The 122,380-nt window shown below is 32.8% G+C and overlaps 1 protein-coding gene across 1 annotated transcript; it reads right to left on the reverse strand.

Annotated features, from left to right (window-relative positions):
• Positions 1-21,836: 21,836 nt before the first annotated feature.
• LOC123669197 (T-box protein H15) lies at positions 21,837-102,380 on the reverse strand. Its single transcript, XM_045602821.1, has 6 exons — positions 102,266-102,380; positions 88,570-88,731; positions 85,168-85,333; positions 49,663-49,936; positions 29,364-29,599; positions 21,837-22,152 (listed from the first exon to the last, which is right to left on the reverse strand). Exons 1-6 carry the CDS (start codon positions 102,375-102,377, stop codon positions 21,837-21,839), a joined length of 1,266 nt encoding a protein of 421 aa, XP_045458777.1. The 5' UTR covers positions 102,378-102,380.
• Positions 102,381-122,380: the final 20,000 nt, after the last annotated feature.

Consider the following 122,380-nt stretch of genomic DNA (forward strand, 5'->3'; position numbering starts at 1 on the left):
GATGTCATTTCGACTCGTAAGTTTACGTAAAAGAAAATAATAATCACTTAACTTTTAACATTCGCAATTTTAGAGTCATGTATATTATGATGTATTATTATTATTGTGTTAGTCGTTTCAACTATTCTTCTGTTTTAAAGTTACTAGCAAACAGTAATAATTAGGTACATTCAAACTTCTTGTTAAGTATTGCTTAAATTATTTATTCATTAATATATTTAAGATATGATGCGTTTTTCGTTTAACTATGTAATGCTTACGAGTGTACGAACGAAGAAGTAGGAATTTTAATACACGCTAGTTTGCTTCGTTGTCGTTATAATTTTATGATTTCTAGTAAAATCTATCAGTAGATGATATCATTTGAAGGATAATAAATACAAAATTACATACAAAATTATAACAATAGTTTGTATAACAGACTGGGATGATCTTAATAACATGAAGTAGCAGTAGCTCATGATTTTGTGAATAAACATCCACTTTCCCCTTACTTTCTTAGCCTTAGAGCTTGTTTTTTTTTATGATTTCAATTTTGATATACGAACATTAACCACTTTTCAATTATATTATGTACATTTTCAAGGTATTATACATTTATTTTTTGAATAGTAATATGTCTACTACGGATGATTATTAGTTTACTCTTGTAGAACCTACACCGATGGTAGGTAAATAACTGTAATTTTTTTTAAGTGCAATAAAGAATATATATATAGGTATTTATCGTTTTACACAACATTGTTCCAAACGTTATCAACATCAAAACACATTAAAAACGAGACAAATCACTGTGACGAAACATGTAAAACGGATTCATAACTAAAGACACAAAGGGAAGAATGATAACAAGATAATGTATTTTCACTTAACATTTGCTTTTATTGCTGGCGCACAATCGCTGATTTATGTCAGAGACAAAGCGTGACAGATTGCGAAATTGTTACAAATTAGAGCGACACGACCCGCAATTATGCAAAGCGACTATAAAGTTATCTAGGAAAACAACGCCACCCCACGCCAACTATTCAATTAAAATGAAACAGTGGCGAGGCGACATTCGAGTCACATAGAGGAAGGGTCGTCTCCATCGAATTAGTTCGGCGCGTGGCCACATTACTAGGACAAATTTCATCTCCCGAGGGTCCCCGGACTAGAGGGATGCAACGCTAATCTAATCTGGATTGTAGCTAATAAATGTTGTACCCACCGACGTGGCTGCAGGAATTTATTGCTTGTAAAACTGTTTCCAATCGTAGAAATTGTTCGAATGACGCCGTACTTTCGACTTGGTCTGATTGAATTTGCCATCTCACTGACTTTCTCATTTCGTTGTCGTGTAATCTCTTCTATGATATATGACTTTTACGACGTAAACTTTAGAACTTTGCTTGTTAGTTACATTCAATTCTGCTGCTTATAGCGTATCTATTCGAACAAAGATCGGTAGCTTTACGGTAATCTAATAGAAAATAATAGTACCTCTATTTATTACGCAAAAACAGTTTCATGTTTACGTTAAGTAGAGTAACTAGAAGAGCCAGCTCATCGCGGTCCCAAACGAACCCTACGCGATGGATTATCGACAGGCTTCTTAGTCATAGGGCGTATCGCACGTAATGCCGTGTTATTGGCCACTCCGCTCATAATCCGCTTTTAACTGCGGCTCCGGTCCGGGCGAACGTGCCCTGAATTTGTATATCCTGGTTTTTCTCTTCGCATACATTCGCACTCCTTACCTATTGTTTTAAGGCGTCGACAATGGGCGTCTTGTGTTTACCAACACAAATGTATTCATCAAGTACTATGTACGGTTATATTATTTTGTATATTGAATTGGATCCACGTATTTACTGAAAAGAAAAAAAAAATGTTTTATATAATAATAAAAATTTATAATAAGAAACTAAGTATTTAATGTAGGTATTATTGGTTACATATTTCTAGAAGTTAAGATTCGGTGACTAGAGAGAAAAGACATAGAGATATTAAATATTTCTATTCAGCTGAATTCACGAGAAATAATATTTCAGAAAGTATTCTTTCTTATATATGTCATAAATGTGCCTTTACAGCTTTCTAAGTATTACTAAAAACCATAGATACAGAAACGCGTCGACATAAAACAGTTTAACGGCATAATAAGTCGCTGTCGGAGATGGTTTTTATATTTTGGTAGGTACTAAACGTGCAAATAAAGTTTTATTATGCTGTAGGTAGGTGTCTACGCCACGCACGGGCGGGGGTGGCGGCAAGCAGCCGGCGCTAATGTCGCCGCTCCACACACAGCCCCACATTTCAGGAAAACTGCAAACGTAACTGGGTAATAAATTCACGTTTATTACCGCAAATTTACCTATGTATATATACTTACCTCAGCAGTCCCTACCGGAACAAATTGACAGTCCAACGTATTCGCAAAGCGCGTATCGCTCGTGCAGAAAACAACGTTTACGTGCACCTAGCGGTGAAGTCCTCGATAAGTAACGCACGTTATCGAAGGGAAGATTAATTAATTAGTTTTATTTATCGTGTCTGTACATGCGTATCGTTTCGGATATGTTTCGTAAACGGTCTCGCGTATTTTTTTTTTATTTTTATATCTTATAACATAAAGTCATCTGTTACTATGGAAAGCAACTTAATGCTTGTGTTATAGATAACAACCGGCTGATATAGCTCAATACTTTTTTGAATAAATATACATAGAAATATTACATATATAATTATATAAATACGAATATTACACCCAGAATCAGGCTGTTAAATTTATGTCTATATTCTCACCCTCTGTCTCGTTCTAGTTTATCAATTATTGTATTACCGGTGTAGAGATATTTATCCTTTCGCTTCAGCCTGTAATAATATCCCACTACTGGGCATAGGCCTCTTTCACCATGCAGGAGAAGGATCAGAGCTTAATCCATCACGCTGCTGCAATGCGGGTTGGCGGATATATATTTATCCTATTGACGACTAATTTAGTTTGCAAAACGATTTTTAATATAATTATTATTACCAGAATACCAGAATATAATTAAGAACTCGTTAAGTATAAAGATATCTATCACGATCGTAAATTTCATTTATATCGGTCATTTATATAATTCTTCGTCATTTCGTATCACAGCGCTTATTGCAACTCGATAAAGTTATTTGTGTTCAATAAAGCGAATGATCTGACTTTTCCCATTTTTCCTCCACGAATAGCCTCATCCCTGTTCATCACGCCCCGTCCCCCCTCTATGGTGTAAAGTTGAGGGCATTAGCGTGTTATCAGCTTGAAGACGGCGCCCACCTGACTATCTACCACTAAACGCAAAATACGTTTGGAAACAACGTTCCTAATAGAAATACGTCACATCCATTGCGTTTTTGGTTGACTATAGTATGTGTTGCTTTTATACTAAATCAGTAATGTATAAAAAAATCGTTAGTTAAATTCCGTTTTCTTCCATTTAATAAGTGTAACATATAGTATCTATAAGCGTTGAGATGTGGGAATAGGTGGGAAGCGTGAACGTGTTTTGCAAACCAGCCAAAGAAATAAGGTGTCCCCAATTTCATTTTGCTTCACCGCTAAGAGTAACTAATGTTATGTTGGGTGCGAGCCCGTTTTGAGCGAAAATAGTTATGTTAAATTTAGCGTTCGTGTAAATTAAATTATTTGATGTAAACTGAAATTAAAAGATTTGTTCTAAGCACGAGGTCAACAAGTTTTGTCTTAAGATAATATTTAATAACGAGACAGTTTCTATTTCAAACGTAAAAAGATTATCTAGACGAAATATGGAGCTTGAACAAACTTACATTCAGATGATAAAATTGACAATAACACATTGGACCTATATTTGAAATGATGAACATAAACTTCAATCAACCCTTACGTATTCGACATCATTCCGAACAATGATTGCAATCATTGTGACATCTATATCACATAAAAGTTAACTTTCACACGGTGAGGCGATAGATTCGTAATCAAATCAGTGCGGTCACAGACGTAACCGAGGTGGCGGAGCTCGTCCCAGCGGAGCGGGAGCCCATTGACAGGTTATTGATACAAATAGCCCCACCCTCCCCTAGACACCCGCCTCGATAACACCAATAAAACCAGATTGATATTGTGTAAGTGCGCCCGGAAAATGTGGGAACTCGATTGATGTTACAGCCAAATTCGATTGGAGGAAAATTGAAAAGAATCACCCTTACAGGCGAATAACAACTTTAATACAATGCAGCAGAGATAATTGTTTAATCATTATTTTAATGTGTGTCGTTTCGTTTCTGGGCTCATTGTATTGATAGTAGCTGGAGGCGTGAATAATGTTGTCTAGTTCTAGAGTTACACGTGCCACTTTGAAAGCAAGGTTGAACATGTTGTACACTTACACAATTGGTTTACCGCATTTCTATCGTTTTTAAATTTTGTTATCATACTCTACCACTAATAGCATTTTTTTTAAAGTTAATGTGTAAAGTAGAAGAAATAATACTTTTTTTAATGAATATAATTTAAATCGCTTATTGTTAGACAAAATAGCTAATAGAAGTGATTAAAAGATTTTCTGTATCTTAAAATTTACTCTACCCTTACAAGACATTTGCAAATAATTGTAAGACCTTGATTGGGAACATTGAATTAATTGAAAACAGCCTTAACATTTTTTACACACATATTAACATATATATACAATAGTTTTAACTCAATAGTTCTAATTCAAATCAAGTCGGGCTAAACAACTAGTAGAAACAGAAAGGTAAACGTGGGCGTTTTTTGGTCAAACAAACTTAATGTAACCGGTAGCAATTCTTTCTGAAACTTGTCAATAATTTGACGGACAGCACTGACCCAGAATTTTATATAAGTACCGTGGGCGTCAATTAACAACTCATAGGCGGAACCGTGTAAAAATTGACATGACATTGAGGTTTATTTATTTATGAGACACGATCATACGTAATTATTACATGTAATAAATAATAATTTCGATTTTAAATTTGTTTCCAAATTTAATAATGTCAGTAGAATGATTATTTTTTTAGACCTTATCGGTTGAAAGGTCGGATGGTCAAAATACGTGAATTAGAAATTAAATTTGGTTTGATATTAGCCAAATTTCGGCTATGAGTACAAAAATACAAAAAAGATTGCACACAAAATTAGACACAAATAACATTAACTTGTAAAAAATTAAGTTTCGCTGTCTTCGTAATCATTTATCACACGAATAGTTAATTAAATATATAAAGAAAATATCAATCTTAAAAGTCCACGTGTACAAACATAACATTGTTCTAGTTTTTCATTACATGTATAGATAAGAATAATTTTTTATTTTTTAACCGGTTGCCAGTAACAAGTCAACTAGCCAGTGCTAAAAACACTTAATGTCTTAATCGACTGACGCAATAAAAATATATTTTCCGATCAAGTGATTGCATTATTCGTAATAGCAAAATTATTCCTAGCTGTATTAAGCACCGAATGTTAACAATGAATGAGAGCAAATATTTTTGCTTAGTAAGCTCGCGGGGGTTTTATTTTATTCCGATCGATCGTTTACTACGCTCTTGAGGGTTAACGGGTGTCAATGGCTACCCCATTGTGGGAAAATATCTATTAAATATTTATGATCCCTACAACTTGCGTCACGTTGACGCACAAAATTGTAACTACCTAATGTAAACTATGATGTTTATTTCGTATGTCGTGAGATACGATAAAAAAATGGGAATTTTAGACGATGTTTGATGTCTGTGAGGATGTTTCTTTTATATTTGTAATTATGAAGTAGCTTTACTATACAAGAAAAACACGACACGATATAAAAAATGTTTAAGTATAAATAATTATTAAACATTGTTATATACACTATTTGTCGCTAAATTCGCCATGATTGTCTTTTCACCTTTGGATGACATAAATATATATGAATTGTTTATATTTATATATATAAGTATATGTTTATATGTGTATATGTTTATATGTGTATATGTAAATATATGTAAGTGTGTATGCATATGTATAATTTTATATTCTATTGAAATGTATTCTAATTTATATAACAATTATTTATACACTTCCTAACCGCTTTTCTATGCGCTGTCCTATGCCCATAGGTTATCTGGAAAAATCGCTCTTTTAGCGATAAGACCGCCTTTATACATCTTTCTCTTTATCCTACTTTTGTTTGTATCTTTTAATGGTGTGCAATAAAGAATATTATTATTATTATACTAGAATTTTAATTATTATATGTAGGTATAACTTTTAAGCATATATATGTTGTAATTGTAATTAAAAATAACGTTCAAAAAAATATTTTGATTGTTATTGATTGTTAATTGACTTCGCCTTTCTTCAAACATCAAAAAAAATGTAAATAGTTATAAAATAAAGTTAAAAAAAAACGATCACATTTTACACCAAATTACACAATTCGAATAAAGTTCCTAAGTCAACATATTTGTCTCACATTTATTTCTATAATATAAACAAAATACTTGACTCATATAAAGTAAACAAATAACAAAGAGCCAATGATACATGCGGAGCTGCCGACCTTTCAAAGGGTTGATCGACGCGACGCTTCCCAGAACGTTTAATAAATAAACGCGAAGAAGAGCTTCGAGCCGCGCAGACACTTTGTTGCCGTCGCTCCTTGCCAGTAGGTACGTATCATTCTCTATAGCTATCATATTTCTTGGCTTGTATGACTTGTGGGGTAATAAGTAAAAAGGCGGTTTTGTGGTAAGATGATTGGCAAAACTAAACGTGTATTGATTTTTTAACAGTAAAAGTTGTTTGGATATTATGCTGTTAAAAATTTGTTATTGAAAAGAGCAAGTACCTAAATAAGTAAATTAAATTATATGATTACCTATTTTATTACATTATCTGCTATAGTTAATATACATGTAAGGTTTTAAATATTATTAATTAAATGAAGTATTCTTAAAAGTTATACCTAATAGTTACGAAACGAATACTATATTATGAGCCTAATTTACTCGAATATTTACAATTTATTGCGAACATTTTATTTAGAAACCTATCCATCGTTCACAAATAAAATATTGCAAATAAATACACAAATAAATTGAAATTAATTTTCACGGTTTTTACATGGTTCGATTTTTTTACCGTATAAATATAGTGGATTCACCTACTAGTAGGTACTCTTACAAAAGGTTGTCTTGTACATCCAGTTAAACGCAGCACGACCTTATTTATTCAACGTAGGTATTTCTTATTCATATTGTCTATGCAATTGCATTTGTATTATGAGTGTATGCAAACCATTTTTTTTTTAATTTATATACCAATAAAGAATGTTATAAATACTTTTTTTTTCAAATATTACATCACATGTCTCTTATGACACAGATTATATAAAAACAAGGTCATCAAATGCACAATCGTTTTAAAAATATTTGTGGGGATGCGTCACGAGCAACGATGGCGGCTGCTCTTGAGAGCTTAGCGCTTGATGGATGAGAGACCGACCCGTCTTATACAATACCCAGCTTTGCCCGATATGGGATCGATAGCTTTCGGCAAAGGTGCGAAGTCACCTTGCTGATAACATCGACGTTAAATCCTTCGCCGTTTTTAACCGTCTCCTGCATACATGGTAGTATTTTTGTTACGGAGAATCATCATTTTTTACACAAATCTGATTGATTTTGAAAATAAATTATCACTGTGATCAAATTGACAATCAAAGAAGTCGCATTTACTCCAGAGATAGCGGATTTCTTTTTGTAGTAATAGGTAGGTGTATTTTTTATCAATTTTGGTTTCTGTTCTGGTTGTATGTCCTTAATTGTGGGTTTCCTATCCATGATGAACCAATTGTACCGGCTTAAACGGGGTAGTAATATGCTTTCACTGAAAATTGGCTTAAAATATTCATTATAGCTGCGCTTCGTACGATGAGTAATAAATCCGTCCGGTCCAGCTTACTTTTATTTTCCTTTAGTGAACAAAACACGTTTATGACTATTAGATCATGACAGTCCCTTACATGCGGCTGTGATCACCTAACTTGTGATGAACCACCTGTATTATTTGATAGCTTCTTATGTAGGATCCAAAAAAGGCGGAGGTACTCAATTCAATTGTATTTTTATTTTAATGTATGTTACCTCAGAACTTTTGATTGGGTCGACCGATTTCGATGAATTATTTTTAAACGAAGGTAGCGCGTGTCACATAGCCCATTTAAATTTAATTGAGATCTGACAAGTATTTTAGAGCTATATGCAATACTTCGTATTTACTTGACTATTTTTCGTCGATCTACGTTATTAGACCATATAGCTTTTCATTAGGTGTACAAATTTTGATGATTCTTATTTTGTTCAAAAACTGATGCTTGACTTGAGGTCCCATTTAAACTTGATCGAGATCTTATGACTACTTCTTGAGTAATGTTTGATATCGCGTATTTACTTGAGTATTTTTTCGCCTACCTACGTTGTATGACTTATCGATGTAGTTGTAATCTTTTTTTTTTCATCTGAGAGCAAACACAATTATTTATAAATTGCGTAAAATTTTTCAGCACCATCAATATTATGAATAAACGTATGCAATGATAAAACGATTAAGCTTATCAAACGTCAATATTTATGATTATATTCTATTAAAAGGGATCATAGCTATCAAATATAGGTATTTAACAATAAGATAAAAAAAATAAACGACTTTAATAGAAGCGAGCCTAAATAAAACCGTTTTAAGCGGTCAACAATATAAAATATTATTATTTAGGGTCTACGTTCTCCGTTTTAGTAACCATACATTACTCTCAGGTAAATTAAAGACACATATTAAAACTTATATTTTGTATGTACCTAAAACAATTCGAAGTCGTGTTGCTCAGGCGTGCTGAGATCGCGCGATGCTAGCGGCCGGCAGGTGCGGATGATTTATATCTTATAAACGCTCACCAAATTACCATTTAGCATCATAAATACCTTATTATCATAGTCATATGACATATTAATGCATGGCAAACGTAAAGAAGCGGGCTACCCTGCCCGAGGAGACAGGGCGACTATCTCTGCAGCATCCGTAACGATTGCATTATCACCGGCCAACCATCTTTATGTATCGGCTGATCGAGCAGACCTCCGACTGACTTTCCTTCCTCCGACGTGAGATACTACATCCTGGCTTTCTAGCATGTAGTTCTTGGCTGTCTATTAAATAGATTAGTTTTTGCAATTGGCATTATGCAATTTAATGTATTATTAATTTCGCACTAAAAAATCTCCTTAGCTTTGCCGTCTTTATTCATGCCTCAATGATTGACAATTCATATCTAGTTAATTTCTACTTTAACATAATGAATTATAGAAAACTATACTTCAATAGCGTTTATTATTCATTTATACATACTTCAATAATAAAAATGTTAAAGTGACACGGTAATAACAGGAAAGCGCCATAACTTTGATCTAATGCTTATTAATGATGACATTCGCGTACGTTGACATTTCAACTCGTGAACCCATAATGCCATGTGTTGTCAAAGGCTTAATAAAAGGTGTCCTGTAATTAGCTGGTCGCGCCACTTCAAAAGGTGATACTAATGAAGGAGCTGTTATTGCCATATTCCGGAAGCGCCAATTAAAGTATCACATCATTCATTATTTTATTGCTGGACGAGCGGCTTTTTCGACCATATATTTTTATCGTTAGTTTCTTTAACGTATGTCTTTTTTGTATGTAGTTACTAAGCTTATATGGTTTAATATTCTATTTTGAATTTTTACTTAGGTACAATACAACGCTACCTATTATTGTCTAGGTACTAACTGTTAATATTATAATTCACTCTATTTTTAATTTACAAACTTTCACAGTAATACAAAATAAAAAAACATTTTATTACTAGACATTGTATAGTTACTGAGTTATAGTAGTTTTTTTATTAATTAATAAATAATAATTAATGTGACAACAAAAATATTGAGACACACAAATATGCTATAAGCTATATTTTATTGAAGTGTATTAAAATAATAAAAAATGTGTTGCAACAGCCAATACAGAAAAAAAAATTAATCGTAACACTCGTCATCTCATAAGTAAAATTAACCAATAAAAGTAATTATAATATTCTCCGGTTCAGCGAGCTTGGTTGGTGCATCAAAGGTAATAACGTAACAATGTTGATTCCCTATAACAGTCACGATAGGCATTAATTTTACGTTTTAGAATTTTAATATTTCATGCTTCGTAAATTTCGAATACAATTAGTTGTCTCAATAACAAGGTCTATTCGCAATATTTATAGTGTAACTAGCAGATACCCGCGACTTCGCTTGCGCAGGAAATTAGTAAGTACTTCGACTAGCTTATTATCTTATCAATATCTATTTTTATACCAAAAGTCATCAAAATTGGTTCGGTGACATAAAAATCAATTTGTTACTACCAAATGTGCATTAGAAATATATTATCAACTTTTATTGTATTTATAGTTCACTGTTTTTGCGATAATGGCTTACTCATAAAAGATAGATATATGCTGTCGCGAATTTTTTTGTAGGACTAATTAAGATAAATATTTATCTTGTATATTATATACATGTAAACTGTACAGTTTTTGCAGCGTATGCCAGAAAAGCTCGCAGATGGCAGATTTTTTTCCGACTTACTTGACAATTATCGCTATATTTTGGAAAATTCACACACTTAAAAATTATAGCCTATGTGTTATTCTAATGTATAAGCTATATTATTGTAAAATTTCATTAAAATCCATTCGGTAGTTTTTGCGTGAAAGAGCAACAAACATCTAAACATACCGTTTCGCGTTTATAATATTAGTAGGATTACTATCCTAAAGTACTAATAAAATAACAATATTAGTAGTAATCTATAACTTAGTGTCGAATACCAATCAATTACATTTACAATTATAATTACTGCAGGCGTACTGCGAAGATCAGGTTGGCTGAATATTGCAGAAGTTTTGATATAGGTACATAGATATACCAACACATTTGATGTACATACTCGTATATCCACTACTCTAACAACATTCTGTAATAAATGCACACTACATATTCCAAATTAAAATTTTCAAAATTACAAGTAAATTTACCTGCAAAATAAAACGTTCGTACGAAAAAAAATTGGTAGGTAATGAACTAATTTAGTTCGGTTTCAATATGATTGCTGCCATAAAATTTTCACAATCATAAAATTAATCTTTGGATTAAATATGTATATTGAAAAAAAAAACAAAAACTTTAGGCAAATTTAGAAAACAAAAAATTATTTTTGATTTTTATTTTAACTTTTGAAAACATATAATATGCAAAATATACTATGTAATATGCTATGTATTATTATAATATTCTATGTAAATGCTCTATTAAACTGTAAAAACCTACTGATTATAGTTCCTTGCTAATAATACCTACGTATAAAATTAGAATATTTTTAAAGATACAACTTTTAAAACCTAAAGAATATGATATAATAAAACGTGATGTGCATCAAACCGATGCGGTAACATGCTTTATCAATTATATTGTGTAGTATGTCTATCTGATACAATTATAGCTACATCCATATTTATATTATTATATAAATAATATAAAAAATATATAACTAAACTATGAAAAAACTAATAAATAATTACTATTTTGCCATTAAAATATTTCTACAATACGTTGCACTTGACTATTATTACTTAAATTTCAACGAGGGTGAAAAACTAATAACTTATATCAGATTCGAAAATTAATATAAGATATGTAACAAAACAGAATTACATGATTTATATTTTAAACGATTTCAAAAAGGAGGTTATGAATTCGACTGTCTTTTATGTCTGTTACCTCATAACTTCTGACTTCGACTTCGATGATTTATTTTTTAATCAAAAGGTAACGCTTGTCATGTTGTCCCATTTAAATTTAATCGAGACCTGAAAAGTACTTTTTGAATAATCTTTGATAATGCGTATTTACTTGACTATTTTTTCGTCTACCTACGTTGTATTACTGGTCCATATAATTGAAGTCAGTTTTTTCATTTGCAAGCAATCACAATATTTTTTTAAAGAAATGTAATAAAGTTCATAAAGTAGATGCGCATATGATTAAAATTTATTAAAAGGAATCCTATCGTGTTGAAATATAATATTTATTCGCTCAGATAACGTTTATAGCCTTTTTACATGTATGGTGTTCTTGTAAATTCATTTAATAAGCGTCGAACAGTCATTGCAACTGTAAAAACATTAATAATTAACTGTTAATGTTTCGTGTAATCACTCTGTGTCGTGTAGATCAGCGCGAGGTTTCCGCGCTTGTACACTTACCAACAAAATATACTCATTATATGTGATTATTTTAATTGCAACCTTAAAAGTATTCACGTCTGACCTCTTTTTAACGAGAAAATCGCTAGTAACAGGTATTCATTAACTTTACAACATTAGCAAGAGTGTACTTCGTTTAGTTATGAATATTTTAAAGTATATTGAAACCTATTATGTTCTATACTTATTATGAAATCGTGTCGAAATGTTTATTAAATGAAATGTTTGTTTGGTTCGATTAAAATCATTGTTGACATTATATGTTATTTCAATAAATATTTATAATAATACAAAGAATTATATTTTAATCAAGTATTTTCATAAATAATAAATAAATAAATATGATTGATGCTCGAATGATTTTACAAGAAGTGGCGCAACTCCTTCTGATTAAAAAACTCTGATAAAATTTAGTATGGTAAATGTGAACAATAACTCTTCAACAACCACTTTCCCGTGCGACTGTGTTCAACTCTCGTTTACTTTAACTTTTTCTTTGTTTGTCAAGTCATTTGTTTTTAAATCATGTTTACAAATCTGTAACCATTACTCGTTGTCAACAGCGTTAAGAATGCGACGCGGTCCAGGACCGCAAGCTGTTATCGGGCAGCCAAGTCGCGGCCGAGGCGTGGTCGAGCGATCTTATCACTCCCATTAGCGAACGCCGCGCCCAGCCACTATCTGCCGCATCACTTGCACTTGCACACCGTCGAATATCACAATACAAATAAAATATACACCAAAAAACAACCTAAATTTTATATACGTAGGCTTCGATTTCCCCCGATTATGGCGAAAACTTAAGAGTCGAAGATAACGAGGATGATGAGCTTAATCTTTCTCCTCTGACTTTTGAATCGGTAATATCGTTCGGTGCGTTTTTTCCGCATTAGTACGTTTTCGTGTGGGTCCTATCTTGATGTGTATCGCGGCAGTAATTTGCGTGATGCAGCCGTTTTCGACGATGATAGGCTCCATCGTATAGTAATAGCGTTTCGACGGCCTCCATCAAACGTTGTCATTCTCTTGTTAGAAAGTTATTCGGGGAATGTTTCGCCCACGCTCCGTTTCTCGCATGTGCCTAATGCATTTACTATTGAATTATGTCTGATATCGATCTTTTCTAAGAACATCGACAGTATTGATGCAGCTAGAAAACTCATAATAATATAACCGTGAGTAATATTATTTCAATAAGCACTCGTTATGCGTATCAAACCGGAGTATATTTTATAGTTTCAAGCAACTTCATCCAGGAAGTATAAGGTCTAATTTGCTGCCAAAGTGTTGACGCAATGTGCTATCGCAGATTTTATTATCACTACTGTAAGAAATATGACGTATAAAATATCTATTAAAATCTCATGAATATTTGTTGGAATATACACTAATATTGCAAATATTATTGCCCGTTATAATGAAAACAATGTTTATTTATTGTTATTTTTGAAGTTATGCCATTATTAGTTGGCTACTACGAGTACTGTAGCCATAGTGATAATTTTCAATTATTTGTCATTGAATGTGGAAGCTTTAAAATCCTTTAAAGAAATTATTATTTATAGTTAAGGTTTATAACATGAAACAGTGATTTATATAAGTGAAGTAATAACAATTACTAATTACGTTCACAATTAATAACGTTACCTACAATGCAATTTTAAAATGAACGCATCTTGATTGTTTAGAGATAGTTCTGTAAATATATGTAAGTTCTAATATATCAAATTCGATAAACCTATCATAGAATAATCGAACGCATGTAATATAATATGAATATTATCATAATTTACGATGGCATTGCACTTCCTTCCTTCGATATCATTGTGGCTACGTCGATATCATCTTTAGGTGCGAGCTAACGTCAAATATCTGGAATTTATGAGTCGCGGCGCTTGCGCAGGCGTCGTGACCGGCTTGGCGGAGGAGGAAGAAGGGGGGAGGTAGTGTTTGTCGGTGAGAACAAAGAGCGGTTCAAACATACCGCCATGTTCCCACTAATAAGCAATAAACAAGGGGGAGGAGTTTTGGCGCACCTGAGGGATCATATCGCAATATGACTCCACAATAGTTCAGCTAGCCAGTACTAGAATGTTATTGTACTTTAGATATAATTTTAGGTACTGGATTTAGTAAATTACAAATTATTCATAAATAGATATTTTTTTTTGAAAACTCCTATTATTTATTGAATTAAAACGTATTACAAAGCATTTTATATTCACGTCACTTTTAACATACATGACTATCTTTCAAGTATTGAACCGACCTATAGAGTTATTCCGAAACTGCATTTATTAAAACCTTAATATTGTAATGATACATTAAGTAAACATGGTATGTTTAATTGAGGAAGGGTACAGCAGAACATATCCTGCTCAAAATCTGGAGCATGCTGTATAGTTGTACGACTACCTTGTACCTTGATCTTACTTAAGATCACAGCTAAATAATACTGTTTCAAGCAATGTTGTGTTCCTGTTGTGAGTAATGTAACCAGAGCTCCTGCGGGGATTGGGGGTAGGGTCTACAGCGCGCTTGTGATGCTTTTGATGTTACAAGCGTCTATAAGCTACGGTAATCGCCACAGAGTACTATGTGAGCCGTACGCTTGTTTGCCGTTTTAGTTGTATAGTAAAGAACATGTTTTTTACTAGATGCAGATACAGAAACAACATGCTGCGTTTATTTATGGAGCTCAGTCTCACGCAGTCACAGTCGAGCGGCGGACTCAGTCGACCGCGTTATACGGTTTTCATTGCAATTAAAAACCTATAAATGTTGAAAGAAACTCTTCCCATTTAACCCAATAAAAAATGATTGTATTGATAATTTTTTCATTTTAAATTTATTCAATACATTGTTGTCGTTTTATTCGCAAGAAAATAGAACGCATATTATACACAGAATGTACATGTATATTGGTTGTTGTTTTTATCGACAAAGCTCTATAGTATTGGTAATCGAAATGAGAATAAAACATGTAAACAAATCTAGGTTCGTATTCAAGGATAGGTCTACAAGTCTAGAGTCTATAATTGCCTGTGGTTAACGCTGATTGACAGAGTAGTTGGTGTGAAGTAGCGCGAAACGGCGCGATTATTTGCGTTCGTCGTGACTAGCGGTGCAGATAGGTGCCGTCGTTAAGTTCTGATCGCTTCTAGACAGCCTAACCGCTACGAATGTCTAGCCGATACGTTAGATAACTTTAATGTTATCCTGAGAATATGGCTTAATGAATGTAATGCACGGCACTTGACGCTTAGCCACTTGTATGTGTCATCGTCTCTGCGTTCGATCTGGTCGTTTTGTTAGGATGGATAGCGGATGAATAATTACTCGTTATTGACGTTAAAGTTTTTTAAAATGTTTTTAATTTATCAACCTAGTCACGTGTGGTAAATTACTAACAATTAATAAAAGATAAATGGTGACTAGACATGCACGTGATTGTTTACAATTATGGTATTCGTATCAAAAACACTTTGAACCCAATTATCTACAATGACAGAATTATTACAGTAATAAGTTTATACCTCTATGAATTATATAATAGGTCTCATAAACTCAGCCTATTATCGAAGTGATTCATATGTGAATCGTGATAAAAAGACGCAAATGATTCTGCACAAAGTTCACACAGGTGTAAGTACGTCGCAACAGTCGTCTGAGCGTCTATCGCCGTACAAAGCAATTGTTAGGCGCTCAGTGACGTAGTAATTCGTCGTTTCCCTTCGACGCGACGATTAACCTCCTCTATTTACTTGTCTATCGCGCTAGAGCTGGCAGCTGACGCCGGACGTGCCCGACAGACGGACACCGTTACAATTGCAACATTGGCTTAGAAAAACGTTTGCCACGGACAACCGGCTTGTCCGTATCGACGCGACACAGACATCTAGACTGTTCCGTTGTACGGTACCGAATGGAAATCGGTGCTTAACGGGAATCGTATCACCTTTATGTCGATCCTAGTACAATTTCCATCACTCTCAGTGATTGAACCTTACGAAATTGGTCACGATTACGTTCTCATTGAAAAGAAACCCTTTTAAAGTGGGATATTTGAATTCAATTACACCATTTCTTTATTTATGTCTGGTTTGTATATAAAAATATATTTAATCTTAAAATAAAAACGAAGACATAAATTTTGTATTCTAATAATTAAAGACAACAAAGGTACATTTGACAAGAAAATAAATAAAACAAGGACAACATTTCTACACCCTAACTGAGACACTTATGTTTAAAATAAAATAAAATAATTTTTAATTTTCTTCGATCATTTACGCTTTTATTCACTTGCTTAGATAGTTCTCATGAGATAATAAACTTTGATCGAAGTTCTGTAAAGGGCATCACTGGACAAAAATTACACATAGAACCGAGGCTTCTATCGCCCTTAATCACTGATTATCTGATGGCTAAAGTAATACACGGCGCCAGGAACAATACAGCCATAAGATCTCTACAAATGACTGCAATTAATGCCAAGAAATAGTTATGTTTTCGTGTACAAGCAAGTCTCAAATGGAACAAAGGCTGTGCGCTAAACAGCCGCTAAACTAAAGCTATACATTATCAGTAATGAGATCTTATCCCTTAGCTCGTACAGTCTTATGTAATAAAAATATTATATTACGAATAGAAGCGAAAAACTTTCTAACTAAAAATATAATTACTTACGAGTACTTTACAAAGAGAACCTTAAATTCCCAAGACCTTTCCTCGAACAATTGTTTCTCTTGAAAACTAATCAGCGCCGACCATTATGGAGAGTACTCTTCGTCCTTACTTACACTGAGATATTTTGAAAGTCCGACGTACGAGGAGAGCTCTCGTCCACGAGAAATTAACTCCAACACCGCCACAATAGTCCATAATTATGATATGTGTTGTGATTCTAAAAGGGTATGTAATTTTTCTCTCGAACCGAACAATACAGAGCGGTAATGAAAGGAGTCAATCAGTCGGTGTCTGCAAAATACGCTCTTGCTAATTTATGCGCCGCTTGGCGCTCGCACACGCATTCATTCCTTCATTTAATGTTCTATTTGGTCGGACAAAGGGTTGTGAAACTATATTATCTGCAGGTATTATTCATGTGTTAAATTTTTGCATACGACAGAATCATATTGTCCTGCGTCGTTATGCTCTCCTCAAGCAAGTTCTCCAGGACGGAACACACGTGGTGTGCAGGCGTGAAGGCAACACTCGTGCACTTAAATCCTAGCCCCATACGAATTTATAGCAGATGATATATTATTTACTAGCATTATACGCACAATTTGCGAAGCTGTCGCAAGGGCTGGCTATAATTTCTCGATGGCAGGAGATCCATCAATACGCGCCTCGGGCCGCGGCCGCTTTCAATTTGTAGGCCGCTACATCGCCAGCAATTACCGTATGGACGGAAGGCCGATCATCATCGATATGTACGCTTAATAATGCCTAATGACACTTAATAAAGACAGAAAATAAAAGTGATGTGGTAATTATTTGTAGTCCGTGTCATTACAAAATACAGTAAGTACCTGTCCCATTAAAATCATAAATATTTTTGTACTATTTAGAAATAAACTACCTACCTACTAACTTTAAAGGTAAAAATATTTCATGATTTTAAAACGTATTATAAAAAGATTTATATTGCATTTTAAAACACCTATCGACTCAGCTGTTTAATATATTTATGTCCTAATTTTTAGGACTCTGTTATAAAAATACTGGCGCCCACAAAATCAATCAACAATAAAAAAAAATTCAATTCATCACAATTGATACACAGATGAGCAAGACAGATAACACAAAGAACATTGAAGCGCGTTATGATCGTAATATATTATGAGGAGAGCACATAAATAAAATCTGTTCGTATTTGCATAAAGAATTGCTACTTTGAAGCCAAGTGAATCGTATCTAAATGTGTAACTAGCGGAAATGTACCTTACTTATTTATTGAAAAAAAAAAAAAATCAATTATAAATGAATAAACAGAAATCATTTATACACTTCTAGTTGTTTTTTTATTAGTGATTGAAAAAAACGACATAGTTCATTTGTGCGTGTTATCATTACATTGTTATTATTATTAGACTTTTTTTAGTTTCGGTTAGTAACGTTAGTTCACGTACGAGTAAAGTATGCTGTGTGGTTACGGCAGTAAAGAATATAGCCACCCCCTTTCTTCCCGTGGGTGTCGTAAGAGGCGACTAAGGGATAACACTGTTCCACTACCACCTTGGAACTTTGAAGCCGACTGATGGTGGAATAACCATTCAACTGCTGGCTTTGAAATACACAGGCTGAAAACGGGCTGCAGCGGTCTTCGGTGCGACAAAGTCAGCCCTGCGATCACCCACCCGTCTACCCAACGTGGTGACTATGGGCAAAACACATGAGTTCGTGCCATTTTTAATGCAAAATTGGGAGGCCTATGTCCAGCAGTTTACTGCGATAGGCTGATAGATGTGTGTGTGTGTGTGTATGTGTGTGTGTGTGTGTGTGTGTGTGTTTGTGTATACTCATGCGTGTGTAGTAATATTCATTAAACTTTTTGTGCCTTTAAGAACATCACAATCATGACTTTAACGTTATTTTTAGTTGGCGTTTTTAAAATTTTATGATGGCATTTTTGAATAAATATTCCTAAATACAGATCGTCACGTGATCGAATCCACTTTAAGCTTCGACTATTGATTTTTTTACATAATGTTTGCCTTGTTTCGTCCTTTGAGTCTTAGATAGATTAGATAGAGTTCTATGATTATCCAAAAATTTTCTCTTTCCTTTGATAGATACAGCGACATATAAACGGTTAACTGGCTTCCCTACCTTCATTCTTTCTAAACTAAGCGTTGATGTGCTAAAGTAGATATTTTTCTTGTATTGGCCATATATTAAAATTAAAATACAAATTTGAATGTGCTTTAGAGAGTTTGTTTGTGTTCATTAAAATTTGTTTTGAGATTTTTTTTAATACTACAATACATTTAATATACAAATTATTATAAAGATATATCTCAGACAATACATAAATGTTTAAGGCGAACGCAACTATAATTGACCCTTCAATTTATTACTTAGGAGGTACTCACTACTTGCGTGAGAAGCAACCCCCGCGGAATAAAAAATAAATAAATTTCTTAATAATAAATCACGGTACTATTAAAATAAATACACTTGTTTATAGTATAAGTGCTTGGTATAGGTAGCCTTACATTTTACACGAATGTCTAATCTGTGGAAAGTAATTTAATCTTGATTAATTGATAACATCTATAAAAGATTTCTTTTAGAGAGTACCGACGAGTAAATTCTTTTCCAGGTGTTAGTCTACGTGTAATTACCTCAAAACACATATACACTCGTGGATATTATGTTATGTGTTACTCATGTGTCAAACTACGAAGATGTGCTAAAAAAATCTTTTATTTCTTTTGCTACTTGATATAAGCTATCGTTAGAATTTAATTTGTATTCCTTCTGGATAAACATTTAAAATTGTCTTAATAAGGAACAACTGTAGGTATATTTTTTAAACTAATAAGAAGGTTGAAATAAAACAATAATATCATTTGTTTAGTTTATTAACACTTAGGGCAGAACCCTGATATGTGTCACTACGTTGGCGAACTGCTCACATCACAAAAATAATAATAAACTCATAATATGATCTATTTTTGTAAACGGTAATACACGATACATATGTTTGGAAAATGTTTTAAAAGTAAATTAAACCAAAAAAAATATTTAATAAGAAAATAACAAAATAAATATTTAATATTATTAATGTTTTTTTATTTAGTTATGATGGAATAAAATTGAGATAGAGACAATGGAGAGATGATATAGCTATTAGTTAATCTGTTATGAAATAAATGGATGGATAGTAAATTGATAATTTTTAGCCATCATACTACATCACTGATGACAGCAATGTCTTTAAAAAACTTTCGAAATAAACAGGTTAATTCACAAGACGACACGTGATGAAACTTAAATAACATTTTAGCACTTGAAATCTCAACAATGCTGTCTTGTGTTTGAACCATCGACCATCTGGTATCGAGTCATACGTTATTTCCGCCGCGTCATCATATCTATATACATACACAAAGTCTATAAAACAAACACAAATCTCTTACTATCTATTTCAAGTAAAACATAAAGAAAAGAATATATTATTTAAAAAAATATTTTGGTACGTAACTTTATTATGTCTATTTTTTTTTAAGCTTCTAATTTACTTTCGGGTTACTTTCGAGTATATTGTTAGTGTAGTGTAATGTACATTATATTTCAATTAAAATACATATATCCAAGTATATTTCAGAGTTACAAAAGTCTATAAGAAAATTTAAAGGTTGTGAGCAGTGAGCGCGTTCATTTTTCTCTACAAATTACTTTTACCAAATTTTGTTATCCGTTACAACTATGTGACCCCGTATATACAGTGCTTAAACTACAAAAATAATTTAATCAACCACTATACAGTACATACAATTTTTATTTAAATATTTTAAAGTGTAGCGATTTACAATTACACTAAATATTTCATAAGTAATGTGAATTTTACTTTGTTACCTAAATGTATGCAAATTTGCAATGCTAATTTGTAATGCTATTTTTTTCTGTATGACGTATGTTTTTTACATCGTATGAGTTTTATAATTATAATGTAACAGAACTATATAAATAAATATATATTTCCTATTAAAAATATTTTAAAGACTTGTAATATCTGAATTCACATAACTTATGAAATGTTTTAAATATAATATTTATCCTTCTCATATTATACAATACAATACACAATACAGCACAAATAAATAACCTAAAATTTACACACATCTAATTTATTTTATATCACTGTATTCCCAAAATAATAAAATGAAGCCAAATATAATCATTGACTTAGTTATTTTTAACCGAGTATTAGATATAATGTACATATGTCATATTTTTAGTTAATTAGTGCACAGATTTTAAACAAAAACATTAAATGGAATGTCTAAGCTTTATCTTATTGTTATGTAAAAGATACTATTTTACCTAGAATAGATTAATCTTAGTTATTTTTTACCGAACTTATATAAATATTAATCATTTGTTGTTACAATTCAATGACGAATTCTTTGGTTACTATTTTTACAACGAGTAATATTTTTAATACGTTACATATCTGTACAATTTTTAAATAAAAATTTCAATAAAAATCTAAAGACCGACACAGAAATGTTTGAAAACGAAACCACCAGGTAACTGTTTCCTAAATTGTTCTATCTATACAGTTAAAATTATTATTATTCGGGTAGGAACCTTCAAATTACTAATGTAAATCTACAGATAATATCCAATTACACAATGACTCTATATTAAGTAGGAGGTACGTTTTAGACTTATTCTAACTTTCACAAGTCTATAAACGGTTTCCGAACATTTTCACAGCACTTTGGATCGAGTTTTTGTCACAATTTTATCCTACATATGGTGCCTCGGCGACGGAGAGTGTTCTGGTCGCGAAGGAGGCGCTGAGGGATGCGCGGGGGGCGGGTAGGGACAGTAACGTAGGGGCGTAGGAGGTTTCTGCAGCCAAAGGTCCGGAGGTAGAGCTAGAGGTTGAGGCCAAGCGGAGGGCCATGCGCGTCCTCCAAGTGCAAGCAACTGCAGTGCAGGTGGGGTCCTCGCCCAAGCCGCTCGCTTCTCTGCCTCCTCGCTGACGTCAGTCGCTCCGGAATAAAGCCGCAAAGGAGACCGTAGTAACTGTTGCTCCATAAGCATTAGCTCCATCGGATCTCTGAAGATTAAAGAAAAAAATAATGTCAATTATTTTAAATAATACAGTACAACATCAATAAAACTATTAAAGAGTTAATGTCCGGAGTTAACATATTCAACCTTTTTTTATTATTTAAATTTATAGACGTCAGTCAGGTATAGTCTATAATTTATTTTGCCACAACAGAGAGAAAGAAAAATGAACGGATCGGGAAGACACTATACTGAAATACTTAAACCTAGTATCATTAAGTATCATAATATGTTTCTAAATTTCCCTAAAGTGCTGCAAATTCTACGAAAATTGCATTTAGCGCATTCGTCTGTTCGTTAGCTTTCAGCGGGCCGTGGTCTATAAAACTGAGTTCGCAGAATACAGCGGCCACCGACGGGCCACGTGTTTTCGAATCTCATAAAATGTTATTATACTCGCGAACTTAACGTATAAATATAACACAGAAGTTCACAAGAGCGTCGCAACGACACATTCTTTCGTAAGTTCCATTTCGCTTCATTGTAATAAACCGGTTTTGTCTTCAACGCTAACGTAGGAAACGCTTATCTAACATATCGATAATGAGTGAATTTATGGGTGCGTTATGCAATCGTGAGAAAACTCATTCAACTTTTAGTCGACCGTTATTAGTTCGTTGAAATATATTTCCGAATGCTGAGTTAACGAGGCGAGCACGTCCCGAGCCTTTACGGCGGAGCAATGCGTGATGGTCTTTATCGATTCCGAGAGGCTGTCGCCACCACCGCATTTCCCGCTAGCACGCTATTTTTGCACAGCGAACTATTTTAACAAGCGGTCGTTACAGATCACTTACGCCCGGTCAGTAAGAATGGAACAGGTTATTCCATGCAAACGCGCCTCGGACACTATCTCCGACGGTATTATTAACGGCCTCTGCGTTTGAGATATGGACTGAGCGGTAAATGAGCGTGACGATGTACCTGACTCGAGATGGGGTTCAAAATTGGCATGACATCACGAGATGCCGTGTCGAATTTAATCTATCACCAGCGAGCCCGCAGGCGCCGGCTTCGCTGCTCTAAAACAGGTAGTGCCCACATATGCTAACCGAAATATTCATTTTTTTTTATTAGAAACCTTAATTCCTACAGAAAGGATAATAGCGGGTGTTAATGTTATAGCTGCCTCGTATCATCTCACGCATCTTCTCACACATTAGAGTAATATGCCCTAATAGACCTTGATATTAAGCGTTATTATAGAGTGTTAATCTTCTGTTATTCCATTATGATTTTTTTTGTTTCTCATCAATCAAATTGCTTTTTAGCACCAATGTTAATAGATTTTATTATTACAAATCTTAAAGGTTATATTGACAATAGCAACACTTGATACATCTATACAAATAAATGAAATTGGAGTGTCTGTTTGTAATATTAAATTCTATGTAAACACGGGACGTATATCAAAATGATTTTTTTTACAATTTTTGTCTGTCTGTCCGTCTATTTGTTCCGACTAATCCCTAAAACGGCTGGACCGATTTTGACAGGACTTTCACTGGTAGACAGCTGATGTAGTAAGGAGTAACTTCGGCTACTTTTATTTTGGATATTTGTTTATTTTATAACTCTGCGAACTGAACAATATTAACTTTTTGTTAAATTCCACGCGGATGAATTTGTTATTGTAATGTAATTTTGTAATGATATGCACATATTACACGACTACACTATTATAATAATGTATCTTTATATGATTAATCGTCACATTTATAATTAACATATAATAAACAATACCCATAGAAATAGATTTTATCCTTTATTATCCTTTACACCTATAGATATTGTCAATTTATAATTTAGTTATTAATGTAAGGGCAACACTATCCTTATTATAATTCTAAGCTGAGTGTGTGGATATTATATAGTGTCGTTTCGGGTGCTATGGGGGCGTTAATGGGGTATTTATTATGATCTCGGTATCAGCGGTAATGGCCAACTCTCGCCGGCAAATTATAGGGCGGCACTCTAAGAGGCTTCGTAGGTATGGCGAATGCTGGTATCGATAGCAAGTCGGATTTCACGATAACACATCACATCTTATAATATAAATTATACGTCTTCTATAAATCATATTTTTACTTATTTTTTGGGTTTATTTTTTTTTAAATCGTAAGTCACAAAATATTTTCATCAATGTATTAATCCATGAAATAGAAAATGAAGAATATTTGTTAATATTAACAGAATAAATAACTCAACTTCCTTTCCAATGAGTTTCATTTTAATTCCGTACTTCAAAATTATTTAAGTAAGTAAGTAATACATATTTATGTATTTAATTTCCTTTTGTCACAATATCAAACATCTAGGCTAATGTGTAAACGTTTAGATAACATAATATATCTTGCAAATACATAACCTCCCATCTTTTATTTACGTTAAAAATAATTAAAGAGTACAAAGAAAGACTAATTAATTTAACTAAGTAATCGTAGCTTAGAAATCTTGTTACACAATGAAATGAGGCCTATATTCCTAAAGACTATCACTGATTACGTGGGCGTTAATAATTAATAACTAAAAACAATGCCTCATTCCCACACTATGCCAATTCATCACATTCATTCTCCGCTCAATTTTGGACGTCAGCGAAGGAAGTCATTAAGGCTCTGTTCGCTTAGCCTTAAATGACGTAATTTTTCTTGGTGTTATATTATTTAATGGTTGATAATTTCGAGTTAAATTGATTTTGAACTGATATTTTAAGGTACTGTGTTTTTATGTTAAATATTGATTGCTTGATGGGTCTACTAAATACTTCAAAATTTTTATTTCAAAATGTGTATATTTTTGTTCAATTCTTAATTGATATCATAAATTTAACACAAAGTATTTCACAATTAAAATAAAATATAAATAACTTTGATTTTTTGAAGATATTAATCGTAAACTTTTTACAAGCGAAACGAGCGTACATTCGTATTAAATCGGCAAGTTAAATTAATTTATGGAATGACAGATCTGCGAGAGGGCATTCACTAGGAGATGCGACCGAGTATTACTGACGAAGTGACAATGAGTTACGAGGCTATACTCGCTCTCGGCCCTACAGAAGCCGACTGACTGCTAGTTATACCTGCTTACATCTAGCATAAAGGGATATAAATATTTTTAAATCGTACATCCTTAGACTATTTATAGATATAACTAAATCTGTTTTTATATGTTTAATGTTATTATAGATATTTTCGTTACGTCACTTGATACATTAATAAATTTATGCATTATCATATTCATAAGAAATAATAATTAGTAATTATATTCCTTTCAATTAACTCCACTTGGATGTTAAAACGGTAGCGAGAGAAGTCCGGTAATGCATAGATAACATCTCGAATTAACCGTCAATCACGGAGCAACTATCAACGCGCTGTATCAATTAATACGAATCAGTAGCACACAGTGACGCGCCCGAGATTACATTATTAATAGGTTCAATAAACTGCTCCTCGTTTCGACTTCGCTTCAAACTCAACTGACAAACTGTTAAAAAATTCTTCTGACATTTCAATTTGTTGAGGACAATTATTTTTAATCGTATTTTTAATCGTATACTTAGTATTAGAAATGGTTTAGAAATGGTTAAAAGTATACAGGTAGTACCTACTTCTACTTATTTTGAAATGACACATACGTTTAGAAACGTAGTTATAAAATTGACAAAACGTTTTTGCACATTTCACGACGCGACGGTCGAACACGAATCGTTTTGAGCACGTTATATCACGGAACCGGTTCGGGCATCACACCGACGATGGGCAGATAATAGAAATGCGCTTTAATTTGTCGTTTAGGGCATAATGAGGAACGAGCCCTGTGATTACGCACGCCGCCGCCGCCGGCTCGCGCGCTGTTGACGTGCGCTGTTTCCACACGCCGCACCCGCCCACATCTCGCAACCACATATCCTCGATCGCCCAAACTCGAAATTCATCTGCATTCGTTTATACATTGTTACGAAATCGATGCGAGTCGAGAGCGAAACGAGAAACAAAGGTAGTGTCCCTCATGGGAACGCCTGCGATTACGGCCTCCGGCAAATTCTCGCCTTGCACCGGACGGCTCAACTTAAAAGTAATAAGTAGAAATCAGAATTATACGGAGCGTTTTAAAAATGCATTCATAACCCGTATTAATGGGTGTAAATATTGTCGCCATCAGTTAATGACCGTCTGTAGAGCCTTAATTAGGAAAATTCTTTTACACATTTAATACGAAACTACATGTAGAAAAAGTGTACGCTTAGTGAAAAATTTTCAATATTGTCTTCATTTGTATTAAATATATTATTATGATATACCTACCTACTAATTATTACACAATTAATATCACATTTTACTTATACGACTAGCTGTGGACCACGATTTCGTCCGCGTGGAATAGTGACGTTGGACAGCATTTTTGGATATATCTTTTGGTTATTTTTTGATTGTAAACACCGTCGTCTGGGTACCTTTTTTATTACTGGCATAACTTTTTATTTATGAACCGATTGATATGAAGCAAACACTAAATGTTAAGTGAAGCTTACCACAATATATTAGTGAAAACCACATCTAAATTCGATAAGCCATTTCTAAGATTAGCGTGCACAAACGCATAGACAAAAATTCTAACAATAATTGTTTTGAATACTATTTGCGTTGATAAAGGTCCCAATAATTTTTTTTTTCTTATATATCTTCCATGTACAGACAACGATCCGTTACATTTTTATTCTATGTATTGATATTAAAAACATGTCAGAAAAAAAAAAACGAACAGTTAAAATAAAAAGTAATAAGATTGCTTACCTCTAACATCTTACTACTAAATTACGTTAAAGTTATTTAGCCTCAAATTGGCCTGTCCCGTTCTAGGTACCACCGTATCAGCTATGTTCAAAGTTCAAACGTAGGTAGAGGTAATTTGGAGAAAATATATAAAAAATTTAAGAAAATTAATAAATTTGATTTAAATATAAGTATATATATTACAAAAATACGTAGATCAAAATACTCAAAACCTAATAATAAAGAGCGTATAAGATCACGTCTATAATTAATTTTTAACAACACTAACAAAAAAAAAAAAATTAACACTACCTACTTAAAAATTTAATACAGGAATATTTTACAAAACATCATTAATCGTAATAAATTTATAATTAATATGAATCTAAGGAATATCATAATATATGTGTCCCTGTGTCGATAATGGTAAGATTAAATATTACACAATATACATATACTGTAACAAGTTGCTAAAGTCAGACTGTCCTAAACAAAACACGAATATTATACAACCTTTAGCAACTTAAACCTTCGTTATAGTGGTATGAATTTAATTAAAATCCCCATCTTACGGATTTTTTAAGATATTCTCTCTGTGAGGTCATCACGTCTTAGAAAATCATAACTAACGTAAATACAAAACCCGTGTCGTAAATTATTTACATAACCTTATCGATAACTTGTCGTAGAATTAAATAAACTTCTATCGATGTATTCGTCGAAAATAATTCTTGTCGCGAGATAAATGATCTAGCGACACGTAAATAGTGAATAATCAGTCATATTGGTCCTTGGTAAAGATCGTTCATAATGCTATTTATCAAAATATGCTGTGTCGAAAGTGGTCGCTAGTCGTGTCTTAGGTATCACATTAATCTTACATTGCATGTTAAACATTTATATAAACTAGTGGTCGCCCAGGGGTCGAAATTCGACCATTTTAATATTCCATTTAAATTAAAGTAAACCTAAAAATTATGAAAATAAAGAACCTTTTTAAAAAAAATTCAATTTAACTACAAACTTTGATGATCAACAAAAGAGTATAATAATATGCGAGTGTGTCAAATACATGGTAGTGTGTGTAATATTTTTTTTTTACTGATTTAATACATTTTTATGCATAATTTTATAAAAATATTAGCATTCTTTACTCCTTCTCTATATAAACTATAAGTGAGCGGAATTTCATACTCCTCCGTCCGCGCGATTTTCGTAAAAAGGGGTACAAAGTTTTTGCTTCGCGTAATCATATATAGAAGATGGATAATTCTAATGCAATGCAAATTAGGTATAGCGCGGTTCCTATACATTGAACTGTTTCGATATTAATCGGTTTGAAAACAACTTTTTTTGGGATATATATTTCATTTCATTTATAACATTTTTAATGTACCAATAGGTGTTGCGACGGGACTTTAAACTAATTCCATGTCAAGAGTGACTTCGGAGTTTGGATTTTTATAAGATAACTAGCTGTGCCTGCGACTTAGCCCGCGTTGAATTTAACAAAATAATTATTATGCAGCTCGCAGTTATGAAAAAAAAAAACTAAAACAAAAGTAGCCTCTAAAAAAAAGCCTCCTTATTACATCTACTATCTGCCAGTGAAAGTCCCGTCAAAATCGGTCCCGCCGTTTCAGAGATTATCCGAAAAAAACAGACAGATAGACAGACAGACAAAAATAATAAAAATGTTATTTTGATATATGTACCATGCATACATACATATGAATCTAGTAAAAAGCGGTTATTTTAATATTACAAACAGACACTCCAATTTTATTTATTTGTATAGATACAAACTCAGCCACAAAAGTTATATAAATCAAAACAAAATCTGATTCGCCATAAATTCCAAAATATTTTACAGCCATAATCTTATTTCTCGAGTCAATTATGCTGATAGGGGATAACAACGGGCATCCCTAAATCTGCGCACCGATCGCCATTGAACATAGTATCAGCTGCAATCAGATGAGGCGAGTTTTTAATCTTTTATTCATAAAAGCCGCCGCTCAAATTGCAGGGCGGTCGACCTAATGCCTTTCAACTGTTGCTAATAACCTGCCAATTTATCAAACTTGCCTGCAGCGCCGCAATCTGCTAACAGTCGGCTATACGCTAACACTTGACCACGTCCGTCATTCTTGCTTTGCCTGAGTAATAGGTGCTAATTTTTGCAAAAAATCACAGTGCAGTTACACTAATAACATATTGGAGACAGGCTAAAATAAGTTGCAATCGAAAATCCACTGACACCTTTTTTATTTATCCAAAATATGATTTATTTCACTATTTACCGATACGCCTTCTTAAAATTAATTCGCCATGGGAATTGATATATAACATAAATATGGTAGGTATAACTCCTTTAAGTGTCTATTAGTACAGAAAAAAACAATTGAAACATTACCTGTCAAAGTCAGTGAGCCTAGACGAATCACGGAAGCCTTTAGCGAAGGGATTAGAATCTATTTTCAATTTGGTGATCAGCTGGTTCTGGTAGGCCGTGACTGCGGTGAACACCGTCTCCGGGAAGATGAAGGTTCTGTGCTGTTCCCGCGACAAATCCGTGATAGGGCCACCTCCTTCCCGCACCTTCACGAGGTGTATCCTTGGTTGATACCGGTGCATGGAGTTTAGAACTATCTGTAAAAGAAAAGAATAAGAAATGAGCAAAATAGAAATATTTTTACTGAAATTGGTACAACATAATATAACTTTAAAAGTAATCGTATTTATAATACGATATAGTTTATTGAAATAAAATAAATTAACAGTGTTTTTAAAGTATCCCGTAGAATAAAGAGGCAATTAAAATTTATTTCATTTGTAGAAAAATAGAAGATAAATAAAAATATTTTTTATTCTTACACACAGGTATAAAACTTTTAATCCTTATTCAAAATGTTAAAGAGTCTTTACACATAAAAAGTCTTGCAACTAAACTATAAGTTATAACAATTTATCGAGATAAGTAAGTAAGCTACGGTTAGTTGTTTTTATAAATTAAAATTATTAATAATGCATCATTAATAACAACGACATCCGGAACCCTAATACTAAACAAAACAAACGGTACCAAAACAGTGATGAAGATGCAATTTTCTTGTTAAATTAATTAATTTTATCTATGTAATGATAGTGTCGGTGATTTCTCATCGCTACATTGTAATTAATGGTCCGATGTGACGCGCGATAGCCGACACTCGCCGCTGATGGTATAATTAACATTCGTTAATTAATTTGGGTGCCTACTTACTTTTATTACATAATTGAGTTTTTCAAGAGAGCCGATTCATTGTGGTTTCAGCGGTGTTATTATGTTATATCTGTTATAAAGATGTGGGGAATTTTCTAATAGTTTCTTACATCCTACTTTCCGTACGTACGTAAGGTACCTGAATGTTATAATGGGTGTAAGTCAATAGTTACTTAAAGTATTATTATATTAATATGTTTATTACAGAATAAATGTTAATGATGTTTCTTTAGGTGCATAAGTTACAAATTTATCTTATTTTGCTTCATTTATTTTTATAGCTATATTTCGCTAATATATATTTCATATGTTTTGCAATATTAAATCAATGCAGTAAAAAATACTGTAGTCGAACAATGTATCAGATACCTACATAGGTAAAAACGAAACTGATAAAACTAATTTATACGCGCCGACATCAAAGCGGAACGGGCGTGGCTTATGTCATTAAAGAACCTCTAATTTCCACACCTGCGTCTAAATGAATAATTGCCGAATACTATCTTTCAAAATATATAATGTAATATTTGTATTTATATATTTATATATGTATTATTTCTATGTATATTTATAAAAAAAATAGTTATAACATTCGGCTGTTACCTGTAACACAAACATTAAGTTGTTTACCATAGGAACAGACGACCGTATGTTATAAGATATATATATATAATTAAAATATTAACCTGGAAGTAGATAGTCGAATTTAACATTGTTAGTCGTGCGGTTTATAGGAGATACTAGATGTACCCTGCGCGCATTGCTACGCTTTTTATTTACTTACTATTTTTTGGCGTACTATCTCAGAAACCTTTGTGGGCTCATGCACAACACTTTGATAAAGATCATGACATAATAAAACGCATAGTTTACGATTCTATAAAGGACATACAGAAAACATTCATTTTTATTTACCTATATAGATAAAGTTAAACTTATGTAAGTAACTAGTAGGTACCGACGTTCCCAATAGATATTATCCAAAAGATTAATATGTCATTAAAGTCGATTCGCAAAGTTTGACTATGATTATGATTGACGAGTGATCTGTAACAAACTGTAAAGCGTATCTATCGATGCCAGATAATACCCGTTTGCTTTATTTAAAATACGATTCATTTTCTCACAAAATGTAAAATTAAAACATACCTACTTAATAATTCTTAAACAAAACGAACCATTTTCTGAATATAGTAACAGGACTAATAATACCTACTTCTCTTTTTACTGAGAAATATTGAAGCTTAAGTCCACCACATTGCAGATCGATGGATGTATCTAGTGTCGAAATAGCACGAAAATCGAAACTAGCACCTTTTCTCGTGATATTTTACTTCGCTATATAGATAAAAGACAAATGAAGTACTAAAAATAATTTATTATTCATTTTAGGGGCTACTGAAAAAATCAGTCAGATTTTTTTTGCCATTTTTTATTGTAAATTACAATAAAAAAGGTAATTCGGCATAAAGGTATATATAGATAGGTACCTACAAACAAGACAAGCAAGTAACTTTATAATTAGGAATATAGTTAGTTCACTATTGTTTTTGATGAACAAACTCTAATGTAACTTCAAACATCTATCATTACTTTTTAACTACGTAATTGTACAAGCAATCAGTTGTATACGTACCAAATAAGGTCACACGTACCATTTTTTTGTTAGTGGTAATAAATACCAAAGTTTTTCTATCGAACTATTTATATTATTTCACCTTTTAAAGTTATCGTGAAATATATAAAAAAGTCGTTTACTACTTACTTAAAAACAAAATTTTTAGATCCCCATATTAGATGTTTATCTTTGCTAGTCGAAAGCTATAAATAACAGAATATGTAAAGATAAAATAATTATGTTGGAATATGATGGATTTTTTTAATGTAACCAAAACACGATAAAATGATTTATTATACAATCATTAATTTATGGATAGTATCAAGGATTCAAAACTTTAATTCAATATTTCTTTATACTGTTTAGACAACTGATGAATTAATTATTAAAATTTATAATAGTAGGTATTATTTAATAAAATCGACTTAAAAGTCGAGCGAACTCCTACTATATGAAGGACATAAGCTTAGATAGAGTACTTACTATAAAAGTATTACCTACACAGGCGACGACACCGGAGGGATGTACAGACGCCCTTTATTATTATACGTATACATCAAGGAATATTAATCTTTAATGCTTTAAGAATAAAGTAATATACAGCATGGCGGCGACCGCAGAATAATTGCGGTGGGGGGCGTTGGGAGGGCCGTGGGGAGGAGCGGAGTGGCTTAAAGAGGGGGAGGGGGGCATATCGCTCCAGACCGTTGATCAGGCAACACGTCTTAATGTTAACGATTTACTTCAATTCAAGAAGCGGTTTTGATAATTTTATTTTATAAAAGAAATATCATGTGTTTTTATTGTGAAAAGGTGAGACTGTATTTTGTTATTAAGTTTTAAGTATGTATTAAATATATTACGTTAGTATGTTTAGGAACTATTTGAAAGATGTGTGTAATTCAGTCTTCAGGAGTTTTTGTTTTTTTTTTTTTTAATTTACAAATAATTCAAAAGTTTTATTTAGCTTATTAATAAAACCAATGTTAATTAAGAATAATAAATTTCTTCATAAAAACTATCATTTGTTTTAAAAAAATTCTAAGAGTTTAGATATTATAGGTTTATTTATTATATGTATATTTTAATGAGTAAAATATTTCTGGTTAATTTGTTGTGGATAAAATAAACTACTGGATCGATTTTAAAAATTCTTTCAGCAGAAGATTGCTACGTTATCACTGAGTGACATTGGATATATTTTACCTATAAAAAACGAAACAGCCTAAATCGTACAGTACATAGGCATAGGCGAAGCCGCGAGCGAAAAGCTAATTAATATATGCTTAGTTATTTGACAGCTATTGCCGTTCGTTAGACACCTAATTAGCTACTTCAAAAGCGTACCTATTGTGTAAGTTCGACAAACAATAGAAATATTATTTTTCACACTTTGAAATTTATACGCAACACTATTGACACATTTTACGAGCACGCATATAGGGCTAGTAGGCTTGTATAATTTTTTTTAAAATACTTATGACCGTAGCTACAAATACAGTTATAACCTGCTGTACCTACGTTGCTGCTGTAGATACTTTGCTAGAAAAATGTGTTACGTTCTCCTATGCAAAAATAATAAAACTTAGAACTGCTTTATTGGAAGTGAGTAGGCAATAAAAGTTTTTTTTTCTATATATATATATATATATATATATAATTAGGTGTATAAACAATTGCAATTTTTTATTTACGGTATGTTTTATTGTCCCATTTTTAATATTGCTCTTGAACGGTTCACATTTTTTTTGCGTAAATTGACAAACGCTTAAAGCAATTTCTTTCATTCATTCACTAATTTAAATTAACTAGTGGTCGCCCAGTGGTCGAAATTCAGCCATAATTAATTTAAATTACCTATAAGTAGGTACTTCTATAATAATAAACAAATATATATAGGTATGCGTGTGTGTGTCAAATGCAAGATAGTGTGTGTAATGCTTTTTTATTGCTTTAATGTATTTTTATGTACAATTAAAAAATATATTTGCATTCCGCACTCCTTCTCTATATAAACTATAATTGTGTAAAATTTCATACTCCCCATCAGCGCACTTTCGTAAAAAGGGGTACAAAGTTTTTGCTTCACGTATTAAAATAAGTATAAATGGTTTTCAGTAGTGCCAACATGCAGACTCATTTCTCTAATTTCACGTAAAAAACTACTTCTAAAAAACATATTTATTGACCTTACAAAATAACGCTAAAATTTTCACGCGACATATTTCTTGTTACCGTGCTTAGATGGGTGGAATTAATTATTTTTAACGATTTATAAAAAAAGAAACTAAAAAATGTAGGTAACAAGCCAAACACAGTATTAAAAATTAATAAAATAGTAAATCTGTATCATTTTGAAAATGGAAAGCACAAACGATCTGACCGGGCACGGCCAGGCCGAGCCGTCAATAAGCCGCGCGTCGATATTTCGATTAGCGTGCGAGGCCACGGATTACGGCGGATTTTCGCCTCCGCGCCACCACGACGACAAATTACCCCATTTGTACCTACCTACCGCGCACCGGTGATGCCAGATGTTGTTATTAAATCTGATAATCAATTGTCTAAACAAAAACTATTTTATAATAAACTATTTTTATCAATATAATGTTATTATTTACAAATATACAAGTAATGAAGAAAAACTATATTTAGGGATATAAACAACTCACATACATGATGACTACTACATCCAGATAGTTCATAAAAGTATCAAAAACATTTGGTCACCTTGTAGATATGTCTTTGATAAAACAAATATTCAATGACAAATTACAATTATTAACCCAATGACAACGCGGCTACCTTACGACCTTAGTACTTTCAATTATAACTACAGAAATTAATCATAAACAACAAGGTCGAACGTTACTAAATCTTAATTATAATTTATAAATAATGATTTAGTAGACACAAGAACAAATATTGATATTAAATGATTAAAATATTAATAAGCATGGAGTTACATGAATAAAAAAGTAATGTTATTCAAGCTGTCATTTACGCACTAAAAATAATGGATATATTTATGCAAACATGGTGTGTCCATTCAATACAAGATGTCAACAGATTCGACGGAGTGGTGCGTAGGCGAGCACACTCGCGCTCTAAAATACCTTTACGATATTTTATTTAACAGCTTTGTATATTACTTCGTTATTTATTATCTTTATATCATCAACATCCGTGTTATGCTGGAAATACAAAAACGAAACAAAAAGTAGTGAGTGCAAAATTCGTGATTCAGTACAGTGTTACGAGTTCAAATCCGGACGAAAACTTACTTTTCTAGAGTTATTTTCTCAAAGTGTAGTTCTTGATCACGACCATTGGAACGCGACTGAAATATCAAAATAGTGTCCCAGTTGGGTTTACTTACAGCATAAAACGCACAAGCACTATTACATATCCGATGAAGTGATTAAAAATAATAGTAAAACAAAAATAATGAAAATAAAATTTTAATGTCAATTTGCAAAATGAAATTTTTCTTTCTATAGGATTGGTGAAACGTTAAAAAAAGTCAAGCTCCTAATTATTTTTTTTACAAACGTATATTTACAACAAATATTTTTAAAGAAATTACGCACTTTTACTTTCTATAGTGTGGGCGGTACGTGTCGCAGTGTGTATAAAGTTTTTATTGGCATCAATTTATTACTTAATATTGTGCGCAATTGTCCGATAACATCATTCGAGGTTAAGTCAACATCAGCGGTAAGCGATGAAAAATGACGCTTTAAAGTAGCGGATTTCTCGGGCTTTTTATTAGTCTCGAAACGGCTTGTCTACATAAAAAAATAACTATGTTACATTTTTTGAAATATTTCCCATGAAACACGTGACTTCACAATTGTAAATAAATAAAAATCAGAATTACGATTAGATTTGTAAATTATTTAATCTTACAACTTACCAGTCTAGTCCTTGTCATATTTCAATCTTTTATCGAATTATCTACTTCTTATTTTATCAGCTACTATTAAAAATATTGTTACAAAGCACTACATCTGTTTTAATATAAAATAAAGGTACTGTTATTAAAAACTCATCCGGTTTATAAAAATAGATCTTGTCTAATATTAAAATTATGACCATATTTCATTACATCATAATTAAGTCGTAACCAGATTCCGACGTGTTTTATAGTTCAATACTAATGTTACATCTTAATAGGCTAATGTCAAGGTAGTCGTTGCTTTAAAAAAATTATAAAAACGTAACTCTTTTTTAAGCAGATAATACATTGACCGTGAACGGCAAGTCGCATATATACTCGTGGTTGTGAAGGAAACAAGTATAAGAATTTTTAAATATGTCTAAAAACGTTCTCAACGTGTTTAGTAAAGTTTCTTATTTCTTATATGAAAATCAATGACTGTATAAAATTTAGCTTACATTGGTACCCCACTTAGTTAAAGTTGTGTCAAATAGGATTATATGCGTAGACAGAACATATCTACGTGTACGTGTATTAAAGTATATATAATTATCAAATTTTTACTGATTGTAGAGTTTCTTTTGTTTTTTTCTTACATGTTGTAGCACAAAAAGTTCAAAGAGAAAATGTTATTTATAGTATATATGAGTCGTTACGATAGGACACTATTTTCATATTATTAAAATCAGTTCAAATTAAAAGCACATGAAAGTATATCTTCATGTAAGTAATATTTGACTAAGAGCAAATTTGATTTCGCTTTAAAAATTGGTCACCGAAGTTTCGAAAGTTACACAGAAGCGAGAGCTACGACTATACCTACAAATATAAGGCTTCTTCTCACCGCAGAATTGACCGAAAATATATTAGTAGTGTTTCTTCTCAGTATTGTGTAACAGTTTATAAATATTTGACGACCAACTTTTATTTTAGTTTTGTTTGTTTTATTTTATATATTTTATAACTATTATACACATAGGTACTAATTTTTTATCTTCTCTAACGAGTTTAATGTAATTCAAAATGACACTTAAAAACACATAACAATTTAAGTAATATAAAAATAAGAAATAAATCAGTTTAAATAGTATTTGTCATACAGACGTTTGCCGTGGTCTGGGTGTTTGTGCAGTCCTTTTGGGTCTGCCCAATGTGTCGTCGTTAAGCCGTCAGTCTCGGTTGTTATCATGTACACCTGATATCGATCGTTACTCATAGTAGGGAATATATCCGCCAATCCGCATTGGAGCAGCGTGGTGAATTAGGCTCTGATCCTTCTCATAAAAGGGGAAAGAGGTATATTCCCAGCAATGGAATATTACAGGCTGAAGCGCGTAGTAAAGACATAATATTAATCAAATAAAAATATGTAAAAATGAGTAAAATAAAGCTAATCCCATTATAGGAAATTGAATCTGACTTATAAATATCATAAATAAACAGTGCTTCTCAACGATTTTGTCGTATTAAATCGTTTTAAATTATGTATAACCAATATCATCGAAGTCCATTCATAATGTTATTATGAAATCCCGTTCACCTCTCTCATACATATTCATGAATATTATGACACATTATGATAAATATGACTGCTTAATAAACGTAACCTATTAACTTTAAGTAAACAATCTTTTTGGTAGTAATAATCTTCCAGATATATGAATATCGATTACTAGCAGTTTCCCGCAACTTCACTCGCGTAGAAATTGAAAATATTTACATACAGAGACTAAAGTAGTGTATAATCATTATCTTACAACAACTCATGACCTCTTTGTCCACATTTAAGGTTCACCTTTTTTACCTCAATCACGCTTCGTGGAAAAGCCGTGCGGAAAGCAGTCTTCTCACAGATTTCGCAAGCTATTTTACCATACAGGATTTCCGTAAACACTGGGATACTAATTATGTTATCTATACATAAGTACAAATAAATAAAATTAGAGGGTCTGTTTGTAATATTAAAATAACCTCTTTTTACTAAATTCATACTGTGTATACAGTACATATATCAATATAACATTTTATAGAATTTTTGTCTGTCTGAAACGGCTGTACCGATTTTGACGGGACGGGATTTGAGCTGATGTAATAATGGGGTAACTTAGGCTACTTTTGTTTTAGAAATTTATTTATTTTATAATTTTGTGAACTGAATAATATTTTTTTTTCTTAAATTCCACGCGGACGAAGTCGCACAGCTAGTATACAATAAATATCCTAAATATAAAATTTCAAGCTTCTAAAATTTTTACTGCCGATATGAGAGAAAAACGCTTAAGATATATTTCAGCGTAGAAATTACACCAAGACTAAAAAATTACATCTGACTATTTATTTATTTTTATCGAATACCTAACCGGGTCTAAAAATAAAGGGTAAAAAAATATTTATGCAAAAATAAGACGAACTTTTATACGAAACGTCATGATTTTGATGTGAATGATTTTCTCTCAATTTCAAAAATGCCGATGAAATGACAAAATGATATGGACAAAGCCTAAAGCCTTAGAACTCCAGAAATTACGGATTTCCATACAAGTTTCATCCTCTATTACATTTATTTAAGGTTAGATTTTACACGAAAACCGAAACACATGATCACTCATATTTTTCATTAGTAGTCAAGAACTAAAATTCGATTTGATGATGATGATGATTAGTGCTCTATTTTCTTTTCTTATATGTATGTACCTACTTACTACTTAATCTTTTTATTTAGTTCAAATCAGTTAAAAAACAAAGGAAGCCCTTAAGTTTACAAGCTGGTTTAAATAAATACCAATTACGTATTGTTGTAATACCCGTCCACCTGAAAGAAACAAAAAGCCTACTTTGTAAATATGAGATTACCAGTGATTAGTCTTTTAAATCTCTAGTCTTTTTGACTAGCCCGTTGGTGCAGTTTGTAGTGACCCTGCTTTCTGCTCCGGGGGTTGTGGGTTCGATTCCCACTCTGAGTCTGGGTGTAATATATATATTTATTTATATATGTATTATTTATATGTATGCTAATCGAAAAAAAATGTAGCTACACCAGTCGGTTGTTTCCTATAACACAAGCATTAAGTTGCTTACTTTAGGAACAAACGACGTGTGTGTATTGTGTAGTTAAAAAAAAATAAAAAAAATTTAGAAATTCAAAATCAGTTTGCAACTACGAGTAAGGCAGGTCGACAATCAACAGATATATAAAAATACGATTATACAGTGAATTTCTTTTTGATTCAAAGCTTCTTTTATTTTATGAGTAAAATATTACTCTTTATACTGTTATAGAAGTAGTTAAAGAACACATTTCTATCACACACTCACTCACTTCAGCCTATCGCAGTCCATTGCTGGACATAGGCCTCCACAAATTCGCGCCAAAAATGGCGTGAGCTCATTTTTTTTTTAAGTTCCGAAGTGGTAGTGGAACTGTGTTATCTCTTAGTCGTCTCTTACGACATCCACGAGAAGAGAGGGGGTGGCTATATTCTTTACTGCCGTAACCACACAGCAGAGAACACATGTCTATACGTATACGTCGATACAACATCTATGTATAAATTAATGACGAAAAAGATAAGTTTTTTTTTTCTAAATATAGAAAGATAAAGATACATACATGACACGCTTTCAAATTTATGTATTCTTTTAACTTTAACGACTCAAACGTAAAAGTTCGTGTTTATGAATATTTAATTAGATTCCGACAGACATTGTTTAAATTTTTAAAACTCCTTAATTTTTAAGGTTTAACGTTATTTATTATCTTTTTTTTTAACTTAGTTTTACAACTAGTGCATTGTGACAATAAACGAAATATCTGTATTTAAATTAAGACTATATAAATTATAAGTTGAGTCATTTATCAATCGCGACGACAACATATTTTAAAATTATTTCGCATTAGCCGTAATTACTAAATTATTTCCGAATGACAAGCTACGATCAAATCCGGTAGCTTTTGTTATTAAATTGATAAAACTTAACGAGGGTTAATTTTATGTGACATTATCTTAAGTCTTTCTAAAGATAACTGAGTAGCGGGACGTGCACATTTTACCGAATTACACAACGAACAAAAAATAGAAGGTACATCGAAACGGCTCTTTAGCGTTTTATCCGTCACTAAAATCAATTTACAAACGCACTGAGCGTGTGTAATCGACGCTACTTAATTAAACTTTAAACGTTGAAATATGTTTAAGGGCTGATGAAAAAAAAAATTAAAAAAAAATCGTTGATCATAAAACATAAGTAGCAATAAAATATATTCAAATAAAATGTTTGGTAGTAAAGTGAGTGGCACGAGCAGAGGAGTGAGAAAGCGGTAAATCGCCATACGCATACTAGAGAAGCTCGGCGTCCGCAGTCACCCGGGGAGCTACGATAAACGTCACCTCGGAATGAAAAAGGAGCAGTGTATTAAATAATAATCGGTGACTAGCACGCTTGGACGCCAACCGGCGCTGGGTTCCGTGTATTATTTCATAGAAAGGTTCTACTGTAAAAATAAACGTAATCCTATGTTTTCAGATGTTTTAAATGGCAAGGCTACTTAAGACATTTTAATATTCAGCAATTCTTTTGTCTGGACCGGCAACCTACGTAAGATCGCCGATGGTTGCTGGACTGCTGATAACCAAAAAGTTTGGTATGAACTTGCGGAAACCAACATATTTATGCCCAACAGTGGACTGCGATTGGCTGAAGCGTACGCTTAATAAACGTAATTCTTTTTTTTTAATACGAGGCACAAACTCTTCTCACATAACCCTGAAACATCGTTTGACATAAAATAGTACGAGGGAAAAAACAAATATAGCTAAAATTAAAATGAGAAATGCGTTGTCGCTGCGGACACCCCCCGCGAGGCCGGTCCGCTCGCGTTATGACCAGCATCTCAAAGGGTATCATTACACGGTTTGATTAATACGCGAGTTGCTATCATTGGCATCGCGTCATAACGACAGTCAAGGCTCATAACTCTGTTAAATGAGCTCACTTCTCCACGGTCAGAACGAACGTGTATTTGCATACAATACATTGAAATTCAAGTTCCTCACTTATACTATTAGACCGCATTCCATTTAGTAGCATCGACATCTAATACTAGCTAGTTAGATAATTAATGTTAATATATTTTTTATGTTATTCACAGTAATCATTTGTTTATTTAAGTCACATAGATCTCGTTTAATTTTACATTGGTGACGTTTAGGTAATAATTTTAACGAAATCAAATTTATATACCTACCGTATTTTGTAATGTTGAAAGATTTATTAAATTAAGATCATTACGAATAAAAGATGACATAATTATAGATTATAAGCTGATCCCGCAAACGTTGTTTTATATGCTATTAACCTCATATATGTTATTAACCCCCTAACCCCCCGCCATAACATAGGGGTATGAAATTAGATGTTGGCCGTTTCTCAGACCTACCGATATGCACACAAAATTTCATGAAAATCTGTGTAGCTGTATCGGAAGAGTATGTTATCTAACATTGTGACACGAGAATTTTATATATAAGATTTAACTATTTAACTGTCGTTTGTATTTTCAAAATTTCATAATAATAATAATAAGATACATATAAACGCTTAAATACGGAAATATTAAAATTAAACATGAACATAATACTTTACGACGAACAACAAAATTTGTAATACTATAGCTATCGATAACACTTAGAAATTCTTATGAAGACGGTTTTCACTTGTCGTAATCAACAATTACGATATAATCCGCAACAAAGTTACTTTGAGCGGAATTGTAAAATCTTTACAGCCACTTGTCTAGTTGAAACCAATTCGTTTTGATGGTTAGCCATAATATAAATGAACGCTAGATGTAAACTAACCACATTTAGTATTGACATAAAAAGAATGATTGCAAATTGGCATGTTTACTCGGATATGAACCCCGTCCCTGTTATTACACGCCATCTGGTTCTTGCAACGGTTTTCTTGCTCTACACGCTAATGATAAAGCAGCAAAATGGTTAAGCAGCCTTTGAAATTTTATGCGCTTATTAATACATTGTAATATCCACTGTATTTTATAATACTTGAAATTGCGTAACTCTGTACGTCTATTAAATTTATACGTACCTAAAAGCAAACGTAATAAGATTTTTAATAAGAATTAAACCGAAATTAATCGGTCTTTTAAAACGGCCTTAAAATTTGGTTCTTACAATATAGAAGGTACACATAAATTTTCATCTTTGTCTAGCCGTATATCATATAGGCGAAACGACAATAACCAGTTTTATGTAATTCAAAGCATTGAATACGTGACTTGTGTTTTTAGTACCTTTTGAAATTAAAATTCTATATAGATCGCGCAAAATAGTAGTTACAATAGAAATATTATCGCTATAAAGTACTACTGGGAATTTACATAAAAAATAGAGTATTTCTTTCCATTACTCAACGTTATCTAAAACATTTTGTCCGGTAATGGTTTTTAATCTAATCTCAGATAATTTTACTTAAAACTTAATTCCGAATACATTACGATAAGATTAATATAATTTAAACTTGGTCATAAAGGCACATAAATTAACGAATAAAATCGCGAATGCTCATTCTCATAACAAAATAACTTAATAAGTTAAGCATTAAAGAGTTAGTCCTAAATGTTCGAAAGTTATTGATAGGTACTATCGAAGACGCACCGGTCGCTTCCGCCGGCTACCCTTCGATCTTATACGATTGCCCTTATTATGTTTGTGGCTCCTCTTACCACAAAGTTACCGCCTTTAATCATATTTGAATTACTTAATACGTACCGCTTTTATATCACTTACTTGAATTTTTATGGCGATTTAGTATACTTCGAAGTATAATCGATTCATCGTTTTTATAGAATTTAAATACCGTAAAAGACTTTTAAAGAGTTCATTATTACCTACAAACGTTTACCTTAATTTCAAAGATAGTTTCTATATTTTATTTTGTCATATGTGTATATGTGTTATATTTTATTCTGTGTGTGTTTATGTGGTCTGGGTTTTGTGCAGTCCTTGCGGGTCTCCCCACCGTGCCTCGGAGAGCACGTTAAGCCGTCGGTCCCGGTTATAATCATGTACACCTGATAGCGATCTTTACTCATAGTAGGGAATATATCCGCCAACCCGCATTGAAGCAGCGTGGTGGATTAAGCTCTGATCCTTTTCCTACATGGGGAAAGAGGCCTATGCCCAGTAGTGGGATATTACAGGCTGAAGCGTATATTTTATTCTCGTGTAAGAATAGCAAAGAAAAAAAAAGATAAATATAAAAGTTGAATTTTATAGAATAAAAACTATTAAAATTGGTGCAGAAAATTGTAAACAAAAATATTCCCATGTAACTGTACTAAACTAATCGAAAAACTAACACAAAATTATTATGATATAGCTTTTAAAACTCAAGGTTAAGAGACCGAGCTAAATCACTTTCTTCGGTGTAAAGCGACGAGTTATGTCTTCAAACTTATGCTAATGAATATGAATACACGGTATTGATTTATTTAATTATAGCGGGTTCGAACGGAATTATGATTCGAATATTCTTGCACCTGTATCTGTAATTATTATGATTTATTACAATTAACATAAACTTTCAAATCGCTTATGTTCGATTATTTTTTATTCCGTTTTTATTTTCTTGAGAATAAACGATTTGCATATTCTCGAAACGTTCATTAAATGTTATCAGTCAGTTTAAAATAACATTTTGTATAAATAAAATAATAATTAAAAATAAACAAAAAACCCGCCTGCGTGAAGAATAACTGATAGAAAATTAACTGAAAAAGCTGGAACAAGATAAAAATTCAATATGCACACAAATTCAGCGAAATAAATAGAAACAGTATCAAACATTTTGTGCTGTACATTTAAAATATATTAATACGGTAGTCCTTCGAAACTTTATGCAACGTCGTACATAACATGCAGTCGGAGACATGCACAAAGAGAGAATGATTTGACTTATCCTTCAATTTCATGCCTCCGACTGCATATTATCTATGACGTTGCATAAAGTTTCGAAGGACTACCTTATTAATATATTTTAAATGTACAGCAAAAAATGTTTGATACTGTTTCTATTTATTTCGCTGAATTTGTGTGCATATTGAATTTTTATCTTGTTCCAGCTTTTTCAGTTAATTTTCTATCAGTTATTCTTCACGCAGGCGGGTTTTTTGTTTATTTTTAATTATTATTTTATTTATGTCTTTTTAGTCAGACAAATTACGTTATCGGTTCAATTCATTAAAACAGTTTACATCATGTGGTTGATTAAGTAATTTTTTAGGGTCAAGAGAACTGATAGCAAGCCCGGAGAAAGATCTCACTCTGCTCAAAGCAACGTAAGCCTGACCTTTAGCAAATAGGTGACTGCTTAAATCAACAACTATTAGTTTTTATATAATGAAATTATTATTAAAATTATTTGTTTGTATTTGGTATTATGTATTTGTTATTAATTTTATTAATGTAATTGTAAATTGGTGTGACATTTATTAATTTTTATTTGTAATTTTAATTGTATGTTTTTTTTTTAACCATTGTATTTTATTTGAAAGGCTACACCCCGAAGTTGATCGTCGCCTAGGAGGCGAGTTTGACATGGCATAGGCGTGCGAAAGAGCAAAGTCCACATTTTTTAAACTTTAATATTGTATTTCTGTATTAGTATTACGGTAATAATAATCATGATATACCTTTTTAAAATTCTTGTATTGTGCCCTTCAATTTGATACCCATATTGTAGTATTCGAGAAAAAAAAATTTTTTTTCATTAAATACAATGGCTTCGCACAGCCGCCATGTTTGATTTTTTTTAATGTCACCTATCTAAGAACACTTGGGCAGCTAAGACGAACCTAACGATACCTCAATTATGTAAATCCGTTTAGTGGTTCTGGAAATATGAGGTAGTAAAGAATATTACATACATACATACATACAAGATACGCGCGAAAAACATAACCCTTCCTTGGCAGTCGGGTAAAAATACAATTACATAAATGTAAAACTAACGTGTTGAGCTTGACGTGTTATGGAACTGCCGTGAACGCTAGTCACCACATTATGTATGTATTTAGTTAGAACAGCCTTTCTACTTACTAAAAATCTATTGTTAAATTGTAGACTTTGAAGTCTTTAACAAATTTTATTAATATTTTTGAAAATTGAAATCCAACCTCTTTAACAAAATCCACATTGCCTCGTTGAACACATCTACTTATCATTAATTACGATAGCCATCGCGGTGTCGTTGTTGATAATTACTTAGATGACGTAGCCTATAGCTGCCGTTCTCTAATGAGTACGAAGTACGGGAAACAGCTCAGCGGGACGTCTCCCAACAGAAATAAATTACAATTTATTAATTCAAATAACACTTTATAGAATATTCAAATTGACTGTTTGTTTTATCCTTGCGTTAACGACGTGAAAATATCAGGTGTAATTAAAAATGTGAAGAGTCGAGAGAATTGATGTTAGTCGTCGTTCATTAAACGAGCGGGCGCTGAGTGTTTTATTGATTTCCAATGGACCAGTTGTGATACAGGCAAAGATTTAGTAGTGAGTTAATTATAAATACTGTTATACATGTTGTATTATTTATTCGTCTCGTTTTTTAAATTATTAAATTGCTTACCTTGTGTTTTTAGATTATTGAAATCGTTAGAATCTTACAAATTACGAAATAGGTTATTTATTAAAAACTACGAAACTATAGTATAAACTATAGGTTATTAACACTAAGTACATAAAAAATACTAAGTATAATGATAAAAATATAGTTTTCTACATCTATACATTTTGTCACAGTAAATGGCTTTCTATACAAACAATACGTTTTATATAAAACAAATAAGGACACATGTCCATATCCTCAGTCCATTAGTCAAGTCCTGCCATTAGCATTTTCCGCAGGCTCGCTAACGACAGGCGGTTGGCTAATCGCCAGCATCAGACCATCACCGTCCGAACACAAAATATTTAATCAAACGCGTAATTGGTGTACTTTAAGAAAGACAAACAACATTAATATTATATAAGTGCATTATAATTGCCTCCTTCCTTAGAAACTTCGAATAAAATAAACAATATAAAAAGAAAGTGAAATTTTATACTTTAGACTGCACTTATACTTAAATATAATAAATAGATATTATGTTAAAATATCAAGGGATTTGTTATACTTTATACATTTTTATCTTCCTACGTAATAAAATAAATAAATAAAAATAAATATACCTATTAGTTTTACCTATAGTAGCTTTATTCAATTGGATCTTAACGATTTCGTCACGAAGTCTTATAGCTAATTTTAAAATTGATATTACTTTCAAATGAGTTATATTTAAATGACACTTTTAGTGCAAGACTAAACTAAAATCAATTTAACTTGAATGTCACGTAGATAATAATTGCGAAAGTCATTAAATTCGTAAGTACATCGTTTAACAAATCCCTTGACATTTTATCATAATATTTATGTTAGCTATTATCTTTTTAATACTAACCTTTCAAATTCAAGATTTGTTAGTAACGCTACAAATCTTTATTCAATACTTTTGATATGACACGAGATTTTTACATTCTAGATTTTTGAACCTTTCAAAGCGACTGATTTTATTTTAAAACCTATTGTTTTGTTGTGTTATAAAATATACAAGTCAAACCCCGCGGGTGGTCTAGTATTACGATAACCGAAGCTACGAAATATTAAATTAATATTCATATGCTTAACGGTGTTAATATTACAGCAAATAAAAACCATTAATAAAAAATGTATGATCATTAATATGGTCAAATAATATAAAACGCCTTTTATTACAATATCGGCCTCAAATTCTGTTATTTGGTTTTAACAATTCTCATTATTTTAATAAACGGTTAAAAAGCTACTCATAAATCATTACGAACGCTCGTCATTAGTATCGGCCGTGTACCGAACCAGCAATTTCCATATTTTCATTAATTAAACGCGCAATGCGATGAACCTAAAATGACCGCGTTATGAATAACTTTTTTATCAAAGTTATATACATTAAAATTAATAATCTTTCTACGCGGGTCTCTGCTGCCAATCTAGGCATAGCAGCGATTGAAACCAATAATCGCGAGCCGTCATCGCCACTTTCCGTGCGACCCATTCTCATGAATCGTAACACTGACCCCAATTCCGCAGCACGAAATAGGCTTTTAGGTAAGTAACTCTTTAAACGCATATGACCGTTTATTTACCGCACTATATTTATAGTAGGTTTAATTAAACACAACGCAACCGCAAAAACTGAATTGATGTTACACAAAAGTTATTCAATAATTTCTTATTACTTTTATAGTATCTTAATATAAACACAAGTATTAAAGTACAAATTAAAATGACTACAATTCCGTTCTAAAGACAATTAAATTTACCGACAAAAACATTGATTACATTATTGAGATTTACTTTGTAAAGTTAAGTTTTACGACTCGTTGGTCACTTTTAATAAGTTTGAAATTTTAAAACAAATATTTATCACGGCGTTTATATAACATGTTCGTGGAATTCAGTAGCAATTTTCATATTATACCAAAGCAAGTAATAAAATCGCGGTTCGGTGATTAATTCGTCGGTTTCATGGAGTTTTTGTTCCACCATTAGGCGCTATCCGACACGCATGCCAGTATTGCGTGGCCAATACGTTATTATTGCGTATTAACGATTTACCCACGCCACTTCCGGGTTAAAAATGAATTGCTGAAATGATTTCTCGATATCTTCAACTGTTTACGTATATATGTATATATAAATGAGATAAAACACTATGAACAAATAAGAAAATACAATTCTATTATTTGTTGATTTACGTTAAATGATTTATATGAGGTGATTTAAAAAATATTTTTGAAGTTACGAGTATACCTACTTCTCTTGCGCGTTAGGAAAAAATGATAAGAATAAATTTTTACGATGGACACCGTCACAAGAAACCAACACCTTGAAGTTATCTAGTCAACGAAAAAGAAGTTAGCAACATGAAGTTAGCTAGCCAATGAAGTATAACTTCTTACATGCGCACATCAAGGTTACTCAATTCGACCGTATTGACTTCAAAATTATAAAATATTTATTTAATCATTTTTGATTAACTAAATCAAAATATGAATTACTTTGTACTAAGTAAATTTATTTTTCACTTTTTAGTTTCCTTTTTGAAGTCGGTTTTTTTTTTGTTAAAAATTATTTTATTAAGGTAGTTTTTAACATAGCTAAACTTTGACTTAAACGGAGTGTGCGTTACTGTTCCGCATATACATACATATAGGTACGTTGGAGTTACGGTGACGCTAAACGGTTACAGTAAGTTGTAATACGGCTCGAAAAATTTATCACAAAATGTAAAGAAATTAAAACACTATTCAAGTATAAACTGTTGCGTTAACACAAAAAACAAACAAACAAACCAGATCCTCAGTAATCTATACCAACGTATAAATAAAATTGAACTGTCTGTCTGTGCTATCAAAATAACTGTGTTTTTTCAAGTGCATATAGTTGTTTACACGACACTAAAACACAATAAACGATATTAAAATGTTTGGGTGTCTGTTTGTCTCTGTTTATTTGGGCTTATCTTCGGAACGGCTGAACTGATTTTAATGGAACCACAAAAACAATTAAAATCCCAAAATAATATTAAAGTAGGTCACGTGGTAAAATATAATTTTCATCCCATAATTCGCAAGCATTCGAGTTTCCAGATACAATCTCGGGTACAGCTAGTTTGATATAAATTGCTTTTAACGAGTTTTGGTGAAGAGTTTCATGTGCACGTTGTGTAAAGAAATCACGGTAATGATACAGATAATTTCGCTTTATGGGAAAGCCAATTAAAGCTAGACGCGTTTTTCGCTGGAGTCGATCCATCCATCATACAGCCACGCCCAGACTGTTCCATTCCGTTGCTCCCGCGTCCCTCATTCTATTTCTCTAGCCAAGATGATTTATATAATTAAATTACAGATATACAAATAGTCGCTTCATATCTTTTTAATTTTATAGAATAAATTCAAAGATACAATTTAAGCAAAAAAAATATACGATAATTGGCATTTTAGTTTGTGATCTCTGATAATGATCGTCTACAGTAAACGTAAAAATGATAAATATTTGACATATAACGAAACCGACAGCTAAGATATTGAAAACGTTTTGACATTCTTGTGATGAGATCGTTTAAAAAACCGTTCTGCGATAGAATCAATATTCATGTCAATTCGGAAGTAAATAACACCCAGAAAAGGAGAAGAACGAATGTTACTCTTTAGAACGGTAGCGAGAGAGTCCACATTAGACTGGTGGAGGATGACATTTTGCATCGGCACCTGCGACGCGAGGCAAGGAGCCGTGAGCCGGCTGTCGGCTGGCGACATGTGCGACTAATTTGTTCCCAACAACGCACTCATTACACTGTCCCCGACGCCCGAGGTGTCGCCGAGACCGGCAATTTCGCTCGTAATTCTATAAAATTGCCACACGCATAAGGAAGTCGTACGCGAGACATCTCGGGAAACGTGTCACCGTTTATAATAGAATAATCTCGTGCAGTGTTATTATTTATGCATGTTATTATTTTTTACCGTATTAAAAAATATTACAAATGTGGCAACCAAGCTTAAGGTCCGCCTGATGGTAAGCGGATACTATATGTATCTTATGTACGCCAGCAAAATCAGAAACCATTTAGATTAGCAGCGCGTTGCCGACCCTATCCCCCCAACCCTCCCCAGGACCTCTTGCGACTCCTGATATTAAATGCATCATCGATTTATAAAATTCTATTTCAAGATAAAAGATACACATTCTCCCAAAGAACTTTATCTTCCAAAACTAACCTGTCCATTTTTATCCATCTCGTTGTTGGTGAGTTTGACCTTCTCAAAGGAGACGACTTGCTTGCGTAGCTGGTCGCCGGAGAAGGGCGAGTCGGGGTGCGGGTAGAGGCGCGCGGGCGCGGGCGGGTCCGCTTTGCCGGCCACCAGCCACGAGGAGCGGTGGTAGGCGTAACGGTAACGCTTGCCGTCCACGGGGACCACGTCCAGCAGCACGGCGTAGCGCGCCTCGGCGCGGCAGCCCGCGAACGACACCCGAACCGTCGGGAACATACGTCTAAATAAAAAATTCTTAAGGTTAATTCAAGTTATAAATATAACCTTTTAAAAGTTTAACTGGGAATTCTAATGTATTCTAAACTGTAAGCGTTTATTTATAGCCATATATATACATAATTAATAGCAGTAGCGCGTAATTTATTTGTAGAATTATTTTTGTGCCCTTAAAAATTATTGTTTAAAATCACCGTCTTTTAAAAATATATTAATGAAATCAATGTTTTTACCTGTTTTATAAATTACATTTTGGTACGTCTGACATATTTTATAACACCTTATTTTATTTCCATGATAAAACTAAAAGTAACATGTAATCAGATATTTTAATATTTGATTTCTTACAGGAATATAAAACACACAACCTCCAAACATTATTTTATTTCGTTTTTGACCCTCCTGCACTAATGACCTCGCGAAGAACAGAAATCTAAATTAGACATTAAGAACCAAAAAACCTCATCCCCGAAAGTGTTTTACGAGACTGAAACACATGCTCGCAATAAAAAAAGATGATTAATGTGCATTAACAAAAAACTGCCAGAGATCCGGCATGGACGGTGACTTGTATAATTACAGGGTGAAACGCGAACTAGGAAATCAAACAAATATGATGTATTCGATTTTAATGTACCCCTAAATGGACCGAAGCGCTTCCTGCCAGCCGAAGGCGATAACATCTCGCCGCTACTTATTTATAACGTAACCTTTCTTAATACATTTTTTTTTTACTAAGTTAAACGGCACTTTTATAAATTTGAAGGTTAAACAAGCAGTCATAGATAAGATAACATCCGACAATTAGTTCGTCGTCCCTAACACGATCGGACGTTCGCCTCGCCGGAATCGTTTCTATTAAATTTTCGAACAACAAACGATCGATTCGACGATAATATCGTCCGAGGTTTACGACGACATTCCTAGTGCGTAATATAAAATGCAGGAGTGAAAGAAAGAATTATTAGCGCTCATAAAACACGGGTACGGTGTCAACCTTCCAATAAGTGTAATAATAAATGCGAGAAACCTATAAAATTCCCGGAGTCAGAACCCTAGCGCGACGATAAAGCGCCGTGCATTGAAGATCTCGGTCGCGGTAAGCGCTGGTCATAAATAAATCGTATTAAGGTGTGTTTTGAACGGTTACTCGGTATCGGTCGTGCGGGATCTCTCATCGCATCGGACAATGAGTCGCTGTCAGGCGCGTTTATGAGAGTGTCGTTAGGGCGATGTCGCGATGTCTCGATCGAGGGCGCGTCACTGCTTGCCACCCAGCGCTACCGCTTAATGACATGTATACATCACGGGTTACGGCCAATCACGTAGTGTGAGTGCATTTAAAACTTTAAATTTTGACATATGTATTCCCTAACCAGATCTTAAGTTTTGTTGACTTTTGATAAAAGCGCTAGTAGAAATACATTTAAAGAAATGCACCCAGACTACTGCCTACCTACAATTGTCCAAATGCTCCTATATTCAATTAAATATGGTAACATTAACGCATTTAAATATCTTCCGACGTTAGAAAAAGCAATCAGTTTTGATTTTTTAAATCATTTAACCTAATTAAACTTAATCTATTTAAATAAAATTTATTAACTTACTTAACATAAGTAGGTACTTAATCAATATAATATTAAAGGACAATGTAATTTCATTTCATTTTTAAAAGCTAATTTTATTTTAGATTTGTCGTCCGTGAAATTTTTTATTCATTTTCAAACTTTTGTGCTACCGATTGAACAACAAAATTTTAAACAACTTTATTTTATTACTTAAATACAATTATAGTTTTTTTTTTTTCTTTTTACTCATTATTCACAATAACTGTCAACAGATTAATTTATTTGAATATTTTAATCTTTTATTACGTATATGCAAAATGAATTAATTTTATGTTGAAATAAGCTAATAAAAACAGCAAGATCAAAAGTACGAAAATGTAATTAGATTTTATTGAGCTCCATATAAGAGGAAATAAGACTCCCATATATTTATTTTAGTAAAAAGCGACCAATATTTTGAAAATGGATTGGGAGCCAGAAGTTTCAAGATATTTATATAGCAGTTCTGTAAATACACAAAAATTAATAAGGTACGACTTATAAAGAACAATTTGCGGCGAGCGACCGCAATTTTGTGACAAGGTGTACATAAAGATTACTGTTTCCACTACAAATTACCCTAGCCACTTCCGGACAAAGGTGCGAAATTTTCAATAATTTATATTATAATACTATCTGTTCCCGCGACTTCCTCGCGTAAATTTAACAAAACAGTTATTTTTCAGTTCGCAGTTATAAAATAAAATAAAAAACTAAAATAAAAGTAGCCTAAGTTACTCCTTATTACATCAGCTATCTGCCAGTGAAAGACCCGTCAAAATCGGTCCAGCCGTTGCAGTGATTAGCAGGAACAAACAGGCAGACAGCTAGATAGACAAAAATTATAAAAAATGTTATTTTGGTATATGGACCGTGTATACACACATATGAATTTAGTAAAAAGCGGTTATTTTAATATTGCAAACAGACACTCCAATTTTATTTATTTGTATAGATATAAAAGGCAAAAATATATTAATAACTACTACAAATATTATATGTATCTAATCTATATAACCAAAATATAAAAGTTCTTACAACTAGTTGAAACGTATAAACATATCGGTCTTGTATGTTTTTCATTGCAATGTTAACTTCGTTCCTAAGACAACAAAAAGTTATTATTCCGTACTTAACAAAACCATATTAAGATGCTAAACAATTACGTATATTTTCCGCTACTTGCAGTCGTAACAAGATTAATGCGCATCGTATGTGAGTTCTCGACCTTTAGCACAGACATGCATTAAATAAATATAAAATGCATTGACTCTATCAACTCGAGTTGTAATATTTGCTTTTGTAATTGTTAATATTCTTTTTTAAATGGTACTTTGTTAGTACATTCGTACTCGTAAGTACGTACCTATTTATAGTCATGATGACTTGCTGCTCCACTTTATTAAACACGAGAATATTAAGATTTTATTTTAATGTCTATGATCAAACCAAAAACTGAAGTTTTTTTTCCTTAAATAACTTTATTATTTCTAATTAGATTTTATATCGTAGACAATTTAAACTAAAAAGATAAATATTTAGAAAATTGAGTATTTTAGAAAATAACAAATACCGTAAAATAAAATAAATCAAACAAAATTATAATAATAATAATAATAATTCAAACTATTAAGTGAAATAAAGAAACATATGTCTTTATTTATTTTTGTCGACAGTATAAAATTAACCTAAATAATTTAAAAAAAAGTTTACTAGTAATATTTTAGTTTTACAAACGTCATATTATATAGGTAGTCGTGTGACTGATATTACGTCACTTCCGTTATATATTTTTCTTACGGTTTTAGTATCACATTTTTTTCAGTTCGGTCGCCTAGCCAAATGTCAAGCCTGCCGTAAGGAACTTCGTTCCAATAAATATTTTTATAGAGTATTATCCAAATTATAGATATTGAAAATAAAAAATAAATGTGCTCTATGAAATTATTTTAATTCAATTAAAATATTGCGACATTAACATTTAACGAGCAGTTTCATCTTCGTCGCGTTAAAATACTATGAAGTACAAATATTATACTACTAAAAAGTTTTTTCGTAGTGGTTGTATTTAAATAATTTACATAGTAACACGCTTTCAAGGTTCGGGTTAACATGTCTCCATCCTTCGTTTCTACGTATTTACAAGACAGTTATTCAAATACCTCTAATACAACGTAGTTGTTGAGTCAACTTTACGAGCCAAACTATTAATTTTAAGTATCGAAGTGTGATTAAATATTGCATAAGTATATTATAACCATTAATTTTAATAGACTACGCGGTAACAATGTACGAACGTCGCTTACGATATTAAAGGCTTGACTGGTTTCCATGAAATGTCATCCAGTGGACAACTCGCACGCAACTCGATCCCGCGCCAACTTTACGAGTTCTCGGTTTACATCTAATAATTATATGATAACACACGATTTTTTAGATAATCACATTAATTATTTCACAACGATGTTTATAAAAAATAAATTTATTGGTAGTAATGAGATTTTAACAGCTAATCGGAAATGTTTTATTGTAATGGATATCGGGGAGTTAAGAGTGAGATGACGCGTGGCTGTCGGCTGAGTGTCGCTCACGCGTCTCGTTACGTCGCCTGCTCGCCACGCGACTGAGCGGCTAATCTCACATAGCGTCCTTAACGAATGCACCGTTTGCTATTCAACTCTGTAAGGTATACTGGGTACGGTTGTGACAATGTTCATTTGACGGCCAAAAAATTGTGTGTCAGCTCCGATGCACGGCTGGAGTTTACTCCTTCAAATCGACTGTCTAAGTAGGCACAAAAAAGCCTTACTAGTCTAACAAAATGATTAATACCATATGGAACCCAATAGGGTTAACAAAAAGGTAACGAGGTCATTCGTTCAGTAGATTTCACCCCTTTTTTTATTTCATACCGGGGGCTTTATATGAAAACCGGTTCTTAAGGAGTAAACTCCAATTATTTAGCTCCAATTATTTGTTACTTTACAGCAATACGAGATTATTTTTTTTTTTGCGAAGCATACATTTGGCTAAATATAAATACTTATATTTTATTTCTATATAGGCACATCATTAGTTGAGTTAAATTGTGTTTTTACTAGGAAATTTTTGGGGTAGTTCTGATTTATTTCATTCTACATGTATTTTGCGATGCTGAATTCGAATCTGAGATTTGCGGACAAAATTTCGTAACGCAATATTAAAAAAATCGCACACAAGCAAAAAAAAACTGTTTTTGTTTTTTTTTTCAATTTTTTGCCTAAAACTCGAAAAATATTAAATTTTAGTAAATCCTTTATTGACAAAAATGAAAGTACTTAAAAAATTTTACAAACATCATTATGTGGTTTTTTTTTCAGACCAACTGTTCGGTCTCAAATGCGAGTTGAAAATTGGCAATTTTCTGCGGTCTCAGTAAAACCCACTTTTTACATTCCAAAACTTTATTTTTATTAGAATGCTGGTATTTGATAAATTACTCTTAGTTTATTGCACAAGTAATTAAAAAGAAAAAAGAAAGGATTGAAATTATTAAAATTCAGTTACAAAAAAAGATAGGAAACTAACAAAGTAAAACTTAAAATATCGTTATACCATTTTTCTTACAAAAATCCAAAGTATAATATTTGGTATGTGACGAGTGAATATCTTAAATTATTAACACTCTTTGCGGAAAAAAGCATTTGAAATTTTCTTAAAACACTAGGAACGAAGCGACTTGAAGGATTTGCAGTTCCAACCGATCCAGCAGGCCCGTCTCTAACAAAATGATTATGATATCGAACCCAAGGAAATACAAAGAAAGGTGGAATAGTATTTCCTAAGGCATTTACTGTTGAATGTAAAATAAAATGTTACCAGTGACCAATGCCCCTCGTTCGGTGAAGTACGAGCTTCCACTTTCCTTATTCCACGTCTTGCTACAACTTTATCAGGCTTTTGAACGATAGTAACGCCTGTTTCGTCCAGTTAATACATATCTAGTGACTGTCCCAAACAGTTTGCAAATTGTCATAGAAAGCTTCCACATTTGTGCCTGCTGCCTCCGCTGCCATGAGCATCACACGCAGACGAAACACTTCCAAACACTAAAGGCGTTCGATTTTCTCCTCACGCACCCATTATTAATAAATTCACTAAAATTACGACATTGCATACATAATCGCATTTCTAACACATTCATTAACTACTATTACTTCAAAGTTGTTCACTTTTACTACTTACATGGACCTCTATGTCAAAGCGAATAAGTTGATATTTGAAACGTCATAAAACAAATAGAACAGAACAAAACAATCATATCAACAAATTAAAAGACCTAATTAATACAAAATTCAAATACACCCTACACACTGTAAAAAAAAATGTAAATTTAAAGGAGTTATTTCAAGAAGAGAATTTTAAAACGGTTTAAATTGACAGCTGATGAACTTGGCTCGAAGCCGTCCCGACAGTGTTACTTCGAACGCAGGAGCATCACGCGAACTGTCATCTGTCAGACCTTAATATTAATTTCCGTGTAAAATTATACAAATTGACACTTGACATGTTGTCGTCTCCGGGGTAATCGAGCAAAATGGACCTCTCGTTTTATTACTTTTGTGAAAAGGGTCGTTACTCGTTATCTTTTTCTAAACGTTTATGATAATTATTTTGAATTTTCATTTGTTCTTAATCATGTTACGTTTTACAGCTTTTAAATGAGGTTGAAAATCGCTACTAGCTGCTTCAGTGGCAGGACATGTTTTTAATGTAGAAATTGATCATATTACCTATGTAATTGTGTGTATTACCTACGTAAATATTACATTATAAACTATTTTCTTATTTATATTTATTTTAAGAGAGCATAACACCGACGCTCCGATATTTCTTTCCGCGTCGCTAAATGACAGTTATCATTTTTCTATATCTCGTTGCACGCTAATTATGTCATAGTTACTGTGGTAGGTTTACCACACTATATAATTGTCATTGTACCTTTACTACGTTATATAATTGTCTTATAGTTTTTATATGTATATAAGGATATGTTCACATTGCAATCGCAAATATTGGCATTAATTTTCGTTAAGTTAATAAGACTTTAATTGAATGACTATTAACAGAAAAGTCTAAATACAAGATTAAACTACTTTTTTAAATATTTAATTAAATAATTTTCGTATCGCAACATGTATAAAAAGGGAAAATGTAAATCTTCTCTTTTTATAATCTTTAATAATTGCGTTTGCAGGCAAACGAAAAAAAACTGACATTAATTACATCGACAAGTAATACAACGTAGGTAGGCGAAAAATTATTCAAGTAAATACGCATTATCAAGGATTACCCAAAAATTTGTAATCAGATCTCGACGAAATTTAAATTTAACCACATGGTAAACATCTGCTTTCGATTAAATTAAAAATCATCAAAATCGGTACACCCAGTAAAAAGCTATGCGGATTTTCGAGGGTTGCCCTTCATTTCTCTGGGATTCCATCATCAAATCCTGCTTTCCTTATCATGGTACCACATTTAGGATATGTCCTTTCCAACAAGAAAAGAATGATCAAAATCGGTTCATAAACGACAAAGTTATCCCCGAACATAGGTACATATATTAGTATATATATATATATACGGTTGAATTGAGTAACCTCCTCCTTTTTGAAATCGGTTAAAAATATTTATTAATTTAATTTCAATCTTGAGACTAAATTGTTGGAGGTCAACCATCGTTTTTTATGTATGACTGACGCATCTTGCACATTTTCGTGTTAATAATGCTACTGACATTGTTAAACTTTAATATTACAAAAATCTGATAATTTAATAATTTAGCTTGCACTGCTAATGATGATGTAATAATTCTTACCTTCAAATAATAAAAGTGGAACATAATAGCAAATGAATTACTTGAAAACGACACGAGTTGAATGTGTTAAACAATAGTTAGTGACGAAACAGTCGAAAACATGTTCTCGTTACAAGTTTTTTCTTATGAGCAAAATTAAAAATTTACGATGTCGTAGTACATGAAAAATAATGGAGACATAAATATTGTGAAAATTGACGTTTAGTTAATGACCTCAACATCAACACAACGTGTGTGAAGTAGCGACGCCGCGGGGCGCCGCGCCGGGGCCAGGCGCTTGCCTAATTAAAAATTCCTCTTTGTATTTCTTTTTATTTTGTAGTTATGCGAGAAATGTTTGATTATTTAATACTGTTGAGTAAAGTCCGTAATTGTAAATTAAGCCTTTACCGGATGCCTTCAACACGTTATTTATGAAACAGCTGTTAGCTTCTTATACACTACTAACCCAGAAATATGAAATAATAAAATTAATCCGTAATAAAGTAGCGTCTAATGGGCTTAATAATTAACCACAAGGTATAGTTAAACATAAATAATATTTTTAAGAATTATGATCGTGAAAGTAGATTACAGGAAGTATAAAATAAACTTTCCCATTTCAACAGTATTAGTTTAAATCGTTACGAAGTGTAAATTTTTATCGTTGCTAATAAGTTATATTTTAATATACCTAATATTTTACTTCTATTAAATTATTTAAAATATATAAATCTGTCTAAGTATTTTATACCTCTAGTGACATATTTACGTATCAATATTTTAGCGTGCGTTAATGGTAAATGGTATCATTTATTAAAGTTGACGAACAAATAATACAGTAGCTATACACATATATCTATAATACATTTATTAAAATGGTAGGAAAGTCAAAACTGTACATTGAATTATTTTTTTAAAAGAATACTTCGGGTGTGATCTACAATCGATACCAAAGCCAAAAATAGAGTTTTTAGAATTTTTGTCTGTTTGTCTGTATGTATGTCCGAGATAAACTCAAAAAGTACCGCATGGATTTACTTCAAATTTGGCACGAATATTATTAAGAAGTCGGGTCAACATATAGGCTACATATTATCATGCTATCACCTACCGGGAACGAGCAGTGAACCTTTATTTTCTCAACGCATTCTGTAACAATGTGTAATCTAACGACGCATATTTGAATGTTGTTGTTATTATGTATTAACATAATAACAACAACATTCAAATATGCGTCGTGCTAGCTTATATAGCATGGTTATTAAACCATGCTATATAAGCTAGCTTCACACTATAAAAATCACACAATATAAGTAACTAAGCCGATAAACATAATTAAATGAATTTAAGTAGACAAGACAATTTTAAAGCAGCGCCATCTATGAGATTTTTCTGTAGATATGAAATGTAAAGAAGAAACGGGTAAATGAATGTTATTTTAAAAGGTATAATCGTAGGTATTTTTGGTGCTGTATAGCGTTCACGCAGACGACGTCGCGGGCAGCAGCTAGTATATAATAAATGCCTTTTGCAGTTTAACTGCGTTAATATTTAAGGCTTCTATTACGCCACTATAAGTCGAAGCACGATCTTTTTGACCTGTGTTTGTCGAATAATGCAACTTTATAAAAGAATCAAGTAACAGACAAATTATTATTTCTCAATATGTGAAAGTAAGGGTCGTATGAATAACATACACTATTTCGTTGAATATAGATATAAAGTACCTAGACGTAATAGAGCCATCACAGAGAATTATAGCAAAGATTTAGTTTGAAAATTCGGCCAATATCAAATAATAATTTGCGCACTCAGCGAATTATATCCAAACTTCTTATGGAATGAATATAAATATATATAAAGGCTCTTTTTCAAATTCACTTCGACAATTTTTAGATTATACCTAAGTCAATTTTAATTTGTGAATTTTTTAATTGTCATTAATTGATTATGGAAATAAAGCTAAAAATAGTAAATGATTTAGAATAAATCGTTAAGCATTTCAGCATTCTTGAAAAACTTATACGTACTTAGGGGATAGAGATTGTAAGAAAATATACAAATGAGTAATTCTTAACACATAAAAAACAGCGAATATGGAAAGTAAAAAAAGAAAACGTATTGTTGTACCTTGGTAAATGATTATTTAATCACTTTCTTATTGCGCAATCAAGATGAGCGATAACAAGTATAATTAAGTAAGTACCGACACAACTAAGAACGAGTGTTCATAGTTTACGAAACTTTACCCATGCACAGTATACAAGCATTTATAAGTTAATTGCCGCGTCAATTAATCTCTTAATTATTCATCATGAAACGATGATTCTAATAAGAATATTTTGGATTAATGTAAAATATTAAAGAGCCATAATAAAACAGTTAAAATTAACAAGGTGCCGTTTTTATCGGCGGAATCTGGCTCAGTTTATGAGGTTTCCGGCCCCGCTCGACGCCCGCTCCTCATAAACCCCGGCGCGCAGCTATTGTTAATATGCAACATTCGACGTAAAATATAGCGGTTACGTCAAATTTTGACGGCTGGCCTTTAAACAAAACCGTCGTTAGATATGAATCGAAATTAGTAAAGCGTCCAATTACGAACATTAAATTTGTCAGATTGAGGCAATTAAAATATTTTAAACGTTTTATTTTTATAATTTATCTCATTTAATGAACGCAGTCTGTCGTTTGAAATATAAATTATGGTATTGTAATTGTGATAATCAAGCAATTATAACAGAAACGACACGTTTAAAATAATAATATAACAATAAAATCCAGTCACATAATCAAACATTCATTAGCCGAGAGTTCATATTTAGAAATGAATAAACAATAAAAAGCATAATAAATAAGATCTCAGCACTTAATACCAAGAGAAAAAACTACAAGATTGCAATCAACTTTACCCTACATGCGCACCCAACGAGCGAGTAAAACGGTTTCACTGCAGTAAGAAATTTCAACACGCAAGATAAACAATCAACGTGAAGAAAAAGACAATTAACTATAAAACTTCTCGTGCTCACGATCGATTCGCATACGCAATTACACTGCTTAAGCTTAGAGCATACGCTTAGCAAATTGACTTCCACGTAATGAGGAAATATTGAAGAAAATTCGCGTTTCTGCTTGTTTTTAATGTACGTCTGTCGTAGGCTCATATATCTTGTAACTAACCTTAAAGTATTTAGTTACGATAACCTCTCTAAGCTTTAGTGTATAAATTATAGAATTGTTTCTTTTTTTTTTTTGAATTTACGAAGCGAAGTCATTCTAATATAGATATATATTAGAATGACTTCGCTTGACCATAGAAAAACCAGTGCACCTCATTCCAATGCGACATAAGTGTAATAAACCCCGGAAGAGCATATGATATGATGATATCATATAATATAGGTATATAAATTTTGTGCAGATAATTATTATTGTTTTAAAAAATTTATGTATTCTTTAATTGAAATAGTATTAAAATATTTTCAAAAAACCTAAAATGTACACATCCCTTAAAGCTTAAGATAAGTTACGATGTTTTTTTTACTGTGAATGATTTTTGGTAAATTCTCTGAACTTGTAAATGTATCACGATTAATGTAGATAAAAAAAAAATAATGTTTCCTCGCACAACGTTAATTCGTTCAAAATTAAATTCATGTCCGCTGATTTCTCCTCTAATTACAAAGTAATTACCAAGAATTAGACGATGTAGGCCTAACGTGTTAATTATCACAACACAGTGAGAGCAAAGGGTTCCGCGCTCGTATATCTTATTGTTCTCATTACAAATAATATTAAGTGAATGTTTATTCTATAACAAACTACAATCACTAGTAGCAGCTTCTGATTTTCCTCACAGGTTAATTAATATTATACTTTGGGGGTTTACTTCATTTCAAATAAAGTTTTTACTGAGCTGGGCCGGACTAACCTAGTAGTAGTATATTTAGTTACATTGCAAAGAAAGAAATAAAAGTAATTAAACATTTTTTTTCATCTTTGATCACTAACAGTTACTCAAATTTACTCAAAAGAACTTTTTTTTCTATTTTGGATTTACATCGAAAATTAAATCTTGATAAATTTATATTGTATTTATTAAAATAAAATATTCACAGCTTCACACAACTTAAAATAACACGTTGATTGTTAAGATTTGCGATAACTGAGTACGAGGTAAGCGGGGAAGTTAATTATGATAAGTAAGATATTAAAAGCGCGGAGAGATTTGGAGCAGTCGATGATTTAATTACTCGCGTCGAATGCACAACTGCCGGAAGCGATTCGACATAACCAAATGTTTAATCGTTAATACAAACACTTGTTTCGTTTACTAAGTCGATCGAATATGATTCATATCTTCCTTTTGTTTTAGCGATAGTCTTTTATTTTTTATAGTTATAACGAGTATATTTATTGCTTTTTTAGATATATTATATATAAATAAGACTAAATCGTTAAATGAATGTGAAATTAAATGCAAAATTCGACAGTTGGACCAATACGGTTCAATTTTTTTTGTTTTGAAGTTTTCTGATACTCCGTAGAATTTTACTGGGATAATTCAGAATACCTACGATTATTTAAACTTCATTCGCAAAGTTCGCAAGAAAGTCAACAATGTCTGTCGCGTCAGCAGTCGTTAATATAGAAAGTTGCCAGATACAGAGTCGATCGAATATGATTTATGTTTTCCTTTTGTCTTAGCGATTGCAAAATCTTTTTAATAGTAATAAATAAAAGGAGAAATATTAGTTTAGTTTTATATTTCAACGCCTCGTCGCCTCCGTCGTTTACCGTCATAACATTTGACACACGAATAATAAAAAACTAAGGCTAACGAAGGTCGAATATGAATTTATGTAATGTTAAATAATATATTCTAAAAAGTTTAAGTGCTACACTAAAATAATATAGATAATAGTTTCAATATTAAATAGCATTACAAAATTTATATTAAATTCGCAAATTCCACAACATGCTTTGGACTTAAACATAAAATTGTCTTTAATCTATAGATCATCTCCGTTCATTATAATTTTAAGTATCTCCGCACCTCGGTACAGATTACAGAGTAATTAACTGTTTTACACGCTCCTAATGGCTTCATTCCGCTAATGACCGCCGCATCTCGTCCTCTCCATCCCTACTTACAACTTTTCTTGATTATCACACTAACCATTTTCAACGTTATGCCGCATGAAATAAGATTAAAGACTTTTTCAACGCTGGAGTCATTTGTTAAATTTACGTGTTTTCACTTCATATAAATTGCTAGACAAAATTTTGTTTCGTGAAGTTTGATTTAGTTATGTTTTCGAATAAACTCTAGTAGCTTGTGTACATGCCTATTTAGGGCCGAGGTAGATTTATGAAAAAGTAATTTTATTTAGTGGGATATTTAAAAAAAAAAGTAATATAAAATCACGCAATGTGACACTATATTACGCATATAAATACTGATAAATAATACGACAAATTACTCTAGGTAAAAAAGCTATAAAGTATGATTCGCTTACTCATAGCATATGTAAAATAAAAAAATAAATATTTGTTCCGAACATTTAATTTCAAGAAACATTTTTTCGCTTCATTTAACATTCAACTGAAACTCAAACAACCGTTTTTTAATTACAGATAAAGGACTCCAATAACCAGATACGATTTCTCAATTAACACGTTTTATTAATCGTGATACAATAATAATTAATCGACAATAATATACGAGTCTCAGTAGGTACCGTGGCAGGTGCTTCAGTTTAAAGTACAAACACTTTGACGCAGTTAAAAGACTATCATTTTATTATAAAAGATTATAAATTGGCAAATATTATGTATCTAACTACTAATTGTAGTTGTTACTTATTAAAATTTATTAAAGTATAATGAAAACAATTTGGTAGTATCAAGACGATGCCAAATTGTGTTATTATAAGATGTAAGATGTTATACAATGTAATTTAAGTACACTTGTGATTAAAGGTGATACTGAGCTTGATTCAAGCTATTGCTGTCATCATACTACATACTGTTGGCGATCGTAATTTTGTCATTTGTTTTAAAATGTCATCGTTTTCTAGTGTAGCAGTATTCAATAAAATAAAAAATAGCTACAAAATAAAAGTTCAGGTACTTGACAACTTAGGTATAGGGACACATTTTTTTGCGGTTAATCAAACTTCGACAATTTTGTCGTTCCAAAAGTTTCGTCGCAGACAACTTAATAACAATAATAATAATCTTTATTCATGAAATCTCTTTACAATATAAATTACACTGAGTCTTCCCAATAATAATATTAATTATTATAACTTAATAATTGCTATGCGCGAACTAAATAAATAAATATCAATCAATACGAATACGTAAACTAAAAACAATAATGCTTATAGTTCATTTATAACTGCATTGCTATAAAGCATTTTTAATTATATTTCTTTCATTCTGAACTACTCATATAAGCGTTAATTGGAAAAGGATTTTTTGCTGTCATCGCCACAATAGTATCTTATACTATTAAACGAGCAATTCTTGTATATATATATATATATATATATAGAATCTGGATCTCGGAAACGGCTCCAACGATTTTCATAAAATTTAGTATATAGGGGGTTTTGGGGGAGATAAATCTATCTAGCTAGGATTCATTTTCAGAAAATGTCGTTTTATCCCTGTTTTTAGGGAGTGAAAAAAATATCTTTAGAATGCGAAAGTAAATTTCACATTTGTCAAGTTAGTTGCAATAGCTCGGTGGGAAATCGGTCGGTCGGGACCAACCGAGAAGATCATGGTTCAAATCCCCATGTCCCTGGTCAATTATTTTTTCTTTTTCTTTTTCTAATTGCACTGGTTATTTTTTATTTAAATAGGCTGTTCCTACTTTTTTATTTATTATGTCGGTAAAATCGAAAAATATTATTCATATTTTATCAATATGTAATTCGTATTTATACTTTATGATTTCCAAAAAACACGATTTACTAAAAATACCGAGCTTAGCTCGGTCACCCGGGTACTGTACAATTTAAATTGTATTAAAAAATTGCAACATTTACATACCATTTATAATTCGCATTGAAATAAACGCATTGATCATGAATATTTTAATACATTTTAACGGTAGTTGTACTTATTATTTATTTCTTCTTCGCGATGTTATAAAATAATATAATTTTATATGATACATCATAAATTATAACATTGATGTCGGTGTAACAAGCAACCTCTTTAATAAACACATTGAAACATCGAAATATGGAAATGACATCGTTAATCATATTTCGATTGAAAATACGAAGGAATTCGTCAAAGCCAAGTTCTAGTTTTGTCAGAATAAGTCACGGGTTGACATGAAGGTTGTCAACGGTTGATGAATCGTAGGTGAGGGTGAAGCTTGACGGACAGAGTCAGGTCGTTAGTGTGGCCGACCATTACCGATGATCGATCACCGCCGTTGGCGCCGGACCGACACCCGACAAATTTAATTTAGTCCACTAATGTCGTGTTACTTCATCCTACAGATAAAGCGATTATGTTCATGTAATAACTCTTTTGATTTCCCATGAACTGTATATCGCGACCGACATTTATGATATGTGAATGCTTCAAAGAGTGTAGCTTCTTATCTACCGTAGCGTAAAGTTACACGTTTATTCCTAATCTAAATAAGCATGAAGGTGCTTCATTCTTACATGATGTTTATCACATTCCAGAATAAACGCAATACAATGTTTCGGTAATTCCTTGAGCACATTAACGTGGCTACAACGTACGCACGTAAAATTTATAATGTAATTTGAATTTAATGAGCACAAATAACATTTACAGGTCGCTCGCGAAGTGATGTAAACAGCTTTAATTGCACTGTTGGAATTAAGCACCGAATGGCTCCCGGTATCGAATCAACACCTCCGGACCAAATAGCTACTATACATAAACGAGATACGGAAATGTATCGATAACATCGCTACGTTCCTTGTAACACCGAAGAAAAATGAAGAATTCTTGTACATTTTTCTTCGGTACTAAGAGAAAAGAGAGCAACTTTCGTAAAATATGTTTAAGCAATTCGCGTTCCGAGCAGACGATAGCAGACAGGTAGGTTGTGAGTATGTACGAAAAGGGTGGCGGGTGGTAAATGCAGTCGGTTGGGGCGCTAACGTGCTCGGGGTGCGCGGGGTGCGGGGGTAGCTCAGGGCAGACGTCGTCGAGGAACGTCGGATGCTGCGATCGATGAAGCGCGGACACGCCTCGCGCACACCGCCACCGTCGCGCCGGCCGCAACTCGCGCCGCAGACTCTCTCGATGTTGATTCGTTCTCTGCTCCTTCAGACCCATTACGAGCACATCTCTCTATAATCGAATTAAAATAATCTTTCGAGCGTACCAGAAAGCGTACGGAATTTATTTTCGACTCAAACGTGACACGAAACTCTATTATACGAGAAATGTTCACACGATAACCGACAGGAGTAAAAGACTTACAGCTTGTGAGCTGTCAGAGATGAGCCGAATACGGTGAGCGTGTTAAACGGATGTATTGTGGTGAGCTGTCACTGCGACGGCGGTGCCTTTGCTTTTACATCGACATCACGCCTTACCGACTAGGAAAACCTCCATTACTATTCTCCGAGGTTTAAGTAAATCTGACGTGAACCAAGCGTCAAACTTTTAGTAATCTCTTTGACAAATTGACACCAAATTTATATAGTTTTCCGGTTAATGTGATAAAAAGAAATTATATCCTGTATATTTTGAAAACTGTTCTAAGTATAAATATCGCCCGAAAATTTTGTTGGATCCACTATAAAAAAAAGGTAAAAAAAAACAGTATTTTCTTATCGATACATCTAAAATGTTGTCAAAACGGTTAGCTAAGAGCGGGATTAGACGACAGCAACAAAACGAGCATCGCGTCGAGCGACCGCCGACACCGGCGACGAAACTTAACACTTTCAAACATTTTATAATCTTAAACCTGCACATTAAGGTTTAATTTACCTGTCGAGCTCGCGTAACAAAACAATTTCGTTTGTGTCGTTCAATTGGAATTCCAAATGATTTCATAGGATACTGATCTGTCACCGATAAAACACTAGCACCGTTTTGGTGACAGGTAAATTGCTCACTTAGCGATGCGTACCTAAATGTATATAATTAAAAATATTTATTTATATATTTCTTCTTATCTTGACCAACTGTTTCATAATTTATAATAACATAATAACAACCATGATAAATAAACAAGTTAAATGAGGCGGTCGCTGAAACTACGCTTTGTAACGTTGCCGACTTGAACGTGAACTGAGGGTCTCCGCTCCCTGCAGCTATATTAAGCCTATGTAAATGTTTCAGTCGAGTTCATAACAGGGGCTATTTTGAATAGGGGGAGTGAGACCGTGATAAATATCCACAGTGTTTGGAGCTTTCCCAAAACCTTTATTTCGGAAGAAATTGTTCGGTTTCTACTTTCACACACTGCCCATATGTTCGTATACTTTACAACCGGTTGGTTTGACAATAGCAGATTTGCGCTAAATCGTCGCTTAGCACGCGATGATGTAGTATAAAATGTTATCAGCGTATTAGAGACTTAATTAGAGCTATACTAATTGTTTATTGCAGTGTAATAACTACAGCGTTACTGTTGTTGGGTTCATGCCGACACGACACAAAATATGCCCCTAATCACCGAGCCTGTTAACTTTTTTTTTTCAACGACAAACTCATCAAGATTTTATTTTAGCAGTTGACCTAACATAATTTTAACAACAACCTAAAAAAAGAATGGTAGTTTGATTTTAAGATAAAGCTCGTTACATCGAGGTAATGGATTGGTTAAAAATTATTTAAAAAATATATTTGTCAGGAATAATGACGAATTAGTAAATCAAAAACAAAACAAAGTTTATTCAAATAGGCCCCATGAGCACTTTCGAATCGTCATTTTACAAATTAAAACTTTAAAAATGATTTGATTTATTACTAAAAACGAAACAAAAAAATATGTGCTTACATATGTACATAATTAATACAAAATACGTTTAAAATAATTAATTGTAAGTAACTTCAACTTGATTAATAGCTACTTACCTACTTGTAATTCGATAGTTAGCATTTTATTATTTACGCTCGGGGATTTTTTCTTCGGCTCATTGCGTAATCTAGGAGACGTTTATTTTTTTTCGCGGCTACTTAGCAATAGGATTACACAGCGAGATAGTGTCAAGATATTTGTAAGTCCATTTGACAGGACAGGTGCAGTGTAGGGATGGACGATCTAATTCGGCCGAATGCTAATGAGACGCGTAACCCGACGCTCCACCTGTCTTAAACGAAATAATTTTTATTTACGCGGCCCTCCAGGGATTATGAATATTTCGACGCTATCTCTTCCATCGGTCGCATATTATGTTACGCGTAAACTATGACGTTCCATAACTTAAACGCCGGGCCAGGTTTTTACCTCGATTAAGATTATTTTTCTTGACACACACATCTATATAAAGAGAGCATTTCTTAGGATTTAAGGACTTATTTGTTTCCTTTTACACAAACAATGAATACTAATACAAACTTATAAAAGATGATATACCTATGTATTAAAAGTTTTATAATAAAATTAAAATACTAAACACATTTACATTTAAAAATAAAATCAGTTAATGGTTTGTTATATTTGTACCTATTATGCAATTTATGATGAATTCTACCTAAATCATATTGTAAGACACGTTTATAGTAATTGTAAAGGCATAGATGTTCACTTGTTTCCTTTATTATAAAGATTATTATTTTCCACTAATAAAAAAAGTTACAAAGCAGGAATTAAGGTAGGTATAAACAAATAATAAATGAGTACCAAGTGTAAGACCTCCTGCACTTAAAGCGACACATTCGCATATCACATGGTATGCTCCGGCAGGGTCATCAATCATGACACTGGGCCGACGCCCCGTGACGAATGCCAACCCAAACACCATTGTGGTGAGCTTGCGAGCGCCGCCACCCACACTGCGCTCGCAAACATGCAGGTGACACGAGGTTCCTTATATCATTGTGACATCTCAGTAGCTGGGTAAAATATTCTAGGCTCTGACTATCTTCTATTCTATTCTTCTATATTATCTTACGTATTCATAATAAATTCATACCCTTTACCTCCCTCGTTTGCATATTTTTATGAAAGATTACCTACTTGATTACTGTACACGCTATTTTAATGCAATTTATACAAATTTATGTAGATCATACCTACATGGCCCTTGCGGTTTTACTTGGGTTGAATGTCGAAACATATTTTCTAGATTTACGTTTATGGTTACTGCTCCATTTGGTGTTTTATTAATATTAGTTTTAAATAAATTCATACAAACTTTTTCGCTTAGTATAAAACGAAATTACTTAATCAGGCGAGACCGTAAAGTTTATGCAAGTTGATGTTACGGAACCCAAAATTCGCAAAAAAAAAGTGTATGAATGACATTGTTGATTTCTTTTCAACGTTCACAACACTTTTGTCGTATAATTAATGAGCTTGCAACGTCACGAGGAAGTCATTCTGAGAACAACTCCTGCGGAGATGAACTATCAAGTGAAAATTGAAGCGCTATAAATTACCAAATAGTCAGCTATTAACATGGCGATATCTCTTTGCCACACACGATACGATTGAAAAAAAAGTAAAAAAATCAGATAATTTTTGAATGATGAAAATATTATTTTTCTTTGACTTTCTAGTCATAAAGTGTAATTATTCAACTATTAATATACGTAGTTCACCAAAGTTTATTATCATGATTGTATTTTTGAATTTTATTATCATCGTAATTGTATTTTTTGAAAATTCGTATTGAAAATAATTGTGTTTGCTCGCAAACGAAAAAAAAAACCGACTTCAATTACATCGACAAGTAATACAACGTAGATCGATGAAAAAATAGTCAAGAAACTACGCGTTATCAAAGATTACTCAAAAAGTAGTTATCAGATCTCAATCAAATTTATATGTGACCACATGATAAACATCAGCTTTCGATTAAATTAAAAATTATCAAAATCGGTACACCCAGTAAAAAGTTATTGCGGATTTTCGAGAGTTTCTCTCGATTTCTCTGGGATCCCATCATCAGATCCTGGTTTTCTTATCACGGTATCAAACTAAGGATATTCTCTTTCCAACAAAAAAAGAATTATCAAAATCGGTACATCTAGTAGAAAGTTATGTGGTATAATACAACGTAGGTCGACGAAAAAAGCGTCAAGTAAAAACGCATTATTAGATATAACTTGAAAAGTAGTTATTAGATCTCAAATAAATTTAAATGGGACCAATTGGCACACACCACCTTTCGATTAAAACAAAATTTGTCGAAATCGGTCTACCCGCTCAAAAGTTCTGATGTAACATACATAAAAAAAAAAAAAAAATACAGTCGAATTGAGAACCTCCTCCTTTTTTGGAAGTCGGTTAAAAAACTGACTTCAATTACATCGACAAGTAATACAACGTAAGTAGACAAAAAAATAGTCAAGTAAATACGTGTTATCAAAGATTACTCAAAAAGATGCGATTAGATGTTGATAAAATTTATATGTAAACACATGATAAACATCAGCTTTCGATTAAATTAAAAATCATCAAAATCGGTACACCCAGTAAAAAGTTGTACGGTAAAAAAGCGGTGTAAAAAATAGTCAAGTAAAAACGCATTATTAGATATAACTCGAAAAGTAGTTTTTAGATCTTAAATAAATTTAAAAGCGACCAAATGACACGTACCACCTTTCGATTAAATTTTTTTTTGTTGATGTCGGTCCACCCAGTCAAGTTCTGAAGTAACATGCATAAAAAAATACAATCGGATTGAGAACCTCCTCCTTTTTTTGAAGTCGGTTAAAAATGAAAATCATTTGCCTAACAGCCCAACAATAGCAGTGTTAAGCCCAACAATAACAATCGTAAATACCTACGATAGGTATGGCGCAGCGTTATTGTAGAAAATGTAATTTTAAATTGGCCAACACGGTGCAATAATGAATTCCTAGATACTTATGTATTTACATAGGTGTATGAATCAATCAGACACGGTCCTCCGGGAACGGAGTTAAGCGCGAATGCAATTAATTGGCTTATCGTATGGCTTTATTGATTTGGTAAGGCGATCCGTTTTAATTACCTCCATCGCTCATTTGCCAGTGATTGGCCGAGCGCTTGGTGCCCGCTGATTTCGATCCGATACGCCGATATGATCTTGGAACGAATGTAACGAATGAAAATCAATACACATACGCTCTACAAAATAATTTAAAAACCTATACCAATCAAACACTAAGTTTAATCATTAAGGTATTTTGTGACGCCTCAAACAAACAAACAACATTGATTTGATAAGGTTAGACTTCAGTTTTCTAAAAGTATTAGGTCCCACAGATTATATTTATGACTAATGTAAACAATAATTAACAAAATTGTAAGGTAATCATTATGATTTTTTTTCTATGTTATTAAATATTAATACGACCGTCAAACGGTACATTTCATTTGTATCAACCAACCATAACTTTGTATGGAAACCTATAAGATAATACTATTCTAACCAGCTTCCATCTCATGCGTGACGTATAATTTAATGCTGCAAAGAGGCCAACAAATAAAAAAAGTGATTCGACATATGTCGTTGAGTGCCATTACAGCTAATTGACAGTCGAGGCACGAGTTGTGTTTACTGCTGCATTTGTCACTTCCCCGCTAATGATGTATAGCGCCTCAATACTGGCAACCCTTTCAAAATAAACAAATTCCATATCATCACAGCATACAGCTCTTTTTACTGTCACATTTTATGTGATCTTGTCAGTGATTAGTATACTTAATAATTATATATATTATAACCGTATTCAAAATTAAAACAATTCTTAGTAACACATCAGTCGAAAATCTTAATCATATATCAATAATAACAATTTCCTTAATAGCTTAGGGCAAACGAGTTTATTATAGTAATATCATAATAAAGATATAATATCGCCGCCGGTGTTCTCGAGGGTGACGAATCGCTCGACCGATTAACTCTTAAACGACAAATAGAGGAACTCTCTTCCCGCAGCCCTCCTATACGGGGGAAAACTAAGCCACGACTTCCGCTAATTATTCCTGGGAGCGGTTTCGCAAATATCGCCGTCCCCCTCGCACACCGCGATCCGATGCACATCTCCGCAAAAAGTCTGAAAACCAAAATTTTCCCTTCTCCCGACGGGCGGCCATATTTCTTCCCTCTCGCTCCCATTAAACACGCCGTAAACGCTTTCCTTTTTTCACGCCCTCGCTCTAATAGAAAGGCAAATTACGAGCTTACGGGCGCGGACGGGTGGCGATGTACGAAACCGCCGCGGCCGTCCTCGTGCGTCCCGCTTTCACTCGACGCCCGCCATACTGCCACTCCGTTCCGGCAAAGAGGGGTCGACTACGTGAAATTTCACGTCATATGTTTGTACCTACTACATTGTACCTGAGCTAGAACAACGTACTCTAGAGCTCTTTATTTATGAAATTTATTCTAATATTTACCAACGAAACGAAAGTTAAGTTCAACTAGGAAAAATCTATAGCGAAACACAGAAACCAGTACAATTAATAGGGACTTATATATTGACTATTAAATATTATCGAGTAAAATTGTTATAATACAAAACACCATCGTCAGTGCCCGAGTGAGTTATAAAGGAACGCCAACGTAACCGCGGCTGATGAGCGCTTCGCGTGACGACATCACGCGAGTATGATGCTTTCATAACGTACTAAGAATATTATAAAGATGTCATGACATTTTCATAACTACCGTCTATATCTTGATGTACAAATATATATTTTACTCAAGTGAAATTAAATAATTTTAAATAAAAATTAATAAAAATAATAAATTAAGACAACGAAGATAAATTTATGACATGTACATAATAAAGTAACTCGACTGAATACACCTATCGTTAATTTGTTTCATACTCGCAGAGCGATGGAATATTGCTTGGTCTAAATGAATATAGGAGCGGCTAAAATTACAAATCCACATTTCGATAATGACATAGAAGTAAATCGCAGACTTGTTGATACGAATGACCGTCATTTTCGAGTTATCGGCTCAACGCTAGCGCGGAAATGGAAAATAATGGCTTCATTGTTGGGTGGTACCGGTAACGATGTATTCGTATTTCGTCGCATTAGACATAATTTGTTAAAAAAAAACTTTACTGAGTAATATGCGTGCCATTAGTTTCCCTCTTATTTCGAATTCCACAACGATACAATTATTACTGGTTTGGTAAAATGAGTTATATTTATAGGGTTTTATGTTATTGTTTATTATTTATACGTTGTATGTGTTAAAGAACATAATACTTATAAAACCGCTCCATATATTTCTTCACATCTGCTGATCATTCAATAACTTTTAAGTATAGCTTAAACAACCCTTACTTCCGCGGCTGTCGTGCGATGTTTTTGTAACGAAACTACAACGACGACCACCCGGAATCGACTTAACTTATTTGAGGGGTTGCTAAAAAAATAACTGCTTTGTCTAAAAAAATGTCACGGATACCAAGCTCCCTGTCTTTATCTTTCGTAAGCTGATAGATCGAGAGCTAAATATTATTATACTTGATGAATGGTTCCGACGCCCTAAGCTAGTTACAATATGAAAAGTTTACGGTGCAACTGTTCCTTTCGATGTGTCAAGATAGAAATGAAAAAAGGAATGAGACTATTACGTAGTCCATGTGACACATTGCAATGCAACTATAGGTGTGGTATACAACCTTTAGCCTGCAGCTTTCCATGCGTGCATTTCATAACGGCTGTTGATTATACAAATATGTATTACCTAGGTACAACACCGTCAAAGAAAAACAATGTCTTCCATGTTATAAATAATGTAAGATTTTTTTAAACCAGTTAAATAAATAGGGATATTGATTAGTGGTTCAAACTTAAGCTTTTAACTACACGTTTACTTTTATTATCTTTTAAGGTATAAAAATTGCAAAATAAAGGAATAAGGTGATGTAACAATCTAACTTATTTCACATCACAATACAAGTTTATTTGCAATGATTCAATCCTAAAGAATAAACATAATTTTGATCTTATTTCAGTTACATTTTGAAAATGTGGTTATAAATGTAAAAAGTGCTCTATAGAAATCATTATTTTAAAATTTTGATATGGCAGTTTTTTGACAAAACGTTACGTTTATATTAAGCTGTAATATATAATGTCATATTGAGGTATAATACTCCTAAAGCATAATTACAGACAACAACTAATTGCTAAAGTTGGTAATCTATAATCTGTTAGACCGTATATATATCTAGGTCGTCTGTCTGTGCTGTCAGCTTACACAGCATTAGACGAAGCTCGCTAACAAGAGCAAGTTCCGGAACACGAGGCCAATAATGAGCGGGTCGGGGGTCGACGCCGCGGTCTCACAATGGCTCGTTTGGGCACAATGCCGCCCCCTCGCGCCCTCGCCCACTTCATTACGCGCGTATTGTACGGCCACGCGCGACCGAACCTGACTCCTGACCCGACGCTGGTGGCCACCAAAACATTCCACATTAACCTCCTTTGTTTTCTGACAAACGGTTTACCAATCAACGCTCATCTTATTATCTCCGAATGAAAAGATATTATTCAACTATACGAAATTATATTATATATATAATTACATTATACATTGAGTCAATCGAGTTATTATTCTTGAGTCAATATTTCTCTATACATCATTTGAAACCGGTGTAAAGTCTTAAATTAAGCTACCGTACACATCGAACTGATGGATAGTAGCAATCAATAATTGAATTTAAGATTCAACATGCCAAGACCATAAAGGAAACAATTGAAACATTGAAACTTAAGCTAATAATTGAAGATAACATCTCGTTGAGTGGTGGATGTAATGCGCGTTCGATTGAGGAGATCACAATGGACGTAGGAGTAAAACCAACACGGCGCGGCGCCCGCGCATTCACAATTGCAAGGTGTACAATGCCCCACACACAATGGCCAGCTAATTGTGCGTCGACAGTCCGAATAACTTTTGTTGCTCCTTATCTCTAGCGAAATAGTCATCTATCGGCTTTGAAAGGATTTTATCAAGCAAAAATGTTCAGACTTTCCAAGAATAAAATATTTGAAAAAATTATTTGTGACCTGTCCAGTGACTCACGTTCTTGATTAATTGCGATTACAGAACAGTTAAACATTTTTGTTGATCAGTGTGCCATCAACGAGGCGTGAGTTTTTTTTCTATGAATCCCAAAATGACCCGATCTCCGTGATTACATAATCAATCTCCGTCGCTCCACGCTGTCAGCCTTTCATCGATCGGAGAACATTTGTTGCAGAGATAATTTTCCTTTACTTAGGTACTGTTCCTTTGTTAATACTAAATTTGACTATACATACTTAGTATTAACTAACTAACCCGACTGAGGTTGTACTATTTTGCGAACTTTCAAACGCATAATGTTCTTATAATCGTCACATTTAATGAAATTTATCAAATACCATTAAAATTTTAGAAAAACCTTAAAAAAAATCCAAAAATACTCGACTTTTGCGCATAACAACATATTTATTGAATTTATATATATATATGCACCTATTTTTATAAAATTAATAATTTTGAACTAAAAGCATTGGGTATGAATAATACGAGAAGTTCTAAGTTGTGCAGCGAACAAGTGAGCAAACGAACGGTAGCTAACAGTTCGCGGCCGGACGAATCGCGGCACGCGTGGGTGCCTCATTGTGTCTCAAGCGCACATCACATTATCTTGAATTAAAGCCAACAAGCAGTATCAGCTCCTACCATTAATCACCGCGCCTCTAAATGATCATTGTCAGACGATCATATCAAGAGAGAATTGAAGAAGCGTCATTATTATTCAATTATTCCTACGCAATTGTTATATTCCTTTATGTAATAGATCAAAAAGGAAATTATTTAAATTAATGATTTACTGTTAAATATTTGTTTGATTATATTATCCTAAGTATTTGTATTTTCAATTTCGAAATGCATGCATGTGTGCTATTTTGGCATCATTAAAAGTCATTACAGAAAAAGAAATAGGGAATTATGCGAAGATAACTACTTATTACTACGATTACTAAATGCAAACTTTTAATTTTAAAATATTTTATGATTTTATTTAACTCGATGATAATTAATCATTATCTAAATTGATCTACAACTACACTAGGTATCAATCAGTAGATATCTAGTGTTAGGTTGCAAATAAGTTAATTTTTTTTAGTCAAGAGTAAGTATTCAGAAAATTGAAATATATATATTTACTGCACATAAATATAAAAAGAGATTACTAATATAATATCAAATTTTGTAACTCAATAATTTCGCTTAAAAACTCATTAAATATTCACTGTACGACCGGTAGTATCGAAAATATTTATGTATGTATTAATACGATTGCGGTTCATTACGCATACACGCGCCGACTGAACCGCCAATTAAGGTGAAATTACAATAAAAGCCGGCGTTCATTATTATATTGATTGGCCAAATAAAGTGTAGCCCTTACATAACTTTACAACGATATAAAAAACTAGTCCCAGACCGCTTTTTTAGCCGTGCTGTTTTGCTTTTCTTTTAATATATTTTTTAACACCCGTCAAACTTATGGACATATGTACAATTGTAAATACATTATCTATACAAATAAGTAAAATTGGGGTATCAGTTTGTAATATTAAAATAAGATTTTTCACGATTTTTATTTGTCTCTCTGTCTGTCTGTCTGTTTGTTCCGGCTAATCTCTGAAACGGCTAGGCCGATTTTGACGCGACTTCCACTGGCAGATGGCTGATGTAGTAAGGAGTAACTTAAGCTACTTTTAGTTTACAAATTTATTTATTTATTTTATGACTCTGCGAACTGAACATTAACTTTTTTGTTTAAATCCACGCGGACGAAGTCGCAAGTCGCGAGAGTTTTTAATAAATAATCGCTTACAATCGCGTGATAAAAATTGATATTACATACTTTGTTAAGAAAAACGTACCAATTTCAACAATTTATGCGAGGACGTTTCATTAGGATGTTTTTACTCAATAAAATGTTAATGAATGTATTACTATGCCGTACATACCACGAACTAATAACTTTACAAATTAATATACTTTTTTAAAATATCATATGATAAAATATGTAAATAGAGGCGATAAATAATATATAACGTACTGAGTTCGTATAATAAAGTTTTTTCTAGTAGGAAGATTTTGGGATGTCGAGTAATTATCGAAAAATCATATCTAAATGATTTCTGTGACCAGATATAGGAGATAATTTGTTATTGATGAGATTATTTATCAGAAAAAGATAATATCATATAATAATTGGTATATATTTATTTAGATAAGCTTGTAGGTAGAAAATCATCGGCATTATAATAATGTAACAGATATTTAACGTTTGAGTAATCCTGGGTCATAATAATATTCTAAAATAAGGATCGTGAATTAAAAAATCCTGTGGCACTATTTGTAGTCTACACACCTTCGGATTCTTAATTCGAAAATGTTTATTATAAGTTAACAGTAAAAAGATGGTAAATTTAATAATTTAGTAATTTAAAACAAATAATACTTAGGTACTACATGGATTCCAATCTGTAACTTTTTTTAACGTTTACTAGATCCTCTCGTGTCTTTATATATATGTACATATAACTAGCTACTGCTCGCGACTTCGTCTGCGTTGAATAGTTACTTGAAAAAAGAATCGGATAATCGGACCAGTAATTCCTGAGATTAGCGCGTTCAACAAACAAACAAACAAACAAACAAACTCTTCAGCTTTATAATATTAGTATAGACCCGACTAGAAAAAAGGTCAGGCTCAACCAGATCATGTATCTAGATCGGATCAGGATAGAATGAGGCATGCCAGATCCGGCAAGCTCTATCAGAACCAGGTCTGGTCCAGACAAGGATAGCCTGATGTAAAATATAATCAAGTATGGTAAGGTATACTGGATCATGACCCGGTCTGGTCCAGATCAGGATAGCCTGAAGGAAATTACGCGAACTCAGCCTGAATCACGCTATTAATGTTTTTAAGCGCACTTAGTATATAAACAGTTATCAGGACAGTCTAGCAGGGAGTCCATTTCTACACAGTGGAGCAGTCGTAAGTTATAGGAAATAGTTAATTAATAGTTAATTATTAGAAGTTAATAAATAAAACTTATTTAATAATAATAATTAATTAATAACATAAAAATAAATAAAAATAACTAACATTTAAAGTAAAAACAATAATAAATAATACATTGGAAAAAATAAACGGAAATAAATATCATAATAATTATGTTAAGTAACATATTTATAATATTAATTCGCTTTATTTTTTTTTTGTTAAACAATTTTTTCAAGAATATACATTCGTGTTTTTCAAAAGGACCGGACCAAACCGGCTAATCAGGATGAGATGAAATTTCCTGATTTGGATCCGATCAGGAAATCTCATCTCATCCTGACCACACCAACCATCTACGTTACATGCCTAATCTAGTCCTGATCAGGCATGCCTGGTCCGGTCCTTCTAAGGAAGACGAAAAAATTTCTACTTGGGGACATACATAGCTATGAATATTTAACATGCCTACCATATTTGAAACCAACTACTAGAGACAATGCTGAAATACATAATTATCATGTTTTTAATCTACACTTAAAGACATTGCTAAAAATACATAATGTACATAAATAATTTTAAGTCTTTTTTTTATAAACGTTCTAAAGCTAAAGAATATAAATCATTATGATAGTCATTAACATCTGGTAATTAAAACTATGCAAAAACGTTTCCTGATAATTTTGTTACTTCTACTTAAAGATTCTACTTAAAGATTTGTTTGTTTGTTTGTATATAAAACATTTTATAATTTAAAAAAATAATATAAATGACTACTGAGAAATCAAACTTTGAAACTAAATTTACAAATACGTTATACATATGACTTAGAAGAAAGCTAAAATAAATTTTATAGTATGCATTTTTTTCTTCTAAAAATCATAAGTAGGAACCAATATTTTCTTTTAGCTAATCGAGGGCTCTGTAATAAATACTGCAATATAAATCTTAGTCAATCACGCCCGCGGCGAGCGTTGAACTCTTTATTACAACGCAGTGTGCGGGAGTACCATACTTGTCAAGTTGAAAGGTGCATTAGCGCGAAATAACACGTAGCCACGAAAATTTCAATTAAGTTGAATGCATGCGTCCTCCCCCGCCCCTCTCAACCCTGCAGTCCCTGCGCTCCCTGCACTCGATTTATTAAAACCGATTACACTTAGCCTACCCAAGTCCGCTGTTGTACGCTATATTCGTCAAAACATAATGGCATGATAATGCAATATGCATCCTCAGCCTACAATCAAGGTGGAGCAAATATGTTTAATGACATTACACGTACGTGATCAAAAAGTTGTTATCTTGCATAAATAACGAACTTTTCAATTATTAAAGGCGAATTTAGTAACATTATTAACATTATTAATTTAATTTATTTTAATATTTATAAACGTGATATTCACGTGTAAAATATTAAATGAACGTATTAACGTTACGATTGAACGTTGTCACGGTAATATGAAACAGTGAAACATCGATAGTTATGTTTGAAACTCAGGTAATGTAATAATAAATGAGGTCAAAGGAGCGGTTACGATCTCAGTTACTTGTCAAGTACATTTTTATTTCATTCAATATTCTAAGTTTCAAAACATTTATAACTTCACCCAGATTACTTTTGCTAAGATGATATTTAGCCTATTATAACCATTTTCGTTTTTTCACTTAACTATAGATTTCTCAAAGCTTTAATATTTTTTTTTTTTTTGTATTAAATAAATATCTTTCTTTTTAAAAGTACCGATTGTAAGTACGTACTTTTTATAATTACAGATAATTATAATTTACTTTTATTTTTTACCTTGCGATGGTACGTGGATATGATACCCACATAATTACACTACTGCAAAAGAACTACTTTTTTGATAATTCTCAACGTATAATATACAAAAGTGAACTAAACTGATCAATTACATGAAAACCGTACGGAATATTTACGACGTAATTAACATTTCCAATTCTATAATCCTTTTAAACGGTTATCCATAGACAGTCACCTGTTTCGAACGTTAATTCTAAACGGAAAAAAAATCATAATTACCATCGACGATCGTCGGTAATCATTGACCACAATAACTGTCAGAGGAGCACTAAATATTGTTTGTTGAATGCTGCCTTTATATTTTTTATACCGATCAACACCTTGAAGCGGCTCACAAAGAAATGCCAGGTGCCAATTCATAACTCGTGTAATTTTTAACATATCTTGATTTAATATTCGATCGACTTTTGAGCGATATTTTATAAACGCACGCATGTGTTTTGTTTAAATCACAATGTACCTACTTGCCCAGGAAGTGCTGGTCATAATCAGAAATACGAACATTTCTAATAAGTATCTAAATATTCATTACAGCCTATTGCAATCCACTACTGGACATATGCCTCCACAAGTTCGCGCCAAAAATGGCGTGAACTCATGTGTTTTGCCCATACTCACCACGCTGGGCAGGCGGGTTGGTGACCGCAGGGCTGGCTTTGTCGTAATGAAGATGTTGCTGCCCGTCTTCGGCCTGTGTAATTTGATGATTGTGTAGTTGGATGGTTATCCCGCTATCGACCGGCTTTTTAAGTTCCAAGGTTGTAGTGAAACTATATTATCCGTTAGTCGCCTCTTACGACACCCACGGGAAGAGAGGGGGTGGCTATATTATTTAATGCCGTAGCCACACAGCCTAAATGAAAACAAATTATAATCAATTTTAATTTTTGCAATTATTATATTTGCACGAGTTTCATACTCGTGTAAAATGTAATAACTAAGAATGTTGAATAATTTAATAAAGTTGATACTTAAAAACAAATTACTTATAACGATTTATATTTCTACTTAAATTTTACTGCAAAGTAGTTTTAACCGACGTTGATAGAATAATAGTATACCAACTTTATACCAGGAATATATGCAATAAGCTATGTAGTGTATTTTGCCGCCTGCTCAATTAAATTACTTAATTTTTTTTTTCGTAGATTATTAAAACTATTTAGTTTCTGATATATTAAATAAAATTAAATTTACAGTAGGTTCAGTTGAATCTCTCAGTAATATTAGAAAAACCCTTAGCCTAAAAAAAGAAAAATCGATAGGTACGTTCAGTTCATTTGGAATCTACGTAAGGAATACATTATTATTAATGAATATTATTTATTATTCATTTTAAAATGTTGCCTAATTTGAACATAATATGAAAATAAAAACTGTATCCCACAAATATTTTATTTAAGCATCAAATTAAATAATTAATAAAAACATTGGACCGTCCTAATACTTCGCATAAACATGTTTCAATATTACAGTCGTATTAATACATAAAACTACATAAAGAGCTATATTACCAGTCCGCGGTACTAACACCTCTATAAAATGTAATTATTATCATCACCTTGCCAAAGCCGTAAACTGAATCGTACATTGTTACAGGCATTAATTGAAGTTATATCTCTTCTCATACCTATAAAAGATAATTCGACGAGATTACGTGTACATTTTCGAGTTCCTCGTTATGTTATGTTTTGTTAATTTGATACTATATATTAGCTATTACATATCTCATTCCTACTTCCTAGGTAAAGGTCTTTTTATGCCTTAAGTAGAAAGAAACAACCGTTCTTGTATTAGTACAAATACTTCTTTACGGTTTGAATGTCTGTCCTTGTGGGTCTCCCCACCGTGCCTCGGAAAGCACGTTAAACCGTTGGTTGGTTGGTGGTTAAGTATCACAGATATACATACATACACATACACATCCGCACATATACACACATTACCCGCTACATATCCGCTATATATCCGCTAACCCACAGAGGAGGAGCGTGGTGGGTTAAGCTGCAATTCTTCTCCTACATGGAGAAAGAGGCCTATACCCAGCAGTCGAATGTTACAGGCTGAATTTGAAAAGTAGAAAGTGGAAAGATATCGATCAATGCAGCGCAGACTAACAGATTTTTATAGTGGCATGTCCACGCATATATATTTTTACATATATCAAAATAATAATAAAACCTAATTTTATATTTTTGTATTTTTTCTAAAAATATTTTTATAGAGGTCAAGAATTTGTATATTAAATTCTTTATAATTTATATTTTACACTGTATTCGTGCTATTGTATATTTTGCTACGAGTACGTTGTTTTTTAGATTTATTATTCTTTAATAAAAACTCGGCGGAGATAACGAAGATTTTATCATTACTTAATTCGTTAAATACCCAATTTGCTAAAATACTTCCAAAAGATTTCTTAACTCTTGAGCACAAGATTCATTATAAACAAAAATTTAGCGGTGTTTGATTCTCATCCGGATTTGAATTCGCAAATATAAGTAAATGAAAAATTGGTCATTGCATAAGCAAAAATATGATATTCATGATGGTTTCTTAAAATGTGCATATAATTAAAAAACAAATAACAAATCACTTTTTATGCAATCATTCTTAGGTATAGAAACTATTTTAAGATACACAACATACAAAGTAAGCATTAGAATTAAAATAAAATTAAAATAACCTATTTCCTTATTCATGAACATTTAATAATAGAGTGTATAACGAAAATATACGGCTTTTTTATTTAAAAATCAAAAAAGTGACCATTAAAGTTAAATTCTTGAATTGAATCATGATCTTCATTCTTATGAAATAAAAACTAAAGGTGTAATCATTTAGCGGTCTCGGTTTAAAGATTATTTATTAGCAAGAAGCGTCCAGGGACATCGGTCGGTAATTGTCAAGTATTAAAAACCGATAAAACACTTAATGTCGCGAGTGATCGCTCGAGCTGCGGATGCGGACAATTTGCATTGACGTGCCCATCACGATATCGATTGGCCATTAAAAGCAAAAAAAAATACATTTTAGCCACATTAATGATTTTAACAGAACACTAATTTTCTTTAAAACGACTTGTTTTCTTTCCTATATCATTACCGAACAACGACGCAAATGTTGTGTAACAATCAATTACTCTAATTAATATATGTATTTTTTATTTATTTTTACTTTATTGTAGACCTCAATTCTATTGTGCATTACTTAAAGCGTTTAACCGCTTCTTCCAGACTCATCTCAACTTTATATGATATAAATAAATAATTAAAATCGTATATTAAAAAACACCTAGAACTCAACTATTTACACTAGAATTTACTACTGCGTCTAGCGTCCGTAGTAAGCACACAAAAATATACATATGCACGTATTTCAAACATTGTATTTATTTAAAAGCTTAAATCGTAATTATCATATTTTGTCAACACAAAGAAACAAATTTAGCTTTAACGCTCATAACGTTCGTGATATACAGCTCTACCTAAATAACATATTTACGATAAACTGACGGATCCAAATATTTACGCGTCACTTATTGTCCCGAGAAGTCGAAGTATCATAAATCGTCTACCGGTTAGGTCCTACAAAGTCAGCAGTAAAATGGTTGCTTGTAAATCAAAACAAACCGAAAAAATATATCAAAGAGAACCTACTTTTTTATTTTCTTGAGCGACTATAGTGATGTCACAAGGTAGATATTAAACTAAAATTATAAAGAACACAACAAAATTAAATTAGAGTGTAGTTAGAAATAAGAGTTGCTAAAAATAACATATTTTTCCACACAGAAAATTATTATTGTTCAAAATGTTACTAAAATAAAAAAATAAACATTTGAGCGATGAAATTAAAAAATGAAATAAAAATTAAACGCCTATAAACATTGCGGGCGCAGAACTCTTTCATTATTAAAAAAAAACGCTGCGTATTACAGAATGTCTACAGATAAAAACAACTTTGTAATTACAAATAATTGTCGTAAATGTGAATGCAATAATACTTTTATATCTCTACCATAAATTAATTTGTACATTTTCCTTTTTAAAGTTTTGTTTTTAAATTTATTTTTATAATTATTTATTTAATGTAATGATTAATTCTGATATATGTACGAATAAAAATAATGAATTTTATCTCTACGGGCAACAAAAATATTAATAGACAAAACATTGTAAAGCAATTTAAAAACACGCTTAGCCAACCCTCCCTATAAAATTTGTCCCTGATACCCCATTTTGATTGGACGGGTTGATTTATTTCTTGTTTATATATTTATAGAAAAACTCGATAACCTTGATACTAGAGCGATATAGCAAAATTGTCTATGTAGATTTCTTGTAGAGTCCAAATATTGAAAGCAAAAGGAGTCTCTAGTTTCCTCAATCAATAAGTTAATATTATTTACTTTATTGTTAAAACTGTACTACACAGTTATATCCCAAACCAATGATATGTTAATGTAGATTTAAGCACATTTCACACAACATCACACTTTTCGTAACGCTCTCGTCACGCATTCACTAGCTTACTCCCAAGTCAAGCGTGCGTAAAAAAGTTTAACTTCCAGAATATTTAATTAAACTAAATATCAAAATTAGTCGTTTCCGTAACACGCTATCAGTGTAACAATAGAGACATTACCCCCGAGATTGAATCCTCTCCGGGCTACTGGCTGTGATTTAGATAACTGCACTTGTTGCGAGGGGCTGTAACGTATGACACGGGACTAATACGAAGCTTATAGCTCCGCTTGTACTGGACCTTGACGTGCTTAATAAGCGATTTTAACTGAACACACAGCAACAATTTGAGTTATTTTTTTTAACATACAAGGTCGTCTGTTCCTAATGTTGATACTTGATGCTTAAATTTTAGGTAACAGTCGTCTGATATTTATAGGTAGGTACATACATTTTTTTGTATTAAATGGACATTAAAATAAATTATATGCATTTAAATGTATTTATATAACACCCAGACTCGGAGCGAAATTTTAAACCTGGGCTTCAAAACTGGGCCAAAGGATACTAGTGAATATACGTAATGTATAAGACTAAGTATTTTTAAAGGTTTGAAATACTTTGAATTCAATTGAAAAGTATTTTAAACAGTTATTCTTAAATCTGTCCTTCAAACAGTTCTACAGATTTTTTTTTCACGAAAACACATGAAAACGGGTAAACGTCACTTCGAAGCTCTTTACCGTGTCTTAAAGTCAATTACAAGAGTGCACCCCAATCCCGGAGACTTGTTCACGTCAAATCAGAACGTCGTGGGCGCCCCGAACGAACACAATGCCAATTTTCCGCTCACCGCCACCGACTACGCAATTATTTAGATAAACCTCTCGGCGTGACTATAAAAACATCTTCCCCTCCCCAAAGCGCTGTTTGTTGTCTTTGGGGCTTCGTGAATTTATTGCCCGGCATTATGCCGACGGTTAGGATAAAAATGTACTTTTAATTTATCTCGTTAAAGGGTTGAAGGACGACCGGGTTCGCGGAGTAATTATTGCAAAATTGGCCACTTTATCTGATGAATCCATTCCAAAACCCTTTGTTAGGGCGAATATTGAGTGAATTCATTCTGCTCACTGCGTTTTCGAAAGATTGCATTAACTTGACGCTTTCGTTTTTATAACAGCATTTTTGCTTTCGAGACATCTTGATGTATTTAAAGAGTTATATTAAATGTTATATTCATATATACTCATATAATAAAATTGTACTCACCTTCCCGTCTTCGTGATGATCATTTCGGTACCTAAGTCGTGGAACTTGTCCCATAGTTCCTTAGTTTCAAGTTGACAATCCACTGACAACAGCTCCTCACAGTTGCAAGAGGTCACGGGAGGTGGCAGAGGTCGCGCTGGAGATGGCGTATCCCTTTCACCCAATTCTGTTGAGTTTATAATATACGTACTTTTGACATAGTATTAATAATCAATAATTTAAAATCTAACTGAAATTATGTTATTTTTATAGTTTAAATGATATTATTATACTACTATTCTTATTATAAATTATAATTTCAAAACAAACTTTTGTTAAAGTTTAAGTTTTGGTTCAAGACAACTTGATTACACTAGATAAAAACAATTGTGAGACACTCTTATAGTAATCCTTATTTATTAGGAAAGTATTCAGTTTCTTTCCAAATGATTTCTAAGCGATTACTACAATACTGTATGGAAATTCAATTAAAGTATCAAATCTTTCCGCAAAGCCTCTAGATCAACTCAACAAATAAAGAAACAAAACAATGCGTTCGTGGATTAATATTAATGTGACAATATAGTCATTTTCTATGCGTCTTTAATCATACTTACATCCAAAAGAACGCGGTGTGAACCAAATACGTGTATGAGAATTCTAGTTTATTATGTTAATAGCATGCTGTAATCACAACGTCAATTTACTTTTTGCGTCACAATGGTTGAATACGATGGAATTGTGTGTCAAAAGTGTAATTTTACCTTCATGCATTTTATATGATTTTAAATCATAAACTGAGCCCGCACTTGCGATAACGGAACACAGGTATAAACATGTAGATTAGATTTTAATTTGGAGATAAAAATTAAAAATTTTGTTTGGAAATTCCGCACAAATGTTAATGTTTTAATTTAATTTCTAATTATTAAAATATGTTCGTACTATGGTTAGAGATGTTTATATATTTTATAAGTGTTGAGTTCCTAGTCTAATGTTGGTAAATGTAATTTATTCCCTATATTACTATTAAAATTAACGCACAAATATTATGATCTATATATTAATACGTGAATCAAAAACTTTCTACCCCTTTTAAGAAAATTTTGCGGACGGTGGGATGTCTGTTTGTAATATTAAAATAACCGCTTTTTACTAAATGCATATGAATGTACACGGTACATATACCAAAATAACATTTTTTTACAATTTTTTCTGTCTGTCCGATGACCGTGTCGTGTCGGTGGACCGATTTTCATAGGACTTTCACTAGCAGATAGCTGATGGTAAGGAGGTAGGATGGTAAGGAGTAACTTAGGCTACTTTTCTTTTAGAAATCTATTTATTTTAGGTATAACTCTGCGAACTGAAAAATAACTTTTTTGTTAAATTCCACGCGGACGAAGTCACGGGCACAGCTAGTAGTTTATATAGAGAAGGAGTACAGAATGATTTTTTTTTTTAATTAATCATACAAATATATTAAATCAATAAAAAACATTACACACAATACCACGTGTTTGACACACACATGCATGTATGTATACTCTTTTGTTGATTGACAAAGTCTGTAAATAGAAAATTTTAAAAAAGATTTCTTTATTTTCATTATTTTTTTATTTTTTAAAATTTAAAATTTAATTAATTTTAAAAAAATTAATAATGGTCGAATTTCGACCTCTGGGCGACCACTAGTTAAATGGATCAATTACTCTCGCATTACTATCTTGCAAACATCTACTTGTATTTTTGTTTGCGAAAGCGTCTGATATTACATTTTGTCATATTCTAATTTTAATGTTTTATTACGTAATCTAGTTTTGTTTTACAAAAATAATAATAATAATACACTATACTGTACACCAAAAACAGAAATGATACATAGCAAAGAAAAAAAATATTAACAATATATTCATTAGGTACAAAGGGCGGCCTTATCGCTAAAAAGCGATCTATTCCAGGCAACCTTAAGGCAGAGAAAATGGTCTAGCGTCAGCATAGGTGTACAAGTTACAACAAATTTATTATAAATATTCAAATAATTAAACATATACATACATACAGGCATACATACATAAATACTGACATATATACATTATAATTATAAATTACTTGTTTATTGTTGAGTTTGAAGAAAATGCTGCCAAACAGTCTTTTTAAAAATTGCAGGTGTTTGTACACGTCTGATATTCAAGGGCAAGGTATCCCATAAGCGAGAGGCTTGAACTGTGAAAGATTTATCATAAAAGGAAGACGAGTGAGAAGGAATTTCAAGAAGAAAATTACTGTCAGAACGAAGACAGCGTTCATGGGCGTCAGCGTTCAATTTGAAACGTTCTTTCAGATAGGGGTAAAGGGATTAAATAAAATAGAATAAAGTAGGGTAAGGATATGAACGAATACGAAGTCGCGCGCAGAAGCTATACCTAATAAAAAAATTAGACGCAGGTGTTTGGAATTACTTAAAGAATACAGATTTTTACTAGCTCCAGTATACGAACACATTTCTTTGGGCACGCGTGGTGCCTGTATTTCCTGGTAGATGGTAAATTCAAACTTGACGTTCTAGCTTTCCATGAAAAATTGTGTGCACCATCAAACCCTTTGATTTGACAAGTCGCAGAGCTACGATATTATCTATTTCGAAATGTCGAGCTGTATTTAGGACCAAATCCTATTTATTGTACATGTCTTGAAATGCACGTTTTGCATGCCACACTGCGACACATTCTCTGACGATCCGTTTTTTTCATTTTCGTAGTTACTATTATTATTATAATCATCATTTCACGTACCGTACCGTAGTCTCCAATTTTTGTCTGTCTGTCTTTCTGTTGGCTTATCTTCGAAGCGGCTGAACCGATTTTTATGGGATAGTCATTAGAAGACAAAAATGGTTGGGTGGCAAAATATAGGCTCCTTTTTATCCCGAAATTTCCGCTAAATCGGGTTTTTACGCGGGAAAAACCATGTTTACCGTGTCCGAGTACCTAACGCCCAGATAGATACGACAATTTTTGCAATCAAATTCTTTTTGTTTAGATAATTGTGTTTAATTTTTATGGGCAATCATTAGAAGATATAGAAATATAGTAATGAAGGTTATAGGCAACTACTTTCCTCAAATTAACGCGGGTGAAACCGCGGTGCACAGCTAGTTAATAATAATTTGTGGTTTATGTTCATAGTAAAATACTGAGATCCCTACTTTTATCAAATATTCAATAACATATGTGAAGAGAAAGCTCGTAGAGTACCAGTAGTATTTGAATGGTTTGCCCAAAAATGGATCATTAATAACTCTCTTAATTCGTAATACGTGTTTGTTTTCTAATCACAGACAACATACGGCAAATGATAAAGTAGATAGTTATAAAGTGCTCCAATACGATACAAATTATCGTGACAATGACTTTTATATACCTGAAGAGGGTGCTGGGGAAGGTGCAGCAGCGTCCGAGGCATCTCTTTCACCATCGGAACACTGCTCAACGTCGACTTCGACATCTTCATCAGGAGCAGGGGATCGACAGCTGGACGCCGGCGAGCTGAGCGACGCTGGTGAACTCTGCCTTGATGATGGACCTGGTATAAAAATTAGTATCATGGTAAGAACTATTTCGATAAATAGATAGTCTCGTAGTATTAAACAAGAAAATAATATTCATTTTACTGAAACTAGAAATGAACAAAGCATAAGATCTACATAGATAATAATTTGGTTTTTAACAAGGGCAACAAGTTCCCAGCAGACATTCATATCCACTCCGATAAACAAAGTTGCAGGACAGTACCTCGCTTAAAATTCATTCGCAATTACATTTTACTGTAGTTTTAATCGATTTGAAAGAGCAAAGTGAAATCTTCTTTTTTTCTTATTATTTTACTCAATGAATGAAAATAATTCAATTATAGGTCTACCAGGATCTGATGGTAAAAAGGGGAAAAAAATTGCCGCTAGCAATACTGGGGAAAATTGGAATAAAACGTTTTCATACTTTTTTTTTCCTTATTTATAATTTATTGATAAGGATAATTTTTGTTAAATTAATAATAATAATAAAACAATAATTCTTGCTTGCGATCGAAGAGGTTCTTCGACATTTTCACCACTTTTTAAAGGAAATTTGAAGCCAAACGAAAAATAATTCCTCGAAATTTCAGTTGACAGATGACATTTTGTTTGTTGCCATATGAAAATCGCTATTTTTTAAAAAAAATTTGCCATCAGATCCTGGTAGACCTATAAATACATCGATCTAAATTTAAAATATACCATAGTTAAGAAAACTTAACGCACTAAGAAAATAGAGACTTATCGTTGTCAACTAGCTTAGCCCTTTGACCAATTATATCGAAGCAAAATCAAGAGTCGTATTCATATTGACCAACGACATTTACACTGTTCATAGCGTTTAAATTAATCTGTTCTGTACGTGTATTTATAAAAATAGTTTATATATTAATATAGCTAGTTATAAAACTAGCGATAGGATTTTGATAAAATATTAATTTGGAGTTTATGTGCAATTTCACGTGTAATAAAAACTACTTTTTATCTTTTTATAACTGACGTTATTTTTCTACAAATATAACTACGACTTTCTGAGATTATGTTTCATACGATGACAAAATCAGCATGTGACATACACCGAGTGCAAGTCGGCCTGTAATTTGATTTGTGTGAAACTTTTGTTTACTTCCCCAAATGACTGCGGTGTAAAAATTGATTTAACGTCGATAAACACCGACGATCTACGTAAGATTGCCAGTGTAGGCTGGATGAGGATAGCGGAAAACCGGAATGTCTGGCGCGGAGTTAGGGAGGCCTACGTCCTAGCAGTGGCCTGTGATAGGCTGAAATGAGAAATTGGTTTAACTATTTCTCTTTAAATTGTTAATTCTAACTTCAACTAAATTTATTAGTTTTCTATATACGTATTTAAATATAAGCATTGTCAATTCGAGAATACTCAACAGCAGATTGTGATATATAGTGGACGTGTAGTTTTACGATTAATAAACAATACCACCAGACGTTCGCAAGTTTTAAACTGGGCTGTTAGCGATGATTTTTTAATTTGGAAAAATTTTGCACATATATAAATTTCGTTACACGATCTGCGTTTTGATTGATTAATTTATTGATTTAGCCTGTAAAATTCCACTATCAAGCACATATTACTTTTTTCGTATATGAGAAGGGTAGGATAATATTTTGCCAAATCTGCACGTTTGAGAAGACATTATTGTAACAACATTCATCAATTCACAATTGTATGGTGTGATGAATTGAACTCCTTTTCCTTCACAGCACAAAAGGCTTACCAGAAACAGCCGTTACATTATGTCACACATTTGACTAAATGGAGACTGACTGACTAAAGAGGCTGGAGAAGATTTTTTTTACATTTAGTTGAAAAGAAAAAAAAATAAGTAACAGAAATTAACACTTTAAAACTTATTTTGATACAAACAGATCCTTGAATTCAATAATGTTTTCCACATACTTAAAACATTTCAAACAGCCTTCAGGCGATATACGTAAAGAAGGTTATTCCTTCTTTATGGCCATGCCAAACACCTTATAACTAATAAATGGACAGATACGGAATAAATCTATGTATATTTTTCTTTTTAACAGTGTTCACTACTAAAATGTAAAATAATGAACTATATATAGTCAGTATATATATATCATATAAGGAGAATTCAGAAGCACATCTTGATACATTCTGTTCTGTTCTGTAATAGCGCTGAAACTATTGAATAAATTTAAATGAAACTTGGTACGAAGTCACGGGTATAGCTAGTTATTATAATAAAATTGAATTAGTTTATTTACGGACTGATCTCAAATTACACGTCTAACATGAACAGGTTTATAAGCAATATAACATCACGCGACATCTTAAAAGTACGAAAACCAAAATAAAAAATATAAAAATGGTAAAAAAAAAAACAAAACAAGGATTAAAAATGTGACGAGGTAAAGTTGCAAGGTATTTTTTAATAATAATAATATATTTTTTTTTATGTAATTTTCAATACAATAATTTTCATTTTAAGTCAATTGTGTAATTACACATCCCTCTCCTATATAAAGAAAGACGCCTCTCCCCAGCTGTGGGATGTTACAGGCTGAATCTTGACGTAATTACAAATAAATAAATACAAATAAATTTTTAAATAATAATATAAATACAATTTAATTTTTGGACATCTCTTATTTCCTCTTTAGTAACAAAACGTTTAAAAATTCGCAATTATTATTCTGAAAAACGTAATAGAAAATGACTGAATGTTCATTTATTTTTCAGAGTATTTTATTAACTTCCTTTTTAGTTGTTACAGAGGACATTTTCATCTGGGTATATTATAATTTATATATATCGGAGCCATAGCCTTATACGACCGGGTAAGGATGACCGGATATTTTAATTAAATATAAAAATAAAATAACATAAAATACTACACTTACAACAAGTGAACCATTGGTAAAAATTAAAATAGGTTAATTTCATGAGAAATAATATTTTTACAAATATTGTGAAAAAATATTTTAAACTGACTTCATTTAAATCGAAACGTCATACAACGTAGGTAGACGAAAAAATAGTCAAGTAAATACACATTATCAAAGATTATTCTAAAAGTTGTCATCAGATCTCGATGAAATTTAAATGTGACCACATAATAAATAAATATTGGCTTTCGATTAAATTAAAAATCATCAAAATCGGTCCACCCACTAAAAAGTTATGCAGATTTTCGAAGGAAAACCTCGATTTCTCTGGTATCTGATCCTGGTTTCCTTATCATGGTACCACACTTAGGATATTTCTTTTCCAATAAAAAAAAGAATTATCAAAATTGGTTCATAAACGACGAATTTATCCCCGAATATATGTACTTACGTAAAAAAATATATATATTTATCGGTCAAATTGAGTAACCTCCTCCTTTTTTGAAGTCGGTTAAAAAAGGGACAACAGCTCTAGTTTAGTGGTGCGTGTACCGTATAGCCACTTAAGCACCGGCGGTTTGCGATTCGATTCCCGCTCGTAACGGATATTTGTATAAATATTTGTTTCCAGTTTAGAATCTGTCCTCGTGAGTCTTCTCGCCATACCTCGGAGAACAGGTTAAGCTGTCGGTCCCGGTTGTTATCATTGACATCTACTAGCGATTGTTACTTATTATACTACGGAATATATCGACCAACCCACAGTGGAGCACCGTGGTGGATTAAGCTCAGACCCTTCTTCTACATGGAGAAAGAAGACTATACTACTAGACTCACGCAAATTATTATTAATTTTATGTTGAATTTCTGTTAATTGAAACCCTCCCGATGTCACACCAAACAAGCCGGTTCTCCACAGTTCTCATCCAGACGACGTAAAACGTTGGTCCAGCGGGCGTCCCACATTGTCAGTGCCAACATGCAGTCTCCACTCCAGGACACGTCTGCTCCAATGGCCATCGGTCCTACGATAGAGGTGACCAGCCCACAGTCACTTCAACTTGCTTATTCGACAAGCTGTGTCGGTTACTTTCGTTCTCTTTCGAATAGTCTTATTTATGATTCTATCTTTGAGAGAGACCCCAATCATAGGCAGTTCCATTGCACGTTGAGTGAATTTAAACTTGTTGACTAGTCCCTTCAACATAGCCCACACTCCCATTGTATTTCAAAACAGGCAGGACGCATTGCTCGAAGACTTTTGTCTTCAAACATCGCGGAATCTTCGAATCTGCTAAACGCCCAACCCAACCAAATCCTCCTATCGGCTTCCTTCTTGAATTTGCTTCGGCCTAGTTGAATTCTATGGCCTAGATAGACATAATCCTGAACAACATCCAGGAGGGTGCTATCGACCATTAACGGTACCGGTATACTCGGTATGATTTGGTTGTTTAACATAGGTCACTTTCGTTTTATCCAAGTTCTTACTGAAATTGACTCGTCGGGAGGACTCATTTCATACTAGGTAGGTACTAAATAAACTTAATAACTATTTTTAAATATTTGAAATAACATAAAAATTTTGTATGTTTTTTTTTTCGTCTATTAAAATTGACTTTTAAATTAAGATAAAATTAAATATAAATATAATTATTAATTAGAATACTTATTAATATTATTTTATAAGTAATTATTTATTAGATTTAAGTTGCCTTTATTTTTTATTAAAACCTAAGTTATGGTTAGGATTTTCCGAAAAAGTTGTTTCATTCTAATGAATAAAAATTAACTTTTTATGCAACAGTTGGAATAAAAATATATTAAATAGAAGATAAAATGTTTTACTAACATAGAATAAAACTTTAAAAGAAATAAAAATGTAAAATAAAATATTATTTTGTCCAGAATTATAAGTCTGACCGAACTGGTATACTATCGCAAGGTCATGTAGTGCCAGCGGACACTGTTTTTTTTTTCAAACATTAATTTTAAATAAATATTTATATCATAATAGTCTTACAATTTTAATAAACCAGAATGATCGAATCACTAACGCAAATGCAGTAGTAATGACAAACAACAAACACTTGCAAAAATTGTCGTATTGCTAGACTCTTAATTTATCTTCAAAGATAAAGAAGTCACCAATGACCAGCAATGATTTAGAAGTCTAAAATAATGTCATAGAAAAATAACAACTCCAGAACAAAAAAAATAAATTATAGGTATTTACATGCCGTTTGATGAAGAAAGAAGGCGCAAAACTTTTTGTTATTTTAAATGCACTTTATTGAAGAAACAACTTTCAGTGACAACTACTATAATCTAAAATAGGAACTAAACAAGACCTTCACTCATCTGCTTAATGGATAAAAATTAAATAATTATCTTCTTTAGTTTGTTATCATTATTTTATCTTTAGATAATTAATAATCATTAGTTTATCATAACAATCATTAGTTTATCTTTAGATAAATCGCGAAAAAATTGGCTGGAAAATTCCTGGCCAGGTTAAATTATATTATTCCGCAATCGTCATTCAAACCAGACTTTTAGCAAACAGTCCTATGTAAGTATTCGCGATGAAACAGCGCTGATTTTGATGTTAGATTTATTTCTTAAACATGTAGGTGAAAACAAGTAGATCAATATATATTAGTATACCTGTTTATACCGGCCACCAGCAGTTACGCCAGGAAAATAATAGACAACCCAAAGTATTATATAAAAGTAAATTTTTCAATTATGAACCTAAATATAGTCTGGCCAGATATTTTTCAGTCAACCCTTTCGCAATTTTATTTTAATATACTAAAATAAATATAAAATAATTTTCATCGGGTGAAATTCGTTGTCTCTAGTTCGGATCCCCTACTATATATATCAGTCTCAGAATAGAGATTTTTTTTATAGTAGTCAGATAACTATATATATATATATATATATATATATATTCTTCATTGAAACATTTAATCAATGCACAATTTTTACATCTTTCTTTGTTTCAACTAGTGGTCGCCAGTGGTCGAAATTCGACCATTATTAATTTAAATTATAAGTTTGAACATTTCTGTTATCAAAGACTACACTTCTACAATAATAAACTAAAGAGTATATATGCGTGTATGTGTCAAATATATGTAGTAGTGTAATTTTTTATATATATATTTAATGTATTTTTTTTGCATAGTTAAAAAAAAGTAATGCATTCTCCACTCCTTCTCTATATGAACTATATGTGTGCAAAATACCATAATTTCTCCGTCCGCGCAATTTTCGTAAAAAAGGGGTACAAAGTTTTCGCTTCACGTATTATCTATCTTATCTTATATACAAAATTCTCGTGTCACAATGTTAGTTACCATACTCCTCCGAAACCGAACCGGACAGATTTTTATAAAATCTTGTGGGCATATCAGGTAGGTCTGAGAATCGGCCAACATTTATTTTTCTTACCCCTAAGTTATAGGGGGGGGGGGGATTAAGGCGGTTAATACGCTTACGCTTCAGCCTGTAATATCCCACTGTTGGGCATAGGCCTCTTTCCCCATGTACAAGAAGGATCAGAACCTAATCCACCACGCTGCTCCAATGCGAGTTGGCGGATATATTCCCTGCCGTAAGTAACTATCAGGTGTACATGACAACAACCGGGACCAACGGCTTAACGTGCTCTCCGAGGCACGGTGGGGAGACCCATAAGGACTGCACAAACACCCAGACCACGGCAAACATCTGTATGACCAATACAAATGTTTGTCATGTTCGGGGATCGAACCCGCAAATGCCAGCGCAACAGCCTCAAACCAGTGCAGTGCCCGTTGCGCTAACGCGGCGTCAATATATCAATAGTCAATATAGATAAATAATCTATCTTTATTTATATGTCAATAGTCAATATAGATAAATAATCTATCTATATTTATAAAATTTCGTGTCATGATGTATGTTAGAGATAAACTTCGAAACGCATTGTAATTTGGTCCAACTTGGTAGATATTCCACCTTTATCAACCCCGTATTGTGCACTCCTTCTCTATATAAACAATAAGTGTGAGAAATTTTATACTCCTCCGTCCGCGCAATTTTCGTAAAAAGGGGTATAAAGTTTTTGCTTCACGTATTAATATAGAGATAATAAATACAAGTGCTTTAAGTCCTCCTTGAATATAGAAACTTTTGATTTTGACTTCTATGATAAAAAAAGAACAAGTAAAAATCACAATCAATGAATTGAATCATAGTAGGTACTGACTCTTTTTTTTTTTTATTCTTTTATTGATTTTAGGGACTTTTGTCCTACAAGGACACGCCAGTCCCATTGTAACTTTTACATAATAATCGTAACACGCACAAAAAAAAAAACTTAAACAAAAATACCTCAATTACTAAAACCTAGTTACATAAATCAACAAGGATAACTTATAAAAATCAGAAATCATTCTAGCAGATTCTGATAAGGGATTCAATAGAATACTTTGCACTGCCCCAACATGAACGAACAAAGTTTTAAATTCCTAAACAATACTTGTCTCTGAGTCTGCAATTTGACACATTCCATCAACAAGTGGTATAAATCTTCTTTAATTCCACGTGTATCACAATTAGGAGAGACAATTTTTTTTATAAGGCATCCAAAACTCTTTGACGGAATATGTCCCGAAATAAGACGACTGAACTATTGTAATATACAATCTATTTACTATTTATTCTAGGTACTGACTCTTATTTAATAAGATATCGTGTGAAATATTTCGTGATTCTATAAATCGACTAGACGTTTCATACGGCTTCACGCGCATTGGGCTTCCTTGCTAGATTACGTATGAAATCGACGCATTTTGTTACTACTGTACTTTTAAGAGTCTTAGTGTGATTTTCTATTCATACTAAGCTTATTGCGTGATTTTCAATTAAATTAGATCGACACTCAAATGTGTTATTTATAAAGCAGCTTATGTATAGGTATAAAAACTAGCTTACCTGGCAAACTTCGTACTGCAATATTTTTTTCTGAATATGTCGATTGTTTGGTTATTTTTATTCAAAAAAAGAAGTGTCGTATTTTGTGTTGTCATTCAAAAGTTATACGCGTACATACATTTTGGCGATTCAACTTTTACTAGTTGTGCCCGCAACTTCGTTCGAATTTAACAAAAAAGTTATTGTTCAGTTTGCAAAGTTATAAAATAAATAAATTTCTAAAATAAAAGTAGCCTAAGTTACTCCTTACTACATCAGCTATCCGCCAGTGAAATTCCCGTTAAAATCGGTTCAGCCATTTCAGAGGTTAGCCGGAACAAACAGACAGACAAACAAAAATTGTAAAAAATGTCATCCATATATATGCATTTAGTATAAAGCGGTTATTTCAATATTACAAAGAGATACTCCAATTTTATTTATTTGTATAGATAGGATAGATATTGACTAAAATCATCATTATAATATCAACATATAACAGAAGCATTGTCATTAATTCCACGTTTATTTAGAACAACGATGTACCAACTTTTATATGTGAATGTGTGCTGTTTACACCTATATATATGGATTATTCTCAAGCTTTTAAGCCTTCTTTAAGTTAAAGCAAAATTGTAATTCGTTTGTAAATAGCGTGTCCCACCAGGCGGCCGGTGTCGACCGCGTTCGGTTCCGCACAATTAATCCCAAATAACGAACGGCAACACGACGCCTGCGCCCGCGCAGATCTCTCCAATTAGTAAGCCCTTCGGTTGCCAGGCTGACCAACAGGGCTGAATTAAGCCATCTACAGACCATAGGCAATGTAAGAAGACTTGAACACCCTCTAGTCTTAACTAAACATTATAAAAACCTGTGTAGGTACTAAAACTAAATTAATTTTTACTAAGAAATCAAACTAATTTATGAATTCTTAATTTCTTATAAAAATAACATAATTCAATTACAAAAGAAACAATTTAACTTCAAGTCGAACTTTGGGGGTACATATGCAACAATCTGATTATTTGCTAAGAAATTTCTAAATATATAAATATACTAGCTGACCTAGCGAACTTCCTATCGCCTTATTTTTTTCTTAATTTCGATAATTACATATATCAAAATAAAATATAGCCTATATTTTAAATTGGATCTAACGACACACGGTGTGCAAATTTGATTTAAATCGGTTAAGTAGTTTAGGAGTCCATAGTGGACAAAGAATTTGACGCGTAAATATATATATTTAATTAGAAAGAAAATGAGATTAAATCCTTATAAAACAAATTTACAGAATATAATAGAAGCTTAGACTTCTACTTAAGTATATTCTGAGAAATCGGGGAATCTGGCGAAACTATGGGCAGCCTTTGTAGAGGATCCGGCCCTGCGGGCCACTGTTTTATTGTACTTCGAAGAAAGGTAAACCTAGATCCAAACGACTTTGACATTCAATACTGTCTGACTAAAAAAGCTCAGCTGTTTTAAAAATATACCCAAGTATTTGCACAATTTGAAGGTCCAATTTTTTGTGTTTACCACTAAAAAAATGTTTTTATGTTTATTGATTATAGTTAGAACCTAAATTTTTCGTATCATTCTCTTCGTGTCATTTGCCAAAACGATGTCTGGTAGAGATCGCTCTATTAGCGATAAAACCACCTACCGCACCTACATATGTTATTGTTCTATTCTTTTGTTAACCGACTTCCAAAAAAGGAGGATGTTCTCAATTCGACTGTATATTTTTTTTTTTTTTTATGTATGTTACATCAGAACTTTTGACTGGGTGGAGCGATTTCGACAAATTTTCTTTTAATCGAAAGGTGGTGTATGCCAATTGGTCCCATTTAAATTTATTTGAGATCTAACAACTACTTTTCGAGCTATATCTAATAATGCGTTTTAACTTGACGCTTTTTTCGTCGACCTACGTCGTATTATACCGCATAACTTTCTACTGGATGTACCGATTTTGATAATTCTTTTTTTGTTGGAAAGGAGATATCCCAAGTTTAGTGCCATGATAAGGAAACCAGGATCTGATGATGGGATCCCACAGAAATTGATGGAAATTCTTGAAAATCCGCAATAACTTTTTACTGGGTGTACCGATTTTAATAATTTTTAATTTAATCGAAAGCTGATGTTTGTCATGTGGTCACATATAAATTTTATTGAGATCTGATAACTACTTTTTGAGTAATCTTTGATAACGCGCAGTTACTTGACTATTTTTTCGTCGATCTACGTTGTATTACTCGTCGATGTAATTGAAGTCGGTTTTTTTTCGTTTGCGAGCAAACACAATTATTTTATTTATTTTTTGTGCACAATATTTGTAAGAACTTTTTTGTGATTAATAAGTCAAAATATTTAAATTATTTTATAGTCATAGATTTAAAAATATTTTTATGTATATCTATTATTTAAAAATAACATCAAAACAAAAAAAAAACACAAGTCATATTGAATATCTACTGTTTCGGCATAGTGGTGGGAGAAATCACCTTAATGTCAATTGTCGTGGGTAGGTTCAATTCCCATTCAGGAAAAATATTTACATTAATATAAATTTTAGTTTCTGATATGGGTGTATGTGGTTTGTTGTCGTATTTTGACGAGCTCGTAAAGCATTCTGAACTCAACGCGTATATTTTAGTATAGACACCAAATGGGTATTTACTTATCGTATTGACATGGTCCGCTAACTAACAGCGAAGCAGCGTGGCGGATTAAGTTTACTTACGTGGAGAGAAGGACCAGTAGACCTTCTATAATTCACATATCATCATGATAATAGATACAGCTTTAATCGTTATAGACGTTGGTTGTAGTATCAGGCATATTGGATTTCAATATTTGTCATATAATTATGTTAAATGTTTATATAGTGTCTGCTCTGCTCCTAAGAGTGATAGTTATGATTTATTAATTATATTTACTCGGCACCTTTGTTAAGAAAAAACTACATTAAATTAATATGCTATATAATTGCTTTCTGCTCCGAGGGTTGTGGGTTCGATTCCCACCCCGAGTCTGGGTGTAATATAAATATTTATTTATATATTTATATATGTATTATTTATAAGTATGTTTATCAAAAAAAATGTAGCTATATACCAGTCGGCTGTAACCTATAACACAAGCATTAAGTTGCTTACTTTAGGAACAGACGACCGTGTTTGTATTGTGTATAAAAAAAAAATTCTTATTGAAATACCCGCGGATACACAGCACAAACACAAACGCCCAGACCACAACAAACATCTGCACGCCCTGCACAAACATTTGTCATGTGCGGGATCAAACTCGCGATGGCTACCGCCCCCAACCACTTGGAATGATCACTAAGCAATGATTTAATTACACACAAGTCAGTACAAAGTTGGTGAGGCCTATGTCCAGGAGTGGACTGACTGACTGACAGTACAAAGTACAACTGTATTTATTTTCAATATTTTATTCTTTATTGCAATAAATGAAAATGTATACACAACTACTTAATGAATTGTTTTAATGATTGTGAGAAAAGAGGCTTCGATCCTAATATCTTATATATAAAATTCTCGTATCACAATGTTAGTTACCATACTCCTCCAAAATGGCTGGACCGATTTTTATGAAATTTTGTGTGCATATCGGGTATAGGTCTGAGAATCGGGCAACATCTATTTTTCAAACTCCTAAGTTACAGGGGGGGGGGAGATTAAGGAGGTTAATAATATATATGGCAAAACAACGCTTGCTGTGTTCGCTAGTAAATGATCTTTTTATCTTTATATTAATCCAGACATACCTACGTGTAAATACTAATATTTTCACAAAGCATCACAGCTTAATATTTACACAAATATAAAATAACGAATAAAACGTACAATAAATGAAATTTTTAATTTAAAATTTCTTAATTTTTTACTAGAAATGTAATTTATAAGAATTTTTAAATGTATAAAAACAAAAATATCAAGCGGTAGATTAGTTATATTAGTAGGTATATATATAATTAAAAACATTATGTGCTTAAAAGACCATCGAGTGATTAGGGACGAACATTTTCTATATACTCGTAAGAGTCTACTATATATACTACTAGAACTAATTATATTGATAACCCTTTACAAGCCCGTAAAAAAAATTAAAGAATTTTGTATCTGCGACTAGAACAAAATATATGTGGAATATTTTGCTGCATCGTAGCGACTTCCACGACAATGTTTGGTGACATTGACATAATCTATATATTAATACGTAAAGCAAAACTTAATACCCCTTTTTACGAAAATTACGAAGACGGAGGAGTATGAAATTTCGTACACTTATAGTTTATATAGAGGAGTGCTGAATGCTAATATTTTTTTTTAAATTATGCATAAAAATGTATTAAATAAATCAATATAAAAAACATTACACATACTACCATGTATTTGACACACACCAGCATATTATACTATTTTGTTGATTGTCAACCTGTAGTCAAATTGAAAAATTAAAAAAAAAGTTCTTTATTTTCATAATTTTTTTATTTTTTAAAATTTAAAATGTAATTTAAGGTCGAATTTCGACCGCTGGGCGACCACTAGTTAATGTAAAATGAAATAGGCTTAAATCGATAACAAAGCATGTCATTTTGTAATGATTTTTATTTTTTATATATGTTTTTGTTATAGTTCTATCATTTTTTTCTTAAATTTTTCTTTAGATTTAAATTATTCTTATGTCCATAATTAGATATCTTGATCTCTTAATTTTGAAGTTTTTATGTCATTATTTTCAGCAACTCCATAATGTTATTATTTGTGCCAAGTCAACTGGTAAATGTATCTTACTTAAATTTATTTTTAATAAATATTAAAACTGTATGTCTTCCTAATAAACATAAATAAAATAAATTATCCTGGTACTAATTTATACACAAAGCAATTTAATTTTCCGCTACAATACTTCAATCATGGCAAATTAAAAGGTTCATTTTGAGATAAGGCTTTTCTACATTATACGCTTAATATTTATTAAATAATAAAGAAAAACTATATTTAAAAAATATATATTTTACAATAATAAAAATATATGCTTCTCGTTAATTTTCCGAATCGAACGGTTACTTTTCCGTTCCGACGGATTTTTTTAAACCATTACAATTGTTTATTTGTATTCAATTGTGATAGAACTTACTTTGGGTTTGTTAAATTACAATACGGTATATTATTAAGGGAAGAAGAACTTAAAGGGACAATTAAACGAATTATCTTGACTTACCTAGTCTAGATGGACAAGTAAATTTTTGGAACGTGATGCTCTATCATAAATCTAATTTAATTTTGACTTCTAACGTAAATTACGGTGTGTTAATAAATTTTTTTTTTGTTTTATTTAACAAAAAAAATAAACATGACTCTAAAACAATTACTCTAAAAAAGCCGTATATTCTGAAGTGTTTTAATATTTTAGTACATATTAAATATAAGATTATCTCTATTTTTTAAAATAGCTTTACATAGCTTATATGATACGGATTTTTTTTCAATAACCTACTTATTTTTAAGTAGGTGTTAAACATTAAACATAAAGTTTTTGATAATTTAGAGAAATGAAAATAAAACTACTTTCACTAAGCAGATTTTGTATGATGAAAAACACTGAAAACCATCCAACCTGTAATTTCCAGTTTTAGGCCTATCTTACCGAGAAATGGCGGCGACCTCGCGAGCGGACTGCGCGGCTGCTCCGCGTTGCGAGCCATGATGGCCGCGATGGAGAAGTCCGTCGCTCGGGTCTTGCCCTCCTCCGCCACCATCCTGGAAGCCCACCCTTCCACATCCATCAACACTCAGTTCCCCAGTTCCGAAACCACTATTTCATTCCGTCCGACACATCGTCTATCATTTGAATCCGTATGAGCCTATTTCGAATGGTAGAGCACGTAAAGGTTACTGTTTATTAGCACATGTTTGGTATCGCGCGGTAGAGACCGTAGTAGAGTTGTTCGTGTGAGGTGCAGTCACAGACGGTGGCGACGCGGCGGCTGAGCGCGGACTGAGCGCGAGTGTAGAGCGCGCGGGGCGGGGCGGGGCGCGGGGCGGGGCCGCCTCCCCATCCACCACTGGCCGCGCTACCCGCTGTCGCCGCTACCCGCCCGGCACCCGGCGCCCCTGCTCCTAACAATATAGCATTATTATTTAATTTGTATGCCATATCACTTGCTCACTCCCATCGTAATTCATTGTTAGCATTCAATAATACGTACCACATTCCGTTACCAAATTTTAAATGTTTCGTTTTCGTCTCCGATTATTAAGCACATTACACGATATTTTACGCTGTATATAATTACGTTTAAAAAATTGAAATATTACTTCCTTTTGGTAATTACGTGTAATGATATTTGCATAAATTAATGATTTAAAGTAGGAATGCGAAGATAATGTGAATTATAAACAGCGAGCCGCCCATTAAAACAGATCACGAGACTAGAACGAGAGGGCGCTAGTTTATGACGTCCAGTGGGCGGCGGCTAGAGTGAGATAACATTATGATGATTATTCTGTTACAGAAGATGTGCGTGGTGTTTACTTGTGTCTCGGAGAAAACAAACAACATCAAAAACAACTTTAACGATACTAAGAAGTCAAATAACAATATACCTGAGGTAGGTTTTACTAGTTATATGTTTTTAATTACGATTAAATTTATTACTTCTGCATAACCGTCAAATATTATTTTTCTCGGCCTGAAAAAATGTCGCATAAGTGAAATATTAATATTAACTGCCACATACAACTAAAGAACTGCATCTAGAAACGAATTATTTTTCTCTAAAATGTTTTTCATTGTAAATTACAGCCGTGCTTAGTACGCGTTCACAAAAATTATCATGCGGTATGAGTCTATCAAAGTAGCTCGTCTATTTAAATAAAGTCAAATTAATAAATAAGCAAGGATTTTTTTTAAATCTGTTACACCGATACGACCCCAGTTTGAAGGAACGCAGTTAGGAGTTGAACACGCTGTATATTTGATTTTTTCTAATTTTAAAATTAAAAAACTACATACTAAAAATATTTTAAATTTGTCACGAAAAAGCAAAGACGCTCTTACAAGTTTTCTTGGGATTTACTATTACTTAAATACTATTTTATTAATTTCAATTTTAATAAATAAAATTTTCATTAGATATCGGTACTGGGTACCTATTAAAAACAAACTCCATTTACACAGCATTTCTTATACACATAGGACTCTACAATATGACTCTACCACATACTAAACTGACTATTACGCTAAGTCATTTTAAAAATATATTGTTATTTAGGTGTATTGAAACACTAAAAATGTATATTTACAGTATTTAAAGGAAAAAAATAACGTTTTACTGCACTCAATGGTTATGAAACGTAAGTAGGTACATAGGTATATAAAAATATACAATTAATATTAACAAGAAATATGGCATTGCTTTACAATGTTGCGGTCTTTTACAGATAATTAAGCACAAACTCATTAAATTTTAGCTTTTAAATTCAAACTGTAAATCGTTTTAATATGTACATACTACGTAGCATTTTTAAAATATGGCTTATTCCACTACTTTAATTAACCGTTTTTAATTACTTAATAAAAATATGAAGTTTTATGTTCCATATTTGAACATTAATAATATTTTTGTAAATTAAATTATCCCTCGTCTCATTACTTAAAAAGATTACCCGCGAATAATTAAGAAGATTTTACGACGCAACAGATAATAAACATAACGTAAACGTCTAAATAAAAAAAATATTAACTATATTTATAATATTATAATAACCATAATAAATATAAAAAAACGTCACATCTTTTCCTTTTTTTATAATATGAACGTACCAAGCGCTTAATAATTCATAGTGTTTTAACAAAATAGAGAACGCAGCGTCACTTCAGAACGTTCATGTATTAGGCATACAAACCGTGAGATATTGCCTTCATCGGCTGACATTATGACTACTGGCAAATCTCTGGTCTCCAGTACCAGAGCCGGCTTAGACGGAGAAATTGAAAAACTAATTACATATTGAAAACCGTATAAAACTGTAAATACTTTTGATAGCTAAATACCGTCAACGAACCTAGCTCTACTACTTCAATAGGCAAAGGTCAGTCAATATACTCGCATAGAAAAAATTTATTTGCTCGCAAATGAAAAAAAACCAATTTTAATTACAAGGACCAGTAATACAACGTATGTATACGAAAAAACTGTCAATCAAATGCGCATTATTAGAGATAACTCAAAAAATACTTATAAGATATTGATTAAATTTATATAAAATCACATGTGCTGTGTGGCTACGGCACTAAAGAATTTAGCCACCCCGTCTCTTCCCGTGGGTGTCGTAAGAGGCGACTAAGGGATAACAAGGTTCCACAACCACCTTGGAACTTAAAAAGCCGACCGATGGCGGGATAACCATCCAACTGCTGTCTTCGGTGCGACAAAGCCAGTACTGCGGTCACCAACCCGCCTGCCCAGCGTGGTGACTATGGGCAAAACACATGAGTTCACGCCATTTTTTGGCGCGAACTTGTGGAGGCATATGTCCAGCAGTGGACTGTATATGCTGTAATGATGAAAATCACATGACAAGAACTACCTTTCGATTAAAAAAACAATCATCGAAATCGGTCAACCCATCAAAAAGTTCTGAGGTAACATATATTTAAAAAAATTACAGTAGAAAATACATTTTAAAATTATTAAAATTCAAATAATTACGTTAAGCAATAAAAAGGACGACGGGTTATTGACACTTAAATGTAAAAAAAAATCATACAAATTTCCATCACCGTTTCAGTGATCGATTTCAATGTCATTTTTCTGATAAGTACACCACTTGGTACGGCCCTGTCTTAGCAGCATCTATTTCGTTTCTAAACAAAAACCTACTTTATCCTATCGATATAGAGTCGCGCTGTCTCAAAACTCTCAAATGTTCGCATTATTCATAAAAATATTAAAAACGTTATCTTCAAGCTATAGGTACTCTTGCTAAGTTAAAAAGTATTATGAGCCACTCCGCTGTTTTCCAATTTGTCGGAATGGCTTCTGAGCTTTATGACAATATGAAATTAATAGTAAATGTAAATGTTCATCAGTTTTCATTTTAATTTATTGTTATAATCATATTTTATACTTTCACAAATAATAATATTTAATGTGGAAACTTTCCGAGTTTGTGTTATAGGTGTATAATTTAATTTTTTTATTTTGTTTTACTGTACTGTATATACTAGTGTTTGTTAAAATATTTTTTTTTATTAATTAGAAATGATTCATTTACCGTTAAATGGTCTCTATTTTATTTATTTTATTTACCTATTTACGTATATATTATAGTTTGTTGCCGTAAAACCTATTTTTACCAATGTAAAAAATATTTAGTATTTACTCAACTTATGTGAGTCAAAAAGTAGGAAGACATATCTTTTGATAAGAAATAAATATAATTAAAGGAAATTGATTCAATTGAATTTTTTTGCAATAAAATTAGTGTTTTAATGGCATTGCCCTAGAGTAATATACCATATGACCTGAAATGACTCTTTAAAAAGGTATACACAACAAGGCAATAAGATGGGTAGTTAGGCATATTACCTATACAAGAGGTCAAGTTTCTTAATAAGGATAGTAAAACTGTTTTTTCTCCACTACTTTTCGTAGATGTTAAATTCATTTTCTTTATTCTTATCATCCCACTGGGAAGCCTTATCTGCTTGAGCGTCTTTTATATTTCTTAATATTTCTTTTAGCCCTTAATATAATCATAATAATGTCTAAAGCGAGCGCCATCCTTTTCACTTTTCCGTAATTTTTCTCAAAAGCCGTAAAATATTGTGATTTTTACTACAACTTTATAAAACTGTCAAACTTTGTAACGTAATTTTTAAGTGTAAAAATTATATGAGTACATATTTTTCTAGCGATAAGTAAATAACAAATTAAAATCAATAATTAATAATAAGTAGGTATCAAAGTTAGAAAGAGTTTCTTTTAACTACTTTTATAACTGTACCTAGTATTCATTTCAATTAAATGTATAATTGATGTTATTTTCTATTGAAATGTTCTTAAGAAACACCAATTAGGAAATAGACATATATAATACAAAAATTAAAAATTATTACCATCTAACAGTAATTAAAATTTATAATTTAATAATAAATTAAATAGGAGTAACAGCCGCCATACAAAATCAAATAAACTATTTCTCACGATTCGAAGCCCGATTTTATTAAGCGAAAATCTTGTAAAACCAGTCACAATATTGTATAACAAACCGGAACTCATAATTCAATTGAGAGTCAACGAGGCTATAAAAAGTAGGAAATAGCGTAAGAATGGGTGTCGTGGTGGTACACAAAGGACGATATTGTACGGTTTTTACGGAATCACGTAAAAGCGCAAAGGACGGCGCTCGTTTTAGAAATATGTCGGTGTATAAGTAACAAATATTTGCTCGGCGGAACACGTGGCGGCCACACAGGACGCCATCTTGAGTGTATTGTGCAATTGTAAGCCTCATATAAATTATAGTTTTTATAGTAGTTAGTTATATGGGTGACAATGCCTTTTTAACGTAGTTTTGTGTTTTTTTTTTTTACCAAACATTTAAATTGCTTCGAAACTGAGAATATAATTATTTAGGCTTTCATGGCTATTTCACTTTGAACCCGATATTTCGGCGACAAGTCGGTAAAAGTCATGGGCAACTCAACGACAATCGCGGCGTCTTGTAAAAGTAAAAAAGAGAACAGATTTTTTTTCTATTATTTTATTTTTAATATAATAAGGGAATATTCAGAAAACTATAGACCTTAGTACTATAAAAAAAGAGAATAAACCAATAAACAGTTTAAAATGCAAGAGCAATCGATTTAGCAGCACTTGGTCACACCGAGCGTGAAATGAACTGACGAGTGTGCCTCTGAAATCAATTTCGTACGAACGTACTGTGACCGGGGTGGATTTGCGCTCGCCTTTATTTCATTATACTTGTTAATCTCTTTTAATTGGAAACAATAAAATAATTTCATTCATATAAAACTCCTTTGTTTACTTTTTCAATAAAAATGAATTTCCGTATTGATAACAAGTATATACACTGTAAATTCGTAATGTCGTACATATATCTAGTTAATAGATAAAACATTACTACCAAATAGTGATAGTTTGATTTATTATTGTAATTGAAAATACTAACTATTCATTTTGATTAGCAAACCTACTTAATGCTTATAAACATAAATAATAAAAAAAGGCTTTTATTTCTTGCGTCATTTCATATTATAATTTAATATCCCTACCTTATAAACATATTATATTTTAATATACATAATGTTAATTATAGGTACATCAAAGTCCAAAGATATATTTTAAGCTGGCAAACTTATGTATAACTGATTACTAAACAAATAATACTGGCCGCAATACCAGTTTTTGATATAAAAAAATAAAGTCAAGTTATAAAAGTTTGAATAAATAATAAGTAAAACATAAAAAGGCAGCATCAACGAGAGGGGCAACAAATCGCGCGCATTATACCTACATGACAAATGTAATGCTCGGTGTCGGGTTGCGGCCACCCGTGCGACGGATTAGCTCCTTACAGTTACACTTACAGCCCGTACGAGTCGGGACGACATTACACGCCGATAATTATATCGGCAGCACTATCATTACACGTAATTACACGTAATAGCAAAATAAATACGAATTACAATGTAACAAACTTGTTGATATAAAAATAATTACAAACCATAATTTACTCGTTTATTCTTTTACTGCTGTCATTTTTTTTTCGTCTTTACTACGTTCGAGCTTTTTATTTTTTATTGTTTTATTTATACATTCTATATTTATCCAAGTACTAAAATTATACTGATTATTTTGTTCAATGGAAACAAAGTATCGGCTTACTTTCCGTTTGCTCCCCAAATAGAGCGCCCTCTGCCCTTAACGCTTGTCTGCCATCTATACTGCTTCTTAAAATAATTCAATCGTTACATTTATTACACATTATATTTAGAAAACACTAAAATATATTTCGAGAATGTTTTTGTGCCTAATAAGATTAACGAGATATTAATAAAAATATGAATACTTTGTAAATTAACTATTGAGTAATTACATTTGCAGCTTGTGACTACAAAATCTTAAAATTAAGAAACGTGTTGGTTAACACTATTTTCACATCTTACACTGTTTACATACACACCTAACTAAAGACTTAAAGTTTTAGGTTTTATTAGCCCCGAGGTTTCCCACGCGTTAATTTAAGAAAAAATTGCCTACAGCCTTCCTCGTCAAATGGGCAATCAACATATTTTTTTTTAAATTTTAACCAGTAATTACTGACATTAGCACGTTTAAACAAACAAACTTTTCAGCTTTATAATATTAGTATAGTTAATCTCTTAACTATATCTATTAAAAATGCTAAAGTGCTAAGTTTATATACATGTGTAGCAAAAATATATTTAATACCATCAAAACTTTATTTCATTTACTTACTTAGGATTGCTCTATAATAATTGTGTTTGCTCGCCTGCGAAACAAAACCGATTTCAAATTACATTCAACAAGTAATACAACGTAGGTGAACGAAAAATGAGTAAAGTAAATACTCGTTAACAAAGATTACTCAAAAATTATATTTCGATTAAATTTAAATAATGTTCAAATTTAATTTACAATTTTTTTATGAAAAAGAGAGTCCATCGGAATCGATCCACCCAGTAAAAATTTCTGGGTAAAATACATGGACAATAAAATTTAAAAAATCAGTTGAATTGAGGACCTACTCCTTATTTGGAAGTCGGTTAAAAAGTTATTGTTATGTATTCAAATGACGATTGCCAAGCTTTGTGAGGGCGAGTATTGTTGACATAGTAAGTTAATTGAAATTTCTTATAAAAATATATGAATTTACGCCTCTATATTTAATATACTGATGCATAATAAAAATATAAGCATATGTGTAATTGTGTATAATTACTATATGATTCAAATTAAAAAGGTCTAAAATAGACAAGACCCCACACAATTGTAGTAAAACCAAAATAACTAACTATTACGGTGTTATAAGACGCGAACGTTTATATACAAGATTCAATCGATAACAACCCAAGCTCGATCAATCTGAGAAATGGTCGATAATACCTCATTACCAGTAAGCTAGTAGCGGTGGCCTCCACGGCAGCCATTGTTGCGTGGATAAGCTCATTATTTATGTACTATTAGGCACACAATCTGTGCTCAAGTTAACCATTTACATGTAGGTAACTACCGCCCACCTCCACGCCACCGTGAATTTCTAAATAGCCTACGTTTCCTAGAATAGTTAATGTTCAAATTAACTACAAAATTCAGATTGGCGTAATTTATTATGATATAAAAGGTATTTTATAGTTGGTACAGACTAATTAATACATTAAGGCTTTATCCGAAGAAGGTTTACTTTATTTAATACAGAGTAAATGAAATTAAATGCCGCCACATAAAAAGAGACCACAAAGAATTTAAGATTAATACATTTATACACTATATTAATACAATTTCAACTTATTAAAATATTAATGAAACAAAACTGCACCGAAGCGTAGAGCCAGGTAGTTAAAAAACCTCGCGTTGTTAGCGGTAAGCTGTACGCTGTACAATGGTCTCACTACTAACACTCTGGCATAACCCATTGAATAACCTCCAGTTGAGAGTATTTAAGCTTTTATCGAGCAGCAGTCATAAATCTGTGCGCAGACGCACGTAATCCCCGCCCGCGCCCCGCCGCTAGCTATAAACAGAAGTCAACGTGTTGGACTTATAAATCCTGCTCTTAACTATTGTATCTCACGCCACAATAATGAAGTTAGCTCGTTCAGGAAGAATTATTGCACCACGTGGGTGGGCGACGCGGTCGGTGTAAATCCTTAAAAATTATTGTGTACGAATACGACTCTGAACCGATTTTTTGTGTAAGGCGGTAGTCGACAGCCGAGGTCGCGCAGCCGGTGAAAGGTCGCCTGAAAAAACAAGAGATAGTGTCTTAAGCCACACGTCACTCGCCGCGGTGACGAGGTGTCGGGTTGCGGTCGAGATGCTAGCTTCATTAGAATCTTTACGACTATCTTTTAGCACGTTTAACATCCATAAAGTAATAAATAACCATCAGAAGCCGTAACACAGCGTTTACAATTTCTAATGTTTACTAAATTGGCTGCAAATCTATACTAAAAATCAGTAAAAATCGTTAACAGTTTTGAATAGGTTACTTTCTTTGAACCTATAAACAATAATATACCTAAAATCAGTCAATTACACAATTCGTTTTTATAGTAACTGCCCAAAATTTCCTAATTAGTTGATATCATTTTAACAACTTTTATAACAAAACAATGTGTAACAAAACGAAAAATTACTTGTCTTAGAAATGCATAATAGGTCACAGGTAACACGAGGCAGGCTGCGAAGGTGTGGAGAATGAGTGTGAAGCGAGCGTCGAAGAGGCGTGCATAATCGCTCCTATATAAACAAACACTCGTACTCGACACTAAAAAACCGATATACTTCACCAATTTTTTTTTATCTTTAGCTCCAACTTAAAATATATTACTTTTTCTTTAGCACCTTTTGAATCTTTTAGTGCGTTGTCCCCACGTTTATGGGCACAAGGCGTTCGTAAATCATTGTAGTGGAAGTGTACAATCGTAAACAATGCGAGTCCCACAAGGCAGCAGGTCGCTGGCGGTCGCAAGCTGCTCGCCTTACACTAGGAGCCCTAATCGTTATGTTATAACGAATTCCTTATTTCGGACGAGAATTGATTTTTATCAATATCTCATAAGTTACAGCAAAAATGAGTTAAAGTTATTTCAGTAAACAGTAGATATATCTACTTATATAAAGATGTAAATTTCTCTCCGTGTATAATCTTATTGAAGTGAAACTATTACCTGATTGTTTATGAAAATGAATAATAATGAATAATAATGAATAATTATGTTTGCTCGCAAATCTTCAGTTAAATCGATAAGTATCACAACGTAGGTAAACGAAATAATGGTCAAATAAATAGGCATTATTAAAGATAACTCAAAAAGTAGTTATCAGATCTCAATCAAATTTAACACCACATGACAAGCTCCATCTTTCGATTAAAAAAAGAATCATCAAAATCGATCCAATAGGTACTAAGTTGATATAACGCATAGAAAAAAACGAGTGTGCTTAAGACCACACGACTGAAGTAAACCTTCTGCACAATAGGCCTGCACTGGGTCTTAGACATACGAAACGTAGCTGGCTATGAGAAAAGGAGAGAAAAAAATGTGTGCTCCCACCTCTCTCTCTTGCTACCTTCGTCTCACCCGATTACATTTCTCGTAACGCTCTAGTCACGCATTCACTAGCCTACTCTCAAGTCAAGAGTGCGTAAAGAAGTTTTACTTCAAAAACGAGTGCGCTTTAGACCACACGACTGCAGTAAAACTTCTATAGCTCGCAGAAAGAGAGAAAGAAAATGTGTGCCCGCACCTCTTTCTCTTGCCCCTAGAGTAATATACGAAACGTAATTCTCTCTTTCTATCTTCACTAACTTATATCTTCCTCTCAACTTCCATTCGCCTCACCCGACCACATTTTCGTAACGCTCGCGTCACGCATTCACCAGCTTTACTCCGCAAGTCAAGCGTGCGTCAAGAAGCTTAACTTCAAAAACAAACGAATTGAGAACTGCCTCCTTTTTTATGTCGGTTATTAAAGAATAAAATTGTGATATATGTAATATAATATATTATTCATTATTATACTATTTTGCAGTGAATTATAAAATTATGAATTTCGAAAGACGATACAGTGCTTTATTACAATATTTAATAAACTCTTGAAACAAAACAATAAAATTCACACGAATATGTAGGAAGCAGCTTATACGAAAGTTGGGTAATACAGCGAAAGTAGCTTGTGTATTAAGTAATAAAAAGCTTAATTTAGTTTAACAAAGAAATACTTTTTACATCGGGACTAAAAGTGGACGTTACATTACCGATAACAGTTAATCCGAGTCGCGACAGAGCTGTAAATTAAACTTTATATCATTTTTAACGACCGCCTCCAATGGTGTTTTGATTACAGCGGCTGGAGGCGTCGACAACTCGACACATCGATAAGACGACAGTTATCGCGACATACAAAAACGCGCGTTTTATAGCCAAAAAAGCGACTCACACACAGCGTCGCGACCTAGCTCTCCGGACCCTCAGACTTATATTTTTATGTGAATTCTTACACTGCAACACACTTCAATTTTACGAGCATCGATACAGGCTCGACTTGACATTATGGGACATCGTCAATAATTTTTAAGTATCTGCCTAATAGCTCTGTTTTGTAAGACCTTATAAGGTTTCATGTGGCTAATCCAAAAAAACATCGTTTGGATCTAGGTACATACATAAAAACGACTTATTTATGTTTAAACGAATTATAGAATTTTTGAATAGTGGTTTACAATTTTGTTTTGTTTAAACAACGAGTGATTTAACGCTCATTGATATTTTAACGTGCTAAATAAACCGTGAAACGAGACCACAAAAAAAAAGTAAAGAACTACGAGGGATACCAAAAAGAGAGCTATTAATCTCTCATTGTGTGACGTCGTCGAAGCGTTCCGTTTTGTTTGCGGACTCGTCCCGATTTATTCACACCGCCGCCGCTTCAGTACGCTATTGTCCTTAAACGATCGGGTGTGATCATACACAAAGAATATTACAAATGAACCGTAAACAAATGTTTGTACAACATACTTATTTACACAAACCATAAATTCAATCCAACGGCGACGCGAATTTCAACGAAAACCGTATAAATTGTCAAGCAGAGTTAATTTATCTTTGTAACCATAATAATAACTTTAATTTAGCGCGTACAATGTGCCCTGACGACTTTCTATAATTCTTATACCTACAATGCTCAAATATTTAAGCAAATTTTCAAAATAAATAAATAAACGACTAACACTCAGCATCGTTCAAAAAATAAGAATCCTATGTCAGGAGTTTTCCTTAAAAACAGAAAAAAGAATAAGGAATGTAATGAAAAATTGAGTCCATTATATATTGTTAAATATTGTAACCTGTTTCCAAGTTTTATTTTGTTACACAAATGTACATATATAAGTGTGTGTTCTTCGTCTTTTTTATATTATGTAATCAAAAGGTAACAATAAAAATATTTTCTTCTTCAAATGTAACAATAAAATTATGTTTTGAAAATTCTCAGAAAAAAAGTCTATTTGTATTATAAATTCAGTAGCGGCAAATCATAAAGCAATTAATTTCGACGCGTTCAATAGACAACGACAGGTTAAACGCGCGCCTCGAGACCGATCGCTCATCAGCTAAACGTTAGGAATTTGTAAGTTTAAATGTTTCCTTTGTCAAAGCGTCACCGTGATCCCGGGACGATCCCGCGGGACAGCCCGCTTCTCATGCTCGCAATTGACAGCGAGTGACGTGTGACGACCATTGTCATGCTGACATGTTGACACTGTCAAACTTGACTCCTGTTCGGATTTAACATGTAAATACGGAAACACAACCCTCAGTACGAAGCACAATGCTCGGACAAATTAAATAATAGAAAAATAAACTGTGTCCTTCCTAGTACAGCTGTCGTTTGGGGAAATACCGTTAACTATTAAAGCTTTGTCGGTTTTCTGCAAAGATTTCTATAACATTAATTTCTAAAGTTGATAATGTAACAGAAATCACCAAGCAAATTACTTATTAAAAATGTAATCAAATATCAAATTTCAATCAATCAACAGAGTCACAAACAAGATCACAGCCTCTTTTTTTAAGAAAAACTAATAAACACATGTTCTTTGTGTTGCAAACCAGATTAAATAACATGTATAGTATTCAACGCACACTAAACCCACGCATTTCTGTATCATCTAAATAATCTCGCTTGCTTTACCCACCAGAGACTTTTTAACGTAATCCTTAAGCTTATTAAGTGACAACTATAAATATTTCTGTGTTTTTTTTTATAATAATTGCCATGTCCGCATCGCTTAAACAGATAAACGTTGCTATATTTTTGCATAACAGTTAATTTTGTAAAATTTTATAAATTTTATTTCTTAAATAAATACACAATAAAAGTGTCATATAAATAGTAAGCATAACAGATAAGTGGGTAAACCCACCGTGCCTCGGAGAGCACACTAAGCTGTCGGTCCCTGTTGTTACAAATAGTTACTCATAGTAAAGAATATATCTACAACCCACAGTAGACCAGCCTGGTAGATTAAGCTCCACATCCACCTCCAACTCTTTGCTTACATGGAGAAAAAGTCTTATATGCTCAGCAGTGGGATGTTATAGGCTGAAACAAGTAAAAAACTAGTAATTAATTTAATATTTAAAAGCGAATTAATTAGTACGGAAACGGAGATGTTACTTAAAATGTATAGAGGTTCTATTATTTTTATCTTACAAATTTAGTACACAATTTCATTGGACAATTCTTAGTTATCAAAATATTTAGTACTGTGTGTAATAAGATAAAGGGTCATTTACTTTACGTGTAACTTTTATTCAAAGAAACTCTATACCAAATATGATGTTGTCAATACGTCAACACTCAAAAAATGTTAGTAGTTTTAGGAACACAAGGTCCGATGGACCCCTGGCGAGCGCCTCCCGCACGCTGCATCCACCCTGTCTCCTGCAGAGCCTCTTTATATTCAAAACTATGACAAAGTGACAATTTCTACATTCAAGTCTAATGTGGTTTAGAAATATTCACTGAATAACAATTCGCTTTATTTATGGTTGTGTTGTCACCCAAAACAGAATAGAATCAAATTCTTTTTAAGCTGTTTCATTTCCGGACTAAGATTTATGATGTAAAATGCAAAATAATGCATATGTTAAAATAAATTTAACAAAATAGAAAATCTAATATATAAAATTCTCGTGTCGCGGTGTTTGTAGTTAAACTCCTCTGAAACGGCTTGACCGATTCTCATGAAATTTTGTGTGCATATTAGGTAGGTCTGAGAATCGAACAACATCTATTTTTGATCCCCCTAAATGTTAAGGGTAGTCCACTCCTAATTTTTTAAACATATTTTGATTATATATTTTATTTTTATTTTATTATGAATTAGCATCAAAAAATAGATACAACCCTAAATTTTCATAATATATGTGGCAAAGCAACGTTTGCTGGGTCAGCTAGTAACTAAATAAAAATTAAGAGTTATACAATGTTAAATAATTGTTAAAAGCAAGTAAATATAACTCATATTAATAATGTAACATATTATGTACTGTAGATTCGCAAGCGGCCAAAGCTAGTCCTATCTACGCAACCAAACCTAACGTACTAACATTAATTACACAATATATTAGTACGCTAACGTATGTGTACGAGTATATCTATAACTCTTGAATGCTTATTAAGCTTTTCCTTACAAATATATTAGTTTTTAAAGAACCTCAAGTTAGAAATACGCACGAATACCCATTTCTTGTAATCCCTTCTAAGTCATTGGTAATTCTTACTTTAGGGTAGTACCCCTAGCGTCTACTCCATCCGTTTTATCTTCTACCCCATCTTTATACGTTTATAGCTTGCTTTATTTGAATAATATAAACTGACTAGGAATTTCAATTGCGCAACGCAAAACGTAAATAATACAATTTATAAAAAAATTGCAACATAAATGTTGCAAACATTAACTATATTTTATTAATAAACTTTAAAATAGATGGCAATAAATCAGTTTTAATATTTTTTTGTACTAAAAAGACGTTGTTGTAAAGTTCTTTAAAGTTCAAAACGCAGCAGAACATAAAACTAATAAAAAAGTATTGTAAATGAATTACCTTCTGGATACGCAACATCTATTAGCAATAAATAATGAGACGGGATCTCTTAAGTCCCACAATTATAGATAGCTACAACTAACATTGGGAGTGCGAGTTCCGCCCCTACTATTAGCTCCGTTCTATCTTCCCTCTTTGTCCACTAATCCGTCGGGGAAGTGACTAAATATCTTGTACAAATAAACATTCTGATTGTTATATTGTCAGGGGAGAGCTGTGAGTAGCTGTTGCGAATCGGATTATGCGGCGTGTGGTGGCTCACTGCTCGCAGCGCCTAATTAAAAGAAAGATTTATACGCTTAATCTGGAACAAAAGTACTTATATCTATCGCTTATTAGATATGAGAAGACTTTGTAATATTTGTGATATTATATGTAATTGTTTTTATAACAAATAAGTATTTACAATAAGTTAAGGTTGTTACGTTTTTCATTATGACTTCTTGAAGACTTCAAGTTTCAGTCTTCACTTCTTGAAGAGATAGCTTGATATTTTGATATATATTGTTTCATAGCCTTTATCTTTTTCAAGTCCGTATAAGCATTTTTTAATTTCCTTCAGGCCTGCCGTTTTTTAATTATTAAAATAAATGTGTTCATTTTTTAGTTTAGTCTAATTATTCGATATAAAGCTAAGATACAGCTAATATTACAAACAACAATTGGACAAATCTAAGTTCCAACGATCGCGGAATTGATTCCCTGTCGGTGTGGATTTCCGTATACAAATAATTGTTCCTGAATAACAAATACCCAGACATTTATTATTTTGTGTCTCTACAATGACACAAATATAATGATGCTTGCTCTAGGTAGATAAATCATTCCCCAACATGTTACTAAGCGAGGTGATGGTCGATCGATTCAGCCTGTAATACCTCACTGCTCGGCATAGGCCTTTTTCTCCATGTACGAGGATTGGAGCTTAATCCATCACGCTGCTCAACTGCGAACCCGCGGTATGAGTAACTACCGACGACTTAACGTGCTCTCCGAGGCACGGTAGGCAGATCCACAAGGACAGACACCCAAATCGGAAAGTAATATTTGTACAAATCAAATATCAATCCCGAGCGGGAATCGAACCGGCTAGCCGTCGGTGTTTTAGGCGACAAGTAGTAGTAGGTACGTAAAAATGGACATTAACTAATGTAGGTACCATCTAATATTTAAGTAAAAAATCTTCTTCGTGCCTTCGATGTAAAATTTGCAACATGTGTGCTATCTTGGCGCTACTGAAAGCCATTATTTCTAATGAATAAGTAATAAAAAATAACGTTTCAAAAAAAGAAAATCCTTTCAAAAATCTTTGTTAAAAGTTACAGCTAAAGTTAAAACTATTTCGAAGTATTTCGAGATTTATTCAGTATCCTCGTAATACATAATAGGCCGTCAAAAGAGTAATGTCACTGGCGCATACCACTACTGAAAGCAAACAGCAGTTAGTGAGGTCGTTCAGATCAATTTACATGAACAAACAATGCTCTGCCTGTATTGTAAAACTTATGACTCCGCCCAGACGGGCTCGCTTACAATGAGCTAATATGTAAATAATAACGACCCTCCGGCTATGCTATTGCTTATAATTTACTTGCTAGATCTTTAATTCATTGCCAACGACTCTACATTTTATGTAAAGCGTTATAAGTAATAAAATATAGAATAATTTTGTTTATTGGTTTTGTGACTGAAGTACGAAAAATACATATACCTTCATGTTGGAATGTATCTCGCTAAAATTATTAATGTGAAAGGTTGTAAAGATCAATTGATGAATGTATGAACATATGAATGAACTTTGTAGACTTTCACCAAAAAAAAATTAACCAATTTGTTAATTATAATTCAACTGATCTATAATAGCTACTTGAAATTGAAACAATATTCAAAATAGCACATAGATAATTATATGAGTGAAACCGAGATGGTCAGTTGTTAATATTTGGCATTATCAGATACATTCTCAATAAAGTTATCGCAAGAATTTAACCATTGTCTTCTCAAAGACATAGGATTTGTGTTACATTAAATTTGATAGTTATATTGTTTTTCACTAGCTGTAGGTTTATATAAAATTAGAATATTTATTAAAACTACGTTATGATATGCAATATTAGTTTTATACACATATACTAGAATTTTAATTTTTTTCTTTTTGTAAAATTCAAAACAAAAGTCATCGTTCATACAAAAGGGGATTAAAATGTGTGAGCTTTCTAGTCGGATAGGGGAATATTTACATTGTTTATGTATCATTTGCATGAGACATAGTGAAACTAGCGCCTCCAGCTGAAGCACGGAGGATGACAATGCACATAGCGCGGAAGGCCGATCGTCGCATGCCTATTCATGAGGCGCCGGCTGTGCACCCTCGTCTCCCTGCCGCATTTGAATAAATACAATTAACTTGTTTGTTTTGCTCGCCCTGACACGCCCCGCCGTCCCGTCTTCCGGTGACAAATATCTGGTGGTTTTATGTTAAAGTATTAAATCTCGCGAACATAATATCGAAAGCTTAGCTAAGGGCATATTCGGCAACGTGCACAACGGCGGCTCAAAGCAAAGCACCGATTGCGAACCGCTGCACTGTTATTATCTCAACACCATAGCGCTCACCTAATCATTCCTTTTTTTATTTAAAGTATCCGTCTCCTTCGTTCTCTGCTCGCCCGAGAGGGACCCCTTGGTCATTTATACTAAGCTCGACTTGAGGGCGTTCCTTCGACGATTTATCATTTAGCGTTGCCTACAGACATTATTTGAAACGCATTAAAACCGCGGTTGTGGAAAATTTGTCGGCATCGAAATTACTACTCCTCTCCGAGTGCATAATTTATCGCTTATAAAGCATCCGGTTCGCGAGATTTCATTTTGTTCAAAATACTGTCTGGGATTTACTGACACACATCCAGTTAATAGTCGACTCGATAGGTCAAGCACAGTAAACGGTATTCGAGACAAAAATAATTTCATTAAATTGTTCAACAATCATTTTTTTAATATTAAAAACTGATAACACAGACAAACTGACAACATATATTATTCTAACCACATAACAGACCGACCGATATTACCAAGTAATGAAATGTAATCAGAGTTGGATAGATCAATCAGAGTTGCCACCATAAGTCTCAGAGGCTCCGACTGCCCTGAGGAAGCAGTCACGCGCGGCGTGAACACGTGATGAATATGTATCGGCAGGCTGCAACGGCGCCTTGTAATTTGAACCTCGCCGGTAATTATTTACGTGAGAATGGGCCGCCCCCTCCCCCCGCTCCTCGCGCCCGGCGAGACGAATCGTTGATTGCGCATGAGTTGATGCAGTCAGATTGCTTCTCTACATACTGCTGCTGTGAAATCGCGACTCATTCGCATGATATATCGTAATTTTAAAGATTTTTTTTAAGATTTATCATATTGAATACAATTTATTGATATAGCACTTATTGTATGTTAAACGCGTATACTGCTATAATATAATTAATTACCTTTGCCTAACCAAAAAAAAACTGTAAGTATAAAATGAACAATAATAATATTGTATTTATAAAAACTTTTAATAAATGTTTTTTTTTTAACGCTTAATATTAAAGTTTTTATCACACATGTGTAAATAACCTATGAAATCAAGTGATACAAATAACTATCATATAACAAAAATCCGTCGACAACGTGTTTTATAAAATATTTTTACTTTAAAAGTTTATCTCGTAAAGAAGTCGGGGCCGATCTTTGGCATATAAATCATATCTTATTAACACGGTAATTTAGCACGAAATGAGAAATAAGTGGAACGTCGCAACGGCGTTTTACGACTTTTTTTTTACATTAACAGAGATGTGGCAGAGTGATGACGGTTGTTTTGACTTATACTGACGTTAGCGTGTAAAACAGTACGCCGGACCCTACCGAGATTGGGTCAGCTGCGTCGCAAAAAATCAAGATCGAGACATGTTAAAACCACTACAAATACCAACACTTGCAAGATAATTGCCGGAATAAAATAAAAACGCAAAAGACTAACCGTTAATAATACGGTCAGAACACAACTTATAAAAAAATATAAAGAACGAATAATAAAGTTAGTTTTTTCTATGTACCCTACTATTAAAGTCTGCTATATACTAAATAAAGAAATTAATAAATTAATTCAAATCAAGATATGCTTTAATCGCTACTCGATTAATACCTTTTAAGATCGTTTATTAGCTTCTAAATTAACTTCAATCGTCATTTTACATTATTTTATCATAATTAATGCGAAGATACTAAATTAAAATAGATTTCTAGTGCAGCTTCTGTTATATTTATTTTTTTCTGTTACATGCAATAAAATTATAAATACAAGAACAAGATTAAATACCCTTAAAAATAAGCGTCATACGTTCATAGTGTACCCCATTGGTTAACAATACATTTTGATAGTTATAATTGGGTACCGTTGTCAGTCAGTCAGTCAGTTCCGCCAATTGCATTCCACTGCCGGACATAAGCTTCCCCAAGTTCGCGCCGGACATCCCAGTTTTCCGCAATTCTCATCTAGCCTACACCGGCAATCTTACGTAGATCGTCGGTCTAACGGGCCGGAGGACGTCCCACACTACGTTTGCCAAGACGCGGTCTCCACTCCAGGAACCGTCTGCTCCATCTACCATCGGTCCTGCGACACAGATGGCCAGTCCACTGCCACTTCAACTTGCTAATTCTGTGGGTTATGTCGGTTACTTTCGTTCTTTCGCGGATAGTCTCATGTCTAATCCTACCTTTGAGAGAAACCCCAAGCATAGCCCGTTCCATTGCACGTTGAGCGACTTTAAACTTATGAACCAGTCCCTTCGTCAGTGTCTACGTCTCGGCTCCGTATGTTAACACAGGTAGGACGCATTGCTCGAAGACTTTTGTCTTCAAGCATTGCGGAATCTTCGAAGTGAAGACTCGACGAAGCCTGCAAAACGCCACCCAGCCCAACCGAATCCTCCTATCGGTCTCCTTCTCGAAGTTGTTGCGGCCTATCCAATAGCCTAGGTAAATATAATCCTGAACAACCTCGAGATGGGTACCACCGATCGATACCGGTCTCGGTATGACTTGGTTGTTAAACATAACTTTCGTCTTGTCCAAGTTCATACAGAGACCGATATGTCGGGAGGACTCGTTTAGGCCGGCCAGCATTTGGCCTAACTCATCCAACGTCTCCGCAAAGATGACGATATCGTCGGCGAAACGAAGGTGAGAGATATATTCGCCGTTGACGTTGATGCCTCGTTCCCCCAATCCAAGGTCTTAAAGACATCCTCCAGCGCAGTGGTAAACAGTTTCGGTGATATTACATCTCCCTGTCCTACCCCACGCCGGAGGGAAATAGGTCCTGTTCTCTGGTCCTGGACATGAACGGTCATCGTCGCCGCGTCGTACATACATCTCAGTACCTCGATATATTGGGATACACTCCGAATAATGGTACAACAATGGTGCCCGTGGATCTTCGTTGTCCCAAATCGCAGGCTTGCGTGCGCTCGACGAGTAGGTACAGCTGTCCATAAAAAGGTACCTACTGTTTTATATCTATATTATCAAATAAGCACACCTACTACCGATTTTTATGAAATTTTTGTGTATATTTGATGGGTATGAGAACAGGTCGTAAAAATGTATGTTACATTGCTAGGTGATTAGGGTAGCTCTATCTAAAGAAACAATTTATACCCATGGCAGAACAAAGTTTACCGGCCTAGCTAGTAGAAGTATAATTACATTAGCAATGTACATTTAGGTATTAATATTTAAGTTTGAACTTTTTTAAAATTTAAAAAAGTTTCGGTACACCATTTCGCACACGTAAACAAGCAACAAGTTTTATTGTTTACTCGTAAC

The sequence above is a fragment of the Melitaea cinxia genome, chromosome 3 (assembly GCF_905220565.1).
Source record: "Melitaea cinxia chromosome 3, ilMelCinx1.1, whole genome shotgun sequence".
Classification (NCBI taxonomy): Eukaryota; Metazoa; Arthropoda; class Insecta; order Lepidoptera; family Nymphalidae; genus Melitaea; species Melitaea cinxia.

Bases quoted from the DNA above. Each gene is read 5' to 3' on its own strand.
- LOC123669197 (XM_045602821.1), bottom strand. From the start codon at position 102,377: ATGGTGGCGGAGGAGGGCAAGACCCGAGCGACGGACTTCTCCATCGCG. The intron at 85,334-88,569 runs GTATATAAAAGT...TAAACTCAACAG, and splicing joins TTCCCCAGCACCCTCTTCAG to AATTGGGTGAAAGGGATACG. The intron at 29,600-49,662 runs GTTAGTTTTGGA...TTTCTTTTACAG, and splicing joins AGATGGATAAAAATGGACAG to ATAGTTCTAAACTCCATGCA.